The following is a 144,179-nucleotide window of genomic DNA, read 5'->3' on the forward strand; positions in this document are numbered from 1 at the left end:
TTGCAGTTTAAGGTCAGACAATTTCTTTCTCACATCAGCCACAGTTCTGTCTTGCTGCCCCACCTCGTTCACTGCAGCTCCCATGCTACCTGTTGTGGTTTTGGAATGTCTGATGAATGGCTGTTGAATGTGTAAAACCAACTTCACCTCGGTGGGATAAAGTGCGTGAGGCTCCCAAATCAGCAGGTACCAGGAGTGAAGGGGAATGTTTGACCACAGGTGTCGAGGGTCCATCCACATCTGTGTCCATGTCCTCTGTTCGCGTGTTGACCGCCTTAATCCTGCAAACCCAGAACGAGTTGAACACATCGGTTGGGCAGATTGTGACTGAACTCAGAAGAATACGTAGGGTTTTGATTCATTTACATAATGTAATTGTTGAACGTTTGAGTTGTGGGTAGACCCTGGCCACATTGAGTAGTTGCATACGGGCATCGCAGATCTTAACATTCAATGAATGGAAATTCTTCCTGTTAACGTCCACATGTACATCTACAGACGGTGAGTGTAAGGCAATATGCGTGCAGTCAACTGCACCGATGACCCATGGGAAATTAAATGAGCGGACAAACTCGATTTTGACGCGCGCCTGTTCGTCGGCTGTAAATGGGAAACTAATGTATCTCGTGGACAATATGTGTAGAATCGCCTCGATCACTTGTGGCAGGATGCGGCTGAATGATGGCTGTGATATACCCGACCTGTCACTAATTTCCCTCTGGAATGTCCCAGTAGCGAGGAATCCCAGAGTGGACAGAGTGGACAGTACTTGGACAGATACGGGTATGGTATGCTTACAGGTGTCTTCCTTTCCAGACTAGGGGCTTAATCCGCGCACAAAACTAACAGAACATTTATTGGGAGTCTATAGCGATTTATAAACCATGGATCATAATGCGCAACAAAAAGTAATTCCGGTCTCTGAAAACTCTCTTCCTTCTAAAAGCACGGTTTTCAATGTCTTCCAATAAAACAAGAACAACCATGGTTATGTTTTCTAATTTGACACACTATTTATAGAACACCGCATCCTGTTTTTAATTCAACACACCTTGTGTCTGGCAATTAATTCCTCACACTGATAATTCCGAACAAATTGTTCATAAAGCTAATACAAAGTTCACCACAGGCTTGGATGCATATGCGTCCCAAACTGCAATAACCCGTACATAACCAGCAGGAAAATCACTTCAAGTCCAGACTTTGCATAGAGATAAGATAATTTCCATGTCAAAGTAAAGTTTTATAAATGACTACTTATACAGTGGTTTTCTGCATAAATCCGTTTTATAAATGAGGCCCCTGAAGTGCTGGTACTGCCTGATCTGTGGCAGTGGCCTGAAGTATGGAGTCAGGTGTTGTTACCAGCCATAGCTTTCCACCAGCACCATACCATCCTCCAATCCAAACAGCTGTGAGATGTTGACCCTTGTCACAGTGCTGTCCTTCACAACACCAGCAATCTCAGACAAAGTGTTGACTCTGGTCTTTCTGAAGCGCTGCTTGATGAGGCCGAAGCACCAGATAAACTTGGTGTGGCCTGTGATTAGGAATTTGATTGTATTTGTATTCATTTAACCTTTATTTAACTAGGAAAGTCAGTTAAGAACAAATTATTATTTACAATGACGGCCTACCAAAAGGCAACAGGCCTCCTGCGGGGACGGGGGACTAAAAATAATCAAATAAAAATTTAGGACAAAACACACATCATGACAAGAGAGACAACACTACATGAAGAGAAACCTAAGACAACAACATAGCATGGCAGCAACACATGACAACACAGCATGGTAGCAACACCACATGACAACAACATGGTAGCAACACAACACGGCAACAGCACAAATATGGTACAAACATTATAGGGCACAGACAACAGCACAAAAGGCAAAAAAAAGTAGAGACAACAAAGAAGTGAAGTTCAAGACTGTAGTGGAGCTTGTGTATGGTCTGCCAGTCACAATATCAGAACACAAAAGTGTTCTTGTTTTGGCCACTGCAGTTATCACAATTCAGGTCCCCACATGTTCCCCCAACTCCGTAGTTGGTGAAGAAATGGTGCATGTAGTTGATGACCTTGCTGCATAGTGTCAGAACGATAGTGCATCTGCAAACAACAAGAACATTAAGATAAATAACGCTGTTTATATAATAGCCCCAGATATGAGGTTTACATCTAATTGTTGCTAAAGATGAATGAGTGAGTATGATACTGTTTACACAATTGTTCAATGTGATTTTGGACTGTTTAATGAAGGAAAACTCAAAAAAGGAATTGGATTTGAACTAAATCAGAGGTCTGTCCCTGAGCCCAGCTAGGGTCAGGCATCCTGGGACAGCGCTTTTCTGCCATTCCGAATAAAACCCCCACTCGGGTTTTCGATCAGCAGACCGAGTTTACTTCAATTACGAGATGGCTAAAGGTTGCAGACCTGGTTTTTCTCCATTAGGAAGACAAAGGTTGTAGACCATTACTGAATCTTTTAACCAAACCACGTGGTTAAACTCTTAGACTATCGATTCCGACAGAATAAGAACAAGTCTTTGATATTAATTACTAGTCTGCAGCTAGGAATTCGGCATCATTGAACGCGAAGAACGACAACCGCCGAAACATCCATTCTATAACGAATGTCACTCTGAACTAACCACTATAACCACGACAGAGAGAGAGAGAGGGAGAGAGACGGGCAATTCTACAAAATAAATTAACTTTTCACCATCAATCAAGACGACGCACTGAGCGTAAACATATTGATTGCAATTGTTCCCGAATGAGTGAGAGTTCATTTCAGTTGTTATAATTATCACTTTGTAGTGATTTCTTAGTCGACCCCCACTTCCCCTTTTGTCTAACAAGCCACCATGCCGGTTCAGCCCACTAGGGCACATTCTCATTTCATTACATGTAACCACATTTACCTTGTTTGTTTGTTTGTTTATGCATTTCTGTAAATTACTTAGTTAGTAATAAATAAATGATTTAAGACAATTGATGTATGGACGACTCATAGTGAAGACTGGGTTCGTGCAGATACCCAACAATTTAAGACGTTTGGAATGAGACTAAGGTGAGGTAAAGTAAATAATTCATTAATTCGAAGACTAATTGATCAGATAAAATATCTGAAAAGTTATTTTAGGAAATGATAACTTTGAAATCTGAATATTTTTCCTTGGTGCCCCGACATCCTAGTAATTACGGTTACATGATTAATCAGTCTAATCGTGTAATAACTAATTACAGGGAATCTTTGATAAAAACTACTTTCCATGTCTCTTGTTGTACCATCTAGTGGTGGTTCTGTCTCTTGTTGTCCCTTCTAGTGGTGGTTCTGTCTCTTGTTGTCCCATCTAGTGGTGGTTCTGTCTCTTGTTGTCCCATCTAGTGGTGGTTCTGTCTCTTGTTGTCCCATCTAGTGGTGGTTCTGTCTCTTGTTGTCCCATCTAGTGGTGGTTCTGTCTCTTGTTGTCCCATCTAGTGGTGGTTCTGTCTCTTGTTGTCCCATCTAGTGGTGGTGGGGGACGTGGCCTTAGCAGTGGCCGAAGGTGTCACGTGGCTACGATCGAGAATATGACCGAGGCTACGATCGCTATGACAACAGGGACTACTACCAGTCATAGAGGTGTGGTATACACCTGTTCTGGATTATTGGACCTGAATAAAAAGGGAATGACAATGGAAAATACTATTTTACCTCGATAGGGAAGTGAATTTCCTGTTCAACTTGCAACAGTATGATTTTGTCCAAGTAAATGAAAATAAAAGCACCATTGAGGACCACTTTGGAAATAAGTATTTTCAGTAATGCTTTCAATTAAATACGGATTAAATTCATAATACTTAATTTATCCCACAAGTGGCAATAATGTAGGCAGCAGTGCAGATATAAAAACATTTCATCCTGCACATGCCTGCCAGACATGAAAACCACAAATACATGCTAATCATCAGCAGCATGACCGCCAGACATGAAAACCACAAATACATGCTAATCATCAGCAGCATGACCGCCAGACATGAAAACCACAAATACATGCTAATCATCAGCAGCATGACCGCCAGACATGAAAACCACAAATACATGCTAATCATCAGCAGCATGACCGCCAGACATGAAAACCACAAATACATGCTAATCATCAGCAGCATGACCACCAGACATGAAAACCACAAATACATGCTAATCATCAGCAGCATGCCTGCCAGACATGAAAACCACAAATACATGCTAATCATCAGCAGCATGACCACCAGACATGAAAACCACAAATACATGCTAATCATCAGCAGCATGACCGCCAGACATGAAAACCACAAATACATGCTAATCATCAGCAGCATGACCGCCAGACATGAAAACCACAAATACATGCTAATCATCAGCAGCATGACCGCCAGACATGAAAACCACAAATACATGCTAATCATCATCAGCATGACCGCCAGACATGAAAACCACAAATACATGCTAATCATCAGCAGCATGACCGCCAGACATGAAAACCACAAATACATGCTAATCATCAGCAGCATGACCACCAGACATGAAAACCACAAATACATGCTAATCATCAGCAGCATGCCTGCCAGACATGAAAACCACAAATACATGCTAATCATCAGCAGCATGACCGCCAGACATGAAAACCACAAATACATGCTAATCATCAGCAGCATGACCGCCAGACATGAAAACCACAAATACATGCTAATCATCAGCAGCATGACCACCAGACATGAAAACCACAAATACATGCTAATCAGCAGCATGACCGCCAGACATGAAAACCACAAATACATGCTAATCAGCAGCATGACCGCCAGACATGAAAACCACAAATACATGCTAATCATCAGCAGCATGACCGCCAGACATGAAAACCACAAATACATGCTAATCATCAGCAGCATGACCACCAGACATGAAAACCACAAATACATGCTAATCATCAGCAGCATGACCGCCAGACATGAAAACCACAAATACATGCTAATCATCAGCAGCATGACCGCCAGACATGAAAACCACAGATACATGCTAATCATCAGCAGCATGACCGCCAGACATGAAAACCACAAATACATGCTAATCATCAGCAGCATGACCGCCAGACATGAAAACCACAAATACATGCTAATCATCAGCAGCATGACCACCAGACATGAAAACCACAAATACATGCTAATCATCAGCAGCATGACCGCCAGACATGAAAACCACAAATACATGCTAATCATCAGCAGCATGCCTGCCAGACATGAAAACCACAAATACATGCTAATCATCAGCAGCATGACCGCCAGACATGAAAACCACAAATACATGCTAATCATCAGCAGCATGACCACCAGACATGAAAACCACAAATACATGCTAATCATCAGCAGCATGCCTGCCAGACATGAAAACCACAAATACATGCTAATCATCAGCAGCATGACCGCCAGACATGAAAACCACAAATACATGCTAATCATCAGCAGCATGACCGCCAGACATGAAAACCACAAATACATGCTAATCATCAGCAGCATGACCGCCAGACATGAAAACCACAAATACATGCTAATCGTCAGCAGCATGACCGCCAGACATGAAAACCACAAATACATGCTAATCATCAGCAGCATGCCTGCCAGACATGAAAACCACAAATACATGCTAATCATCAGCAGCATGACCGCCAGACATGAAAACCACAAATACATGCTAATCGTCAGCAGCATGACCGCCAGACATGAAAACCACAAATACATGCTAATCATCAGCAGCATGCCTGCCAGACATGAAAACCACAAATACATGCTAATCATCAGCAGCATGCCTGCCAGACATGAAAACCACAAATACATGCTAATCATCAGCAGCATGACCACCAGACATGAAAACCACAAATACATGCTAATCGTCAGCAGCATGACCGCCAGACATGAAAACCACAAATACATGCTAATCATCAGCAGCATGACCGCCAGACATGAAAACCACAAATACATGCTAATCATCAGCAGCATGCCTGCCAGACATGAAAACCACAAATACATGCTAATCATCAGCAGCATGACCACCAGACATGAAAACCACAAATACATGCTAATCAGCAGCAGCATGACCGCCAGACATGAAAACCACAAATACATGCTAATCATCAGCAGCATGACCACCAGACATGAAAACCACAAATACATGCTAATCGTCAGCAGCATGACCGCCAGACATGAAAACCACAAATACATGCTAATCATCAGCAGCATGACCGCCAGACATGAAAACCACAAATACATGCTAATCATCAGCAGCATGACCGCCAGACATGAAAACCACAAATACATGCTAATCGTCAGCAGCATGACCGCCAGACATGAAAACCACAAATACATGCTAATCATCAGCAGCATGACCGCCAGACATGAAAACCACAAATACATGCTAATCATCAGCAGCATGACCGCCAGACATGAAAACCACAAATACATGCTAATCATCAGCAGCATGCCTGCCAGACATGAAAACCACAAATACATGCTAATCAGCAGCAGCATGACCGCCAGACATGAAAACCACAAATACATGCTAATCATCAGCAGCATGACCGCCAGACATGAAAACCACAAATACATGCTAATCATCAGCAGCATGCCTGCCAGACATGAAAACCACAAATACATGCTAATCATCAGCAGCATGACCGCCAGACATGAAAACCACAAATACATGCTAATCATCAGCAGCATGACCACCAGACATGAAAACCACAAATACATGCTAATCAGCAGCAGCATGACCGCCAGACATGAAAACCACAAATACATGCTAATCATCAGCAGCATGACCGCCAGACATGAAAACCACAAATACATGCTAATCATCAGCAGCATGCCTGCCAGACATGAAAACCACAAATACATGCTAATCAGCAGCAGCATGAAAATACATGGTGTCTGGATATTTAAAGAGTGACACTTGTTTTATTATTACATTTATTTGACAATATAAAAGGACATCTCAAAAGGAATGTAATTGTTACGGCTTCTATGAATGGTGAGTGGAGTTGAGAGAGCAGGTAAGCAGGTAATTCCGTATGTGGATATTTTATTCCAACGACAGCGGAGACGCGGACATGCGAAACACAAGGGACAGCGGAGACACGGACATGCGAAACACAAGGGACAGCGGAGACACGGACATGCGAAACACAAGGGACAGCGGAGACACGGACATGCGAAACACAAGGGACAGCGGAGACACGGACATGCGAAACACAAGGGACAGCGGAGACACGGACATGCGAAACACAAGGGACAGCGGAGACACGGACATGCGAAACACAAGGGCGCATGAAACAACCCGTCCAAATACAAAGGACTAAAACTGTCCAGAAAAATATAGATCACACTAATACACCAACACCAAATAACAGAGAACAAGCCCACACAAATACCCAGTGGGCCTAGTGCCCTTAAATAGCCTACAAACAAACCCTAATACAAAACAGGTGTACCCAATTACCCAATAAACAGAAACAAACGGAAAGGGAATCGATGGCAGCTAATAGGCCGGCGACGACGACCGCCGAGCGCCGCCCGAACAGGAAGAGGCACCATGTGACAGTAATGGATTATTGCCCCAATGTTTGAGAATCCATGGTCAACTGTTGATAATACTGTATGTTCTATTTTTACCAGAACTCATGATAAGACCCAGATGCAGACAGCTAGAGTAACAGACGTTTATTGACCCAAACAGGGGGCAGGCAGAAGACAGGTCATAGGCAGGCAGAGGTCCGTAATCCAGGGCAGAGTCAATAAGGTACAGAACAGCAGGCAGGCTCGGGGTCAGGACAGGCAGAGGTTGGTAAATGGGTCAGAGTCAGGCAGGTGCAGAACGGCAGGTACAGAACGGCAGGCAGGCTCGGGGTCAGGCAGGCAGAATGGTCAGAACCGGGGAAACAGAACTTGAGAAAGCAGGGAGATGGGAAAACACGCTGGTAAGACAAGACCAACAGAGAACAAAGGTATAAATGCACCGGGGATAATGAGAAAGATGGGCGACACCTAGAGGAGGGTGGAGACAAGCACAAAGACAGGGGAAACAGATCAGGTTGTGACAATTTTAGTAATAAATGTTGTTTTCACAGATGGTTATTGAACATCAGAATATTGCCCTAAGAATGGAACCGTATCAAGGATGTGAGTTTGGCTGATTTCAGAAGATGGAAGTGTCTCATCATCTTTATGCGTTGTTAGTTAGTGCACAATGAGATCCCTTGTAGTAAATTAGGTCCTATAAATGGTTTGCTTTTCGAATGAACTTTGATCTCTCTTCTCTCCCATGTTTCATTTGGTCATTCTGTACCTATTTGAGCTCTCTTCTCTCCCATGTTTCATATATATTCTCTCCCATGTTTCATATATATTCTCTCCCATGTTTCATATATATTCTCTCCCATGTTTCATATATATTTTCTCCCATGTTTCATATATATTCTCTCCCATGTTTCATATATATTCTCTCCCATGTTTCATATATATTTTCTCCCATGTTTCATATATATTCTCTCCCATGTTTCATATATATTCTCTCCCATGTTTCATATATATTCTCTCCCATGTTTCATATATATTCTCTCCCATGTTTCATATATATTCTCTCCCATGTTTCATATATATTCTCTCCCATGTTTCATATATATTCTCTCCCATGTTTCATATATATTTTCTCCCATGTTTCATATATATTTTCTCCCATGTTTCATATATATTCTCTCCCATGTTTCATATATATTCTCTCCCATGTTTCATATATATTCTCTCCCATGTTTCATATATATTCTCTCCCATGTTTCATATATATTTTCTCCCATGTTTCATCCTTGGTAAAAGCCAGGAATGTTTTGGTACAGAGATTGTAGTTCAGCAGCTCCAATGTACAGTATATGTTTTAGTCTGCCAGTTACTCTGCAATAAACAAACTGCTTCTTTAAACTTATTTGTCCTGTCATCAATACTTGTTATAAAATTAAGATGAGAATATTCCTGTTTTTAAATGTCCTGTTATATTCCTTGATATGAGTACTTTGGTAATAAGTTCAGTTATTTAGGTGCTTAGCATTGTGTGCAATGGTACAAGAGATATATACCAGTAATTACTTTACATTATATTTTCAATCATTCTGCAATTCTGTAACATATATATTTTGTACTGGAGAGTCACTACTATGTATTCGTTATATCTACTCATTGGGCAACATGAACATTCTCCTGTGTATTGCTTCCCCATACAGTCCATGACAGCATGTGCAGTAGCATGCACAACAAGCTTGTTACTCTCAGGGAGTTGCTGGGTTCCAAACCAGCCAACCTGCAATATCTTGAGTATAGGTGTTACAATGTTTCCACACATTGCGATAAAGATTAGCACAGTAATCATTAAATGCAATGATTCCATCATCATTTTCACCATTATGCTTTCTCTGAAATGATTGTAGAAATGGAAGAACAATCCAAATGAATGAAAACATTATCAGCATAATGACAGAGGGAGTGCTAATCAATATATCCCAATTTAAAAATACATCGTAGAGTACAACTGATAATTTAAAAACGATAAAAAAATAAATAAAAAATAAACTTAAGGCCTGAAACTGAAAGACTACAAAATCTTAAATTGTCCATACCATGGCAGGTGTTCATTCAATTGAACTATAGGCCTACACAGAGCAGTGTTTGGGCCTAGCCAGTCTACATAATCCACCTGGACCTCTCAACTACTACCATAAATATGTCAGTACTTTACCATGCGTGTGGGCGTGTTCCTCTGTAAAGGAGAGTCGCCCGTGACTGGCCTGCGAGACGTCAGTAAGGGCTAGGGGCAAGCAGCTCCATCCCTTCTCCTGTGCCTTCATCAATAGAGCCGGTCTAACCAGGTCTAACCAGGGGTTATTCATTTATGTATTGAATGGTCCAGATTATCCAACATCCGGCCAGGTGTGAACATTAATGCCAGCCATCTCCAGACAACGTCCATCAGAGGAATACTTTTTGGAGGACACGTTTAGCAGTCAAACCCATATGTTTGTGATTGAAGTAATTGACCTTTTATTTCCCTCTGCTCCTCTCATGGGAGTCAGTGTCATAATGTGACGCATGTTATTAATCCAGGACTGATTGTTTTAGTAGCCTACCGTACCTGCCACGTTTCACTATAGCCCAGGCGTAGCAGTGGAGGGGTTTACAGCCCCTCCAGGCGCTACTGATCCAACCCCATAGTTAACCTTCCACATGGTCCTGATGCCACCTTTATACCTGCCTGCTGGCCATGATGTGGAAGCGCTGATGCTCCGGTCTAACAAACATCTCCAAACAATTGTTTTTATATTTCAGTCAGATTTTATTTAGAGGCGGCGCTTGTTGGCTCTAGAGTGGCGTCGTAACGACACTTTTCAATCCCAGTAAAAAGAGTTTGTCCAGAGCACATTTCGAGCTGGGGGTCGACTGCATCTGGGGGGGTGATTGCTTTTTTCTGCCAGATTTTTCTATTTTATTTTGTATTTTCTTATTTAAAAAAATACTTTACAGTTGAATTTAATTTCCTTGTGATTTGATTCCATATCAAAGATTTGCCTTAAGATCATGAACAAACTATATGTGGGGAATTTGAGTCCTTTGGTCACTGTCGAGGATTTGAAGGAGCTCTTTGGCGAGAAGAAGCTTCCTGGGGCCGAGCAGGTTCTGCTCAAATCCGGCTATGCTTTTGTGGACTTCCCCGACCAAAACTGGGCCATAAAAGCTATTGAGACACTCTCTGGTAAGTGTCTATCTGCAGGGGCGGATGCAGGAATGTCTCCGCGACTGGGCTGAAACGCTCAAAACAATTAGTGGGAAAATAAAGGATCAATTATTATTATTACCTAACCCGTTTTTGGCTCGGGACTGTATTGGATACGCGCTGTTACATCAGTGCCAGAGTTGACTCACACTCACTCCGTCATGGTCAAACAAATATATCGCAAATTACAGATCATATACACTCACCAATGTCATCCCTGTATGCGTAACTAAAACAGGACTCATTGTAACGTAATTATCGCATAATAGTTATATTTTGTAAATTACAGAGGGGTGCTACTTTGTAATCAACCATTGGAATGTACGGGATGCTCTGATGTTCGGGAAGGCATCATTATTTTTCAGTATATTTTTCTTGATTTTATTGAAAAGAACCGACCAAAGTAACCGTAGAGAATGTGTCAAAGCCATGTTCCTATGATGCCTGGGTATGTTTTTACGAGGTGTCTTAAAGGTAGGTGATGGGGGTCCGGAGATAAGAGCGAATAAACAGGTAGCTGGGGGGACGAGGTGAGAGGCTTATTCTGAGCTGCGCCAGGCCACTAAAACAACGCTGCTAGAAGAGGGAAACATGTCGGAGTTTAGTAGTTCTACACAGAAACACAACCGATTTATGGACGTAAAGAACACATAGGAGAGCAAGGCATTCCTCTCTCTCTCAGGCTCACCTCTAATCTTACATTCTTTACAAAGAAAAGCAGATCCTTATTGCCTACATTATCAGTCTTGTCAATGGCAACATGCTACAGTAGCCATATGCAATATTACATTGTTAACAATGCCATATTCGTCTCATCCTTACAGGTAAAGTTGAATTACATGGGAAGGTGCTTGAGGTAGACTACTCTGTTCCCAAAAAGCTACGGTAATTATTTCTTTCTTAATGTTTCTTTATATCTGATCACCTGGTCTTATCTGTCTGTTGTCCCTGTCTGTTTTATTTTTTATTTGTATTGAAACTTTATTTAACAAGTCAGTTCAGAACAAATTCTTATTTACAATGACGCCTACACAGGCCAAACCCTAACCAGGACGACTCTGGGACAACTGTCCTCAAACCTGTAGCATAGCTGTAGCATAGCTGTGCAACGGTGTGACATGTTGTTTTTTTTGCTTTGTGTTGTTTGTAATGCAAATATGATCTAAGTATTTGTATCAGTCCAGAAGTTGTTTTAAATATAACATTTTCGATGTAAATGCAATGGAATAAAACTTTATACATTTATTATATATAAAATGGGTGAAGTGTAGCACTTCCTGTTTCAATGGCCTCAGTGAATTATGTAATCCATGTTCAGAGCCTACTCCTGGTTTTAGGTGGCCCATACAAATACTAGATGATAAACACATATGCATACATTTGTCAACACTTTGTAGTTCATTTTGTGTGCTGTTTTTTTGTAGTTGGTTTTGATTTATTGGCTCAGGAACACTGATTGATTCATTGGTTCAGAAACACGGGATTGATTCATTGGCTCAGAATCACTGATTGATTAATCACGTTTGAAGCAACAATTCCCTTCCTCATGCACCACCTCAGGGATTTCCAAAAGACGGCATTGTTTGACATTAAGGTAAATATTCAAACCCCTTGTTTGGGAAGTGACCTCTGCTTTATGTGTTTCCTCCCCCTCCTCCCCCTCTCACCGATGCTGGTAGCCTCTCCTGCATGCAGAATACCCCTCTGACATGGCCAGGGTCAAGGCAGGGCCGTGCACGGACCTTTTTGGGAGCAGGTTAAAAATAAAAAAAAGTAAAGAATAATTAAAGAGCAGCAGTAAAATAACAATAGCGAGGCTGTATACAGGGGGTACCGGTACAGAGCCAATGTGGAGGCTATATACAGGGGGTACTGGTACAGAGTCAATGTGGAGGCTATATACAGGGAGTACCAGTACAGAGTCAATGTGGAGGCTATTTACAGGGGGTACCAGTACAGAGTCAATGTGGAGGCTATATACAGGGGGTACCGGTACAGAGCCAATGTGGAGGCTATATACAGGGGGTACCGGTACAGAGTCAATGTGGAGGCTATATACAGGGGGTACCGGTACAGAGTCAATGTGGAGGCTAAATACAGGGTATTACGGTACAGAGTCAATGTGGAGGCTATATACAAGGGGTACCGGTACAGAGTCAGTGTGGAGGCTATATACAGGGGGTACCGGTACAGATTCAATGTGGAGGCTATATACAGGGGGTACCGGTACAGAGTCAATGTGGAGGCTATATACAGGGTGTTACGGTACAGAGTCAATGTGGAGGCTATATACAGGGGGTACCGGTACAGAGCCAATGTGGAGGCTATATACAGGGTGTTACGGTTCAGAGTCAATGTGGAGGCAATATACAGGGTGTTACGGTACAGAGTCAATGTGGAGGGTATATACAGGGGGTACCGGTACAGAGTCAATGTGGAGGCTATATACAGGGGGGTACCGGTACAGAGCCAATGTGGAGGCTATATACAGGGGGTACCGGTACAGAGTCAATGTGGAGGCTATATACAGGGGGTACCGGTACAGAGTCAATGTGGAGGCTATATACAGGGGGTACCGGTACAGAGTCAATGTGGAGACTATATACAGGAGGTACCGGTACAGAGTCAATGTGCGGGGGCACCGGTTAGTCGAGGTAATTGAGGTAATATGTACATGTAGGTAGAGTTAAGGTGATTATGCATAGATTATAAACAGAGAGTAGCAGCAGAGGGGTCTGGGTAGCCCTTTGATTAGCTGTTCATGTCAGAGTCTTATGGCTTGGGGGTAGAAGCTGTTTAGAAGCCATTTTGACCTAGACTTGGTGCTCCGGTACCGCTTGCCGTGCGGTAGCAGAGAGAACAGTCTATGACTAGGGTGGCTGGAGTCTTTGCCAATTTTTAGGGCCTTCCTCTGACACCGCTTGGTATAGAGGTCCTGGATGACAGGAAGCTTGGCCCCGGTGATGTACTGGGCCGTACGCACTACCCTCTGTAGAGCCTTGCGGTCGGAGGCCGAGCAGTTGTCGTACCAGACAGTGATGCTCTTGATAGTACAGCTGTATAACTTTTTGAGGATCTGAGGTCAAAAGTTTGGACACACCTACTCATTCAAGGGATTTTCTTTATTTGTACTATTTTCTACATTATAGAATAATAGTGAAGATGTCAACTATGAAATGACACATATGGAATCATGTAGTAACTAAAAAAGTAGTAACTCTGCAGTCCAACTCATCCCAAACCATCTCAATTGGGTTGAGGTCGGGTGATTGTGGAGGACAGGTGATCTGATGCAGCACTCCATCACTCTCCTTCTTTGTCAAATATGTTCCTTATATATAAGTATATTTTGATTTGTTTAACACTTTTTTGGTTTACTACATGATTCCATTATGTGTTATTTCATGGTTATTCTACAATGTAGAAAATAGTAAAAATAAAGAAAAACCCTTGAATGAGTAGGTGTGTCCAAACTTTTGACTGGGACTGTGTGTGTGTGTGTGTGTATATACATATATATATCTATCTTGTGTAGCCCTTTCAAAAACCTTCCTTTTGCACCAGTGCTTAGAGGACTGTCTCTATATGATTTGCAGGCCTGTGTCATGGACGCATCAATGCTGCCTATGTTCTCTTCTATGCCACTCGCTGGAATAAGCACATGGTATGGAACGCCAGACTGTCTGCACATGTATTCACATCTCACTACTTTCATTCAGACTTGATCAAAACGTTAGAGAAAAGTGAGCGTCTGATTTTCAACTTTGATTTGGTAAAATAGGAAAACATTTGTATATTTCTGTATGTATTTTCAGGACTGTTATGACAGTAATTATGGTGGATTTGTAGTGAAACTTCTGGGATTATCAAGTTTATTTCACCACACCACATGCCATTTCAATCCCTGCTTGTTGTCAAGAAAGGATTGTTAGTTTATTTCACCACACCACATGCCATTTCAATCCCTGCTTGTTGTCAAGAAAGGATTGTTAGTTTATTTCACCACACCACATGCCATTTCAATCCCTGCTTGTTGTCAAGAAAGGATTGTTAGTTTATTTCACCACACCACATGCCATGCGCTTTCGTGACTCCTGTGGCGGTCACCAGGTGTATGGTGTTTCTTCTGATACAAAATGTTTTTTTTTGTGGATGGTTATAATTTGTACGTATAAAATGTATAGTAGTAATATTTAAAATGGCTAAATCGGATAATTCTGTACACATTTATTTAAATTTGCATCGGGCCGCTTCTGGGGGGATGCTGGAAAGATGCCGGCAACGTCGGCTGAATTCCGGTAGACGGAAACGACCCGATGTACAGTACTTGGGCCGACTCTGGGCAGTCATTCATTTTGATTCCGGGCCGAGTCCGACACCCGATTCCGGGCCGATTCAATCAGTTCCGCCCCCCCGGAAGAGAGCAGCTTCTGGGCTGATTCCTCATTGCTAGTTGGGTAAGCATCACAAGTTAATTAGCCTACTTACATTTCTGATCAGTCCAAAGTCTGCGGTGTGTGTGTGCTGGAGGCGAGCGACGCTCGGGAGAGAGGGGGGAGTGTGGCAGGGGTACCAGACAGGGGGAGATAGGCAGGACAGACGATGAACAGATCGACAGGTGGAATCAAAGCAGCAGTGCAGCAGGCAATGGGAGTAGGTGTCACACCTGCTTGGGAGAAGCTTTTTTTCAGGAGGCAGATTCCTTGTGGAAAATCCCAGCTAGCTAGCTAATGTAGCTAGCAAGTCTCTGTCCACTGTTTTTTTCCCACTTGCAAAGGGAGGTTGTTAGCTAGCTGTGTCTCTTCAGTTTCGGCGAATAGTCCTTTACGAACGTCCAAACAAAGTTGTATTGTGGCTGTTGTATTTTGGAGATTGCGAGGAGGATATCTTCTGATGTGATCAAAGCAACAATATTGTTTCTTATTGAGGTAATTTACAGTTGAAGTGTCCTGGGTGCATATCAGTTCAAAATGATACTCTGTTCTGATTAGATTTCTGGTTAAAATGAAAATTGTATTGATATTTTCATTACATTTTCCATTTCCCCAATTGTAAATAAAGGTACACCCACCTGACAGTAAAATAAGACATACATTTATTTAACCGTTAAGACGGACATGAATACCCGTGAGACTCTACTAATGGGTCACTACTGGAAGAACTTCCCAGCGGATGAATGTACTTATCAAAACAAACTAAACCACGTATGCTTTCAACAAAATGCTTTTACCTCGATTGAAACCATGTGCGTAAAGAATCAGACAAGCTCAGTGAATATAGTTGATTTCATTAAAACACGTAGGATGTGTCAATATATGGAAAAATACATGTTTAAAAATGTCAACCAATCGATTGGTCAAAAGAACAGAAAACTCTTGGTCGACCAAGATTTGTTTTAGTCTTGGACAGCCCTGTTATATTTACCACCTGGATCCGGTTTCAGTAATGGTGAAATCAGACCTTCTTGCTGAGTATCTGATTGTCAACCATTTATGTAGGAGTGCTTAAAACATGCTAATAATGGTCCTCTGAGTACATCGAAAAGGTCTGATATTCCTCCACTGGTATGCCATCCAGCCCTGGAGTTTGGTAAACCTCTACTGGTATGCCATCCAGCCCTGGAGTTTGGTAAACCTCTACTGGTATACCATCCAGCCCTGGAGTTTGGTAAACCTCTACTGGTATACCATCCAGCCCTGGAGTTTGGTAAACCTCTACTGGTATGCCATCCAGCCCTGGAGTTTGGTAAACCTCCCCTGGTATACCATCCAGCCCTGGAGTTTGGTAAACCTCCACTGGTATACCATCCAGCCCTGGAGTTTGGTAAACCTCCACTGGTATGCCATCCAGCCCTGGAATTTGGTAAACCTCAACTGGTATGCCATCCAGCCCTGGAGTTTGGTAAACCTCAACTGGTATGCCATCCAGCCCTGGAGTTTTCCCAGACTTAAAGGCTTTAATTGCATCAAGAAGTTCCTTCTCTGTAATTCACCTTCACATGAGTCTTTCTGTATGGCTGTTAATGTTACATTATTAATATAAACTAATTCTGGCAGTTACCTTCAGTTAGTGGAAATTGAGGAGACTGAAATGAAAACATTTGCTTAAAGTACTTTGCTTCCTCTTTCTAAATATTGTTTGGTGAATCATGGGTGACTCCGTCATTTGTAACAAGTTTCTGTAAATTATATTTGGTAGCATTTAAAAAAAAACATTTTAAAGGTTTTGCTGTGGGATCCTCTCACAGAGCCTTGACTCTGACACTGATTCCTAGCTGACAACAGGGAGCCACAGATGTGAGTCGGTCTTGTGGAATTGGCTTTTTCACTACGGGAATGATGGGGCGTCAGAGAGAGACTTGTTATTTCACATGATTCCATCCTCTCTCCCGTGAGCTACATGGTTGTTGCCCCATTGGTTCCATCTCACGTAGACCAAGTCAGTTAGTAGTTATGTGTGTCGTGTTTTTCTGGGCAAAGTTATTTAACCGGCAGAAATGAATTCATAATAAGTGTGAGATTGTTTCCCAGCACCTTTAGCGCTCTGTTGTCACACCAAATCCTCATTGTGTTGCTGTTTTGGTAGTTACTGTTGTGTTGCTGTTTTTGGTAGTTACTGTTGTGTTGCTGTTTTTGGTAGTTACTGTTGTGTTGCTGTGTTGGTAGTTACTGTTGTGTTGCTGTTTTTGGTAGTTACTGTTGTGTTGCTGTTTTTGGTAGTTACTGTTGTGTTGCTGTTTTTGGTAGTTACTGTTGTGTTGCTGTTTTTGGTAGTTACTGTTGTGTTGCTGTATTTGGTAGTTACTGTTGTGTTGCTGTATTTGGTAGTTACTGTTGTGTTGCTGTATTTGGTAGTTACTGTTGTGTTGCTGTATTTGGTAGTTACTGTTGTGTTGCTGTTTTTGGTAGTTACTGTTGTGTTGCTGTTTTTGGTAGTTACTGTTGTGTTGCTGTTTTTGGTAGTTACTGTTGTGTTGCTGTTTTGGTAGTTACTGTTGTGTTGCTGTTTTTGGTAGTTACTGTTGTGTTGCTGTTTTTGGTAGTTACTGTTGTGTTGCTGTTTTTGGTAGTTACTGTTGTGTTGCTGTTTTTGGTAGTTACTGTTGTGTTGCTGTTTTTGGTAGTTACTGTTGTGTTGCTGTTTTTGGTAGTTACTGTTGTGTTGCTGTTTTTGGTAGTTACTGTTGTGTTGCTGTTTTTGGTAGTTACTGTTGTGTTGCTGTTTTGGTAGTTACTGTTGTGTTGCTGTGTTGGTAGTTACTGTTGTGTTGCTGTTTTTGGTAGTTACTGTTGTGTTGCTGTTTTTGGTAGTTACTGTTGTGTTGCTGTTTTTGGTAGTTACTGTTGTGTTACTGTTTTGGTAGTTACTGTTGTGTTGCTGTTTTTGGTAGTTACTGTTGTGTTGCTGTTTTTGGTAGTTACTGTCAGTCTGAGCAGCAGTCCTGTGTCCATCCTCCATCCAGGTAGAATTCACTGAGTACATCACTCTCCAGCCATCCATCCAGGTAGAATACAATGAGTGCATCACCATCCATCCCTCCATCCATCCATCCATCCCTCCATCCATCCATCCATCCCTCCATCCATCCATCCATCCCTCCATCCCTCCATCCATCCATGTAGTATACACTGAAACATCACTCTCCAGCCATCCCTCAATCCAGGTAGAATACACTGAGTGCATCACTCTCCAGCCATCCATCCATCCAGGTAGAATTCACTGAGTACATCACTCTCCAGCCATCCATCCAGGAAGAATACAATGAGTACATCACTCTCCATCCATCCATCCATCCCTCCATCCCTCCATCCATCCATGTAGTATACACTGAAACATCACTCTCCAGCCATCCATCCATCCAGGTAGAATTCACTGAGTGCATCACTCTCCAGACATCCAGGTAGAATTCATTGAGTACATCACTCTCCAGCCATCCATCCATCCAGGTAGAATTCACTGAGTACATCACTCTCCAGCCATCCATCCAGGTAGAATTCACTGAGTGCATCACTCTCCAGCCATCCATCCATCCAGGTAGAATTCACTGAGTACATCACTCTCCAGCCATACACCCATCCAGGTAGAATTCACTGAGTGCATCACTCTCCAGCCATCCATCCATCCAGGTAGAATTCATTGAGTGCATCACTCTCCAGCCATCCATCCATCCAGGTAGAATTCACTGAGTGCATCACTCTCCAGCCATCCAGGTAGAATTCACTGAGTACATCACTCTCCAGCCATCCACCCATCCAGGTAGAATTCACTGAGTGCATCACTCTCCAGCCATCCAGGTAGAATTCACTGAGTACATCACTGTCCATCCACCCAGGTAGAATTCACTGAGTACATCACTCTCCATCCACCCAGGTAGAATTCACTGAGTACATCACTCTCCATCCACCCAGGTAGAATTCACTGAGTACATCACTCTCCATCCACCCAGGTAGAATTCACTGAGTACATCACTCTCCATCCATCCAGGTAGAATTCACTGAGTACATCACTCTCCATCCATCCAGGTAGAATTCACTGAGTACATCACTCTCCATCCATCCAGGTAGAATTCACTGAGTACATCACTCTCCATCCACCCAGGTAGAATTCACTGAGTACATCACTCTCCATCCATCCAGGTAGAATCCACTGAGTACATCACTCTCCATCCATCCAGGTAGAATTCACTGAGTACATCACTCTCCAGTGCATTCGGAAAGTGTTTAGACCCCTTGACCTTTTCCACACTTTGTTGTGTGGATGCAATAAGAACCAATAAGAACCAATGCAATAAGAACCAATAAGAACCAATAAGAATAGAGACAACCTTGTCCTCTTTCAATTACAAATCTAATGACATGGCTAGGAGATATACTGTAGTAAAGTATCTAGGGGGATTTTTATTTAGCTGAGCCTGCTAGCTAAATTTGATATAGCTAGCTAATGCTGCTAACGTGCAACTGACTTGGTATCCCCTTTCCCTAACAACTGAATGCATTCAACCGAAATATGTTTTCTGCATTTAACCAAATCTTTCTGAATCATCAGCACCCAGGGAGGTGGGGGTTAACTGCTTTGCTCAAGGGCAGAACGGAACATTAGTCCACCTTGCCAGCTCGGGGATTCAAACAAGTAACCGTTTGGTTAATACCTCACCGCTTTAACAGGCTACCTACCTCCTCTAATGCTAGCTAGCTAGCAGTTGTTATGAAAGTATCTTAAATAACGATTAAGGTAGACATGTAATCTTGCTGAACACTTCACTAATTTACATTTCCAGGAATAAAGGTTAATTCACCCATTGTTCGCTGGTCAGTGGCATCACTACCAAACAGTAGTGCACATTTGAATTAAAGGAAAAATACAAATTTCTTACATTTTTCCCAGACCACAGAAATGGTCCCTTGGTGTAGGGACAGAGGTTGTGGTTCAGCTGTTAACACCTTCTCTCCTGATTGACCCTGTGGTTCAGCTGTTAACACTTTCTCTCCTGATTGACCCTGTGGTTCAGCTGTTAACACCTTCTCTCCTGATTGACCCTGTGGTTCAGCTGTTAACCCTTCTCTCCTGATTGACCCTGTGGTTCAGCTGTTAACACCTTCTCTCCTGATTGACCCTGTGGTTCAGCTGTTAACACCTTCTCTCCTGATTGACCCTGTGGTTCAGCTGTTAACCCCTTCTCTCCTGATTGACCCTGTGGTTCAGCTGTTAACCCTTCTCTCCTGATTGACCCTGTGGTTCAGCTGTTAACACCTTCTCTCCTGATTGACACTGTGGTTCAGCTGTTAACCCTTCTCTCCTGATTGACCCTGTGGTTCAGCTGTTAACCCTTCTCTCCTGATTGACCCTGTGGTTCAGCTGTTAACACCTTCTCTCCTGATTGACCCTGTGGTTGAGCTGTTAACCCTTCTCTCCTGATTGACCCTGTGGTTCAGCTGTTAACACCTTCTCTCCTGATTGACCCTGTGGTTGAGCTGTTAACCCTTCTCTCCTGATTGACCCTGTGGTTCAGCTATTAACTCATTTTTATCCTTCCCCTCCACCTCTGTAATCTCTGCAGGAGTCGCAAGATCCAGATCAGGAACATTCCCCCTCATCTACAGTGGGAGGTGAGTCAGTCAGTCAGTCAGTCTGTGCCTGGTGTTATAGTCTTTGGGGGTTTGCTCGATTTCATTTTGGATTTCAAGTTTGAGGTTAGTTCTGTTTAGGTGTGGCTTGCCCTGATTGTAATCATCCTCATTGGCCAGGATGTGTAGGACCTGTCGCCTCGTTAGTTAGTATTTTGTTTCAGCTGTGCTGGCCCAGAGCGGCTGGCCATGAGAGTTTCAGCTGTGCTGGCCCAGAGCGGCTGGCCATGAGAGTTTCAGCTGTGCTGGCCCAGAGCGGCTGGCCATGAGAGATTCAGCTGTGCTGGCACAGAGCGGCTGTGAAAGATGTTAGTTTTGTGGGATCCCTGTTTAGCGTGTCCTCTGTGTGTGATTAAAACAAAGTGTGGTGAGGGCTTGGACAGTGTCCCTGTGTGGTGGTGTGGTAAGGGCTAGGACAGTGTCCCTGTGTGGTGGTGTGGTGAGGGCTAGGACAGTGTCCCTGTGTGGTGGTGTGGTGAGGGCTAGGACAGTGTCCCTGTGTGGTGTTGTGGTGAGGGCTAGGACAGTGTCCCTGTGTGGTGGTGTGGTGAGGGCTAGAACAGTGTCCCTGTGTGGTGGTGTGGTGAGGGCTAGGACAGTGTCCCTGTGTGGTGGTGTGGTGAGGGCAAGGACAGTGTCCCTGTGTGGTGTTGTGGTTAGGGCTAGGACAGTGTCCCTGTGTGGTGGTGTGGTGAGGGCTAGGACAGTGTCCCTGTGTGGTGGTGTGGTGAGGGCTAGGACAGTGTCCCTGTGTGGTGTTGTGGTTAGGGCTAGGACAGTGTCCCTGTGTGGTGGTGTGGTGAGGGCTAGGACAGTGTCCCTGTGTGGTGTTGTGGTTAGGGCTAGGACAGTGTCCCTGTGTGGTGGTGTGGTGAGGGCTAGGACAGTGTCCCTGTGTGGTGGTGTGGTGAGGGCTAGGACAGTGTCCCTGTGTGGTGTTGTGGTGAGGGCTAGGACAGTGTCCCTGTGTGGTGGTGTGGTGAGGGCTAGGACAGTGTCCCTGTGTGATGGTGTGGTGAGGGCTAGGACAGTGTCCCTGTGTGGTGTTGTGGTTAGGGCTAGGACAGTGTCCCTGTGTGGTGGTGTGGTGAGGGCTAGGACAGTGTCCCTGTGTGGTGTTGTGGTTAGGGCTTGGACAGTGTCCCTGTGTGGTGGTGTGGTGAGGGCTAGGACAGTGTCCCTGTGTGGTGGTGTGGTGAGGACTAGGACAGTGTCCCTGTGTGGTGGTAATGGTGAGGGCTAGGACAATGTCCCTGTGTGGTGAGGACTAGGACAGTGTCCCTGTGTGGTGTTGTGGTTAGGGCTAGGACAGTGTCCCTGTGTCGTGAGGGCCAGGACAGTGTCCCTGTGTGGTGGTGAGGGCTTGGACAGTGTCCCTGTTTGGTGAGGCTAGGATAGTGTCTCTGTGTGGTGAGGGCTAGGACAGTGTCCCTGTGTGGTGGTGTGGTGAGGGCTAGGACAGTGTCCCTGTGTGGTGGTGTGGAGAGGGCTTGGACAGTGTCCCTGTGTGGTGTTGTGGTGAGGGCTTGGACAGTGTCCCTGTGTGGTGTTGTGGTGAAGGCTTGGACAGTGTCCCTGTGTGGTGGTGTGGTGAAGGCTTGGACAGTGTCCCTGTGTGGTGGTGTGGTGAAGGCGAGGGACAGTGTCCCTGTGTGGTGGTGTGGTGAGGGCTAGGACAGTGTCTCTGTGTGCTGGTGTGGTGAAGGCGAGGGACAGTGTCCCTGTGTGGTGGTGTGGTGAGGGCTAGGACAGTGTCTCTGTGTGGTGGTGTGGTGAAGGCGAGGGACAGTGTCCCTGTGTGGTGGTGTGGTGAGGGCTAGGACAGTGTCTCTGTGTGGTGGTGTGGTGAAGGCGAGGGACAGTGTCCCTGTGTGGTGGTGTGGTGAGGGCTAGGACAGTGTCCCTGTGTGGTGGTGTGGTGAGGGCTAGAACAGTGTCCCTGCGTGGTGTGGGCTTGGACAGTGTCCCTGTGTGGTGGTGTGGTGAGGGCTAGGACAGTGTCCCTGTGTGGTGGTGTGGTGAGGGCTAGGACAGTGTCCCTGTGTGGTGTTGTGGTGAGGGCTTGGACAGTGTCCCTGTGTGGTGGTGTGGTGAGGGCTAGGACAGTGTCTCTGTGTGGTGGTGTGGTGAAGGCGAGGGACAGTGTCCCTGTGTGGTGGTGTGGTGAGGGCTAGGACAGTGTCCCTGTGTGGTGGTGTGGTGAGGGCTAGAACAGTGTCCCTGCGTGGTGTGGGCTTGGACAGTGTCCCTGTGTGGTGGTGTGGTGAGGGCTTGGACAGTGTCCCTGTGTGGTGAGGCTAGGATACTGTCTCTGTGTGGTGTTTTAGTGAAGGCTTGGACAGTGTCCCTGTGTGGTGAGGGCTAGGACAGTGTCCCTGTGTGGTGAGGGCTAGGACAGTGTCCCTGTGTGGTGTTGTGGTGAAGGCTTGGACAGTGTCCCTGTGTGGTGGTGTGGTGAGGGCTAGGACAGTGTCCCTGTGTGGTGTTGTGGTTAGGGCTAGGACAGTGTCCCTGTGTGGTGGTGTGGTGAGGGCTAGGACAGTGTCCCTGTGTGGTGGTGTGGTGAGGGCTAGGACAGTGTCCCTGTGTGGTGTTGTGGTTAGGGCTAGGACAGTGTCCCTGTGTGGTGAGGCTAGGATACTGTCTCTGTGTGGTGTTTTAGTGAAGGCTTGGACAGTGTCCCTGTGTTGGTGAGGGCTAGGACAGTGTCCCTGTGTGGTGAGGGCTAGGACAGTGTCCCTGTGTGGTGTTGTGGTGAAGGCTTGGACAGTGTCCCTGTGTGGTGGTGTGGTGAGGGCTAGGACAGTGTCCCTGTGTGGTGTTGTGGTTAGGGCTAGGACAGTGTCCCTGTGTGGTGGTGTGGTGAGGGCTAGGACAGTGTCCCTGTGTGGTGGTGAGGGCTAGGACAGTGTCCCTGTGTGGTGTTGTGGTTAGGGCTAGGACAGTGTCCCTGTGTGGTGGTGTGGTGAGGGCTAGGACAGTGTCCCTGTGTGGTGTTGTGGTTAGGGCTAGGACAGTGTCCCTGTGTGGTGGTGTGGTGAGGGCTAGGACAGTGTCCCTGTGTGGTGGTGTGGTGAGGGCTAGGACAGTGTCCCTGTGTGGTGTTGTGGTGAGGGCTAGGACAGTGTCCCTGTGTGGTGGTGTGGTGAGGGCTAGGACAGTGTCCCTGTGTGATGGTGTGGTGAGGGCTAGGACAGTGTCCCTGTGTGGTGTTGTGGTTAGGGCTAGGACAGTGTCTCTGTGTGGTGGTGTGGTGAGGGCTAGGACAGTGTCCCTGTGTGGTGTTGTGGTTAGGGCTAGGACAGTGTCCCTGTGTCGTGAGGGCCAGGACAGTGTCCCTGTGTGGTGGTGTGGTGAGGGCTTGGACAGTGTCCCTGTTTGGTGAGGCTAGGATAGTGTCTCTGTGTGGTGAGGGCTAGGACAGTGTCCCTGTGTGGTGGTGTGGTGAGGGCTAGGACAGTGTCCCTGTGTGGTGGTGTGGAGAGGGCTTGGACAGTGTCCCTGTGTGGTGTTGTGGTGAGGGCTTGGACAGTGTCCCTGTGTGGTGTTGTGGTGAAGGCTTGGACAGTGTCCCTGTGTGGTGGTGTGGTGAAGGCTTGGACAGTGTCCCTGTGTGGTGGTGTGGTGAGGGCTAGGACAGTGTCCCTGTGTGGTGTTGTGGTGAAGGCGAGGACAGTGTCCCTGTGTGGTGGTGTGGTGAGGGCTAGGACAGTGTCCCTGTGTCATTGTGTGGTTAGGGCTAGGACAGTGTCCCTGTGTGGTGTTGTGGTTAGGGCTAGGACAGTGTCCCTGTGTGGTGGTGTGGTGAGGGCTAGGACAGTGTCCCTGTGTGGTGTTGTGGTTAGGGCTAGGACAGTGTCCCTGTGTGGTGGTGTGGTGAGGGCTAGGACAGTGTCCCTGTGTGGTGGTGTGGTGAGGACTAGGACAGTGTCCCTGTGTGGTGGTAATGGTGAGGGCTAGGACAGTGTCCCTGTGTGGTGAGGACTAGGACAGTGTCCCTGTGTGGTGGTATGGTGAGGGCTAGGACAGTGTCCCTGTGTGGTGTTGTGGTTAGGGCTTGGACAGTGTCCCTGTGTGGTGTTGTGGTGAGGGCTTGGACAGTGTCCCTGTGTGGTGTTGTGGTGAAGGCTTGGACAGTGTCCCTGTGTGGTGGTGTGGTGAAGGCTTGGACAGTGTCCCTGTGTGGTGGTGTGGTGAAGGCGAGGGACAGTGTCCCTGTGTGGTGGTGTGGTGAGGGCTAGGACAGTGTCTCTGTGTGGTGGTGTGGTGAAGGCGAGGGCCAGTGTCCCTGTGTGGTGGTGTGGTGAGGGCTAGGACAGTGTCCCTGTGTGGTGGTGTGGTGAGGGCTAGGACAGTGTCCCTGCGTGGTGTGGGCTTGGACAGTGTCCCTGTGTGGTGGTGTGGTGAAGGCGAGGGCCAGTGTCCCTGTGTGGTGGTGTGGTGAGGGCTAGGACAGTGTCCCTGTGTGGTGGTGTGGTGAGGGCTAGGACAGTGTCCCTGCGTGGTGTGGGCTTGGACAGTGTCCCTGTGTGGTGGTGTGGTGAGGGCTAGGACAATGTCCCTGTGTGGTGGTGTGGTGAGGGCTTGGACAGTGTCCCTGTGTGGTGAGGCTAGGATACTGTCTCTGTGTGGTGTTTTAGTGAAGGCTTGGACAGTGTCCCTGTGTGGTGAGGGCTAGGACAGTGTCCCTGTGTGGTGAGGGCTAGGACAGTGTCCCTGTGTGGTGTTGTGGTGAAGGCTTGGACAGTGTCCCTGTGTGGTGGTATGGTGAAGGCTAGGACAGTGTCTCTGTGTGGTGGTGTGGTGAAGGCTAGGACAGTGTCCCTGTGTGGTGGTGTGGTGAAGGCTAGGACAGTGTCTCTGTGTGGTGGTGTGGTGAGGGCTAGGACAGTGTCCCTGTGTTGGTGTGGTGAGGGCTAGGACAGTGTCTCTGTGTGTTGGTGTGGTGAGGGCTAGGACAGTGTCCCTGTGTGGTGTTGTGGTGAAGGCTTGGACAGTGTCCCTGTGTGGTGGTATGGTGAAGGCTAGGACAGTGTCTCTGTGTGGTGGTGTGGTGAAGGCTAGGACAGTGTCCCTGTGTGGTGGTGTGGTGAAGGCTAGGACAGTGTCTCTGTGTGGTGGTGTGGTGAGGGCTAGGACAGTGTCCCTGTGTTGGTGTGGTGAGGGCTAGGACAGTGTCCCTGTGTGTTGGTGTGGTGAGGGCTAGGACAGTGTCCCTGTGTGGTGTTTTAGTGAAGGCTTGGACAGTGTCCCTGCGTGGTGAGGCTAGGATAGTGTCTCTGTGTGTTGAGGGCTAGGACAGTGTCCCTGTGTGGTGGCGTGGTGAGGGCTAGGACAGTATCCCTGTGTGGTGGTGTGGTGAGGGCTAGGACAGTGTCCCTGTGTGGTGTTGTGGTTAGGGCTAGGACAGTGTCCCTGTGTCGTGAGGGCCAGGACAGTGTCCCTGTGTGGTGAGGCTAGGATAGTGTCTCTGTGTGGTGAGGGCTAGGACAGTGTCCCTGTGTGATGGCGTGGTGAGGGCTAGGACAGTATCCCTGTGTGGTGGTGTGGTGAGGGCTAGGACAGTGTCCCTGTGTGGTGTTGTGGTTAGGGCTAGGACAGTGTCCCTGTGTCGTGAGGGCCAGGACAGTGTTGGCGAGGCAGGTAGCCTAGTGGTTAGAGTTTTGGGGAGGCAGGTAGCCTAGTGGTTAGAGTGTAGGGACGGCAGGTAGCCTAGTGGTTGGAGTGTAGGGGGTGGCAGGTAGCCTAGTGGTTACAGTGTAAGGGGCGGCAGGTAGCCTAGTGGTTAGAGCGTTGGGGCGGCAGGTAGCCTAGCGGTTAGAGTGTAGGGGCGGCAGGTAGCCTAGCGGTTAGAGTGTAGGGGCGGCAGGTAGCCAAAATCAAATCAAATTTATTTATATAGCCCTTCGTACATCAGCTGATATCTCAAAGTGCTGTACAGAAACCCAGCCTAAAACCCCGAATAGCAAGCGATGCAGGTGTAGAAGCACGGTGGCTAGGAAATACTCCCTAGAAAGGCCAAAACCTAGGAAGAAACCTAGAGAGGAACCAGGCTATGTGGGGTGGCCAGTCCTCTTCTGGCTGTGCCGGGTGGAGATTATAACAGAACATGGCCAAGATGTTCAAATGTTCATAAATGACCAGCATGGTCAAATAATAATAAGGCAGAACAGTTGAAACTGGAGCAGCAGCACGGTCAGGTGGACTGGGGACAGCAAGGAGTCATCATGTCAGGTAGTCCTGGGGCATGGTCCTAGGGCTAAGGTCCTCCGAGAGAGAGAAAGAAAGAGAGAATTAGAGAGAGCATATGTGGGGTGGCCAGTCCTCTTCTGCCTGTGCCGGGTGGAGATTATAACAGACTATGGCCAAGATGTTCAAATGTTCATTAATGACCAGCATGGTCGAATAATAATAAGGCAGAACAGTTGAAACTGGAGCAGCAGCACGGTCAGGTGGACTGGGGACAGCAAGGAGTCATCATGTCAGGTAGTCCTGGGGCATGGTCCTAGGGCTCAGGTCCTCCGAGAGAGAGAAAGAAAGAGAGAAGGAGAGAATTAGAGAACGCACACTTAGATTCACACAGGACACCGATTAGGACAGGAGAAGTACTCCAGATATAACAAACTGACCCTAGCCCCCCGACACATAAACTACTGCAGCATAAATACTGGAGGCTGAGACAGGAGGGGTCAGGAGACACTGTGGCCCCATCCGAGGACACCCCCGGACAGGGCCAAACAGGAAGGATATGATGAATGCCAGCCTAGCCATTGGTTAGAGTGTAGAGGTGGCAGGTAGCCTAGTGGTTAGAGCGTTGGGCTAGTAACCGAAAGGTTGCTAGATTGAATCCCTGAGCTAACAAGGTAAAAAAATCTGTCGTTCTGCCCCTGAACAAGGCAGTTAACTCACTATTCCAAGGCCGTCATTGTAAATAACAATTTGTTCTTAACTGACTTGCCTAGTTAAATAAAGGTTAAATTAAAAATAAAAATCTCTGCAACTCCCCAACGGGCTCGGTGGAGGCGAAGGTCATGCGTCATCCGAAGCATGACCTCTTAACCCAGAAGCCAGCTACACCAATGTGTCGGAGGAAACACCGTTGAACTGACGACTGAAGTCAGCCTGCAGTTGTCCGACCCGCCACAAGGAGTTGCTAGAGTGTGATGAGCCAAGTCAAGCCCCGCCCCCGGAAAAACCCTCCCCTAACCCTGGTGACGCTGGGCCAATTGTGTGCCGACTTATTGGACTCCCGGCCACGGCCAGTTGTGACACAGCCTGTACTCGAACCCGGGTCTGTAGTGACACCTCAAGCACAGCGATGCACTTGGGAGGCTTTAACCTCTTTTTTGGGGGGGGGGTGGGGCAGTAACCTACTTTCATATATTTTTCCTTTCATGCTTTGATTCTAAAGTATGTCATCTTGAGAAGATTTGAAAATAGGACGCTGCCCCTTTAAGATCAAGTACAGTAGGCTAGCCAAGATGAATGCTAGCTTTCTTTCTGTAGCTTTCTTTTAGCAGACTAAGTATCAACAGTAATTAGCATATTGATAGTATGTTCACTATAGAAGGTTTACTTTTGTAAATCACTTTTCCTAAAATAAATAAGCTCAGCGAGTAGATTGATGGCCGCTTCAGTACTCATGTACTGCTCAAGAAGTTGACTGGCGGGTGGTGGTGCTTCACTGAATGGCCAATCATATTGCTCAAATACAAATGGCATGCCATTTAAGTGTGGTCTTCAATGGTTTTTAATGGTAGACTGCGACAGAGCAGGTAAATGTTGAGCTGGAAATCGGGCCAGTAACTCACGAGATCCACTTTCTCTACACTGTTTTTACTGACCCCAGCGGGCCATCATTAATGTCGGACCTCAAAAGAAAATAGGTGAATCTTCCAGAAAACAATAGGTAAGTGGATTTGGACTCGTTACCACATTATATGGGATGTGCAAATTTATGCTCTTTCCCTCCGTGTATAAATTTGACTGCTCCCGAGTGGTGCAGTGGTGAGGCATCACTATAGACCCGGGTTCGATCACAGGCTGTTTCACAGCCGGCCGCGGCCGGGAGACCCATTTGACGGCATACAATTGGCCCAGTGTCGTCTGGGTTAGGGGATGGTCTGGCTGGCCTGGATGTCCTTGTCCCATCGTGATCTAACGACTCTTTGTGGCGGGCCGCATGCACGCTGACTTCGGTCACCAGCTGTACGGTGTTTCCTCCGACACATTGGTGCGGCTGGCGTCCGGATTACGCGAGCAGTGTGTCAAGAAGCAGTGAGGCTTAGCAGAGTCATGTTTCGGAGGACGCATGGCTCACGACCTTCTCCTCTCCATGGTGTCGTCTGCATAGAGGTAGATCAGGGAATCACCAGCAGCAAGAGCGACATCGTTGATATATACTGAGAAAATAATTGAACCCTGTGACACCCCCATAGATACTGCCAGAGGTCCGGACAACAGGCCCTCCGATTTGACACACTGAACTCTGTCTGAGAAGTAGTTGGTGAACCAGGCGAGGCAGTCATTTGAGAAACCAAGGCTGTTGAGTCTGCTGATAAGAATGTGGTGATTGACAGTCGAAAGCCTTGGCCAGGTCGATGAAGACTGCTGCACAGTACTGTCTTTTATCGATGCCATTTGAGATTTCGTTTAGTACCTTGAGAGTGGCTGAGGTGCACCTATGACCAGCTCGTAAACTGGATTGCACAGCGGAGAAGGTATGGTGGGATTCGAAATGGTCAGTGATCTGACAGCAGGGAGGTCTCTTATTCTCCATGGACTTTACAGTGTCCCAAAACTTTTCAGAGTTAGAGCTACAGGATGCACATTTCTGAATGAAAAAGTTAGCCTTTACTTTCCTGACTGACTGCGTGTATTGGTTCCTGACTTCCCTGAAAAGTTGCATATCGCGGGGACTATTCGATGCTAGTGCAGTCCACCACAGGATGTTTTTGTGCTGGTCAAGGGCAGTCTGGTCTGGAGTGAACCAAGGGCTATATCTGTTCTTAGTTCTACATTTTTTGAAAGGGGCATGCTTATTTAAGATAGTGAGGAAATTACTTTCAAAGAATGACCAGGCATCCTTTACTGGCGGGATAAGGTCAATATCCTTCTAGGATACCCGGACCATGTAACGACGTTCGTCTGTAGAAGGAGAAGCGGACCAAAAAGCAGCGTGGTGGTTACTCATGTTCTTTAATGGAAAACTGAACGATACATGAAATAACTCAAATCTACAAAACAACAAACGGAACGTGAAAACCTATACAGCCTATCCTGTGACAACAAACACAGAGACAGGAACAATCACCCACAAACACACAGTGAAACCCAGGCTACCTAAGTATGATTCTCAATCAGAAACAACTAATGACACCTGCCTCTGATTGAGAACCATACTAGGCCGAAACATAGAAATCCCCAAATCATAGAAAAACAAACATAGACTGCCCACCCAACTCACGCCCTGACCATACAAACTACATACAAAACAAAGGAAATAGAGGTCAGAACGTGACAGACCAGGTCGATTATAAAGGCCTGCTCGCAGAAGTGTTTTGACAGTGATGAGGGTTGGTCATTTGACCGCAGACCCATAGTGGATGCAGGTAATGAGGCAGTGATCGCTGAGATCCTGATTGAAAACTGCAGAGGTGTAGTTGGAGGGAAAGTTGGTCAGGATAATATCTATGAGGGTGCCCATGTTTACAGATTTAGGGTTGTACCTGGTGGGTTCCTTGATAATTTGTGTGAGATTGAAGGCATCTAGCTGTCTCTGACATCATGACATCAGCCTAACAGTAACACTAACCCAGCAGTCAAGGGCTCTAACACACTAACCCAGACGAGCAGACAGCCACCCAGGGCTAACAGTAACTCAGCCCTAACCCAGGGCTAACAGTAACTCAGCCCTAACCCAGGGCTAACAGTAACTCAGCCCTAACCCAGGGCTGACAGTAACTCAGCCGTATCCCAGGACTGACAGTAACTCAGCCGTATCCCAGGACTGACAGTAACTCAGGCGTATCCCAGGACTGACAGTAACTCAGCCGTAACCCAGGGCTGACAGTAACTCAGCCGTATCCCAGGGCTAACAGTAACTCAGCCCTAACCCAGGGCTAACAGTAACTCAGCCGTATCCCAGGACTGACAGTAACTCAGCCGTATCCCAGGACTGACAGTAACTCAGCCGTATCCCAGGACTGACAGTAACTCAGCCGTATCCCAGGGCTGACAGTAACTCAGCCGTATCCCAGGGCTGACAGTAACTCAACCGTATCCCAGGGCTGACAGTAACTCAGCCGTATCCCAGGGCTGACAGTAACTCAGCCGTAACCCAGGGCTGACAGTAACTCAGCCGTAACCCAGGGCTGACAGTAACTCAGCCGTAACCCAGGACTGACAGTAACTGTGTGTGTGTAATTGATTGTGTTCCGTCTTTCCCTCAGGTTTTGGACGGCCTTCTAGCTCAGTATGGTACTGTAGACAACGTGGAACAAGGTGAGACATTACAATACATTATCTTTTATATCATTACAATCTCTTCAACTGTTTTTTTTCCTTAAATATTATCAATATGCTTTTTTAAATACACAAAAGTAAGTCGACACCCCTTCACATTAGTGGATTTGGTTATTTCAGCCACACCCTTTGCTGACAGGTGTATAAAATCGAGCACACAGCCATGCAATCTCCATAGACAAACATTGGCAGTTGAATGGCCAGTACAGAAGAGCTCAATGACATTCAAAGTGGCACTGTCATAGGAGTCAGTTCGTCAAATGTATGCCCTGCTAGATCTGTCCCAGTCAAATGAAAGTGCTGTTATTGTGAAGTTGGAACGTTTAGGAGCAACAACGGCTCAGACGCAAAGTGGTAGGCCACACAAGCTCACAGAACGGGACTGCAGAGTGCTGAAGTAACGTCAGCACAAGAACTGTTCGCTTCATGAAATCAGTTTCTATGGCCAAGCAGCTGCACACAAGCCTAAGATCACCATGCACAATGTCAAGTGTCGGCTGGAGGGGTGTAAAGCTCACCGCCATTGGACTCTAGAGCAGTGGAAATGCGTTCACTGGAGTGATGAATCACGCTTCACCATCTGGCAGTCCGACGGATGAATCTGGGTTTGGCAGATGCCAGGAGAATGCTACCTGCCCGAATGCATAGTGCCAACTTTAAAGTTTGGTGGATGAGGAATAATGGTCTAGGGCTGTTCTTCATGGTTGGGACTTTGCCCCTTAGTTCCCCTTACATTGTAAACGCTACAGCATACAATGACATTCTAGACTATTCTGTGCTTCCAACTTTGTGGCAAAACTTTGGGGAAGTCCTGTTTCAGCAATGCACCTGTGCAGAAAGCGAAGTCCCTACAGAAATGGTTTGTCGAGATCTACCTCTATCACTACCTCATACTCCACCACTACCTCTGCCACTAAATCTACCTCTGCCACTAAATCTACCTCTGCCAATACCTCTACCACTACCACTAAATCTACCACTACCACTAAATATACCTCTACCACTACCTCTACCTATACCAGTACCACTAAATCTACCTCTACCACTAAATCTACTTCTACCACTAAATCTACTTCTAACTCTACCACTAAATCTACTTCTACCACTAAATCTACTTCTACCTCTACCACTAAATCTACTTCTACCACTAAATCTACTTCTATCTCTACCACTAAATCTACCTATACCACTAAATCTACTTCTACCACTACCTCTACCTATACCACTAAATCTACCTCTACCACTAAATCTACCTCTACCACTAAATATACCTCTAACTCTACCTATACCAGTACCACTAAATCTACCTCTACCACTAAATCTACCTCTACCACTAAATCTACCTCTGCCACTAAATCTACCTCTGCCACTAAATCTACCTCTGCCAATACCTCTACCACTACCACTAAATCTACCACTACCACTAAATATACCTCTACCACTAAATCTACTTCTACCTCTACCACTAAATCTACTTCTACCACTAAATCTACTTCTACCTCTACCACTAAATCTACTTCTACCACTAAATCTACTTCTATCTCTACCACTAAATCTACCTCTACCACTAAATCTACTTCTACCACTACCTCTACCTATACCAGTACCACTAAATCTACCTCTACCACTAAATCTACTTGTACCACTAAATCTACCTCTACCACTAAATCTACCACTAAATCTACTTCTACCACTAAATCTACCTCTACCACTAAATCTACTTCTACCACTAAATCTACCTCTACCACTACCTCTACCACTAAATCTACCTCTACCACTATCACTAAATCTACCTCTGCCACTAAATCTACCTCTGCCACTAAATCTACCTCTGCCACTAAATCTACCTCTGCCAATACCTCTACCACTACCACTAAATCTACCACTACCACTAAATATACCTCTACCTCTACCAGTACCACTAAATCTACCTCTACCACTAAATCTACCTCTACCACTAAATCTACTTCTACCTCTACCACTAAATCTACTTCTACCACTAAATATACTTCTACCTCTACCACTAAATCTACTTCTACCACTAAATCTACTTCTATCTCTACCACTAAATCTACCTCTACCACTAAATCTACTTCTACCACTACCTCTACCTATACCAGTACCACTAAATCTACCTCTACCACTAAATCTACTTGTACCGCTAAATCTACCTCTACCACTAAATCTACTTCTACCACTAAATCTACTTCTACCACTAAATCTACCTCTACCACTAAATCTACTTCTACCACTAAATCTACTTCTACCTCTACCACTAAATCTACTTCTACCTCTACCACTAAATTTACCTCTACCACTAAATTTACCTCTACCACTAAATCTACCTCTACCACTAAATCTACTTCTACCTCTACCACTAAATTTACCTCTACCACTAAATTTACCTCTACCACTAAATCTACCTCTACCACTAAATCTACCTCTACCTCTACCACTAAATCTACCTCTACCACTAAATCTACCTCTACCACTACCTCTACCACTAAATCTACCTCTACCACTACCACTAAATCTACCACTACCACTAAATCTACCTCTACCACTAAATCTACCCCTACCTCTACCACTACCACTAAATCTACCTCTACCACTACCTCTGCCTGTACCACTAAATCTATGTCTACCTCTACCACTAAATCTACCCCTACCACTAAATCTACCTCTAAATCTACCTCTACCACTAAATCTACCACTAAATCTACCTCTACCACGACCAATACCACTAAATCTACCTCTACCAGTACCACTAAATCTACCTCTACCACTACCACTAAATCTACCTCTACCACTACCACTAAATCTACCTCTACCACTACCACTAAATCTACCTATACCAGGACCACTAAATCTACCTATACCAGGACCACTAAATCTACCTCTACCTCTAAATCTACCACAACCACTAAATCTACCTCTACCACTAAATCAAATTAAATTGTATTTGTCACATACTTAGCAGATGTTAATGCGAGTATAGTGAAATGCTTATGCTTCTAGTTCCGACCATGCAGTAATATCAAACAAGTAATCTAACAATTTCACAACAACTACCTTATACACATAAGGTTAAAGGAATGAATAAGAATATGTGCATATAAATATATGGATGAGCGATGGCCGAACGGCATAGGCAAGATGCAGTAGATGGTATAGAGTACAGTATTCATATGAGATGAGTAATGTAGGGTATGTAAACATTATATTAAGTGGCATTGTTTAAAGTGGCTAGTGATACATTTATTACATCAAATTTGTCATTATTTAAGTGGCTGGAGATGAGTCAGTATGTTGGCAGCAGCTACTCAATGTTAGTGATGGCTGTTCAACAGTCTGATGACCTTGAGATAGAAGCTGTTTTTCAGTCTCTCGGTCCCAGCTTTGATGCAACTGTACTGACCTCGCCTTCTGGATGATAGCGGGGTGAACAGGCAGTGGCTCGGGTGGTTGTTGTCCTTGATGATCTTTACCTTCCTGTGACATCGAGTGGTGTAGGTGTCCTGGAGGGCAGGTAGTTTGCCACCGGTGATGCGTTGTGCAGACCTCACTACCCTCTGGAGAGACTTACGGTTGTGGACAGAGCAGTTGCCGTACCAGGCGGTGATACAGCCCGACAGGATGCTCTCGATTGTGCATCTGTAAAAGTTTGAGTGTTTTTGGTGACAAGACAAATTTCTTCAGTCTCCTGAGGTTGAAGAGGCGCTGTTGCGCCTTCTTCACCACGCTGTCTGTGTGGGTGGACCATTTCAGTTTGTCAGTGATGTGTATGCTGAGGAACTTAAAACTTTCCACCTTCTCCACTACTGTCCCGTCGATGTGGATAGGGGGCTGCTCCCTCTGCTGTTTCCTGAAGTCCACGATAATCTCCTTTGTTTTGTTGACATTGAGTGTGAGGTTATTTTCGTGACACCACACTCCGAGGGCCCTCACTTCCTCCCTGTAGGCCTTCTCGTCATTGTTGGTAATCAAGCCTACCACTGTAGTGTTGTCCGCAAACTTGATGACTGAGTCGGAGGCGTGCATGGCCACGCAGTCATGGGTGAACAGGGAGTACAGGAGAGGGCTGTGAATGCACCCTTGTGGGGCCCCAGTGTTGAGAATCAAAGCGAGCAAAGAAGTTGTTTAGTTTGTCTGGGAGCAAGCCATAGTGGTCAGGGCTGGCTTTCCTTTTGTAGTCTGTGATTGACTGTAGACCCTGCCACATACCTCTCTTGTCTGAGCCATTGAATTGCGACTCTATGTAACAGTATAGACTTTACGTCCGTCCCCTCTCCCCGACCTGGGCGCGAACCAGGGACGCAGGGAATTCTACCTCTACCACTAAATCTACCTCCACCACTGTTAGCAGATGTTATTGCGGGTGTAGCGAAATGCTTGTGTTTATAGCAGCAACACTACAGTAATATCTAACAATTCACAACCATACACAAATCTAAAAGTAAAAGAATGGAATTAAAAAATATATAAATATTAGGACGAGCAATGTTGGAGTGGCATTGACTATAATACAGTACCAGTCAAAAGTTTGGACACACCTACTCATTCAAGGGTTTTTCTTTATTTTTACTATTTTTTTCATAGTATAATAATAGTGAACACATATAAAATCATGTAGTAACCAAAACTGCTTTTCCAACAGTCTTGAAACAGTTCCCACATATGCTGAGCACTTGTTGGCTGCTTTTCCTTCACTTCACTCCAACCCATCCCAGACCTTCTTAATTGGGTTGAGGTCAGGGGATTGCGGAGGCCAGGTCGTCTGATTTTATTTTTATTTCACCTTTATTTAACCAGGTAGTCCAGTTGAGAACAAGTTCTCATTTACAACTGCGACCTGGCCAAGATAAAGCAAAGCAGTGCGACACAAACAACAACACAGAGTAACACATGAAATTCACAAATGTACAATCAATAACACAATAGAAAAAATGTATATACAGTGTGTGCAAATGAGGTAAGATTAGGGAGGTAGGGCTATGTGCAATGGTGATTAGGTAGTTGGATGGGCTATTTACAGATGGGCTATGAACAGGTGCAATGATCTGTGAGCTACTCTGACAGCTGATGTTTAAAGTTAGTGAGGGAGATATGAGACTCCAGTTTCAGTGATTTTTTTCAATTCGTTGCCGTCATTGGCAGCAGAGAACTGGAAGGAAAGACGGCCAAAGGAGGAATAGGCTTTGGGGGTGACCAGTTAAATCTACCTGCTGGAGCGCGTGCTACGGGTGGGTGTTGCTATGGTGACCAGTGAGCTGAGATAAGGCGGGGCTTTACCTAGCAGAGACTTATAGATGACCTGGAGCCAGTGGGTTTGGCAATGAATATGAAGTGAGGGCCAGCCAACGAGAGCATACAGGTCGCAGTGGTGGGTAGTATATGGGGCTTTGGTGACAAAACGGATGGCACTGTGATAGACTGCATCCAATTTGCTGAGTCTTGCAGGCTATTTTGTAAATTACATCGCCGAAGTCAAGGATCGGTAGGGTAGTCAGTTTTATGAGGGTATGTTTGGCAGCATGAGTGAAGGAGGCTTTGTATGCGAAATAGGAAGCCGATTCTAGATTTAATTTTGGATTGGAGATTTTTATTTTTTATTTTTTTTATTTCACCTTTATTTAACCAGGTAGACTAGTTGAGAACAAGTTCTCATTTGCAACTGCGACCTGGCCAAGATAAGGCATAGCAGTGTGAACAGACAACACAGAGTTACACATGGAGTAAACAATTAACAAGTCAATAACACAGTAGAAAAAAGGGGAGTCTATATATACATTGTGTGCAAAAGGCATGAGAAGGTAGGCAAATAATTACAATTATGCAGATTAACACTGGAGTGATAAATGATCAGATGGTTATGTACAGGTAGAGATATTGGTGTGCAAAAGAGCAGAAAAATAAATAAATAAAAACAGTATGGGGATGAGGTAGGTGAAAATGGGTGGGCTATTTACCAATGGACTATGTACAGCTGCAGCGATCGGTTAGCTGCTCAGATAGCAGATGTTTGAAGTTGGTGAGGGAGATAAAAGTCTCCAACTTCAGCGATTTTTGCAATTCGTTCCAGTCACAGGCAGCAGAGAACTGGAACGAAAGGCGGCCAAATGAGGTGTTGGCTTTAGGGATGATCAGTGAGATACACCTGCTGGAGCGCGTGCTACGGATGGGTGTTGCCATCGTAACCAGTGAACTGAGATAAGGCGGAGCTTTACCTAGCATGGACTTGTAGATGACCTGGAGCCAGTGGGTCTGGCGACGAATATGTAGCGAGGGCCAGCCGACTAGAGCATACAAGTCGCAGTGGTGGGTGGTATAAGGTGCTTTAGTGACAAAACGGATGGCACTGTGATAAACTGCATCCAGTTTGCTGAGTAGAGTGTTGGAAGCAATTTTGTAGATGACATCGCCGAAGTCGAGGATCGGTAGGATAGTCAGTTTTACTAGGGTAAGTTTGGCGGCGTGAGTGAAGGAGGCTTTGTTGCGGAATAGAAAGCCGACTCTTGATTTGATTTTCGATTAGAGATGTTTGATATGGGTCTGGAAGGAGAGTTTAGAGTCTAGCCAGACACCTAGGTACTTATAGATGTCCACATATTCAAGGTCGGAACCATCCAGGGTGGTGATGCTGGTCAGGCGTGCGGGTGCAGGCAGCGAACGGTTGAAAAGCATGCATTTGGTTTTACTAGCGTTTAAGAGCAGTTGGAGGCCACGGAAGGAGTGCTGTATGGCATTGAAGCTCGTTTGGAGGTTAGATAGCACAGTGTCCAAGGACGGGCCGGAAGTATATAGAATGGTGTCGTCTGCATAGAGGTGGATTAGGGAATCGCCCGCAGCATGAGAAACATCATTGATATATACAGAGAAAAGAGTCGGCCCGAGAATTGAACCCTGTGGCACCCCCATAGAGACTGCCAGAGGACCGGACAGCATGCCCTCCGATTTGACACACTGAACTCTGTCTGCAAAGTAATTGGTGAACCAGGCAAGGCAGTCATCCGAAAAACCGAGGCTACTGAGTCTGCCGATAAGAATACGGTGTTTGACAGAGTCGAAAGCCTTGGCAAGGTCTATGAAGACGGCTGCACAGTACTGTCTTTTATCGATGGCGGTTATGATATCGTTTAGTACCTTGAGCGTGGCTGAGGTACACCCGTGACCGGCTCGGAAACCAGATTGCACAGCGGAGAAGGTACGGTGGGATTCGAGATGGTCAGTGACCTGTTTGTTGACTTGGCTTTCGAAGACCTTAGATAGGCAGGGCAGGATGGATATAGGTCTGTAACAGTTTGGGTCCAGGGTGTCGCCCCCTTTGAAGAGGGGGATGACTGCGGCAGCTTTCCAATCCTTGGGGATCTCAGACGATATGAAAGAGAGGCTGAACAGGCTGGTAATAGGGGTTGTGACAATGGCGGCGGATAGTTTCAGGAATAGAGGGTTGGAGTTGGAGCTACAGGATGCAAACTTCTGCCTGAAGAAGTTGGCTTTAGCTTTCCTGACTGACTGTGTCATGTAGTGTCATGTTGTGTCTTGTTTCTGTCCTTTCCCTTCACCCTGTCTCCCTCTGCTGGTCGTTATTAGGTTACCTTTTCTCCCCCTCTTTCCCCCAGCTGTTCCTTGTCTCCTCCTAACTACCTCGTCACCCCTTTTCCCACCTGTTCCCTTTTTCCCTCTGATTAGTCCTCTATATCTCTCTCTGTTTTTGTTTCTGTCTTTGTCGGATTCTTGTTTGTGTTATTCATGCCTGAACCAGACTATCGTCATGTTTGCTGCAACCTTGTCCTGTCCTGTCAGAATCTGCCGGTCCATCTGAGCCTACGTTTGTTTTGTTATTAAAGAAGCTCTGTTTACGTTAATTCGCTTTTGGGTCCTCATTCACGCACCGTAACAGAAGAATCCGACCAAGAATGGACCCAGCGACTTCGGATCCTCTCCACTCAGCCGTCGAGATCCAGGGAGCGATGCTAGGCAGACACGAGCAGGAATTGTCTGCTGCTCGACATGCCGTTGAGACCCTGGCCACCCAAGTCTCCAACCTCACAGAACAGGTTCACCATCTCCGCCTCGATCCACCGGCCACTTCCAGGGCTTTCGAATCTCCGGAGCCCAGAATCAATAACCTGCCGTGTTACTCTGGGGAGCCCACTGAATGCCGCTCGTTCCTCACCCAGTGTGATATTGTGTTTTCTCTCCAGCCCAACACTTACTCCAGGAGCACTGCTCGTGTCGCCTACGTCATATCTCTCCTTACTGGACGGGCTCGTGAGTGGGGCACGGCAATCTGGGAGGCAAGGGCTGAGTGTACTAACCAGTATCAGGACTTTAAGGAGGAGATGATACGGGTTTTTGATCGATCTGTTTTTGGGGAGGAGGCTTCCAGGGTCCTGTCTTCCCTATGTCAAGGTAATCGATCCATAACAGACTACTCTATTGAGTTTCGCACTCTTGCTGCCTCCAGTGGCTGGAACGAGCCGGCTTTGCTCGCTCGTTTTCTGGAGGGTCTCCGCGCAGAGGTAAAGGATGAGATTCTCTCCCGGGAGGTTCCTTCCAGCGTGGATTCCTTGATTGAACTCGCTATTCGCATTGAGCGACGGGTTGATCTTCGTCACCGAGCTCGTGGAAAGGAGCTTGCGTTCTCCGTTGCCCCCCTCTCCGCATCACTACCATCTTCCTCTGCCGGCTCGGGTGCTGAGCCTATGCAGCTGGGAGGTATCCGCATCTCGACTAAGGAGAGGGAACGGAGAATCACCAACCGCCTCTGTCTCTATTGCGGTTCTGCTGGTCATTTTGTCACTTCATGTCCAGTAAAAGCCAGAGCTCATCAGTAAGCGGAGGGCTACTGGTGAGCGCTACTACTCCTGTCTCTCCTTCAAGATCCTGCACTACCTTGTCGGTCCATCTACGCTGGACCGGTTCGTCAGCTTCCTGCAGTGCCTTAATAGACTCTGGGGCGGAGGGCTGTTTTATGGACGAGACCTGGGCTCGGGAACATGACATTCCTCTCAGACAGTTAAGGGAGCCCACGGCCTTGTTCGCCTTGGATGGTAGTCCTCTCCCCAGGATTCAGCGTGAGACGCTACCTTTAACCCTCACTGTCTCTGGTAATCATAGCGAAACCATTTCTTTTTTAATTTTTCGTTCACCTTTTACACCTGTTGTTTTGGGCCATCCCTGGCTAGTTTGTCATAATCCTTCTATTAATTGGTCTAGTAATTCTATCCTCTCCTGGAACGTCTCTTGTCATGTGAAATGTTTAATGTCTGCTATCCCTCCTGTTTCCTCTGTCTCTTCTTCACAGGAGGAGCCTGGTGATTTGACAGGGGTGCCGGAGGAATATCACGATCTGCGCACGGTGTTCAGTCGGTCCAGGGCCACCTCTCTTCCTCCACACCGGTCGTATGATTGTAGTATTGATCTCCTTCCGGGAACCACTCCCCCCCGGGGTAGACTATACTCTCTGTCGGCTCCCGAACGTAAAGCTCTCGAAGATTATTTGTCTGTAGCTCTTGCCGCCGGTACCATAGTCCCCTCCTCCTCTCCCGCCGGAGCGGGGTTTTTTTTTGTTAAGAAGAAGGACGGGTCCCTGCGCCCCTGCATAGATTATCGAGGGCTGAATGACATAACAGTGAAGAATCGTTATCCGCTTCCTCTTATGTCTTCAGCCTTCGAGATCCTGCAGGGAGCCAGGTTTTTCACTAAGTTGGACCTTCGTAACGCTTACCATCTCGTGCGCATCAGGGAGGGGGACGAGTGGAAGACGGCGTTTAACACTCCGTTAGGGCACTTTGAATACCGGGTTCTTCCTTTCGGCCTCGCTAACGCTCCAGCTGTCTTTCAGGCATTAGTCAATGATGTCCTGAGAGACATGCTGAACATCTTTGTTTTCGTTTACCTTGACGATATCCTGATTTTTTCACCGTCACTCCAGATTCAGGTTCAGCACGTTCGACGTGTCCTCCAGCGCCTTTTAGAGAATTGTCTTTTTGTGAAGGCTGAGAAGTGCACTTTTCATGCCTCCTCCGTCACATTTCTCGGTTCTGTTATTTCCGCTGAAGGCATTAAGATGGATCCCGCTAAGGTCCAGGCTGTCATTGATTGGCCCGTCCCTAAGTCACGCGTCGAGCTGCAGCGCTTTCTCGGCTTCGCGAACTTCTATCGTCGTTTCATCCGTAATTTCGGTCAGGTGGCAGCTCCTCTCACAGCCCTTACTTCTGTCAAGACGTGCTTTAAGTGGTCCGTTTCCGCCCAGGGAGCTTTTGATCTCCTCAAGAATCGTTTTACATCCGCTCCTATCCTTGTTACACCTGACGTCTCTAGACAGTTCGTGGTCGAGGTTGACGCGTCAGAGGTGGGCGTGGGAGCCATTCTTTCTCAGCGCTCCCTCTCTGACGACAAGGTCCACCCTTGCGCGTATTTTTCTCATCGCCTGTCGCCGTCGGAACGTAACTATGATGTGGGAAACCGCGAACTGCTCGCCATCCGCTTAGCCCTAGGCGAATGGCGACAGTGGTTGGAGGGGGCGACCGTTCCTTTTGTCGTTTGGACTGACCATAGGAACCTTGAGTACATCCGTTCCGCCAAACGACTTAATGCGCGTCAGGCGCGCTGGGCGCTGTTTTTCGCTCGTTTCGAGTTCGTGATTTCTTATCGTCCGGGCTCTAAGAACACCAAGCCTGATTCTTTATCTCGTCTCTTCAGTTCTTCAGTAGCCTCCACTGACCCCGAGGGGATTCTCCCTGAGGGGCGTGTTGTCGGGTTGACTGTCTGGGGAATTGAGAGGCAGGTAAAGCAAGCACTCACTCAAACTCCGTCGCCGCGCGCTTGTCCCAGGAACCTTCTTTTCGTTCCCGTTCCTACTCGTCTGGCCGTTCTTCAGTGGGCTCACTCTACCAAGTTAGCCGGCCACCCTGGCGTTCGGGGTACGCTTGCTTCCATTCGCCAGCGTTTTTGGTGGCCCACCCGGGAGCATGACACGCGTCGCTTCGTGGCTGCTTGTTCAGTCTGCGCGCAGACTAAGTCCGGTAACTCCCCTCCTGCCGGCCGTCTCAGGCCGCTTCCCATTCCCTCTCGACCGTGGTCTCACATCGCCTTAGATTTTGTCACCGGACTGCCTTCGTCAGCGGGGAAGACTGTTATTCTTACGGTTGTCGACAGGTTCTCTAAGGCGGCTCATTTTATTCCCCTTGCTAAGCTTCCTTCTGCTAAAGAGACGGCACAAATCATCATCGAGAATGTTTTCAGAATTCATGGCCTTCCGTCAGACGTCGTTTCAGACAGAGGTCCGCAATTCACGTCTCAATTTTGGAGGGAGTTTTGCCGTTTGATTGGGGCTTCCGTCAGTCTCTCTTCCGGCTTTCACCCCCAGTCTAACGGTCAAGCAGAACGGGCCAATCAGACTATTGGTCGCATCTTACGCAGTCTTTCTTTTCGCAACCCTGCGTCTTGGTCAGAACAGCTCCCCTGGGCAGAATACGCCCACAACTCGCTTCCTTCGTCTGCGACCGGGCTATCTCCTTTTCAGAGTAGCCTCGGGTACCAGCCTCCGCTGTTCTCATCTCAGTTCGCCGAGTCCAGCGTCCCCTCCGCTCAAGCTTTTGTCCAACGTTGCGAGCGCACCTGGAAGAGGGTCAGGTCTGCACTTTGCCGTTATAGGGCGCAGACTGTGAGGGCTGCTAATAAGCGTAGAACTAAGAGTCCTAGATATTGTCGCGGTCAGAGAGTTTGGCTCTCCACTCAGAACCTTCCCCTTAAGACCGCTTCTCGCAAGTTGACCCCGCGGTTCATTGGTCCGTTCCGTATTTCTCAAATCATTAATCCTGTCGCAGTTCGACTTCTTCTTCCGCGATATCTTCGTCGCGTCCACCCGGTCTTCCATGTCTCCTGTATCAAGCCCGTTCTTCGCGCCCCCGCTCGTCTTCCCCCCCCCCCCCCCCATCCTTGTCGAGGGCGCACCCATCTACAGGGTCCGTAGGATTTTGGACATGTCCTCGGGGCCGTGGTCATCAGTACCTAGTAGATTGGGAGGGGTACGGTCCTGAGGAGAGGAGTTGGGTTCCCTCTCGGGACGTGCTGGACCGTGCGCTGATCGAGGATTTCCTCCGTTGCCGCCAGGTTTCCTCCTCGAGTGCGCCAGGAGGCGCTCGGTGAGTGGGGGGGTACTGTCATGTAGTGTCATGTTGTGTCTTGTTTCTGTCCTTTCCCTTCACCCTGTCTCCCTCTGCTGGTCGTTATTAGGTTACCTTTTCTCCCCCTCTTTCCCCCAGCTGTTCCTTGTCTCCTCCTAACTACCTCGTCACCCCTTTTCCCACCTGTTCCCTTTTTCCCTCTGATTAGTCCTCTATATCTCTCTCTGTTTTTGTTTCTGTCTTTGTCGGATTCTTGTTTGTGTTATTCATGCCTGAACCAGACTATCGTCATGTTTGCTGCAACCTTGTCCTGTCCTGTCGGAATCTGCCGGTCCATCTGAGCCTACGTTTGTTTTGTTATTAAAGAAGCTCTGTTTACGTTAATTCGCTTTTGGGTCCTCATTCACGCACCGTAACAGACTGTGTGTATTGGTTCCTGACTTCCCTGAACAGTTGCATATCGCGGGGGCTATTCGATGTTAGTGCAGTCCGCCACAGGATGTTTTTGTGCTGGTCGAGGGCAGTCAGGTCTGGAGTGAACCAGGGGCTATATCTGTTCTTAGTTCTGCATTTTTTGAACGGAGCATGCTTATCTAAAATGGTGAGGAAGTTACTTTTAAAGAAAGACCAGGCATCCTCAACTGACGGGATGAGGTCAATGTCCTTCCAGGATACCCGGGCCAGGTCGATTAGAAAGGCCTGCTCACAGAAGTGTTTTAGGGAGCGTTTGACAGTGATGAGGGGTGGTCGTTTGACTGCGGCTCCGTAGCGGATACAGGCAATGAGGCAGTGATCGCTGAGATCCTGGTTGAAGACAGCGGAGGTGTATTTGGAGGGCCAGTTGGTCAGGATGACGTCTATGAGGGTGCCCTTGTTTACAGAGTTAGGGTTGTACCTGGTGGGTTCCTTGATGATTTGAGTGAGATTGAGGGCATCTAGCTTAGATTGTAGGACTGCCGGGGTGTTAAGCATATCCCGGTTTAGGTCACCTAACAGAACAAACTCTGAAGCTAGATGGGGGGCGATCAATTCACAAATGGTGTCCAGGGCACAGCTGGGAGCTGAGGGGGTCGGTAGCAGGCGGCAACAGTGAGAGACTTATTTCTGGAGAGAGTAATTTTCAAAATTAGTAGTTCGAACTGTTTGGGTATGGACCTGGAAAGTATGACATTACTTTGCAGGCTATCTCTGCAGTAGACTGCAACTCCTCCCCCTTTGGCAGTTCTATCTTGACGGAAGATGTTATAGTTGGGTATGGAAATCTCAGAATTTTTGGTGGCCTTCCTGAGCCAGGATTCAGACACGGCAAGGACATCAGGGTTAGCAGAGTGTGCTAGAGCAGTGAGTAAGACAAACTTAGGGAGGAGGCTTCTGATGTTGACATGCATGAAACCAAGGCTTTTTCGATCACAGAAGTCAACAAATGAGGGTGCCTGGGGACATGCAGGGCCTGGGTTTACCTCCACATCACCCGCGGAACAGAGAAGGAGTAGTATGAGGGTGCGGCTGAAGGCTATCAAAACTGGTCGCCTAGGGCGTTGGGGACAGAGAATAAGAGGAGCAGGTTTCTGGGCATGGTAGAATATATTCAGGGCATAATGCGCAAACAGGGGTATGGTGGGGTGCGGGTACAGCGGAGGTAAGCCCAGGCACTGGGTGATGATGAGAGAGGTTGTATCTCTGGACATGCTGGTTGTAATGGGTGAGGTCACCGCATGTGTGGGGGGTGGGACAAAGGAGGTATCAGGGGTATAAAGAGTGGAACTAGGGGCTCCATTGTAAAGTAAAACAATGATAACTAACCTGCACAACAGTATACAAGGCATATTGACATTTGAGAGAGACATACAGCGAGGCATACAGTAATCACAGGTGTTGAATTGGGAGAGCTAGCTAAAACAGTAGGAGAGACAACAACAGCTAATCAGCTAGCACAACAACAGCAGGTAGAATGGCGATTGACTAGGCAGAGAGGGTCGGATTAACTACACACAGAGCCTGAGTGCGGCTGGGGCCGACAGATAAAACATAAACAAGCAGAATGGATTACCGTGATTAATGGACAGTCCAGCATGCATCAGCTATGTAGCCAAGTGATCAGTGTCCAGGGGGCAGCGGTGGATGGGGCAGGGAAGCTGGACTGGCGAGTGTTATCCAGGTTAGAAAACTAACAATGACTAAATAGCTTGTAGCCAGTTAGCTGGTTAGCTTCTGGAGGTTCTTGAGTGTGTTCTAAAAATGTAAAAATAATAGCGGTTCCGTATCACATTGGGTGAGGCAGGTTACCGGAAGGTATAAACAAATTAAAAATCGAAAAGGGATAGAAAGTAAATATGGGTTCAGTGAGTGTTTGGGACGCGGCGATTCAGACGGTTAGCAGGCCTGTGCTAACAAGCTAACAGTTAGTGGACGGTGCTAAACACGGTAGCAGTTAGCGGACCGGGCTAAACAAGCTAGCAGTTAGCAGGCCGAATTTGCAAGCAAGGAGATAGCAAGGGCTAGAGAGTTAGCCTTTGGGGACGTCGCGATGGGGGGAGTCTGTTTATTCCTCTTCATGCGGTGACATCGATGGACCGGTCGCGGGTCCGGATATTGTAGCCCAGGAGCTCAAAATGTTCCGTTTGCGGTGGGAATCCGGGGATGAAAAATAAAAATAAAATAAATAAATAAGTCCGTTATGCTCTGGTTAGAGTCGCGTTGTTCGAACTGGCGAGAGCTTTCCGAGCTAAAGGTTAGCTGATGACCGGTTAGCTGAAGACCGCTAGCAATGTTTTGCTGAAGCTGGTAGTTAGTTGGCTAGCTTCAGTTGAGGGGTTCCAGATCCGAAGTAAATATATATACTTTAGGAAAAATAGCTACGTTGGGTGAGGCGGGTTGCAGGAGAGTATTTAGAAGAAGTTGAGGTTCAGCAAAATGTTTTAAAGATATGCGAAGAAAAAAACGAAAACAAACGATATATACAAGGGACACGACACGACAACACGTCCTACTGCTACGCCATCTTGGATTCCAAGGATGCTTCTTGTGAGTCTGGAAGGAGGGTTTACATTCTAACCAGACACCTAGGTATTTGTAGTTGTCCACATATTCTAGGTCAGAACCGTCCAGAGTAGTGATGCTGGACGGGCAGGCAGGTGTGGGCAGCGATCGGTTGAAGAGCATGCATTTAGTTTTACTTGCATTTAAGAGCAGTTGAAAGCCACGGAAGGAGAGTTGTGTGGCATTGAAGCTCGTCTGGAGGTTTGTTCACACTATCCAAAGAAGGGCCAGAAGTATACAGAATGGTGTTGTCTGCGTAGAGGTGTATCGGAGGAAATTCTCAATTATCTCAGATTTATCGGTGGTGACAGTGTTTCCTAGCCTCAGTGCAGTGGGCATCTGGGAGGAGGTGTTCTTATTCTCCATGGACTTTAGTGTCCCAGAACTTTTTGGAGTTTGTGCTACAGGATGCAAATTTCTGTTTGAAAAAGCTAGCCTTTGCTTTCCTAACTGCCTGTGTATATTGGTTCCTAACTACCCTGAAAGGTTTCATTTCGCGGGGGATATTTGATACTAATGCAGAACGCCACAGGATGTTTTTGTGCTGATCAAGGGCAGTCAAGTCTGGAGTGAACCAAGGGCTATATCTGTTCCTGGTTCAACATTTTTTTGAATGGGGCATGCTTATTTAAGATGGTGAGGAAAGCACATTTAAAGAATAACCAGGCATCCTCTACTGACGGAATGTGGTCAATATCCTTCCAGGATACCCGGGCCAGGTCGATTAGAAAGGCCTGTTTACTGAAGTGTTTTAGGGAGCGTTTGACTGTGATGAGGGGTAGTCGTTTGACTGCAGACCCATTACGGACGCAGGCAATGTGGCAGTGATCGCTGAGATCCTAGTTGAAGACAGCAGAGGTGTATTTGGAGGGCAGGTTAGTTAGGATGATATCTATGAGGGTGCCCATGTTTACGGATTTGGGGTTGTACCTGGTGGGTTCATTGATAATATGTGTGAGATTGAAGACATCAAGCTTAGATTGTAGGATGTCCGGGGAGTTAAGCATGTCCCGGTTTAGGTCACCTAACAGCACGAGCTCTGAAGATAGATGGGGGTAAATCAATTCACATATGGTGTCCAGGGCACAGCTGGGTGCAGAAGGTGGTCTATAGCAAGCGGCAATGGTGAGAGACTTGTTTCTGGAAAGGTGGATTTTTAAAAGTAGAAGCTCAAATTGTTTGGGTACAGACCTGAACTACAATAAATGCGGCCTCAGGGTATGTTGTTTCCACTATCTCCACCACTATCTCTACCACTACCTCCATCACTACCTCCACCTCCACCACTACGTCCACCACTACCTCCACCACTACCTCTACCTCTACATCCACCACTACCTCCACCACTAACTCTACCTCCACCACTACCTCCATCACTACCTCCGCAACCACCACTACCTCTACCACTACCACCACCTCCACCACTACCTCCAGCACCACCACCACTACCTCCACCACTATCTCCATCACTACCTCCACCACCACCACTACCTCCACCTCCACCACTACTTCCAGCACCACCACCACTATCTCCAGCACCACCACAACTCACTTTACCACTACCACTACCTCCACCACCACTACCTCCACCTTCACCACTACCTCCACCATCACTACCACTACCTCCACCATCACTACCACTACCTCTACCTCCACGACTACCTCCACCACCAGCACCACTACCTCCCCCACCAACTCTACCACTACCTCCACCACCACCACCACTACCTCCACCACTACCTCCACCTTCACCACTACCTTTACCTCGACCACCAGCACAACTACCTCCACCACTACCTCCACCACCAGCACCACTAACTCCACCACTACCGCTACCTCCACCACTGCCTCCACCACCTCCACCACTACCTCCACCACTACCTCCACCACCACCACTTCCTCCACCACTACCTCCACCACCACCACTACCTCCACCACTACCACTACCTCCACCACTACTCCCACCACTACCTCCACCACCAGCACCACTAACTCCACCACTACCGCTACCTCCACCACTACCTCCACCTCCACCACCACCTCCACCACTACCTCCACCACCACCACCTCCACCACTACCTCCACCACCACCTCTACCACCACCTCTACCAGGTAGTCGTAGATAGTCTAGCATAGCATTTAAGTGCGTTGGGCCAGTAACCGAAAGGTTGCTGGTTCGAATCCCTGAGCCGACTATGTGAAAAATCTGTTATTGTGCCCTTGACCAAGGCACGTAACCCTAATTGATCCTGTTAGTCTGCAAAATTACTAAAATGTTAAATTTACTACTACCTGCACTGACACAAATGACGGATGATTGGTTGAAAGAAATTGATAATACGATTGTGGGAGGTGTACTGTTAGATTTCAGTGCAGCCTTTGATATTATTTACCATAACCTGTTGTTGAAAAAAACATGTGTTTTATCACTTTTGAACCTCTGCCATATCGTGGATTCAGAGTTATCTATCTAATAGAACGGAGTTTTCATTAATGGAATCTTCTCTAATGTCAAACATGCCACAGGGCAGCTCTCTAGGTCCTATACTTTTTATGTTTTTAGCATACATGTGTGTCAATGTATGCTGATTCAACAAATATACACATCAGCAACCACAGCTAATGAAGTCACTGAAACCCTTAACAAAGAATTGCAGTCTGTTTTGGATGGGTAGCCAGTAATAAACTGGTCCTGAACATCTCTAAAACTGAGAGCATTGTCTTTGGAACAAATCATTCCTTAAGTTCTAGACCTCAGCTGAATCTGGTAATGAATGGTGTGGCTGTTGGACAAGTTGAGGAGACTCAATTACATGATGTTACCTTAGAATGTAAACTGTCATGGTCAAAACATATAGATTCAATGGTTGTAAAGATGGGGAGAGGTCTGTCCGTAATAAAGAGATGCTCTGCTTTTTTGCAGAGTCAACTTACACACACCCCAGCAGACATGCCACCAGTGTCCCCAATCACTGCCCTGGGGCATTGGGATATTTTCTTTAGACCAGAGGAAAGGGTGCCTCCTACTGGCCCTCCAACACCACTTCCAGCAGCATCTGGTCTCCCATCCAGGGACTGACCAGGACCAACCCTGGTTGCCATTTGGGATGCATGAATTCTCAATTGCTCTCTTCCCAACAGGGCTTAATAATGGACTGGAGGAGACAGGACTTAATAATGGACTGGAGGAGACAGAGCTTAATAATGGACTGGAGGAGGCAGGGCTTAATAATGGACTGGAGGAGGCAGGGCTTAATAATGGACTGGAGAAGGCAGGGCTTAATAATGGACTGGAGGAGGCAGGGCTTAATAATGGACTGGAGGAGGCAGGACTTAAAGGGGATGGACTGGAGGAGGCAGGGCTTAATAATGGACTGGAGGAGGCAGGATTTAAAGGGGATGGACTGGAGGAGGCAGGGCTTAATAATGGACTGGAGGAGGCAGGACTTAAAGGCGATGGACTGGAGGAGGCAGGGCTTAATAATGGACTGGAGGAGGCAGGGCTTAATAATGGACTGGAGGAGGCAGGGCTTAATAATGGACTGGAGGAGGCAGGGCTTAATAATGGACTGGAGGAGACAGGGCTTAATAATGGACTGGAGGAGACAGGGCTTAATAATGGACTGGAGGAGACAGGGCTTAATAATGGACTGGAGGAGACAGGGCTTAATAATGGACTGGAGGAGACAGGGCTTAATAATGGACTGGAGGAGGCAGGGCTTAATAATGGACTGGAGGAGGCAGGGCTTAATAATGGACTGGAGGAGGCAGGGCTTAATAATGGACTGGAGGAGTCAGAGCTTAATAATGGACTGGAGGAGACGGGGCTTAATAATGGACTGGAGGAGGCAGGGCTTAATAATGGACTGGAGGAGACAAGGCTTAAAGGCGATGGACCGGAGGAGTCAGGGCTTAATAGTGGACTGGAGGAGGCAGGGCTTAATAATGGACTGGAGGAGGCAGGGCTTTAAAGGGGATGGACTGGAGGAGGCAGGGCTTTAAAGGGGATGGACTGGAGGAGGCAGGGCTTTAAAGGGGATGGACTGGAGGAAGCAGGGCTTTAAAGGGGATGGACTGGAGGAGGCTGCATCACTTACAGTAGTGGCCCTCTATATCCCCCTACAGTAGTGGCCCTCTATATCTCCCCTACAGTAGTGGCCCTCTATATCCCCCTACAGTAGTGGTCCTCTATATCCCCCGACAGTAGTGGTCCTCTTATCCCCCGACAGTAGTGGTCCTCTATATCCCCCCTACAGTAGTGGTCCTCTATATCTCCCCTACAGTAGTGGTCCTCTATATCTCCTCTACAGTAGTGGTCCTCTATATTGCCCTACAGTAGTGGTCCTCTATATCTCCCCTACAGTAGTGCTCCTACAGTAGTGGACCTCTATATCCCCCTACAGTAGTGCTCCTACAGTAGTGGTCCTCTATATCTCCCTACAGTAGTGGTCCTACAGTAGTGGTCCTCTATATCCCCCTACAGTAGTGGTCCTCTATATCCCCCTACAGTAGTGGTCCTACAGTAGTGGACCTCTATATCTCCCCTACAGTAGTGGTCCTCTATATCCCCCTACAGTAGTGGTCCTACAGTAGTGGACCTCTATATCTCCTACAGTAGTGGTCCTACAGTAGTGCTCCTACAGTAGTGCTCCTACAGTAGTGGTCCTCTATATCCCCCTACAGTAGTGGTCCTCTATATCCCCCTACAGTAGTGGTCCTACAGTAGTGGACCTCTATATCCCCCTACAGTAGTGGTCCTACAGTAGTGGTCCTCTATATCCCCCTACAGTAGTGGTCCTACAGTAGTGGACCTCTATATCCCCCTACAGTAGTGGTCCTACAGTAGTGGTCCTCTATATCCCCCGACAGTAGTGGTCCTCTTAACCCCCGACAGTAGTGATCCTCTATATCTCCTCTACAGTAGTGGTCCTCTATATTGCCCTACAGTAGTGGTCCTCTATTTCGCCCTACAGTAGTGGCCCTCTATATCCCCCTACAGTAGTGCGCCTCTATATCCCCCAACAGTAGTGGTCCTCTATATCCCCCGACAGTAGTGGGCCTCTATATCCCCCGACAGTAGTGGTCCTCTTATCCCCCGACAGTAGTGGTCCTCTATATCTCCCCTACAGTAGTGGTCCTCTATATCCCCCGACAGTAGTGGTCCTCTATATCCCCCAACAGTAGTGGGCCTCTATATCCCCCGACAGTAGTGGTCCTCTTATCCCCCGACAGTAGTGGTCCTCTACATCTCCCCTACAGTAGTGGTCCTCTATATCTCCCCTACAGTAGTGGTCCTCTATATCTCCTCTACAGTAGTGGTCCTCTATATCCCCCCTACAGTAGTGGTCCTCTATATCTCCCCTACAGTAGTGTTCCTCTATATCTCCCCTACAGTAGTGATCCTCTATATCTCCCCTACAGTAGTGGTCCTCTATATCTCCTCTACAGTAGTGGTCCTCTATATTGACCTACAGTAGTGGTCCTCTATATCTCCACTTCAGTAGTGCTCCTACAGTAGTGGTCCTCTATATCTCCCTACAGTAGTGGTCCTACAGTAGTGCTCCTCTATATTCCCCTACAGTAGTGGTCCGTATATCTCCTCTACAGTAGTGGTCCTCTATATCTCCTCTACAGTAGTGGTCCTCTATATCTCCCCTACAGTAGTGGTCCTCTATATCTCCCCTACAGTAGTGGTCCTCTATATCTCCCCTACAGTAGTGGTCCTCTATATCCCCCTACAGTAGTGGTCCTCTATATCCCCCTACAGTAGTGGTCCTACAGTAGTGGTCCTACAGTAGTGGTCCTACAGTAGTGGTCCTCTATATCTCCCCTACAGTAGTGGTCCTACAGTAGTGGTCCTACAGTAGTGGTCCTCTATCTCCCCTACAGTAGTGGTCCTACAGTAGTGGTCCTACAGTAGTGGTCCTCTATATCTCCCTATTGTAGTGGTCCTATAGTAGTGGTCCTCTATATCTCCCCTACAGTAGTGGTCCTCTATATCTCCCCTACAGTAATGGTCCTCTACATCTCCCCTACAGTAGTGGTCCTCTATATCTCCTCTACAGTAGTGGTCCTCTATATCTCCTCTACAGTAGTGGTCCTCTATATCTCCTCTACAGTAGTGGACCTCTATATCTCCTCTACAGTAGTGGTCCTCTATATCTCCTCTACAGTAGTGGACCTCTATATCTCCCCTACAGTAATGGTCTTCTACATCTCTCCTACAGTAATGGTCCTCTATATCTCCCCTACAGTAGTGGTCCTCTATATCTCCCCTACAGTAGTGGTCCTCTATATCTCCTCTACAGTAGTGGACCTCTATATCTCCTCTACAGTAGTGGTCCTCTATATCTCCTCTACAGTAGTGGACCTCTATATCTCCCCTACAGTAATGGTCTTCTACATCTCTCCTACAGTAATGGTCCTCTATATCTCCCCTACAGTAGTGGTCCTCTATATCTCCCCTACAGTAGTGGTCCTCTATATCTCCTCTACAGTAGTGGACCTCTATATCTCCTCTACAGTAGTGGTCCTCTATATCTCCTCTACAGTAGTGGACCTCTATATCTCCCCTACAGTAATGGTCTTCTACATCTCTCCTACAGTAATGGTCCTCTATATCTCCTCTACAGTAGTGGACCTCTATATCTCCCCTACAGTAATGGTCTTCTACATCTCTCCTACAGTAATGGTCCTCTATATCTCCCCTACAGTAGTGGTCCTCTATATCTCCCCTACAGTAGTGGTCCTCTATATCTCCTCTACAGTAGTGGACCTCTATATCTCCTCTACAGTAGTGGTCCTCTATATCTCCTCTACAGTAGTGGACCTCTATATCCCCCTACAGTAGTGGTCCTACAGTAGTGGTCCTCTATATCCCCCTACAGTAGTGGTCCTACAGTAGTGGACCTCTATATCCCCCTACAGTAGTGGTCCTACAGTAGTGGTCCTCTATATCCCCCGACAGTAGTGGTCCTCTTAACCCCCGACAGTAGTGATCCTCTATATCTCCTCTACAGTAGTGGTCCTCTATATTGCCCTACAGTAGTGGTCCTCTATTTCGCCCTACAGTAGTGGCCCTCTATATCCCCCTACAGTAGTGCGCCTCTATATCCCCCAACAGTAGTGGTCCTCTATATCCCCCGACAGTAGTGGGCCTCTATATCCCCCGACAGTAGTGGTCCTCTTATCCCCCGACAGTAGTGGTCCTCTATATCTCCCCTACAGTAGTGGTCCTCTATATCCCCCGACAGTAGTGGTCCTCTATATCCCCCAACAGTAGTGGGCCTCTATATCCCCCGACAGTAGTGGTCCTCTTATCCCCCGACAGTAGTGGTCCTCTACATCTCCCCTACAGTAGTGGTCCTCTATATCTCCCCTACAGTAGTGGTCCTCTATATCTCCTCTACAGTAGTGGTCCTCTATATCCCCCCTACAGTAGTGGTCCTCTATATCTCCCCTACAGTAGTGTTCCTCTATATCTCCCCTACAGTAGTGATCCTCTATATCTCCCCTACAGTAGTGGTCCTCTATATCTCCTCTACAGTAGTGGTCCTCTATATTGACCTACAGTAGTGGTCCTCTATATCTCCACTTCAGTAGTGCTCCTACAGTAGTGGTCCTCTATATCTCCCTACAGTAGTGGTCCTACAGTAGTGCTCCTCTATATTCCCCTACAGTAGTGGTCCGTATATCTCCTCTACAGTAGTGGTCCTCTATATCTCCTCTACAGTAGTGGTCCTCTATATCTCCCCTACAGTAGTGGTCCTCTATATCTCCCCTACAGTAGTGGTCCTCTATATCTCCCCTACAGTAGTGGTCCTCTATATCCCCCTACAGTAGTGGTCCTCTATATCCCCCTACAGTAGTGGTCCTACAGTAGTGGTCCTACAGTAGTGGTCCTACAGTAGTGGTCCTCTATATCTCCCCTACAGTAGTGGTCCTACAGTAGTGGTCCTACAGTAGTGGTCCTCTATCTCCCCTACAGTAGTGGTCCTACAGTAGTGGTCCTACAGTAGTGGTCCTCTATATCTCCCTATTGTAGTGGTCCTATAGTAGTGGTCCTCTATATCTCCCCTACAGTAGTGGTCCTCTATATCTCCCCTACAGTAATGGTCCTCTACATCTCCCCTACAGTAGTGGTCCTCTATATCTCCTCTACAGTAGTGGTCCTCTATATCTCCTCTACAGTAGTGGTCCTCTATATCTCCTCTACAGTAGTGGACCTCTATATCTCCTCTACAGTAGTGGTCCTCTATATCTCCTCTACAGTAGTGGACCTCTATATCTCCCCTACAGTAATGGTCTTCTACATCTCTCCTACAGTAATGGTCCTCTATATCTCCCCTACAGTAGTGGTCCTCTATATCTCCCCTACAGTAGTGGTCCTCTATATCTCCTCTACAGTAGTGGACCTCTATATCTCCTCTACAGTAGTGGTCCTCTATATCTCCTCTACAGTAGTGGACCTCTATATCTCCCCTACAGTAATGGTCTTCTACATCTCTCCTACAGTAATGGTCCTCTATATCTCCCCTACAGTAGTGGTCCTCTATATCTCCCCTACAGTAGTGGTCCTCTATATCTCCTCTACAGTAGTGGACCTCTATATCTCCTCTACAGTAGTGGTCCTCTATATCTCCTCTACAGTAGTGGACCTCTATATCTCCCCTACAGTAATGGTCTTCTACATCTCTCCTACAGTAATGGTCCTCTATATCTCCCCTACAGTAGTGGTCCTCTATATCTCCCCTACAGTAGTGGTCCTCTATATCTCCCCTACAGTAGTGGTCCTCTATATCTCCTCTACAGTAGTGGTCCTCTATATTGCCCTACAGTAGTGGTCCTCTATATCTCCACTTCAGTAGTGCTCCTACAGTAGTGGTCCTCTATATTTCCCTACAGTAGTGGTCCTACAGTAGTGCTCCTCTAAATTCCCCTACAGTAGTGGTCCGTATATCTCCTCTACAGTAGTGGTCCTCTATATCTCCCTACAGTAGTGGTCCTACAGTAGTGCTCCTCTATATTCCCCTACAGTAGTGGTCCGTATATCTCCTCTACAGTAGTGGTCCTCTATATCTCCCCTACAGTAGTGGTCCTCTATATCTCCTCTACAGTAGTGGTCCTCTATATTGCCCTACAGTAGTGGTCCTCTATATCTCCACTTCAGTAGTGCTCCTACAGTAGTGGTCCTCTATATCTCCCTACAGTAGTGGTCCTACAGTAGTGCTCCTCTATATTCCCCTACAGTAGTGGTCCGTATATCTCCTCTACAGTAGTGGTCCTCTATATCTCCCCTACAGTAGTGTTCCTCTATATCTCCTCTACAGTAGTGGTCCTCTATATCTCCTCTACAGTAGTGGTCCTCTATATCTCCTCTACAGTAGTGGTCCTCTATATCTCCTCTACAGTAGTGGACCTCTATATCTCCTCTACAGTAGTGGTCCTCTATATCTCCCCTACAGTAATGGTCCTCTACATCTCCCCTACAGTAGTGGTCCTCTATATCTCCTCTACAGTAGTGGTCCTCTATATGTCCCCTACAGTAGTGGTCCTCTATATCTCCCCTACAGTAGTGGTCCTCTATATCTCCTCTACAGTAATGGTCCTCTATATCTCCCCTACAGTAGTGGTCCTCTATATCTCCTCTACAGTAGTGGTCCTCTATATCTCCTCTACAGTAGTGGTCCTCTATATCTCCTCTACAGTAGTGGTCCTCTATATCTCCTCTACAGTAGTGGACCTCTATATCTCCCCTACAGTAGTGGTCCTCTATATCTCCCCTACAGTAGTGGTCCTCTACATCTCTCCTACAGTAATGGTCCTCTATATCTCCCCTACAGTAGTGGTCCTCTATATCTCCCCTACAGTAGTGGTCCTACAGAAATGGTCCTCTATATCTCCCCTACAGTAGTGGTCCTCTATATCTCCTCTACAGTAGTGGTCCTCTATATCTCCTCTACAGTGGTGGTCCTACAGTAGTGGTCCTCTATATCTCCTCTACAGTAGTGGTCCTACAGTAGTGGTCCTCTATATCTCCCCTACAGTAGTGGTCCTCTACATCTCTCCTACAGTAATGGTCCTCTATATCTCCCCTACAGTAGTGGTCCTCTATATCTCCCCTACAGTAGTGGTCCTCTATATCTCCTCTACAGTAGTGGTCCTCTATATCTCCCCTACAGTAGTTGTCCTCTATATCTCCTCTACAGTAGTGGACCTCTATATCTCCTCTACAGTAGTGGGCCTCTATATTCCCCTACAGTAGTGGTCCTACAGTAGTGGTCCTACAGTAGTGGTCCTCTATACCTCCTCTACAGTAGTGATCCTCTATATCCCCCTACAGTAGTGGTCCTCTATATCACCCCTACAGTAGTTGTCCTCTATATCTCCTCTACAGTAGTGGACCTCTATATCTCCTCTACAGTAGTGGGCCTCTATATTCCCCTACAGTAGTGGTCCTACAGTAGTGGTCCTACAGTAGTGGTCCTACAGTAGTGGTCCTACAGTAGTGGTCCTCTATATCTCCTCTACAGTAGTGGTCCTCTATATCTCCTCTACAGTGGTGGTCCTACAGTAGTGGTCCTCTATATCTCCTCTACAGTAGTGGTCCTACAGTAGTGGTCCTCTATATCTCCTCTACAGTAGTGGTCCTCTATATCTCCTCTACAGTGGTGGTCCTACAGTAGTGGTCCTCTATATCTCCTCTACAGTAGTGGTCCTACAGTAGTGGTCCTCTATATCTCCTCTACAGTAGTGGTCCTCTATATCTCCCCTACAGTAGTTGTCCTCTATATCTCCTCTACAGTAGTGATCCTCTATATCCCCCTACAGTAGTGGTCCTCTATATCTCCCTACAGTAGTGGTCCTCTATATCACCCCTACAGTAGTGGTCCTACAGTAGTGGTCCTCTATATCTCCTCTACAGTAGTGGTCCTCTATATCTCCCCTACAGTAGTTGTCCTCTATATCTCCTCTACAGTAGTGATCCTCTATATCCCCCTACAGTAGTGGTCCTCTATATCCCCCTACAGTTGTTGTCCTCTATATCTCCTCTACAGTAGTGATCCTCTATATCCCCCTACAGTAGTGGTCCTCTATATCTCCCTACAGTAGTTGTCCTCTATATCTCCTCTACAGTAGTGATCCTCTATATCCCCCTACAGTAGTGGTCCTCTATATCACCCCTACAGTAGTGGTCCTACAGTAGTGGTCCTACAGTAGTGGTCCTCTATATCACCCCTACAGTAGTGGTCCTACAGTAGTGGTCCTACAGTAGTGGTCCTCTATATCCCCCTACAGTAGTGGTCCTCTATATGCCCCTACAGTAGTGGACCTCTATATCCCCCTACAGTAGTGGTTCTCTATATCTCCCCTACAGTACAGCAGAGAAATGACAGAACCCCTCTCTCTCTCTCTTGGTCTCCATCCACAGTTACCATGGACACAGAAACCGCGGTGGTGTTTCTAACCCTAACCCTTTCTCTCTCTCTCTCATTCTCCATCCACAGTTACCATGGACACAGAAACAGCGTTGGTGTTTCTAACCCTAACCCTTTCTCTCATTCTCCATCCACAGTTACCATGGACACAGAAACAGCGGTGGTGTTTCTAACCCTAACCCTTTCTCTCATTCTCCATCCACAGTTACCACGAACACAGAAACAGCGGTGGTGTTTCTAACCCTAACCCTTTCTCTCATTCTCCATCCACAGTTACCATGGACACAGAAACAGCGGTGGTGTTTCTAACCCTAACCCTTTCTCTCATTCTCCATCCACAGTTACCATGGACACAGAAACAGCGGTGGTGTTTCTAACCCTAACCCTTTCTCTCTCTCTCATTCTCCATCCACAGTTACCACGGACACAGAAACAGCTGTGGTGAATGCCACATACTCAACCAAGGAGGAGGCCAAAGTGTGAGTAGAGTCATCTGTTGGTGGTATTACTGTGTTTAAATTATGTCCCACCTGTCACTATCAGTATGGCAGAAACGTTAGAATATTTTTTCAACGAGGGGATAATTAATCTAAGACTAGTCAGATATGCTCAGACAGTGTTTTGGCACTGAAGAAGAGTATCAGAGCCACCCTAACCCTTTTTATATTTTTTTAACCTTTATTTTCCTCGGCAAGTCAGAGCCCTTGCCCTCTCCTCCCCTCTCCCCTCACAGAGCCATAGAGAAGTTGACTCTCCTCTCCCCTCACAGAGCCATAGAGAAGTTGACGGGTCAGCAGTTTGAGGGCTAACCCTCTCCCCTCTCAGAGCCATAGAGAAGTTGACTCTCTTCTCCCCTCACAGAGCCATAGAGAAGTTGACTCTCCTCTCCCCTCACAGAGCCATAGAGAAGTTGACTCTCCTCTCCCCTCACAGAGCCATAGAGAAGTTGACTCTCCTCTCCCCTCACAGAGCCATAGAGAAGTTGACGGGTCAGCAGTTTGAGGGCTAACCCTCTCCCCTCTCAGAGCCATAGAGAAGTTGATTCTCCTCTCCCCTCACAGAGCCATAGAGAAGTTGACGGGTCAGCAGTTTGAGGGCTAACCCTCTCCCCTCTCAGAGCCATAGAGAAGTTGACTCTCCTCTCCCCTCACAGAGCCATAGAGAAGTTGATTCTCCTCTCCCCTCACAGAGCCATAGAGAAGTTGATTCTCCTCTCCCCTCACAGAGCCATAGAGAAGTTGACTCTCCTCTCCCCTCACAGAGCCATAGAGAAGTTGACTCTCCTCTCCCCTCACAGAGCCATAGAGAAGTTGACTCTCCTCTCCCCTCACAGAGCCATAGAGAAGTTGATTCTCCTCTCCCCTCACAGAGCCATAGAGAAGTTGACTCTCCTCTCCCCTCACAGAGCCATAGAGAAGTTGACTCTCCTCTCCCCTCACAGAGCCATAGAGAAGTTGACTCTCCTCTCCCCTCACAGAGCCATAGAGAAGTTGACTCTCCTCTCCCCTCACAGAGCCATAGAGAAGTTGATTCTCCTCTCCCCTCACAGAGCCATAGAGAAGTTGATTCTCCTCTCCCCTCACAGAGCCATAGAGAAGTTGACTCTCCTCTCCCCTCACAGAGCCATAGAGAAGTTGACTCTCCTCTCCCCTCACAGAGCCATAGAGAAGTTGATTCTCCTCTCCCCTCACAGAGCCATAGAGAAGTTGACTCTCCTCTCCCCTCACAGAGCCATAGAGAAGTTGATTCTCCTCTCCCCTCACAGAGCCATAGAGAAGTTGACTCTCCTCTCCCCTCACAGAGCCATAGAGAAGTTGATTCTCCTCTCCCCTCACAGAGCCATAGAGAAGTTGACTCTCCTCTCCCCTCACAGAGCCATAGAGAAGTTGATTCTCCTCTCCCCTCACAGAGCCATAGAGAAGTTGACTCTCCTCTCCCCTCACAGAGCCATAGAGAAGTTGACTCTCCTCTCCCCTCACAGAGCCATAGAGAAGTTGATTCTCCTCTCCCCTCACAGAGCCATAGAGAAGTTGACTCTCCTCTCCCCTCACAGAGCCATAGAGAAGTTGACTCTCCTCTCCCCTCACAGAGCCATAGAGAAGTTGACTCTCCTCTCCCCTCACAGAGCCATAGAGAAGTTGATTCTCCTCTCCCCTCACAGAGCCATAGAGAAGTTGACGGGTCAGCAGTTTGAGGGCTAACCCTCTCCCCTCTCAGAGCCATAGAGAAGTTGACTCTCCTCTCCCCTCACAGAGCCATAGAGAAGTTGACTCTCCTCTCCCCTCTCAGAGCCATAGAGAAGTTGACTCTCCTCTCCCCTCACAGAGCCATAGAGAAGTTGACTCTCCTCTCCCCTCACAGAGCCATAGAGAAGTTGACTCTCCTCTCCCCTCACAGAGCCATAGAGAAGTTGATTCTCCTCTCCCCTCACAGAGCCATAGAGAAGTTGACGGGTCAGCAGTTTGAGGGCTAACCCTCTCCCCTCTCAGAGCCATAGAGAAGTTGACTCTCTTCTCCCCTCACAGAGCCATAGAGAAGTTGACTCTCCTCTCCCCTCACAGAGCCATAGAGAAGTTGACTCTCCTCTCCCCTCACAGAGCCATAGAGAAGTTGACTCTCCTCTCCCCTCACAGAGCCATAGAGAAGTTGATTCTCCTCTCCCCTCACAGAGCCATAGAGAAGTTGACTCTCCTCTCCCCTCACAGAGCCATAGAGAAGTTGACTCTCCTCTCCCCTCACAGAGCCATAGAGAAGTTGATTCTCCTCTCCCCTCACAGAGCCATAGAGAAGTTGACGGGTCAGCAGTTTGAGGGCTAACCCTCTCCCCTCACAGAGCCATAGAGAAGTTGACTCTCCTCTCCCCTCTCAGAGCCATAGAGAAGTTGACTCTCCTCTCCCCTCACAGAGCCATAGAGAAGTTGACTCTCCTCTCCCCTCACAGAGCCATAGAGAAGTTGACTCTCCTCTCCCCTCACAGAGCCATAGAGAAGTTGACTCTCCTCTCCCCTCACAGAGCCATAGAGAAGTTGATTCTCCTCTCCCCTCACAGAGCCATAGAGAAGTTGATTCTCCTCTCCCCTCACAGAGCCATAGAGAAGTTGACTCTCTTCTCCCCTCACAGAGCCATAGAGAAGTTGACTCTCCTCTCCCCTCACAGAGCCATAGAGAAGTTGACTCTCCTCTCCCCTCACAGAGCCATGGAGAAGTTGACTCTCCTCTCCCCTCACAGAGCCATAGAGAAGTTGATTCTCCTCTCCCCTCACAGAGCCATAGAGAAGTTGACTCTCCTCTCCCCTCACAGAGCCATAGAGAAGTTGACTCTCCTCTCCCCTCACAGAGCCATAGAGAAGTTGATTCTCCTCTCCCCTCACAGAGCCATAGAGAAGTTGACGGGTCAGCAGTTTGAGGGCTAACCCTCTCCCCTCACAGAGCCATAGAGAAGTTGACTCTCCTCTCCCCTCTCAGAGCCATAGAGAAGTTGATTCTCCTCTCCCCTCACAGAGCCATAGAGAAGTTGACTCTCCTCTCCCCTCACAGAGCCATAGAGAAGTTGATTCTCCTCTCCCCTCACAGAGCCATAGAGAAGTTGACTCTCCTCTCCCCTCACAGAGCCATAGAGAAGTTGACTCTCCTCTCCCCTCACAGAGCCATAGAGAAGTTGATTCTCCTCTCCCCTCACAGAGCCATAGAGAAGTTGACTCTCCTCTCCCCTCACAGAGCCATAGAGAAGTTGACTCTCCTCTCCCCTCACAGAGCCATAGAGAAGTTGACTCTCCTCTCCCCTCACAGAGCCATAGAGAAGTTGACTCTCCTCTCCCCTCACAGAGCCATAGAGAAGTTGACTCTCCTCTCCCCTCACAGAGCCATAGAGAAGTTGACTCTCCTCTCCCCTCACAGAGCCATAGAGAAGTTGACTCTCCTCTCCCCTCACAGAGCCATAGAGAAGTTGACTCTCCTCTCCCCTCACAGAGCCATAGAGAAGTTGATTCTCCTCTCCCCTCACAGAGCCATAGAGAAGTTGACTCTCCTCTCCCCTCACAGAGCCATAGAGAAGTTGATTCTCCTCTCCCCTCACAGAGCCATAGAGAAGTTGACGGGTCAGCAGTTTGAGGGCTAACCCTCTCCCCTCTCAGAGCCATAGAGAAGTTGACTCTCCTCTCCCCTCACAGAGCCATAGAGAAGTTGACTCTCCTCTCCCCTCTCAGAGCCATAGAGAAGTTGACTCTCCTCTCCCCTCACAGAGCCATAGAGAAGTTGACTCTCCTCTCCCCTCACAGAGCCATAGAGAAGTTGACTCTCCTCTCCCCTCACAGAGCCATAGAGAAGTTGATTCTCCTCTCCCCTCACAGAGCCATAGAGAAGTTGACGGGTCAGCAGTTTGAGGGCTAACCCTCTCCCCTCTCAGAGCCATAGAGAAGTTGACTCTCTTCTCCCCTCACAGAGCCATAGAGAAGTTGACTCTCCTCTCCCCTCACAGAGCCATAGAGAAGTTGACTCTCCTCTCCCCTCACAGAGCCATAGAGAAGTTGACTCTCCTCTCCCCTCACAGAGCCATAGAGAAGTTGATTCTCCTCTCCCCTCACAGAGCCATAGAGAAGTTGACTCTCCTCTCCCCTCACAGAGCCATAGAGAAGTTGACTCTCCTCTCCCCTCACAGAGCCATAGAGAAGTTGATTCTCCTCTCCCCTCACAGAGCCATAGAGAAGTTGACGGGTCAGCAGTTTGAGGGCTAACCCTCTCCCCTCTCAGAGCCATAGAGAAGTTGACTCTCCTCTCCCCTCACAGAGCCATAGAGAAGTTGATTCTCCTCTCCCCTCACAGAGCCATAGAGAAGTTGACTCTCCTCTCCCCTCACAGAGCCATAGAGAAGTTGATTCTCCTCTCCCCTCACAGAGCCATAGAGAAGTTGATTCTCCTCTCCCCTCACAGAGCCATAGAGAAGTTGACTCTCCTCTCCCCTCACAGAGCCATAGAGAAGTTGATTCTCCTCTCCCCTCTCAGAGCCATAGAGAAGTTGACTCTCCTCTCCCCTCTCAGAGCCATAGAGAAGTTGACGGGTCAGCAGTTTGAGGGCTTCTCCTTCAGGGTGTCGTACATCCTGGATATGGATGCAGCTCCGCCCCTACCTGCCCCGCGGATGCGTCGGGGACGTCGGTCGTCCAGGGACCAGGACGGGCCCCAGCCAGGGCCCTCGGGGGGCTTCGGGGGGCCCCGACACAAACAGCATGACTTCCCCCTCCGCATGCTGGTCCCCACACAGTTCGTAGGAGCCATCATCGGCAAGGAGGGCCAAACCATCAAGAACGTCACTAAACAGACACAGTCCAAGTACGTTGTTGGATCAGAATGGGTCGATCTGCAATAGACACAGTCCTTTGTTGGTCAAATATCCAATATGAAGTATGGGGTTAATTACATTTCAGTTAAATCAGTTGCTGAATTAACATGGCATTGACCCCATTCTTGAATATGATTATGTATGCAGTCTCACCCTTTCAGTGACCTGTCTGTCTGTCTGTCTCTATCAGGGTGGAAAGCCTTTCAGTGACCTGTCTGTCTGTCTCTATCAGGGTGGAAAGCCTTTCAGTGACCTGTCTGTCTGTCTCTATCAGGGTGGAAAGCCTTTCAGTGACCTGTCTGTCTGTCTCTATCAGGGTGGAAAGCCTTTCAGTGACCTGTCTGTCTCCCTCCGGGTGGACAGCCTTTCAGTGACCTCCTGTCTCTCTCCATCAGGGTGGACAGCATTTCAGTGACCTGTCTGTCTCTCTCCATCAGGGTGAACAGCCTTTCAGTGACCTGTCTGTCTCTCTCCATCAGGGTGGACATCCATCGTAAGGAGAATGTGGGAGCAGCAGGGAAGCCCATCACCATCCACGCCACCCCAGAGGGCTGCTCCTCTGCCTGCCGCATGATCCTGGACATCATGCAGAAAGAGGCCAGCGAGACCAAGGAGTGAGTCTACTATAGCATCCCTACTATACCTTTACTACACCCCAACACCCTCACTACAACACCCCAACACTCCACCATTTGGTAGGCCTACATCAGAGCGCGACATCAGAGCTCAACGTATGTTGAACACTGAACGAGAGACCTCGGTTCGTTGTTTTTGTAAAGTTGTGACAGGTTGATTTGTTTGTTTTCTTTGATTTGTGTTGCTGTTTATATTCAGAACCACATTCCTGTAAAGCATAGAGACGATGTCATGTTAAATACTGTTGAAGTAATATGGCTACAGGTTCATCTGCCTCACCTGAAGCCCATTCTGGTGGGAAGCTGCTATAGACAGTCAGTATCTGGATAATGTTAAATACTGTTGACGTAATCTGGCTACAGGTTCATCTGCCTCACCTAAAGCCCATTCTGGTGGGAAGCTGCTATAGACCACCAAGTTGCTAACAGTCAGCATCTGGATAACATGTGTGAAATGGTTGATAATATATGTGATATCAACAGAGGTATATTTCCTGGGGGATTTAAATATTGACTGGCTTTCATCAAGCTGTCCACTCAGGAAAAAGCTTCTAACTGTAACCAGTGCCTCCAACCTGGATCAGGATATCAGTCAACCTACCAGGGTAGTTACAAACAGCACAGGAATTAAATCATCAACATTCATTGATCACACCTTCACTAATGCTGCATAAATCTGCTTTAAAGCAGTATCCAGATGCATAGGTTGTAGTGATCACAATATAGTAGCCATATCTAGGAAAACCAAAGTTCCAAAGGCTGGGCCTAAAGTGTACAAAAGGTCATACAAGAAGTTTTGTAGTGATTCATATGTTTGTTGGTCCGTGGTGTAGGAGCAAACAGACGCACGATGCACTTGACACATTATTCCATGAAGAAAATGACTGTAAAAACTGAAATCCTGTTCAATTGATGTGGCATTGAAAAATATTATGGTTGAGAGGAATACGGCATTTACATGTTATATTATAGTAATTTAGCAGACGCTCTTATCCAGAGCAACTTATAGTAGTGAGTGCATGCATTTCCATACTGGTCCCCCTTTGGAATCGAACCGACAACCCTGGCGTTGCAAGTGCTAGCCACTTTAATAATAAAAAACTGGATGTAATAAATGTATCACTAGTCACTTTAAACTATGTAACTTTATATAATGTTTAGATACCCTACATTACTCATCTCATATGTACAGTGGGGAGAACTAGTATTTGATACACTGCCGATGTTGCAGGTATTCCTACTTACAAAGCATGTAGAGGCCTGTAATTTTTATCATAGGTACACTTCAACTGTGAGAGACGGAATCTAAAACAAAAATCCAGAAAAGCACATTGTATGATTTTTAAGTAATTAATTTGCATTTTATTGCATGACATAAGTATTTGATCACCTACCAACTAGTAAGAATTCTGTCTCTCACAGACCTGTTAGTTGTTCTTTAAGAAGCCCTCCGCCCTCCACTCATTACCTGTATTAACTGCACCTGTTTGAACTCGTTACCTCTATAAAAGACACCTGTCCACACACTCAAACAGACTCCAACCTCTCCACAATGGCCAAGACCAGAGAGCTGTGTAAGGACATCAGGGATAAAATTGTAGACCTGCACAAGGCTGGGATGGGCTACAGGACAATAGGTAAGCAGCTTGGTGAGAAGGCAACAACTGTTGGCGCAATTATTAGAAAATGGAAGAAGTTCAAGATGACGGTCAATCATCCTCGGTCTGGGGCTCCATGCAAGATCTCACCTCGTGGGGCATCAATGATCATGAGGAAGGTGAGGGATCAGCCCAGAACTACACGGCAGGACCTGGTCAATGACCTGAAGAGAGCTGGGACCACAGTCTCAAAGAAAACCATTAGTAACACACTACGCCGTCATGGATTAAAATCCTGCAGCGCAAGCAAGGTCCCCCTGCTCTAGCCAGCGCATGTCCAGGCCCGTCTGAAGTTTGACAATGACCATCTGGATGATCCAGATCCATCTGCTAACCATGTGCATGTGACAATTACATTTGATTTGGTTTGATTTCCTATGCTCTACCAACTCAGCCACATGGGTATGGCAAACGTACTGCAAATTGAGAAATCATGTGACTAAACTGAATAAAAAGAAGAAACTATATTATGAAACAAAGATAAATTATATAAAGAATGATAGTAAAAAGCTTTGTAGCACCTTAAATTATATTTAAAAAACTCAGCACCATCATTAATTGAATCAGATGGCTCATCACAAAACTTACTGATATTGCCAACTTCTTTAATACTTTTTTTAATTGCCAAGATTAGCAAACTTAGGCATGACATGCCAGCAACAAACACTAACACTACACATCCAAGTATATCTGACCACATTATGAAAGACAAACATTGTAATTTTGAATTCCGTAAAGTTAGTGTGGAAGAGGTGAAAAGTATTGTTGTCTATCAACAATGACAAGCCACCGGGGTCTGAAGACTTAGAAAATGACTGAGGATAATAGAGTACGGTATTGCACATCTTCAATTGAAGCCTAATGGAGTGTGTGCCCTCAGGCCTGGAGGAAGCTAAAGTCTTTCTGCTACCTAAGAATAGTAAAGCCCCCTTTACTGGCTCAAACAGCCGACCAATCAGCCTGATACCAACCCTTAGTAAACTTCTGGAAAAAATGTTTGACCAGATTCAATGGTATTTCACAGTAAACAAATTTACAACAGACTTTCAGCACACATGTAGGGAGGGACATTCAACAAGCACAGCACTTACACAAATGACTGATGATTGGCTGAGAGAAATTGGTATAAAAATGATTGTGGGGGCTGTTTTGCTAGACTTTAGTGTGGCTTTTGACATTATCATAGTCTGCTGCTGGAAAAACATGACATAATACAGAACATTAAATAGACAAGAACAGCTCCAGGACAGAACTTGATAAATAAAAAGGCACACGTAGTAATTGAGTCTCCTCAACTTGTTCAACAGCCACACCATTCATTACCAGGTTCAGCTGAGGTCTCGAACTTAGGGAAGGATTTTTACCAAATGCTCTTACTTTAAGAGATGTTCAGGACCAGTTTATTACTAGCCACCCATTCCAAAACAGACTGCAACTCTTTGTTATTTCACACATATGATTTAGATACTGACCGTTTGCAACACCCCAAAAGGAAAAGGCTTTAGATGTGCCAAGTGAACCTGCAACCACAACACTTCAATAACACTTAAGATCTTCTCTAAGCATTATACGGCTCTGAATATATACAGCAACACCTCCCCCATAAACATTACAGGGATATGACTGAATATATACAACACCTCCCCCATAAACATTACAGGGATATGACTGAATATATACAGCAACCCCTCCCCTATAAACATTACAGGGATATGACTGAATATATACAGCAACACCTCCCCTATAAACATTACAGGGATATGACTGAATATATACAGCAACACCTCCCCTATAAACATTACAGGGATATGACTGAATATATACAGCAACACCTCCTCCATAAGCATTACAGGGATATGACTGAATATATACAGCAACACCTCCCCTATAAACATTACAGGGATATGACTGAATATATACAGCAACACCTCCCCTATAAACATTACAGGGATATGACTGAATATATACAGCAACACCTCCCCCATAAACATTACAGGGATATGACTGAATATATACAGCAACACCTCCCCTATAAACATTACAGGGATATGACTGAATATATACAGCAACACCTCCCCTATAAACATTACAGGGATATGACTGAATATATACAGCAACACCTCCCCTATAAACATTACAGGGATATGACTGAATATATACAGCAACACCTCCCCCATAAGCATTACAGGGATATGACTGAATATATACAGCAACACCTCCCCTATAAACATTACAGGGATATGACTGAATATATACAGCAACACCTCCCCCATAAGCATTACAGGGATATGACTGAATATATACAGTAACACCTCCCCTATAAACATTACAGGGATATGACTGAATATATACAGCAACACCTCCCCTATAAACATTACAGGGATATGACTGAATATATACAACAACACCTCCCCCATAAGCATTACAGGGATATGACTGAATATATACAGTAACACCTCCCCTATAAACATTACAGGGATATGACTGAATATATACAACAACACCCCCCCCCTATAAACATTACAGGGATATGGCTCTGAATATACAGCAACACCTCCCCTATAAGCATGTCTGTCTCTTCTATAGATTTTATATCCTTGTATTGCTACTGCAGTATCATCAAATTAATTATCTTAGTGAGTCTCAGAAATGGCTAATATATGAATGTTATCTGATGTTAGCAAGTTATTGATTTCATGAACCTTATTTCTAAAGCTACATATATGTCTTTGCACCCCCTGCTATATTGTGGATATAGAGTTACCTTTGTAACAGAACACAGAGGCTGTTCTTTCATGGAAGCCTCTCCAAAAATGATCCAGGCAGAATCAGGAAATCCCCAGGGCCCTTGCTTTTTTCAGTCTTTACTTACTTCCAACATGCCAAAGCCATTCTGTCTATGCATGTGGATGACTCAACACTATACACGTCAGCCACTACAGCGACTGAAATGACTGCAACACTCAACAAAGAGCTGCAGTTAGTTTCAGAGTGGGTGGCAAATAATAAGTTAGTCCTAAATATTTCTAAAACTAAAAGCATTGTATTTGGAACAAATCATTCACTAAACTCTAAACCTCAACTAAATCTGGTAATGAATAATGTGGAAATTGAGCAAGTTGAGGTGACTAAACTGCTTGGAGTAACCCTGGATTGTAAACTGTCACGGTCAAAACATATTGATACAACAGTAGCTAAGATGGGGAGAAGTCTGTCACCCTCACTACTACACCTACACTACACCCCTACACCATTACTACACCCCTACTACACACTACACCCTCACTACTACACACTACACCATTACTACACCCCTACTACACCATTACCACACCCTCACCACTACATCTACACTACACCCCACACCATTACTACACCTCTACTACACACTACACCATTACTACACCCTCACTACTACACCCCTACTACACCATTACTACCACCCAACACCCTCACTACTACACCATTACTACCCCAACACCCTCACTACTACACCCTACTACCCCAACACCCTCACTACTACAAACCTACTACACCTTTACTACCACCCAACACCGTCACTACTACACCATTAATACTACACCCCTGCTACACCATTACTACCCCCAACGCCCTCACTACTACACCCTCACTACTACAAACCCATACTACACCATTACTACCCCCAAAACCCTCACTACTACAAACCTACTACACCATTACTACCACCCAACACCCTCACTACTACACCATTACTACCCCAACACCCTCACTACTACACCCTACTACCCCAACACCCTCACTACTACAAACCTACTACACCATTACTACCCCCAACACCCTCACTACTACAAACCTACTACACCATTACTACCCCCCAACACCGTCACTACTACACCATTACTACCCAAACACCATCACTACTACAAACCCCCTCACCTCTCTCCCTCCTCTCCACCCCTCTCCTCTACCCCCACCTCCTCCCCTCTACTCCCACCTCCTCCCCTTCTTCTTTCACCTCTATCCTCTCCTCCACCCCCTCCTCTAACACCTCCTCCTCCTCCCTATCCCCCCTCTCTGTCTCCTCTCCTTCCTCCCTCAGCCCTCATGAAGCTTTCACATTCTAATCAGTGTTTCACTTCCCAGCCAGTTCATTCTGACACACACAAGCGTGTGTGCACGCACACACATGCCAACTCATCCCACCCCAACATTACATTCCTCATGCCACATCAATGGTCTGGAGCCGTGGCCTTTTATTCAATGCAGCTGTTATTGATTCACTAACCCTAACCCTCTCTTCCTACAGGGAGGAGGAGATTCCTCTGAAGATCCTGGCCCACAACAGTCTGGTGGGACGACTGATCGGTAAGGAGGGAAGAAACCTGAAGAAGATAGAAGAAGAGACAGGGACCAAGATTACTATCTCCTCGTAAGAGCCAGCTACCTCTCTCTCTGTGTTTGGTTTCACTGTGCTGTTCTTCCCACAGTGTTGCATGTAAAGTAATGCTCAATTCACTTCAGCCGTTTATACATCCTAAATCAACTTACACACACACGCACGCACGCACATACACACACACCAGTCACTATAGCAAGTCACAACTACCGAGTGTACAGACTCAGTCACCAACTACCTCAATCAAATGAATTTATAAAGCCCTTCTTACATCAGCTGATGTCACAAAGTGCTGTACAGAAACCCAGCCTAAAACCCCAAACAGCAAGCAATGCAGGTGTAGAAGCATGGTGGCTAGGAAAAACTCAGTAGAAAGGCCAGAACCTAGGAAGAAACCTAGAGAGGAACCAGGCTATGAGCGGTGGCCAGTTCTCTTCTGGCTGTGCCGGGTGGAGATAATAACAGAACATGGCCAAGATGTTAAAATGTTCATAGATGACCAGCAGGGTCAAATAATAATAATCACAGTAGTTGTCGAGGGGGCAACAGGTCAGCACCTCAGGAGTAAATGTCAGTTGGCTTTTTATAGCCGATCATTCAGAGTATCTCTACCGCTCCTGCTGTCTTTAGAGAGTTGAAAACAGCAGGTCTGGGACAGGTAGCACGTCCAGTGAACAGGTCAGGGTTCCATAGCCGCAGGCAGAACAGTTGAAACTGGAGCAGCAGCACGACGAAAGAAAGAAAGAAAGAGAATTAGAGAGAGCATACTTAAATTAACACAGGACACTGGATAAGACAGGAGAAATACTCCAGATATAACAGACTGACCAGCATAAATACTGGAGGCTGAGACAGGAGGGGTCCTGAGACACTGTGGCCCCATCCAACGATACCCCCGGACAGGGCCAACCAGGCAGGATATAACCCCACCCACTTTGTCAAGGCACAGCCCCCACACCACTAGAGGGATATCTTCAATCACCAACTTACTATCCTGAGACAAGGCCGAGTATAGCCCACGAAGTTCTCCCCCACGGCACGAACCCGAGGGGGGCGCCAACCCGGACAGGACGATCATGTCAGTGACTCAACCCACTCAAGTGACGCACCCCTCCTAGGGACGGCAAGGAAGAGCACCTGTAAGCCAGTTACTCAGCCCCTGTAATAGGGTCAGTGGCAGAGAATCCCAGTGGAAAGAGGGGAACCGGCCAGGCAGAGACAGCAAGGGCGGTTCGTTGCTCCAGAGCCTTTCCGTTCACCTTCACACTCCTGGGCCAGACTACACTCAGTCATAGGACCTACTGAAGAGAGGAGTCTTCAATAAAGACTTAAAGGTCTTTACATGGGTAGGCAGACCATTCCATAAAAATGGAGCTCTAGAGGAGAAAGCCCTGCCACCAGTTTGCTTAGAAATTCTAGTGACAGTAAGGAGGCCTGCATCTTGTGACCGTAGCGTACGTGTAGGTATGTACGGCAGGACCAAATCAGAGAGATAGGTAGGAGAAAGCCCATGTAATGCTTTGTAGGTTAACAGTAAAACATTTAAATCAGCCCTAGCCTTAACAGGAAGCCAGAGGCTAGCACTGGAGTAATATGATCACATTTTTTGGTTCTAGTCAGGATTCTAGCAGCCGTGTTTAGCACTAACTGAAGTTTATTTAGTGCTTTATCTGGGTAGCCGGAAAGTAGAGCATTGCAGTAGTCTAACCTAGAAGTGACAAAAGCATCGATTCATTTTTCTACATCATTTTTGGACAAAAAGTTTCTGATTTTTGCAATGTTACGTAGATGGAAAAAAGCTGTCCTTAAAACAGTCTTGATATGTTCTTCAAAAGAGAGATCAGGTTCCAGAGTAATGCCGAGGTACTTCAGTTTTATTTGAGACGACTGTACAACCATCCAGATTAATAGTCAGATCCAACAGAAGATCTCTTTGTTTCTTGGGACCTAAAACTAGCATATCTGTTTTGTCCGAGTTTAAAAGTAAAACATTTGAAGCCATCCACTTCCTTATGAAACACAGGCTTCCAGGGGGGGCAATTTTGGGGCTTCACCATGTTTCATCGAAATGTACAGCTGTGTGTTGTCCGCATAGCAGTGAAAGCAGATCGATGGTATCAAAAGCAGCACTAAGGTCTAGGAGCACGAGGACAGATGCAGAGCCTTGGTCTGATGCCATTAATAGGTCAGTTACCACCTTCACGAGTGCAGTCTCAGTGCTATGATGGGGTCTAAAACCAGACTGAAGCGTTTCGTATACATTGGTTGTCTTCAGGAATGCAGTAAGTTGCTGCGCAACAGCTTTTCAAAATGTTGAGAGGAATTGGATATTCGATATAGGCCGATAGTTTTTTATATTTTCTGGGTCAAGGTTTGGCTTTTTCAAGAGAGGCTTTATTACTGCCACTTTTAGTGAGTTTGGTACACATCCGGTGGATAGAGAGCCGTTTATTATATTCAACATAGAAGGGACAAGCACAGAAAGCAGCTCTTTCCGTAGTTTAGTTGGAATAGGTTCCAGCAGGCAGCTTGAAGGTTTAGAAGCCATGATTATTTTTGTCAATGTGTCAAGAGATCTAGTATTACAAACTTGAGTGTCTCCCTTGATCCTAGATCCTGGCAGTGATGTGCAGACTCGGGACAACTGAGCTTTGGAGGAATACATAGACTGTCTTTTCGTCAAAGAAGTTCATGAATTTATCACTGCTGTGAAAGCCATCCTCTCTTGAGGAATGCTGCTTTTCAGTTAGCTTTGCAACAGTGTCAATTTTTTTGGGGGGGATTGTTCTTATTCTCCTCAGTTAAGTTGGAAATATAGGATGATCGAGCAGCAGTAAGGGCTCTTCGACACTGCACGGTACTGTCTTTCCAAGCTAGTCAGAAGACTTCCAGTTTGGTGGAGCAGCAGTGAGGGCTCTTCGATAATGCACAGTACTGTCTTTCCAAGCTAGTCAGAAGACTTCCAGTTTGGTGTGGCGCCATTTCCGCTCCAATTTTCAGGAATCTTGCTCAGAGCTCGGGTATTTTCTGTATACCAGGGGGACAGTTTCTTATGACAAATGCATCTTGGGTATTACGCAACGTTAAATTGAGTTCCTCAGTTAGTTGGTTGACTGATTTTTGTACTCTGACGTCCTTGAGGAGGTGGAGGGAGTCTGGAAGGGCATCTAGGACTCTTTGGGTTGTCCGAGAATGTATAGCATGGATATTGATGATCCTTGGTTGGGGTCTGAGCAGATTTGTTTTTCGATTGCAAACATAATAAAATGTTGGTCTGATAGTCCAGGATTATGAGGAAAAACATTACAACATTTATTCCGTGGGACAAAACTAGGTCCAGAGTATGACTGTGGCAGTGAGTAGGTCCGGAGACATGTTGGACAAAGCCCACTGAGTCGATGATGGCTCCGAAAGCCTTTTGGAGAGGGTCTGTGGACTTTTCCATGTGAATATTAAATTCACCAAAAATGTGAATATTATCTGCCATGACTACAAGGTCCGATAGGAATTCAGGGACCTCAGTGAGGAACTCTGTATATGGCCCAGGAGGCCTGTAAACAGTAGCTATAAAAAGTGATTGAGTTGAGCTGCATAGATTTCATGACTAGAAGCTCAAAAGACAAAAACGCAGTCGTTTTTTTTTGTAAATTGAAATGTTCTATTGTGAATGTTAGCAACACCTCTGCCTTTGCGGGATGCACGGGGAGTTTGGTCACTAGTGTAACCAGGAGGTGAGGCCTCATTTAACACAGTAAATTCATAGGGCTTAAGGTCTTTATTCTAGTGAGATTCCTAAGGCGAACACCGCCATGTTTTGTTTTGCCCAATCTAGATAGATGCACAGACACTCAATGGGGATAGCTGAGCTGACTACACTGACTGTGCTAGTGGCAGACTCAACTAAGCTGGCAGGCTGGCTAACAGTTTGCTGCTTGGCCTGCACCCTATTTCATTGTGGAGCTAGGGGAGTTAGAGCCCTGTCTATGTTGGTAGATAAGATGAGAGCACCCCTCCAGCTAGGATGGAGTCCGTCACTCCTTAGCAGGCCAGGCTTGGTCCTGTTAGTCGGTGAGTCCCAGAAAGAGGGCCAATTTATCTACAAATTCTATATTTTGGGATGGGCAGAAAACAGTTTCAATCAGCGATTGAGTTGTGAGACTTCTGTAGAGCTCATCACTCCCCCTAACTGGGAGGGGGCCAGAGACAATTACTCGATGCCGAAACATCTTTCTAGCTGATTTACACGCAGATGCTATTTTGTGCTTGGTGACCTCTGACTGTTTCATCCTAACATCGTTGGTGCCGACGTGGATAGCAATATCTCTATACTCTCTACACTCGCCAGTTTTAGCGTTAGCCAGCACCATCTTCAGATTAACCTTAACGTTGGTAGCCCTGCCCCCTGGTAAACAGTGTATGATCGCTGGATGATTTGTTTTAAGTGTAATACTTAATGGTAATGGTTTCGCCAATGACTAGAGTTTTCAATTTGTCAGAGCTAATGGTGGGAAGCGTCGGCATCTCAGACCCCGTAGCGGTAGGAAGAGAGACCAGAGAAGGCTCGGTCTCTGACCTGTTGCTTAATGAGGAGAACCGGTTGAAAGTTTATTTTGGCTGAATGAGCGACACCGGTTGAGCATTCCTACAGCAATTAAAAAAATATATAAAACGGTAATTAAAAAGTAAAAACCGATAAGTTGGCAGGTAGCAAAGTAAGGTTAGCAACACGCCGCACAGCAGCATGTAAACAAGTCTACAAGTTGTGACCGGAAATGACGTCCCAACTGAGTCTGTTCACTACCTAGTGTACAGACTCAGTCACAGACTGCCTAGTGTACAGACTCAGTCACAGACTGCCTAGTGTACAGACTCAGTCACAGACTGCCTAGTGTACAGACTCAGTCACAGACTGCCTAGTGTACAGACTCAGTCACAGACTGCCTAGTGTACAGACTCAGTCACAGACTGCCTAGTGTACAGACTCAGTCACAGACTACCTAGTGTACAGACTCAGTCACAGACTGCCTAGTGTACAGACTCAGTCACAGACTGCCTAGTGTACAGACTCAGTCACAGACTGCCTAGTGTACAGACTCAGTCACAGACTGCCTAGTGTACAGACTCAGTCACAGACTACCTAGTGTACAGACTCAGTCACAGACTGCCTAGTGTACAGACTCAGTCACAGACTGCCTAGTGTACAGACTCAGTCACAGACTGCCTAGTGTACAGACTCAGTCACAGACTACCTAGTGTACAGACTCAGTCACAGACTGCCTAGTGTACAGACTCAGTCACAGACTGCCTAGTGTACAGACTCAGTCACAGACTGCCTAGTGTACAGACTCAGTCACAGACTACCTAGTGTACAGACTCAGTCACAGACTGCCTAGTGTACAGACTCAGTCACAGACTGCCTAGTGTACAGACTCAGTCACAGACTGCCTAGTGTACAGACTCAGTCAGACTGCCTAGTGTACAGACTCAGTCACAGACTACCTAGTGTACAGACTCAGTCACAGACTGCCTAGTGTACAGACTCAGTCACAGACTGCCTAGTGTACAGACTCAGTCACAGACTACCTAGTGTACAGACTCAGTCACAGACTACCTAGTGTACAGACTCAGTCACAGACTGCCTAGTGTACAGACTCAGTCACAGACTACCTAGTGTACAGACTCAGTCACAGACTGCCTAGTGTACAGACTCAGTCACAGACTACCTAGTGTACAGACTCAGTCACAGACTGCCTAGTGTACAGACTCAGTCACAGACTGCCTAGTGTACAGACTCAGTCACAGACTGCCTAGTGTACAGACTCAGTCACAGACTGCCTAGTGTACAGACTCAGTCACAGACTGCCTAGTGTACAGACTCAGTCACAGACTGCCTAGTGTACAGACTCAGTCACAGACTGCCTAGTGTACAGACTCAGTCACAGACTGCCTAGTGTACAGACTCAGTCACAGACTGCCTAGTGTACAGACTCAGTCACAGACTGCCTAGTGTACAGACTCAGTCACAGACTGCCTAGTGTACAGACTCAGTCACAGACTACCTAGTGTACAGACTCAGTCACAGACTGCCTAGTGTACAGACTCAGTCACAGACTGCATGGCAGTGGTGGAAAAATGTTCATACTCAAGTAAAAGTGAAAGTCACCCAGTAAAATATTACTTGAATAAAAGTCTAAAAGTATTTGGTTTTAAAATGTACTTAAGTATAAAAAGTTAAAGTACAGTATATATATATTAAACAAACCAGATGGCCCCATTTTTATTGACGGATAGCCAGGTGAATGTGGCGACAAACAAAAAACATTCAGTCAGTGGCAGTCCTATGGGTGAAAACAGCTTGTTGATGAGAAGGACAAGAATTGTGTTAACAGGCGGGCCACAAACAGGCAAATAATGGAGCTGTACAACAATGTGCAGAATGGCATCTCGGAACATACAACTTGTCGGTCCTTGTCACGGATGGGCTATTGCAGCAGACGACCACACCGGGTTCCACTCCTATTAGCAAGAACAAGTAGCTCCTATGGGCACGCGAGTGGAAAAACATTGCCTGGTCTGACAAATCCCAGTTCCTGTTCCTGCCTAAATGATTACCGCACCATAGCACTCACGTCAGTAGCCATGAAGTGCTTTAAAAGGCTGGTCATGGCTCACATCAACACCATCATCCAAGAAACTCTAGACCCACTCCAATTCGCATACCGCCCAGATCCACAGGTGACACAATCTCAATCGCACTCCAAACTGCCCTTTCCCACCTGGACAAAAGGAACACCTATGTGAGAATGCTGTTCATTGACTACAGCTCAGCATTCAACACCATAGTGCCCACAAAGCTCATCACTAAGCTAAGGACCCAGGACTAAACACCTCCCTCTACAACTGGATCCTGGACTTCCTGATGGGCCGCCCCCAGGTGGTAAGGGTAGGCAAAAACACATCCGCAACGCTAATCCTCACACGGGGGCTCCTCAGGGGTGCGCGTTTAGTCCCCTCCTGTACTCCCTGTTCACGCACGACTGCTTGGTCAGGCACGACTCCAACACCATCATTAAGTTTTGGTCAGACACAGCAGTAGTAGGCCTGATCACCGACAACGATGAGACAGCCTATAGGGAGGAGGTCAGAGACCTGGCAGTGTGGTACCAGGACAAAAACCTCTCCCTCAACGTGATCAAGACAAAGGAGCTGATCATGGATTACAGGAAAAGGAGGACCGAGCACGCCCCCATTCTCATCGAGGGGGCTGCAGTGGAGCAGGTTGAGAGCGTCAAGTTCCACATCCACATCACCAACAAACTAACATGGTCCAAACACACCAAGACAGTCGTGAAGAGGGCACGACAACACCTTTTCCCCCTCAGGAGACTGAATAGATTTGGAATGGGTCCCCAGATCCTCAAAAAGTTCTACAGCTGCACCATCAAGAGCATCCTGACCAGTTGCATCACCGCCTTGTATAGCAACTGCTCGGCATTCAACCGTAAGGTGCTACAGGGGGTAGTGCATACGGCCCAGTACATCACTGGGGCCAAGCTTCCTGCCATCCAGGATCTATATGCTATGCCCTGCGCTACAAAGGTTAACAGCTTCTACCACCAAGCCATTAAACTGCTGATCAAAATGGCCACCAGGACTATTTACAGTGACACCCCTCCCCCCCGCCCTTTGTTTTTACACTGCTGCTACTCACTTTTTATTATCTATGCATAGTCACTTTACCCCTACCTATGTGGAAAAATGTAATTGACTAACCTGTACCCCCACACATTGAATCGGTACTCCCTGTTTATAGCCTCGTTGTTTTATTTTTTACTTTAGTTGACTCTGTATCATTGTGTTGGGGGGGTAATGAATGGTTCTGTATCATTGTGTTGGGGGGGGGGGGTAATGAATGGTTCTGTATCATTGTGTTGGGGGGGGGGGTAATGAATGGCTCTGTATCATTGGGTTGGGGGGGGGGGGTAATGAATGGCTCTGTATCATTGTGTTGGGGGGGGGGGTAATGAATGGCTCTGTATCATTGTGTTGGGGGGGTAATGATTGGCTCTGTATCATTGTGTTGGGGGGGGGTAATGAATGGCTCTGTATCATTGTGTTGGGGGGGGGGGGTAATGAATGGCTCTGTATCATTGTGTTGGGGGGGTAATGATTGGCTCTGTATCATTGTGTTGGGGGGGGGTAATGAATGGCTCTGTATCATTGTGTTGGGGGGGGGTAATGAATGGCTCTGTATCATTGTGTTGGGGGGGGGGGTAATGAATGGCTGTGTATCATTGTGTTGGGGGGAGGTAATGAATGGCTCTGTATCATTGTTTTGGGGGGGGTAATGAATGGCTCTGTGTCATTGTTTTGGGGGGGGGGGGGTAATTAATGGCTCTGTATCATTATGTTGGGGGGGTGGGTAATGAATGGCTCTGTATCATTGTGTTGGGGGGGGGGGTAATGAATGGCACTGAATCATTGTGTTGGGGGGGGGTAATGAATGGCTCTGTATCATTGTGTTGGAGGGGGGTAATGAATGGGAGGGTGTGTGACAGAGAGGGTGTGTGACAGAGAGGGTGTGAGCGCGACTGAGTGTTCTGAGAAGGGTTTCTACTCTCCATCCTTTCCTCCTGTAGTGACATCACAATCCAGATGTGTCTGGACCATCTGTCACCCAGAGAGGACCATCTATAAGGGAATCCAGATGTGTCCTGGACCATCTGTAACCCAGAGAGGACCATCTATAATGGAATCCAGATGTGTCCTGGACCATCTAACCCAGAGAGGACCATCTATAATGGAATCCAGATGTGTCCTGGACCATCTAACCCAGAGAGGACCATCTATAATGGAATCCAGATGTGTCCTGGACCATCTAACCCAGAGAGGACCATCTATAAGGGAATCCAGATGTGTCCAGGACCATCTGTAACCCAGAGAAGACCATCTATAAGGGACTCCAGATGTGTCTGGACCATCTAACCCAGAGAGGACCATCTATAATGGAATCCAGATGTGTCTGGACCATCTAACCCAGAGAGGACCATCTATAATGGAATCCAGATGTGTCCAGGACCATCTAACCCAGAGAGGATCATCTACAAGGGAATCCAGATGTGTCTTGACCATCTAACCCAGAGAGGACCATCTATAAGGGAATCCAGATGTGTCTGGACCATCTAACCCAGAGAGGACCATCTATAAGAGAATCCAGATGTTTCTGGACCATCTGTAACCTAGAGAGGACCATCTATAAGGGAATCCAGATGTGTCTGGACCATCTGTAACCCAGAGAGGACCATCTATAAGGGAATCCAGATGTGTCTGGACCATCTAACCCAGAGAGGACCATCTATAAGGGAATCCAGTTGTGTCTGGGCCGGCCATCTGTAACCCAGAGAGGACCATCTATAAGGGAATCCAGATGTGTCTGGACCATCTAACCCAGAGAGGACCATCTATAAGATAATCCAGATGTGTCCAGGACCATCTGTAACCCAGGGAAGCGTTAGGGTTACTTGCTGACTTGATGTATGTGTTCCAGGTTACAGGACATAACCATCTGTAACCCAGAGAGGACCATCACAGTGAAGGGCAGCATGGAGGCGTGCTGTAAGGCTGAGGGGGAGGTCATGAGGAAACTGAGGGACGCCTACGAGAACGACATCGCTGCTGTTAACGTAAGGCTTCATGTAAACACTGGCTGTCTGTCAGTCTTGCTGTCTGTCTGGCTGTGTCAGTTGGTTAGCTTGGCCTCTGACTCATTCTTATAGCAGCACAAACTCTAACACTTCACTTCCCACCCCACCCACCCGATACCACAGCCCTGTCTCACCCAGCCCCACACACATGATCTGATACCTCAGCCCTGTTTCACCCAGCTCCACACACATGATCTGATACCTCAGCCCTGTCTCACCCAGCCCCACACACATGATCTGATACCACAGCCCTGTCTCACCCAGCTCCACACACATTATCTGATACCACAGCCCTGTCTCACCCAGCTCCACACACATGATCTGATACCTCAGCCCTGTCTCACCCAGCTCCACACACATGATCTGATACCTCAGCCCTGTCTCACCCAGCCCCAATACACATGATCTGATACCTCAGCCCTGTCTCACCCAGCTCCACACACATGATCTGATACCTCAGCCCTGTCTCACCCAGCTCCACACACATGATCTGATACCTCAGCCCTGTCTCACCCAGCTCCACACACATGATCTGATACCTCAGCCCTGTCTCACCCAGCTCCACACACATGATCTGATACCTCAGCCCTGTCTCACCCAGCTCCACACACATGATCTGATACCACAGCCCTGTCTCACCCAGCTCCACACACATGATCTGATACCACAGCCCTGTCTCACCCAGCTCCACACACATGATCTGATACCACAGCCCTGTCTCACCCAGCCCCAATACACATGATCTGATACCACAGCCCTGTCTCACCCAGCCCCAATACACATGATCTGATACCTCAGCCCTGTCTCACCCAGCTCCACACACATGATCTGATACCTCAGCCCTGTCTCACCCAGCCCCAATACACATGATCTGATACCACAGCCCTGTCTCACCCAGCTCCACACACATGATCTGATACCTCAGCCCTGTCTCACCCAGCTCCACACACATGATCTGATACCACAGCCCTGTCTCACCCAGCTCCACACACATGATCTGATACCTCAGCCCTGTCTCACCCAGCTCCAACACACACAGAGACATAACTGGTGACTTGATTATGTTATGCAACATTGAGAATAATTCATTCTGAAAACAGTATTTCATAAATATAGCTGTGAGCAGCTCAGTTGGGTAACAAAGCAGGCACACTATCATGTAGTCTCTCTCTCTCTCTCTCTGCTGATTGCGCAAGTGGTAGTAGGACTTCCAGTTTCACATTTTCCACAATACAATATACATTTTTCACTACGTTAAGACTGTTTTTCAGCAACAATATGTGATATATATATAGATAACACATCATTTCACATTGGTCATCTGCATAATTAAAATCTAACATAAATTTGCATAAGACAAAGTCCAATTGATCAACAGTTATTGTTCTAGTATCCCATTGTGCCACTGGTGCCAATGACCTCTACAGTGCCACTAGCTGGTGTGGTGCAGCCATCTAACTTGTTTTTCAAGTCGGTTAGGACATCTACATGACACAAGTAATTTTTCCAACAAATTTTTACAGACAGATTATAATTCACTGTATCACAATTCCAGTAGGTCAGAAGTTTACATACACTAAGTTGACTGTGCCTTTAAACAGCTTGGAAAACTCCAGAAAATGCTGTCATGGCTTTAGAAGCTTCTGATAGGCTAAATTACATCATTTGAGTCAATTGGAGGTGTACCTGTGGATGTATTTCAAGGTCTACCTTCAAACTCAGTGCCTCTTTGCTTGACATCATGGGAAAATCAAAAGAAATCAGCCAAGACATCAGAAAAAAAATTGTAGACCTCCACAAGTCTGGTTCATCCTTGGGAGCAATTTCCAAACGCCTGAAGGTACCACGTTCATCTGTACAAACAATAGTACGCAAGTATAAACACCATGGGACCACACAGCCGTCATACCGCTTAGGAAGGAGACGCGTTAAATCTCCTAGAGATGAACGTACTTTGGTCTGAAAAGTGCAAATCAATCCCAGAACAACAGCAAAGGACCTTGTGAAGATGCTGGAGGAAACGGGTACAAAGCCACGTCTCCAAAACTGCCATAAAAAAACAGACTATGGTTTGCAATGTCCACACTATATTTCTGATCAATTTGAATGGACATTTTTTTTTGCCTTTTCTTTCATAAACAAGGAAATTCCTATGAGACCCCAAACTTTTGTAAGTATGTACTGTAGGTAGAGTTAAAGTGACTATGCATAGATAATAAGAAAGTAGCAGCAGTGTAAGATGGGGGGGGGGGCAATGAAAATAGTCTGGGTAGCCATTTGATTATCTGTTCAAGAGTCTTATGGTTTGGGGGTAGAAGCTGTTAAGAACCCTTTTGGACCTAGACTTGCCGTGCCGTAGCAGAGAGAACAGTCTATGACTAGGGTGGCTGGAGTCTAACAATTTTTAGGGCCTTCCTCTGACACCGCTTGGTATAGAGGTCCTGGATGGCAGGAAGCTTGGCCCCATACCAGGCAGTGATGCAACCAGTCAGGATGCTCTCCATGGTGCAGCTGTAGAACTTAAGGATCTGAGGACCCATGCCAAATCTTTTCAGTCTCCTGAGGGGGAATAAGCTTTGTTGTGCCCTCTTCACAACTGTCTTAGTATGTTTGGACCATGATAGTTTGTTGGGGATGTGGACACCAAGGAACTTGAAGCTCTCAACCTGCTCCACTACAGCCCCTTCGATGAGAATGGGGGAGCGCTCGGTCCTCCTTTTCCTATAGTCCACAATTATCTCCTTTGTCTTGATCACAGTGAGGGAGAGGTTGTTGTACTGGCACCACACGTCCAGGTCTCTGACCTCCTCCCTATAGGCTGTCTCGTCGTTGTCGGTGATCAGGCCTACCACTGGCAAACTTAATGATGGTGTAGGATTTGTGCCTGGCCGTGCAGTCATGAGTGAACAGGGAGTACAGGAGGGGCTGAGCACACACCCCTGAGGGGCCCCCGTGTTGAGGATCAGTGTGGCTGATGTGTTGTTACCTACCCTTACCACCTGGGGGTGGCCTGTCAGGAAGTCCAGGATCCAATTGCAGAAGGAGGTGTTTAGTCCCAGGGTCCTTAGCTTATTGATGAGCTTTGAGGGCACTATGGTGTTGAACGCTGAGCTGTAGTCAATGAATAGCATTCTCACATAGGTGTTCCTTTTGTCCAGGTGGGAAAGGGCAGTGTGGAGTGCAATGGAGATTGTGTCATCTGTGGATATGTTTGTTGGGTTGGTGTGCAAATTGGAGTGGGTTTAGGGTTTCTGGGATGATGGTGTTGATGTGAGCCATGACCAGCCTTAGGGACTACTTACCAAAGTTGGTGTTATTTGGACTTAAGGTTCATGAGAATATATTTTTTTAAAGATTTCCTAAAATTTAAAAGATCGAGGAAAACCTATCCTGATGGACCTCATGGGTCCTTGAGGCAAATTCAGTTCAGCATGAGGAAAAACACCTACATACAAAGTTTAAAGTCTATAGGTCAAACAGGGCGAAGGAGATGAGGGTTTAAGTGAGACTGCTTACAGCAGCGCCACCTATAGTCTGATCGGTGCCATTATTTTTGACCAAGTTACTTGTGGCCTCTGGTCACTTTTTTTTTCAAATTTGGCACACAAAAACAAATCTATGCTTGTTAAATTCTAAAGAATAATAGTAGTTTCACAGTGACCTCTAATGATACATTTCCTGGCACAAGATGCATTTTGTAATTAAGATGTCATAAAATATAATCTTCAGTCATATTTATGCCAGATCTATGACATTTACATAAAGATGTTTTAATGATAAAACATTACTGCTCAGTGTGTTTGCTAAATGATATCAAGCTTTCTAAAGCATGAAGTAGACTGGTCAGGTGAACCAGAAAGGTGTAGTGTTGCTGTCAGACGGACATCTGGCCACACACCAGGGTTACTACACAATATGGCTTTATGAAGATGGTCTCAAGTTTCCAGCATTTCAGGTACAGTGAAATGCTTAACTCTCTGGGAGATTAAATAAAAAATTGATCTGTCACACACACACACACACACACACACACACACACACACACACACACACACACACACACACACACACACACACACACACACACACACACACACACACACACACACACACTCCTGTGTGCCTCTGTTCATCTCTTCTAGCAACAAACCAACCTTATCCCGGGGCTGAACCTGAATGCTCTGGGAATCTTCTCCACTGGTTTGTCTGTTTTACCGCCAGCAACAGGCCCACGAGGAGCACACCCCGGACCCTTCCTAGTGAGTACACTACACACTACAGCCCCTTCCTAGTGAGTACACTACACACTACAGCCCCTTCCTAGTGAGAACACTATTACACTACAGCCCCTTCCTAGTGAGAACACTACACACTACAGCCCCTTCCTAGTGAGAACACTACACACTACAGCCCCTTCCTAGTGAGTACACTACACACTACAGCCCCTTCCTAGTGAGAACACTATTACACTACAGCCCCTTCCTAGTGAGAACACACTACAGCCCCTTCCTAGTGAGAACACTACACACTACAGCCCCTTCCTAGTGAGAACACTACACACTACAGCCCCTTCCTAGTGAGTACACTACTACACTACAGCCCCTTCCTAGTGAGAACACTGTACATTACAGCCCCTTCCTAGTGAGAACACTACACACTACAGCCCCTTCCTAGTGAGAACACTACACACTACAGCCCCTTCCTAGTGAGAACACTACACACTACAGCCCCTTCCTAGTGAGTACACTACTACACTACAGCCCCTTCCTAGTGAGAACACTATTACACTACAGCCCCTTCCTAGTGAGAACACTATTACACTACAGCCCCTTCCTAGTGAGAACACACTACTGCCCCTTCCTAGTGAGAACACTACACACTACAGCCCCTTCCTAGTGAGAACACTACTACACTACAGCCCCTTCCTAGTGAGAACACTACACACTACAGCCCCTTCCTAGTGAGAACACTACTACACTACTGCCCCTTCCTAGTGAGAACACTATTACACTACAGCCCCTTCCTAGTGAGAACACACTACAGCCCCTTCCTAGTGGGAACACTACTACACTACTGCCCCTTCCTAGTGAGAACACTACTACACTACAGCCCCTTCCTAGTGAGAACACTACACACTACAGCCCCTTCCTAGTGAGTACACTACTACACTACAGCCCCTTCCTAGTGAGAACACTGTACATTACAGCCCCTTCCTAGTGAGAACACTACACACTACAGCCCCTTCCTAGTGAGAACACTACACACTACAGCCCCTTCCTAGTGGGAACACTACTACACTACTGCCCCTTCCTAGTGAGTACACTACTACACTACAGCCCCTTCCTAGTGAGAACACTGTACATTACAGCCCCTTCCTAGTGGGAACACTACTACAATACTGCCCCTTCCTAGTGAGTACACTACTACACTACAGCCCCTTCCTAGTGAGTACACTGTACACTACAGCCCCTTCCTAGTGAGAACACTACACACTACAGCCCCTTCCTAGTGAGAACACTATTACACTACAGCCCCTTCCTAGTGAGAACACTACACACTACAGCCCCTCCTAGTGAGAACACTACTACACTACAGCCCCTTCCTAGTGAGTACACACTACAGCCCCTTCCTAGTGAGAACACTATTACACTACAGCCCCTTCCTAGTGAGTACACTGTACACTATTGCCCCTTTCTAGTGAGAACACTACTACACTACAGCCCCTTCCTAGTGAGAACACTACACATTACAGCCCCTTCCTAGTGAGAACACTACACACTACAGCCCCTTCCTAGTGAGAACACACTACAGCCCCTTCCTAGTGAGAACACTACTACACTACAGCCCCTTCCTAGTGAGAACACTACACATTACAGCCCCTTCCTAGTGAGTACACTGTACACTACAGCCCCTTCCTAGTGAGAACACTACACACTACAGCCCCGTCCTAGTGAGTACACACTACTGCCCCTTCCTAGTACACTACACTAATCTACAGGCCCTTCCTCGTGAATACAATCCATGGCATGAAATTCTGTATACAATGTGGAGGAGCAGAAATCATTTTATTTTTGCAGAGAAATGAATCAATCTTGAAGCAGGTAAATTGGTGTGAGTGAGATCTGTGCATGTACGTGATTTAATAAATGACTCACAGTGCTTATATACAAGGAGGGGAAGAGATGTGTCCTCTGTACAGCCCATGTCACCCCAGTCTGTCTCCACAGTGTCCCTCTTCACATCTTGGTGGTTTGTATGGGGTTCTACCAGCCAGTGCCATACAGTGCCAGCACTCAGTAAGTCCTCATTTCACACACATTTTAGGTCCTCACTTTATTTCTGAACAGTGACATGCAACTCCAAGATAATTAGCCTTTGTTTCAACAAGGTTATTATTGTTTTGTGATTGAATATTCGTTTTTATTTGTTTTTTTTATTTATAGTCATTTTTTAATTTTTTATAGTCATTCTATTTGAAGTTCAGTTTCAGTTAGTTTTCAGACTGGATTGACTAGTTTTATTAAAAACCTTTCTATTTAGTTATCAGTTTTAGTGTTTAGTTTTAGAAAGTAGCCTATGGGAGGCTAGGAACCATTTACTGTATGTGTTGTAGGCTTATAGTTAGTTTTTTGGGGGGATGTCACTTCCTGCCATTGGGTAGACATAACATATTTGTATCGGTGTCATGATGATGTCTGTGAGACGGGAATGAGGGACCAGCTGGGTAGACATAACATCTTTGTATCGGTGTCATGATAGTGTCTGTGAGAAGGGAATGAGGGACCAGCCAGTGAAGTTGGAAGTCCCGCCCAGTTAACTAAATCAAAATGACTCGTATCCAATGGCTCTGCCCATGCTAAACACAGACTTCTGGCCACTAGAGGACTCCATACAACTCCAAACGATAAATAAATCCTAATGTGACTTCGATTTAAAGGATAAGCACCTAGACTGGTACAATAAATATGGCAGGAAGTAAACTCTTGCCCATGTTTACACCAATCCAATGCTTTAACTTTAGTAGCAGATGTAAGAAGAATCAAGTACCTTTAATCTTATGTCCTCGGTTGCAACACTGACAACCGAGTTCCAAACTGCCTCTGGAAGCAATGTTAGCACAAGAACTTCCAAGTCCGAGCAGACACACACTTAGATCGCTTAGCATTGCGCATGGTGTCGGCTGGAAAGCCCGCCACCATTGGACTCTGGAGCAGTGGAAATGCGTTCTTTGGAGTGATGAATCACGCTTCACCATCTGGTAGTCCGACAGACATCTGGGTTTGGCGGATACCAGGAGAACGCTACTTGCCCGAATGCATAGTGTCAACTGTAAAGTTTGGTGGAGGAGGAATAATGGTCTATGGCTGTTTTTCATGGTTCGGTGAAGGGAAATCTTAATGCTACAGCATACAATGACATTCTAGACGATTCTGTGCTTCCAACTGTGTGGCAACAGTTTTGGGAAGGCCCTTTCCTGTTTCAGCATGACAATTCCCTCGTGCACAAAGCGAGGTCCATACAGAAATGGTTTGTTAAGATCTTGACTGGCCTGCACAGAGCCCCTATCTCAACCCCATAGAACACCTTTGGGATGAATTGGAACGCCGACTAAGAGCCTTAATCGCCCAACATCAGTGCCCGACCTCACTAATGCTCTTGTGGCTGAATGGAAGCAAGTCCCTGCAGCAATGTTCCAACATCTAGTGGAAAGCCTTCCCTGAAGAGTGGAGGCTGTTATAGCAGCAAAGGGGGGGTCCAACTCCACATTAATGCCCACGATTTTGGAATGGGATGTTCAACGAGCAGGTGTCCACAAACATACTTTTGGTCATGTAGTGTAAGTAATATGAAAACTTGCATCACTGAGGGTTAATAAAAACAGCTGCAAGGTATTTCCACAGCTCACACAGGCACTTAATGCCCTGCCAGGTTGACCATCAGGCTAGACAGTGGTCTCAGACACAATCTTTGATGCGAGGAAGCTATATTTCTGAAGCACTGTGGTTGAGATGCTTCTCAAGCATTTCGCTACACTCGCATTAACATCTGCTAACCATGTGTATGTGACAAATAAAATTTGATTTGATTTGATTTGATGCTTGCTGAATTCATTGTGCTATCATCTTCCTGGGGACCTGCTGCTCCACTGCTGTACTTTCTGATTTGCTGAATTGCTGATTTGCTGAAGTACAAAAGACTGCTTCCCTTAGTGGCTCCATCTCTGTTGAGCGAAGTGCCAGAGACACTTGGATCCATCAGGCATACTGGTGTAGGGGTTGGATCGAAGTTGACTGCCAGAGGATTCAGTATGCATGCGAAGCCCTCATTCAGTGACTTCAGGAGGACCTGTGCCAACGGTTTTGCAACAGTAGTTGACTGCAAGTCTGCCTTGAGAAGGCACGGCATCGCGTCAGACAGCTGCTGGCTTTCAGTTGGAAGTTGGTTGGTGTGTTCTAACTTGGCCCATTCACTGGTCAGCATGCTGTTCTAGCTTGGCCCGTTCACTGGTCAACAAGCTGTTCTAGCTTGGCCCGTTCACTGGTCAACAAGCTGTTCTAGCTTGGCCCGTTCACTGGTCAGCAAGCTGTTCTAGCTTGGCCCGTTCACTGGTCAACAAGCTGTTCTAGCTTGGCCCGTTCACTGGTCAACAAGCTGTTCTAGCTTGGCCCGTTCACTGGTCAGCAAGCTGTTCTAGCTTGGCCCGTTCCTGGATACCAGGAGAACGCTACTTGCCCGAATGCATAGTGTCAACTGTAAAGTTTGGTGGAGGAGGAATAATGGTCTATGGCTGTTTTTCATGGTTCGGTGAAGGGAAATCTTAATGCTACAGCATACAATGACATTCTAGACGATTCTGTGCTTCCAACTGTGTGGCAACAGTTTTGGGAAGGCCCTTTCCTGTTTCAGCATGACAATTCCCTCGTGCACAAAGCGAGGTCCATACAGAAATGGTTTGTTAAGATCTTGACTGGCCTGCACAGAGCCCCTACCTCAACCCCATAGAACACCTTTGGGATGAATTGGAACGCCGACTAAGAGCCTTAATCGCCCAACATCAGTGCCCGACCTCACTAATGCTCTTGTGGCTGAATGGAAGCAAGTCCCTGCAGCAATGTTCCAACATCTAGTGGAAAGCCTTCCCTGAAGAGTGGAGGCTGTTATAGCAGCAAAGGGGGGGTCCAACTCCACATTAATGCCCACGATTTTGGAATGGGATGTTCAACGAGCAGGTGTCCACAAACATACTTTTGGTCATGTAGTGTAAGTAATATGAAAACTTGCATCACTGAGGGTTAATAAAAACAGCTGCAAGGTATTTCCACAGCTCACACAGGCACTTAATGCCCTGCCAGGTTGACCATCAGGCTAGACAGTGGTCTCAGACACAATCTTTGATGCGAGGAAGCTATATTTCTGAAGCACTGTGGTTGAGATGCTTCTCAAGCATTTCGCTACACTCGCATTAACATCTGCTAACCATGTGTATGTGACAAATAAAATTTGATTTGATTTGATTTGATGCTTGCTGAATTCATTGTGCTATCATCTTCCTGGGGACCTGCTGCTCCACTGCTGTACTTTCTGATTTGCTGAATTGCTGATTTGCTGAAGTACAAAAGACTGCTTCCCTTAGTGGCTCCATCTCTGTTGAGCGAAGTGCCAGAGACACTTGGATCCATCAGGCATACTGGTGTAGGGGTTGGATCGAAGTTGACTGCCAGAGGATTCAGTATGCATGCGAAGCCCTCATTCAGTGACTTCAGGAGGACCTGTGCCAACGGTTTTGCAACAGTAGTTGACTGCAAGTCTGCCTTGAGAAGGCACGGCATCGCGTCAGACAGCTGCTGGCTTTCAGTTGGAAGTTGGTTGGTGTGTTCTAACTTGGCCCATTCACTGGTCAGCATGCTGTTCTAGCTTGGCCCGTTCACTGGTCAACAAGCTGTTCTAGCTTGGCCCGTTCACTGGTCAACAAGCTGTTCTAGCTTGGCCCGTTCACTGGTCAGCAAGCTGTTCTAGCTTGGCCCGTTCACTGGTCAACAAGCTGTTCTAGCTTGGCCCGTTCACTGGTCAACAAGCTGTTCTAGCTTGGTCCGTTCACTGGTCAACAAGCTGTTCTAGCTTGGCCCGTTCACTGGTCAGCAAGCTGTTCTAGCTTGGCCCGTTCCTGGATACCAGGAGAACGCTACTTGCCCGAATGCATAGTGTCAACTGTAAAGTTTGGTGGAGGAGGAATAATGGTCTATGGCTGTTTTTCATGGTTCGGTGAAGGGAAATCTTAATGCTACAGCATACAATGACATTCTAGACGATTCTGTGCTTCCAACTGTGTGGCAACAGTTTTGGGAAGGCCCTTTCCTGTTTCAGCATGACAATTCCCTCGTGCACAAAGCGAGGTCCATACAGAAATGGTTTGTTAAGATCTTGACTGGCCTGCACAGAGCCCCTACCTCAACCCCATAGAACACCTTTGGGATGAATTGGAACGCCGACTAAGAGCCTTAATCGCCCAACATCAGTGCCCGACCTCACTAATGCTCTTGTGGCTGAATGGAAGCAAGTCCCTGCAGCAATGTTCCAACATCTAGTGGAAAGCCTTCCCTGAAGAGTGGAGGCTGTTATAGCAGCAAAGGGGGGGTCCAACTCCACATTAATGCCCACGATTTTGGAATGGGATGTTCAACGAGCAGGTGTCCACAAACATACTTTTGGTCATGTAGTGTAAGTAATATGAAAACTTGCATCACTGAGGGTTAATAAAAACAGCTGCAAGGTATTTCCACAGCTCACACAGGCACTTAATGCCCTGCCAGGTTGACCATCAGGCTAGACAGTGGTCTCAGACACAATCTTTGATGCGAGGAAGCTATATTTCTGAAGCACTGTGGTTGAGATGCTTCTCAAGCATTTCGCTACACTCGCATTAACATCTGCTAACCATGTGTATGTGACAAATAAAATTTGATTTGATTTGATTTGATTTGATGCTTGCTGAATTCATTGTGCTATCATCTTCCTGGGGACCTGCTGCTCCACTGCTGTACTTTCTGATTTGCTGAATTGCTGATTTGCTGAAGTACAAAAGACTGCTTCCCTTAGTGGCTCCATCTCTGTTGAGCGAAGTGCCAGAGACACTTGGATCCATCAGGCATACTGGTGTAGGGGTTGGATCGAAGTTGACTGCCAGAGGATTCAGTATGCATGCGAAGCCCTCATTCAGTGACTTCAGGAGGACCTGTGCCAACGGTTTTGCAACAGTAGTTGACTGCAAGTCTGCCTTGAGAAGGCACGGCATCGCGTCAGACAGCTGCTGGCTTTCAGTTGGAAGTTGGTTGGTGTGTTCTAACTTGGCCCATTCACTGGTCAGCATGCTGTTCTAGCTTGGCCCGTTCACTGGTCAACAAGCTGTTCTAGCTTGGCCCGTTCACTGGTCAACAAGCTGTTCTAGCTTGGCCCGTTCACTGGTCAGCAAGCTGTTCTAGCTTGGCCCGTTCACTGGTCAACAAGCTGTTCTAGCTTGGCCCGTTCACTGGTCAACAAGCTGTTCTAGCTTGGTCCGTTCACTGGTCAACAAGCTGTTCTAGCTTGGCCCGTTCACTGGTCAGCAAGCTGTTCTAGCTTGGCCCGTTCACTGGTCAGCAAGCTGTTCTAGCTTGGCCCGTTCACTGGTCAACAAGCTGTTCTAGCTTGGCCCGTTCACTGGTCAACAAGCTGTTCTAGCTTGGCCCGTTCACTGGTCAGCAAGCTGTTCTAGCTTGGCCCGTTCACTGATCAGCAAGCTGTTCTAGCTTGGCCCGTTCACTGGTCAGCAAGCTGTTCTAGCTTGGCCCGTTCACTGGTCAACAAGCTGTTCTAGCTTGGCCCGTTCACTGGTCAGCAAGCTGTTCTAGCTTGGCCCGTTCACTGGTCAGCAAGCTGTTCTAGCTTGGCCCGTTCACTGGTCAACAAGCTGTTCTAGCTTGGCCCGTTCACTGGTCAGCAAGCTGTTCTAGCTTGGCCCGTTCACTGGTCAGCAAGCTGTTCTAGCTTGGCCCGTTCACTGGTCAACAAGCTGTTCTAGCTTGGCCCGTTCACTGGTCAGCAAGCTGTTCTAGCTTGGCCCGTTCACTGGTCAGCAAGCTGTTCTAGCTTGGCCCGTTCACTGGTCAACAAGCTGTTCTAGCTTGGCCCGTTCACTGGTCAGCAAGCTGTTCTAGCTTGGCCCGTTCACTGATCAGCAAGCTGTTCTAGCTTGGCCCGTTCACTGGTCAGCAAGCTGTTCTAGCTTGGCCCGTTCACTGGTCAGCAAGCTGTTCTAGCTTGGCCCGTTCACTGGTCAACAAGCTGTTCTAGCTTGGCCCGTTCACTGGTTGCTTGGCCCGTTCACTGGTCAACAAGCTGTTCTAGCTTGGCCCGTTCACTGGTCAACAAGCTGTTCAGTGTCACGCTCTGTGTTCTCCCTCAGATGTCTTCTCTGTTAGCTACTGATAGCTAGTGATGCACAGCTACTGTAGGTGTATTTGAAACATTGGCATCTACTGTCAGCATTTACCCGCCAGATTCAGAAGCTTGAAGATAAAACAGCGCCGTACTGGATGGCCGCCGTTTTGCAGGCTCCGACCCAACTTTGCTATTTTGTCAGCCACCTCTTCATTCCATTCTATTGGCTAATGTACATTCACTAGATAATAAGATGGACCTCTGATCGTCCCTCCATTCTACTGGCCAATGTACAGTCACTAGATAATAAGTTGGAGGACCTCTGATCGTCCCTCCATTCTACTGGCTAATGTACAGTCACTAGATAATAAGATGGACCTCTGATCGTCCCTCCATTCTACTGGCTAATGTACAGTCACTAGATAATAAGATGGAGGACCTCTGATCGTCCCTCCATTCTACTGGCTAATGTACAGTCACTAGATAACAAGATGGACCTCTGATCGTCCCTCCATTCTACTGGCTAATGTACAGTCACTAGATAATAAGATGGACCTCTGATCGTCCCTCCATTCTACTGGCTAATGTACAGTCACTAGATAATAAGATGGACCTCTGATCGTCCCTCCATTCTACTGGCTAATGTACAGTCACTAGATAATAAGATGGAGGACCTCTGATCGTCCCTCCATTCTACTGGCTAATGTACAGTCACTAGATAATAAGATGGACCTCTGATCATCCCTCCATTCTACTGGCTAATGTACAGTCACTAGATAATAAGATGGACCTCTGATCATCCCTCCATTCTACTGGCTAATGTACAGTCACTAGATAATAAGATGGAGGACCTCTGATCGTCCCTCCATTCTACTGGCTAATGTACAGTCACTAGATAATAAGATGGAGGACCTCTGATCGTCCCTCCATTCTACTGGCTAATGTACAGTCACTAGATAATAAGATGGACCTCTGATCGTCCCTCCATTCTACTGGCTAATGTACAGTCACTAGATAATAAGATGGAGGACCTCTGATCGTCCCTCCATTCTACTGACTAATATACAGTCACTAGATAGTAAGATGGAGGACCTCCGATCGCAGATTTGCTACCAATGGGACTATTGAAACTGCAATAATATCTGCTTTTCTGAAACAAGATACCGACATGGCTATCGAACTCAATGGCTTCTCCATTCACTGGGTGGTCAGGACAGTAGAGTCAGGGAAATCAAGGGGGGGAGGGGTTTGCCTCTACATCAACTGGTGTGCTAACTCCAGAGCGGTGGAAGTGTCGACCAATTGTTCACCCATCTTGGATTACATGATGGTCAAATGCCGACCCTTCTACCTCCCGAGGGAGTTTTCAGCTGTTATTGTGACTGTTGTAGACATTCCACTTCAGGACAAGAAAAATAACAAGCTGATACTTAAACTGTACAAAGCTATAAACAAGCAAGAAAACCTTCATCCAGAGTCTGCTTTTGTGTTTGCCGGCAATTTTTATTCCGTGTCACTAATACACATGGGGAGATAAAGTTCTAGACCACTGTTATTCTACCAACACACAAGCATACAAGGCCCTCCCTTTTCCATCATTCGGCAAATCAGATCATGACTCCGTACTCCTGCTTCCTGTTTACAAGCAGAAACTCCCAACAGGAAGTACCCATGACTCGCTCCGTTGAGAATTGGTCACCAGAATCAGAGATTATGCTACAGGACTGCTTTGTAGCGCTGATTGTGATATGTTGTTTCGAGACTCCGTCAATAACATCGACGCACTAACCACCTCCGTCACTGGCTTCATTACAAAATGTATCAGCGACGTTGTCCCCACGGTGAGGGTTTGCCGCATCACCAATCAGAAGCCCTGGATTAACAGAGGTTGGTGCTAAACTAAAGGCTACTGCACACAGAGCTATTGAAGACAACCCCGAGGCTACGACCGAAGACAGGAATAAGTAAAAGTCCAGCTATGTTCTCCGCAGAGTCAATGATGCCTCTCTACCAGACGAACTCAATGCATTTTATGCACGCTTTGGCAACATCGTGCCGGGTATGAGGGCCGTCACCGACCCAGAAGATTGGCTTATGGCACACATGAACTCCACCATCCCAGACACCCTAGACCCACTACAATTTGCATACCACCCCAATAGATCCATAGATGGTGCAATTGCTCTCCCCCCTGCCCTCACCCACCTAGATAAGAATGCTGTTCATTGATTACAGCTCAGCGTTCAACACCATTGTCCACTCCAAGCTTGTCACCAAGCTTAGGACCCTGGGTCTGAACACCACCCTCTGAAACTGGATCCTGGACTTCCTGACAGACGGCCCCCAGATGGTTAGGGTAGGTAACACCACATCCGCCACGCTGATCCTCAACACAGGGGCCCCTCAGGGGTACGTGCTCAGTCCCCCCCCCCCCCCCCCCCCGTACCCCCTGGTCACCGACAACGATGAGACAGCCTATAGGAAGGAGGTCAGAGACCTGTGCCAGGACAACAACCTCTCCCTCAACGTGATCAAGACAAATGAGATCATTGTGGACTGCAGGAAAAGGAGGACCGAGCACGACCCCATTGTCATCGACGGGGCTGTAGTGGAGCAGGTTGAGAGCTTCAAGTTCCTTGGTGTCCACATAGCCTCCCCATTGACTCTGTACCGGTGCCCCCTGTATATAGCCTCCACATTGACTCTGTACCGGTACCCCCTGTATATAGCCTCCACATTGACTCTGTACCGGTACCCCCTGTATATAGCCTCCACATTGACTCTGTACCAGTACCCCTGTATATAGCCTCCACATTGACTCTGTACCGATACCCCCTGTATATAGCCTCCACATTGACTCTGTACCGGTACCCCCTGTATATAGCCTCCACACTGACTCGGTAACAACCCCCTGTATATAGCCTCCACATTGACTCTGTACCGGTACCCCCTGTATATAGCCTCCACATTGACTCTGTACCGGTACCCCCTGTATATAGCCTCCACATTGACTCAGTACTGGTACCCCCTGTATATAGCCTCCACATTGACTTTGTACCGTACCCCCTGTATATAGCCTCCACATTGACTCAGTACTGGTACCCCCTGTATATAGCCTCCACATTGACTCTGTACCGGTACCCCCTGTATATAGCCTCCACATTGACTCTGTACCGGTACCCCCTGTATATAGCCTCCACATTGACTCAGTACTGGTACCCCCTGTATATAGCCTCCACATTGACTCTGTACCGGTACCCCCTGTATATAGCCTCCACATTGACTCTGTACCGGTACCCCCTGTATATAGCCTCCACATTGACTCAGTACTGGTACCCCCTGTATATAGCCTCCACATTGACTCTGTACCGGTACCCCCTGTATATAGCCTCCACATTGACTCTGTACTGGTACCTCCTGTATATAGCCTCCACATTGACTCTGTACCGGTACCCCCTGTATATAGCCTCCACATTGACTCAGTACTGGTACCCCCTGTATATAGCCTCCACATTGACTCTGTACCGGTACCCCCTGTATATAGCCTCCACATTGACTCAGTACTGGTACCCCCTGTATATAGCCTCCACATTGACTCTGTACCGGTACCCCCTGTATATAGCCTCCACATTGACTCTGTACTGGTACCTCCTGTATATAGCCTCCACATTGACTCTGTACCGGTACCCCCTGTATATAGCCTCCACATTGACTCTGTACCAGTACCCCCTGTATATAGCCTCCACATTGACTCTGTACCAGTACTCCCTGTATATAGCCTCCACATTGACTCTGTACCGTAACACCCTGTATATAGCCTCCACATTGACTCTGTACCGTAATACCCTGTATATAGCCTCCACATTGACTCTGTACCAGTACCCCCTGTATATAGTCTCCACATTGACTCTGTACTGGTACCCCCTGTATATAGCCTCCACATTGACTCTGTACCGGTACCCCCTGTATATAGCCTCCACATTGACTCTGTACCGTAATACCCTGTATATAGCCTCCACATTGACTCTGTACCAGTACCCCCTGTATATAGCCTCCACATTGACTCTGTACCGGTACCCCCTGTATATAGCCTCCACATTGACTCTGTACCGGTACCCCCTGTATATAGCCTCCACATTGACTCTGTACTGGTACCCCCTGTATATAGCCTCCACATTGACTCTGTACTGGTACCCCCTGTATATAGCCTCCACATTGACTCTGTACTGGTACCCCCTGTATATAGCCTCCACATTGACTCTGTACCGGTACCCCCTGTATATAGCCTCCACATTGACTCTGTACCGGTACCCCCTGTATATAGCCTCCACATTGACTCTGTACCGGTACCCCCTGTATATAGCCTCCACATTGACTCTGTACTGGTACCCCCTGTATATAGCCTCCACATTGACTCTGTACTGGTACCCCCTGTATATAGCCTCCACATTGACTCTGTACCGGTACCCCCTGTATATAGCCTCCACATTGACTCTGTACCGGTACCCCCTGTATATAGCCTCCACATTGACTCTGTACCGTAATACCCTGTATATAGCCTCCACATTGACTCTGTACCAGTACCCCCTGTATATAGCCTCCACATTGACTCTGTACCGGTACCCCCTGTATATAGCCTCCACATTGACTCTGTACCGGTACCCCCTGTATATAGCCTCCACATTCACTCTGTACCGGTACCCCCTGTATATAGCCTCCACATTGACTCTGTACCAGTACTCCCTGTATATAGCCTCCACATTGACTCTGTACCAGTACCCCCTGTATATTGCCTCCACATTGACTCTGTACCAGTACCCCCTGTATATAGCCTCCACATTGACTCTGTACTGGTACCCCCTGTATATAGCCTCCACATTGACTCTGTACTGGTACCCCCTGTATATAGCCTCCACATTGACTCTGTACTGGTACCCCCTGTATATAGCCTCCACATTGACTCTGTACCGGTACCCCCTGTATATAGCCTCCACATTGACTCTGTACCGGTACCCCCTGTATATAGCCTCCACATTGACTCTGTACCAGTACCCCCTGTATATAGTCTCCACATTGACTCTGTACTGGTACCCCCTGTATATAGCCTCCACATTGACTCTGTACTGGTACCCCCTGTATATAGCCTCCACATTGACTCTGTACTGGTACCTCCTGTATATAGCCTCCACATTGACTCTGTACCGGTACCCCCTGTATATAGCCTCCACATTGACTCTGTACCGGTACCCCCTGTATATAGCCTCCACATTGACTCTGTACCGGTACCCCCTGTATATAGCCTCCACATTGACTCTGTACCAGTACTCCCTGTATATAGCCTCCACATTGACTCTGTACCAGTACTCCCTGTATATAGCCTCCACATTGACTCTGTACCGTAACACCCTGTATATAGCCTCCACATTGACTCTGTACCGTAACACCCTGTATATAGCCTCCACATTGACTCTGTACCGGTACCTCCTGTATATAGCCTCCACATTGACTCTGTACCGGTACCCCCTGTATATAGCCTCCACATTGACTCTGTACCGGTACCCCCTGTATATAGCCTCCACATTGACTCTGTACCGGTACCCCCTGTATATAGCCTCCACATTGACTCTGTACCAGTACTCCCTGTATATAGCCTCCACATTGACTCTGTACCGTAACACCCTGTATATAGCCTCCACATTGACTCTGTACCGTAATACCCTGTATATAGCCTCCACATTGACTCTGTACCGGTACCCCCTGTATATAGCCTCCACATTGACTCTGTACTGGTACCCCCTGTATATAGCCTCCACATTGACTCTGTACCGTAACACCCTGTATATAGCCTCCACATTGACTCTGTACCAGTACTCCCTGTATATAGCCTCCACATTGACTCTGTACCAGTACTCCCTGTATATAGCCTCCACATTGACTCTGTACCAGTACTCCCTGTATATAGCCTCCACATTGACTCTGTACCAGTACTCCCTGTATATAGCCTCCACATTGACTCTGTACCAGTACTCCCTGTATATAGCCTCCACATTGACTCTGTACCAGTACTCCCTGTATATAGCCTCCACATTGACTCTGTACCAGTACTCCCTGTATATAGCCTCCACATTGACTCTGTAACAGTACTCCCTGTATATAGCCTCCACATTGACTCTGTACCAGTACTCCCTGTATATAGTCTCCACATCGCTTACTTTTTGGAGGTTTTCTTAAAACTGCATTGTTGGTTAAGGGCTTGTAAGAAAGTTGTATTCAGCGCTTGTGACAAATACAATTTGATTTGACATTATAAATATGGTACTGGAACTGACCCTGTATATAGGATGCTTACTTACTTTGTTCTTCATATTTCTTGTGTGTTTTTTCTAGTAGTACATTGTTATTGATTATTACATTGTTGGGTTTCGAGTTTGAAAGAAAGGCTTGTGTATGTGACATTGAAACTTGAAAACCCCATTAGGAAAAAAAGCTTAACCCCATTTGGATTTTTTCCCACAGTTTAGAAGTTCAAAAACTAAACATAATGTATGATTTTTATTTTTTTTTAGTTAATTTTCAGTTTAATCTAATAACCTTGGTTTTAATTTTGTATAATTATAGAAGCAAGAGCAGAGGTGAACTTTAAATGTGAAAATGATAGAGAGACACGTTCTGTGTGTTGTCTCTCAGCAGTCTCCAGAGCAGGAGGTGGTGTATCTCTTAATCCCAACCCAGGCGGTAGGTGCTCTGATCGGGAAGAAGGGGCAGCACATCAAACAGCTAGCACGCTTCGCTGGGGCCTCCATCAAGGTAGGAGGACATCTCCTTTTTTAATAACATAGAAATATTTATTTTCTTCTTACAGCAAATCATAAACTATTTACATTAGAAAATGTTACTGCGACTAAGGAAAGGGTTAGGGGTTAGGGTTTGGGGTCTATTTACATTAGAAAATGTTACTGCGACTAAGGAAAGGGTTAGGGGTTAGGGTTTGGGGTCTATTTACATTAGAAAATGTTACTGCGACTAAGGAAAGTAAAGGGCCTTGAAAGCATCCCTGGATCATCCAACTCTTGAATCTCACTGTTCTGTGGTCAGGGTTGGTTGAGTCACTGTTCTGTGGTAAGGGTTGGTTGAGTCACTGTTCTGTGGTCAGTGTTGGTTGAGTCACAGGGACTTTCTGGACTCCTGCTGAGGATCTTAAGACTCCTGTATCTCTACAAACGGTCTCTGTTGACAGCTGACTAACAGACCAGGCATCCTAAAGATCCTCTCTAACCATAACAGACCAGGCATCCTAAAGATCCTCTCTAACCGTAACAGACCAGGCATCCTAAAGATCCTCTCTAACCGTAACGGACCAGGCATCCTAAAGATCCTCTCTAACCGTAACAGACCAGGCATCCTAAAGATCCTCTCTAACCGTAACAGACCAAGCATCCTAAAGATCCTCTCTAACCATAACAGACCAGGCATCCTAAAGATCCTCTCTAACCGTAACAGACCAAGCATCATAAAGATCCCCTCTAACCGTAACAGACCAGGCATCCTAAAGATCCTCTCTAACCGTAACGGACAAGGCATCCTAAAGATCCTCTCTAACCGTAACAGACCAGGCATCCTAAAGATCCTCTCTAACCGTACGGACAAGGCATCCTAAAGATCCTCTCTAACCGTAACAGACCAGGCATCCTAACGATCCTCGCTAACCGTAACAGACCAAGCATCCTAAAGATCCTCTCTAACCGTAACAGACCAGGCATCCTAAAGATCCTCTCTAACTGTAACAGACCAAGCATCCTAAAGATCCTCTCTAACCGTAACAGACCAGGGATCCTAAAGATCCTCTCTAACTGTAATGGGACCAGGCATCCTAAAGAGGAAGGCATGTTCTCTCAACAGCTTTGGCTCAGGTCTGGCTGTGAATATTGCAATGTGGTCAACTTGGGCCATAACACTGCATGACTCAGAGTTTCTTCGAGGCATGATTGAGGTGGTGACCCTCTAACCTCTCCCTGTCCCCAAGATCGCCCCAGCAGAGAACCCTGGCGTCACTGAGAGGATGGTCATGATCACCGGACCTCCAGCAGCTCAGTTTAAGGTAAACACACATCTATGTCAACATCTTCAGCCATCAGCATTCAGCAGTACTGGCCTGTAGCCATGTCAGACTCAGTTCCATTCCAGGTCAGCAGCCTGGTAGACCCTTAACATCTGCTCACCTGTACCAGCCTGTAGTTTCCATATGTCTTCTCCTGTGTTGTGTCTTCCAGGCACAGGGCAGGATATTTGGGAAGCTGAAAGAGGAGAACTTCTTCACAGCGAAGGACGAAGTGAAGCTAGAGACACATATCAAAGTTCCCTCGAATGCAGCCGGACGCGTCATCGGCAAAGGAGGCAAAACCGTGAGTAACAACTGTACATGCAGTCGGAGTCACAGCGCCATGCCGGGTGCTCTTTGAAATGCGCTCAGTGTCTTTCCAGTCATGATCTCTGTGTCCTCTCTAGGTCAATGAGCTGCAGAACCTGACCAGTGCGGAGGTCATCGTGCCACGAGACCAAACGCCAGACGAGAACGATGAGGTCTTCGTAAAGATCAGCGGGCATTTCTTCGCCAGTCAGGTGATATCATGTATTTTCTGCTCTAGTCATATATAATATATCATAATATGCCATTTAGCAGACACCTTTTTTCCAATGCAACTTACAGGTGTCTGTGCATACATTTTCCTATGGCTGCCATGCTCTACCAACTAAGCCACACAGGACCAGTGTAATGTTCAAGTCAAAACACTTTGACATGATTCCATCCTAAAATACAGTATGTTTCTTCCAGTCTGCTCAGAGGAAGATCCGTGAGATCATCCAGCAGGTGAAACAGCAGGAACAGAAACACCAGCAGCAGGGAGCTCCCAGCATGCACCACTCTAAGTGACCAGCAGGTAGAGCGGTGCGGCTCCCTCCCCCTCTCTCTCTCCAGCGGGCTCAAGCCAATGAATGTAGCCCTCCCACCTGGACGGACGACCAGACCAGCCAATGGGACAAGGCAAAGCAGAACAGCAGAACCGGGAACAAAACCAAAGAACTTAATTGATCGGGGGGGGAAAGTGATGAGAGTCAAATGCTTAGGGCATTATGTGCACTGCCAGCCCAGAGCGGAGAGAGAGGACGGGGAGAGGAAACGGAAATGTCAAAATACAAAACATATATAAAAAGCAAGATGAAGTAGGCTAACTAACATACAGTAGGCTAACTAACATACAGTAGGCTAACTAACATACAGTAGGCTAACTAACATACAGTAGGCTAACTAACATACAGTAGGCTAACTAACATACAGTAGGCTAACTAACATACAGTAGGCTAACTAACATACAGTAGGCTAACTAACATACAGTAGGCCTAACATACAGTAGGCTAACTAACATACAGTAGGCTAACTAACATACAGTAGGCCTAACAGACAGACAACATCAAAACAGACATGATGGCATTATGAAGGTAGTTCTGTAGTTTAGTAGAAGGATGAGTATGATGGTGTGATTCAGGGAGAAGGACTGTCTGAGACGCTTGTGGTTCACATTAATAATAAAAGTCAGTATCCTTAACAGTACTAAGACAGAGTAGAACACATGGTGCCTTCCAAGTGGCACCCTATTCCCTACATAGTGCACCACTGTTGACCAGAGCCCCGTAGACATACAATGGTATATACTAAACTATGGCCTGGTATTCGGTTACACAGCAGATGGAATGACAGCGCATGTTGTGGCTTAATATCTAACAAAACTGGATATTTCCTAGATTGAAATGGGCTTTCAGTAGAACGGGGAACTTTAGACCGGGGCCCTATAGGCCCGTATATGGAATAAGGAGAAAAGTGTCATTTTCAGCAGTGTGAACAGACAGCAGTGTGAACAGCAGTGTGAACAGCAGTGTCAACAGCAGTGTCAACAGCAGTGTCAACAGCAGTGTCAACAGCAGTGTGAACAGCAGTGTCAACAGCAGTGTCAACAGCAGTGTCAACAGCAGTGTGACCAGCAGTGTGAACCGCCAGGGGCTAAGGGCATCCCCTCCGCCAGGGGCTAAGGACATCCCCTCCGCCAGGGGCTAAGGACATCCCTTCCGCCAGGGACTAAGGACATCCCCTCCACCAGGGGCTAAGGACATCCCCTCCACCAGGGGCTAAGGGCATCCCCTCCCCTCCCCTCCGCCAGGGGCTAAGGACATCCCTTCCGCCAGGGGCTAAGGACATCCCTTCCGCCAGGGGCTAAGGACATCCCCTCCGCCAGGGGCTAAGGACATCCCCTCCACCAGGGGCTAAGGGCATCCCCTCCCCTCCCCTCCGCCAGGGGCTAAGGACATCCCCTCCGCCAGGGGCTAAGGGCATCCCCTCCGCCAGGGGCTAAGGGCATCCCCTCCGCCAGGGGCTAAGGACATCCCTTCCTCCAGGGGCTAAGGGCATCCCTTCCTCCAGGGGCTAAGGACATCCCTTCCTCCAGGGGCTAAGGACATCCCTTCCTCCAGGGGCTAAGGACATCCCTTCCTCCAGGGGCTAAGGACATCCCCTCCGCCAGGGGCTAAGGACATCCCCTCCGCCAGGGACTAAGGACATCCCTTCCTCCAGGGGCTAAGGACATCCCCTCCGCCAGGGACTAAGGACATCCCTTCCTCCAGGGGCTAAGGGCATCCCCTCCCCTCCGCCAGGGGCTAAGGACATCCCCTCCGCCAGGGGCTAAGGACATCCCTTCCTCCAGGGGCTAAGGACATCCCCTCCGCCAGGGGCTAAGGACATCCCTTCCTCCAGGGGCTAAGGACATCCCCTCCGCCAGGGGCTAAGGACATCCCTTCCTCCAGGGGCTAAGGACATCCCCTCCGCCAGGGGCTAAGGACATCCCCTCCGCCAGGGGCTAAGGACATCCCCGCCGCCCATTTCTTACTGTTCATATCTGATTTGACTTTCTGCTTTTCCTTCCTGCATCTCTGCTTCCTTCATTTTCACATCTCTCTCTCATCTGGCTTTGTGTTTGTTTTTTACATTATAATTATTTTTTGCAGCCTTTTATTCCATATACAGGGCCCATAGGGCCACGGTCTAAAGTAGTGCACTATATATAGGGAATAGGGTGCCATAGGGTCGCGGTCTAAAGTAGTGCACTATATATAGGGAATAGGGTGCCCATAGGGCCACGCTCTAAAGTAGTGCACCATATATAGGGAATAGTTGCTGGGACTGCTTGTCTCTTTCCTGTGATCCTGCCGACCAAGGATGGGTCTGAGGAGCTATTTGGCGTCTCAGCTAGCCTAGCTGCTAGCCTAGCTGCATATCAAGTTAGCGGGGTGTTATTGAATGCAGTTCGCGACACGGTTAGCCATTGTGGCTGGGACCGCTGATTGACCCGGGTTTGTGGCTGTCTCGATCCCTGCTGTTTGTTGCTTTCAATCTTCCCTGTGACCTGCCCTGTCTTGAACTGAGAGGAATAACAGCATAACCTACGTTGCTAGCTACCATGACAAAGACCAAAGCCGATGGGAGTACCGTTGAGGACAGTGCCAGTGGTGTCTCTCTATCACACGTGAAGGATCTTTTAAAATGAAAAAATACCTACAAGCAGTCGTTACAACAAGAAAATAGCTTCAAATGTTTTGCCCAAATACTTGTGGATTCTACTAATAAAAGAATGGACGACCTGACCAGAGAGGTCCAAGACCTGAAGAACCGTTTGCAGTTCTCCCAGGGTCAGCTCGACGAGTTGAAACAGGAGAACGGCAAGATGACAGCAATCTGAAAGTCATTGAGAGAGGACATCAGTTCTGTATGTGAATCCATGATAATCAGAGTTTTACATCATCGTTATCTCGAGGGATAATCAAGGCAGAACATGGTTGTGGACGGAATTGCAGAATCTCAACATGAGACCTGGACGGAGTCTGAGGGCAAAGTGAGGGAAATTATTTGAGAAATTGAAGATGGACCACAGGAAAATTGCAGGTGACAGGCCCAGACCGATAGTGGTCAAGTTCCTGAGGTTCAAGGACAAGGTAGCTGTTTTGGAAAGAGTCAAGAACTTGAGAGGAACGTATATTTTCCTCAGCGAGGACTATCCTGAAACTGTGCGCCAGAAGAGGAAAGAACTGATCCCAGCCATGAAACTGCCAGAGTGCGTGAGGACATTGCGTACATCCACTATGACAGATTAATTGTCCACCCTCCCTCCCAGAAGCCTGGAAGGGATGAGAGAGCCGAGCCTATGGGCTCGTAGCCTCAACCCCGCAGCACACACACACCAACTGATTAATGGACTGCTGAATGTATATGTCTTTCTCTTGCTTTGTTCGCTCTTTTCAGTATTATGTCTATCTCTGATAAGCTACCCAGGAAAGGGCTGAAAATAGCTCATATTAATATATGCAGCTTTAGAAATAAAGTCAATAACTTGATAACATTCATATATTAGCCATTTGAGACTCACTTAAATAATTAATTTGATGATACAGCAGTAGCAATACAAGGATATAACATTTACAGAAGAGACAGGCATGTTTATGGGGGAGGGGTTGCTGTATATATTCAGTCATATCCCTGTAATGCTTATGGGGGAGGTGTTGTATATATTCAGTCATATCCCTGTAATGTTTATAGGGGAGGTGTTGCTGTATATATTCAGTCATATCCCTGTAATGCTTATGGGGGAGGTGTTGCTGTATATATTCAGTCATATCCCTGTAATGTTTATAGGGGAGGTGTTGCTGTATATATTCAGTCATATCCCTGTAATGCTTAAGGGGGAGGTGTTGCTGTATATATTCAGTCATATCCCTGTAATGCTTAAGGGGGAGGTGTTGCTGTATATATTCAGTCATATCCCTGTAATGCTTATGGGGGAGGTGTTGCTGTATATATTCAGTCATATCACTGTAATGCTTATGGGGGAGGTGTTGCTGTATATATTCAGTCATATCCCTGTAATGCTTATGGGGGAGGTGTTGCTGTATATATTCAGTCATATCCCTGTAATGCTTATGGGGGAGGTGTTGCTGTATATATTCAGTCATATCCCTGTAATGCTTATGGGGGAGGTGTTGCTGTATATATTTATCCATATCCGTGTAATTCTTATCGGTGGGGGGGGGGGTGGGGGGGGGGAGCCTTTTCTTTGGGGTGTTGCTATAGGCCACCAAGTGCTAACAGTCAGTATCTAAATAATGTGTGAAATGCTTGATAGTGGATGTGATGTAAACAGAGAGGTCTACTTTCTTGGGGACCTGAATATTGACTGGTTTTCATCAAGCTGTCTGCTCAAGAGGAAGCTTCTCACTGTAACCAGTGGTTCAGGTTATTAATCAACCTACCAGGGTGTTTACAAACAATACAGGAACAATATCATCCACATGTATCGATCAAATATTTACTAATTCTGTAGAACTTTATTCTAAACCTATATCCATACCCATTGGATGCAGTGATTACAACATAGTGGCTATATGCAGGAAAGCCAAAGTTCCAACCGCTTGGTCTAAAATAGTGTATAAGAGATCATACAAAAGATTTTGCTTATGAGGATGATATTAAAAATATTTGTTGGTCTGATGTGATTAATAAGCAGCATCCAGACACTGTACTTGATGAATTTATGAAATTGCCTCTTCCAATTATTGATAAACATGAACCTGTTTACGGCTCCATGGATTGATGAGGAGTTGAAAAACTATATGGTTGAAAGAGATGGGGCAAAAGGAGTGGCTAATAAGTCTGGCTGCACATCTGACTGGCTGACTTACTGCAAATTGAGAAATGATGGGACTAAACTCAACACAAAGAAGAAGAAACTGTATTATGAAGCCAAGATCAATGTTATAAAGAATTATGGAGAAAAAAAACTTGGAGTATTTTAAATGAAATAATGGACAGAAAGACAAATTCAACTCCATTTTTCATCAAATCAGATGACTTATTCATCACAAAACAATTTGTTGCCAATTATTTTAATGATTATTTCATTTGCAAAATGGGCAAACTTAGGCAGGAAATGCCCACGACAAACAGTGAGCAATTATATTCATGCATAAAAAAATTAAATATTGAAAAACCTCCTGGCATTGACAACTTAGATGGAAAGCTACTAAGGATGGTGGCTGACTCTATAGCCACTCCTACTAAGGATGGTGCCTGACTCTATAGCCACTCCTACTGAGGATGGTGCCTGACTCTATAGCCACTCCTACTAAGGATGGTGCCTGACTCTATAGCCACTCCTATCTGTCATATCTTTAATCTGAGCCTAGAGGAAAGACTTTGTCCTCAGGCCTGAAGGGATGCCAAAGTAATTCCGCTACCTAAGAGTGGTAAAGCAGCCTTTACTGGTTCTAACAGCAGACCTATAAGCTTGCTGCCAACTCTTAGAAAACTGTTGGGAAAAATTGTGTTTGACCAAATACAATGCTATTTCTCTGTAAATTTTATTTTTTTACCCCCCAATTTCATGGTATCCAATTGGTAGTAGTTACAGTCTTGTCTCATCACTGCAACTCCCGTACAGCCTTGGGAGAGGTGAAGGTCAAGAGCCATGCTTCCTCCGAAACACAACCCAACCAAGCCTCACTGCTTCTTGACACAATGCATAACCAACCCAGAAGCCAGCCGCACCAATGTGTCAGAGGAAACACCTGGTCAGCGTGCACTGCGCCCGGCCCAACACAGGAGTGCGCGATGAGACCAGGATATCCCTGCCGACCAAGCCCTCCCTAACCCGGACGACGCTGGGCCAATTGTGCGCCGCCCCATGGTCTCTTACCCAGAATCTCTAGTGGCACAGCTAGCACTGCGATGCAGTGCCTTAGACCACTGCGCCACCCGGGAGGCCCCTCTGTAAACAAATTAACAGACTTTTTGCATGCTTATAGACAATGACCTGCCACTTACATTAAACAAAGCATGTGTGTCCATGTATGCTGATGATTCAACCATATACGCATCAGCAACCACAGCTAATGAAGTCACTGAAACCCTTAACAGGGTTGTTAAGTCTGTTTTGGAATGCGTGGACAATAATAAATTGGTCCTGAATATCTATTAAACTGAGAGCATTGTATTTGGTACAAATCATTCCCTAAGTTCTAGAATTCAACTGAATCTGGTAATGAATGGTGTGGCTGTTGAACAAGTTGAGGAGACTAAATTACTTGGTGTTACCTTAGATTGTAAACTGTCATGGTCAAAACATATAGATTCAATGGTTGTAAAGATGGGGAGAGGTCTGTCCATAATAAAGAGATGCTGTGATTTTTTGACACCACACTCCACAAAGCAATTCCTGCAGGCTCTAGTTTTGTCTAATCTTGATTATTGTCCAGTCGTGTGCTCCAGTGCTGCAAGGAAAGACCTAGTTAAGCTGCAGCTGGTCCAGAACAGAGCGGCACGTCTTGCTCTTCATTGTAATCAGAGGGATGATGTAAATACTATGCATGCCAGTCTCTCTTGGATAAGAGTTGAGGAGAGACTGACTGCATCACTTATTTTTTACAATAAACAGTGTTGAAAATACCAAAATTGTTTGCATAATCAACTTACATACAGCTCTGACACACACACTTATCCCAGCAGACATGCCACCAGGGGTCTTTTCACAGTCTCCAAATCCAGAACAAATTCAAGAAAGTGTTCAGTATTATATAGAGCCCTTATTGCATGGAACTTGCAAACCTGGTTTCAAAAAACAGATAAAGCAACACCTCACGGCACAACGCCTCTCCCCTATTGGACCCAGATAGTTTGTGTGTATGTATTGATATGAGGGCAGATAAAGCAACACCTCACGGCACAACAACTCTCCCCCATTTGATCTAGACAGTTTGTGTGTATGCATTGATATGTAGGCTACGGGTCTGATGGTCTGAATACAGACATCTGGGGCTGATGGTCTGAATACAGACATCTGGGGCTGATGGTCTGAATATAGACATCTGGGGCTGATGGTCTGAATACAGACATCTGGGGCTGATGGTCTGAATACAGACATCTGGGGCTGATGGTCTGAATATAGACATCTGGGGCTGATGGTCTGAATACAGACATCTGGGAGGACAGGAGGACAGTCTGTAGACTTCTGGACAGACAGGACTGTCTCCAGGAGGACAGTCTGTAGACGTCTGGACAGACAGGACTGTCTCCAGGAGGACAGTCTGTAGACCTCTGGACAGACAGTACTGTCTCCAGGAGGACAGTCTGTAGACCTCTGGACAGACAGGGCAGTCTGTAGACCTCTGGACAAACAGGACTGTCTCCAGGAGGACAGTCTGTAGACCTCTGGACAGACAGGACTGTCTCCAGGAGGATAGTCTGTAGACCTCTGGACAGACAGGACAGTCTGTAGACCTCTGGACAGACAGGACTGTCTCCAGGAGGACAGTCTGTAGACCTCTAGACAGACAGGACAGTCTGTAGACCTCTGGACAAACAGGACTGTCTCCAGGAGGACAGTCTGTAGACCTCTGGACAGACAGGACTGTCTCCAGGAGGACAGTCTGTAGACCTCTGGACAGACAGGACTGTCTCCAGGAGGACAGTCTGTAGACCTCTGGACAGACAGGACTGTCTCCAGGAGGACAGTCTGTAGACCACTGGACAGACAGGACAGTCTGTAGACCTCTGGACAGACAGGACTGTCTCCAGGAGGACAGTCTGTAGACCTCTAGACAGACAGTACTGTCTCTTCACGCCTAATGTCTCCATAGTGTAAGTGCTGTTTTAGCAGCTCGATGGAGAACGAATGAATAGCTGATATCATCTCACCTGAAAGGTAGGCCTTAAAGGAAACAAGTCAGAAAAACGTTTTGTAATATGAAAATAACAGAGGCATTCAAATACCTTGAATGGCACCCTGTTCTCTATAGAGTCCACTACATGGCCCTGGTCTAAAGTAGTGCACTATATAGGGAATAGGGCTCTGGTCTAAAGTAGTGCACTATTTAGGGAATAGGGTGCCATAGAGTCCTGGTCTAAAGTAGTGCAATACATAGGGAATAGTGTGCCATCGGGCCCTGTCCTAAAGTAGTGCACTATATAGGGAATAGGGTTCCATAGGGCTCTGGTCTAAAGTAGTACACTATATAGGGAATAGGGTTGTATAGGGCTCTGGTCTAAAGTAGTGCACTATATAGGGAATAGGGATCCATAGGGCTCTGGTCTAAAGTAGTGCACTATATAGAGAATAAGATGCCATTTGGGACGTAGACACCATCTTAGGTTATTGGCGTGGCTCAGCTGAGAATTCTAGAGTCGGCTGTAAACAGTGCCACGTTAAGTTGTTTCTGCTTTATTGCGAGTGAGAAAATGATACGAAGAAAGCATGGAATAAGAACTATGGTCATAGACTAGAGTCTGTACAGCAGTTCATTTAATATACTAGTCCATAGGCTAGAGTCTGTACTGCAGTTCAGTCCTAGTTGAGGAGGATCCATTCTTAGACAGTGTTTCACAACGGGAGATTCTGTAATACAGCTCACTCACAACCTAACCACAACCCTTACCTCACCCTTTTTAAATTTCAACATCAATGAGATAAAATCAGAGTTGGGATGTCCCAAGGATCCCGGATTGCACCGACCGTTGCTAACCAGCCTGGATCAGAGCAATAAAGAACGTTTTTCAAAAAGTTATTATTCTGGGGTTTCTGTGTTCTAAGAGTTTCTTATTCTGGGTTCTCTTTGTTCTAAGAGTTTCTTATTCTGGGGTTTCTGTGTTCTAAGAGTTTCTTATTCTGGGGTTTCTGTGTTCTAAGAGTTTCTTATTCTGGGGTTTCTGTGTTCTAAGAGTTTCTTATTCTGGGTTCTCTTTGTTCTAAGAGTTTCTTATTCTGGGTTCTCTGTGTTCTAATAGTTTCTTATTCTGGGGTTTCTGTGTTCTAAGAGTTTCTTATTCTGGGTTCTCTTTGTTCTAAGAGTTTCTTATTCTGCGGTTTCTGCGTTCTAAGAGTTTCTTATTCTGGCTTCTCTTTGTTCTAAGAGTTTCTTATTCTGGGGTTTCTGTGTTCTACGAGTTTCTTATTCTGGGTTCTCTTTGTTCTAAGAGTTTCTTATTCTGGGTTCTCTTTGTTCTAAGAGTTTCTTATTCTGGGTTCTCTGTGTTCTAAGAGTTTCTTATTCTGCGGTTTCTGCATTCTAAGAGTTTCTTATTCTGGGTTCTCTTTGTTCTAAGAGTTTCTTATTCTGGGGTTTCTGTGTTCTAAGATTTTCTTATTCTGGGGTTTCTGTGTTCTAAGAGTTTCTTATTCTGGGGTTTCTGTGTTCTAAGATTTTCTTATTCTGGGGTTTCTGTGTTCTAAGAGTTTCTTATTTTTGGGCCATTTAAAAACATTTAGTGACTGTGAAGCCTCATCAATATTAACAGAAAAAAACACACATTGGGTTGTTTACTTGTTCTTTTCATTGACAAAATGTCCTCATCATGTCCAGACAGAAAACATGTAAATACATTCAATTTTGAAAGTGACAATAGATAGAAAACATGTGGACCGTTAGAAAAGGAACATTAACATAACAACGCTCTTAGAATATACACCTGGTCCATAAGGACCCATATAGAATAGTAGATCTAGCTGCTCTCTCATAATTGAATAGAGACAGTAGATCTAGCTGGACTGTCATAATATAATAGAGACAGTAGATCTAGCTGGTCTGTCATAATACAATAGAGACAGTAGATCTAGCTGGTCTGTCAAAATATAATAGAGACAGTATATCTAGATGCTATGTAACAATATAATAGAGACATAGAGACAGTAGATCTTGCTGGACTGTCATAATATAATAGAGACAGTAGATATAGCTGGTCTAACGTAATAGAGACAGTAGATATAGCTGATCTGTCATAATATAATAGAGACAGTAGGTCTAGCTGGTCTGTCATAATATATTAGAGACAGTAGATCTAGCTGGACTGTCATAATATATTAGAGACAGTAGATCTAGCTGGTCTGTCATAATACAATAGAGACAGTAGATCTAGCTGGTCTGTCATAATACAATAGAGACAGTAGATCTAGCTGGTCTGTCACAATATAATAGAGACAGTAGATCTAGCTGGTCTGTCACAATATAATAGAGACAGTAGATCTAGCTGGTCTGTCATAATATAATAGAGACAGACAGTAGATGTAGCTGGTCGGTCATATTATAATAGACACAGTAGATCTAGCTGGTCTGTCATAATATAATAGAAACAGTAGATCTAGCTGGTCTGTCATAATATAATAGAGACAGTAGAACTAGCTGGTCTGTCATAATATAATAGAGACAGTAGATCTAGCTGGTCTGTCATAATATAATAGAGAAAGTAGATTAAGCTGGTCTTCAATAATATAATAGACACAGTAGATCTACCTGGTCTGTCATATTATAATAGAGACAGTAGATCTAGCTGGTCTGTCATAATATCATAAAGACAGTAGATCTAGCTGGTCTAACATAGAGACAGTAGATATAGCTGGTCGGTCATATTATAATAGACACAGTAGATCTACCTGGTCTGTCATAATATAATAGAGACAGTAGAACTAGCTGGTCTGTGATAATATAATAGAGACAGTAGATCTAGCTGGTCTGTCATAATATAATAGAGAAAGTAGATTAAGCTGGTATTCAATAATATAATAGACACAGTAGATCTACCTGGTCTGTCATATGATAATAGAGACAATAGATGTAGCTGGTCTGTCATAATATAATAAAGACAGTAGATCTAGCTGCTCTGTCATAATATAATAAAGACAGTAGATCTAGCTGCTCTGTCATAATATAATAGAGACAGTAGATCTAGCTGCTCTGTCATAATACAATAGAGACAGTAGATCTAGCTGGTCTGTCATAATACAATAGAGACAGTAGATCTAGCTGGTCTGTCATAATACAATAGAGACAGTAGATCTAGCTGGACTGTCATATTATAATAGAGACAGTAGATTTAGCTGGTCTGTCATAATATAATAGAGACAGTAGATCTAGCTGCTCTCTCATAATATAATAAAGACAGTGGATCTAGCTGGTCTAACATAATAGAGACAGTCGATATAGCTGGTCTGTCATAATATAATAGAGACAGTAGGTCTAGCTGGTCTGTCATAATATATTAGAGACAGTAGATCTAGCTGGACTGTCATAACATAATAGAGACAGTAGATGTAGATATAGCTGGACTGTCATAATATAATAGAGACAGTAGATATAGCTGGTCTAACATAATAGAGACAGTAGATATAGCTGATCTGTCATAATATAAGAGACAGTAGGTCTAGCTGGTCTGTCATAATATATTAGAGACAGTAGATCTAGCTGGACTGTCATAATATAATAGAGACAGTAGATCTAGCTGGTCTTTCATAATACAATAGAGACAGTAGATCTAGCTGGTCTGTCATAATACAATAGAGACAGTAGATCTAGCTGGTCTGTCACAATATAATAGAGACAGTAGATCTAGCTGGTCTGTCACAATATAATAGAGACAGTAGATCTAGCTGGTCTGTCATAATATAATAGAGACAGAGACAGTAGATGTAGCTGGTCGGTCATATTATAATAGACACAGTAGATCTAGCTGGTCATAATATAATAGAAACAGTAGATCTAGCTGGTCTGTCATAATACAATAGAGACAGTAGATCTAGCTGGTCTGTCATAATATAATATAGAAAGTAGATTAAGCTGGTCTTCAATAATATAATAGAGACAGTAGATCTACCTGGTCTGTCATATTATAATAGAGACAGTAGATCTAGCTGGTCTGTCATAATATAATAAAGACAGTAGATCTAGCTGGTCTGTCATAATATATTAAAGACAATAGATTTAGCTTCTCTGTCATAATATAATAAAGACAGTAGATCTAGCTGCTCTGTCATAATATATCAGAGACAGTAGATCTAGCTGGACTGTCATAATATATTAGAGACATAGAAACAGTAGATCTAGCTGGTCTGTCATAATATAATGAAGACAGTAGATCTAGCTGGTCTTTCATAATACAATAGAGACAGTAGATCTAGCTGGTCTGTCATAATACAATAGAGACAGTAGATCGAGCTGGTCTGTCATAATATAATAGAGACATAGAGACAGTAAGTCTAGCTGGTCTGTCATATTATATTAGAGATAGTAGATCTAGCTGATCTGTCATAATATAATAGAAACAGTAGATCTAGCTGGTCTGTCATAATATATTAGAGACAGTAGATCTAGCTGGACTGTCATAATATATCAGAGACAGTAGATCTAGCTGGACTGTCATAATATATTAGAGACATAGAAACAGTAGATATAACTGGTCTGTCATAATATAATAGAGACATAGAGACAGTAAGTCTAGCTAGTCTGTCATATTATATTAGAGACAGTAGATCTAGCTGGTCTGTCATAATATAATCGAAACAGTAGATCTAGCTGGTCTGTCATAATACAATAGAGACAGTAGATCTAGCTGGTCTGTCATATTATATTAAAGACAATAGATTTAGCTGCTCTGTCATAATATATCAGAGACAGTAGATCTAGCTGGACTGTCATAATATATTAGAGACATAGAAACAGTAGATCTAGCTGGTCTGTCATAATATAATAGAGACATAGAGACAGTAAGTCTAGCTAGTCTGTCATATTATATTAGAGACAGTAGATCTAGCTGGTCTGTCATAATATAATAGAAACAGTAGATCTAGCTGGTCTGTCATAATATAATAGAAACAGTAGATCTAGCTGGTCTGTCATATTATAATAGAGGCAGTAGATCTAGCTGCTCTGTAATAATATAATAGAGACATAGAGACAGTAGATCTTGCTGGACTGTCATAATATAATAGAGACAGTAGATCTAGCTGGTCTAACATAATAGAGACAGTAGATATAGCTGGTCTGTCATAATATAATAGACAGAGTAGATCTAGCTGGTCTGTCATAATATAATAGAAACAGTAGATCTAGCTGGTCTGTCATAATATACGAGACAGTAGATCTAGCTGGTCTGTCATATTATAATAGAGACAGTAGATCTAGCTGGTCTGTCATAATACAATAGAGACAGTAGATCTAGCTGGTCTGTCATAATACAATAGAGAAGGTAGATCTAGCTGGTCTGTCACAAAATAATAAAGACAGTAGATCTAGCTGGTCTGTCATAATATATTAAAGACAATAGATTTAGCTTCTCTGTCATAATATAATAAAGACAGTAGATCTAGCTGCTCTGTCATAATATATCAGAGACAGTAGATCTAGCTGGACTGTCATAATATATTAGAGACATAGAAACAGTAGATCTAGCTGGTCTGTCATAATATAATGAAGACAGTAGATCTAGCTGGTCTTTCATAATACAATAGAGACAGTAGATCTAGCTGGTCTGTCATAATACAATAGAGACAGTAGATCTAGCTGGTCTGTCATAATATAATAGAGACATAGAGACAGTAAGTCTAGCTGGTCTGTCATATTATATTAGAGATAGTAGATCTAGCTGATCTGTCATAATATAATAGAAACAGTAGATCTAGCTGGTCTGTCATAATATATTAGAGACAGTAGATCTAGCTGGACTGTCATAATATATCAGAGACAGTAGATCTAGCTGGACTGTCATAATATATTAGAGACATAGAAACAGTAGATATAACTGGTCTGTCATAATATAATAGAGACATAGAGACAGTAAGTCTAGCTAGTCTGTCATATTATATTAGAGACAGTAGATCTAGCTGGTCTGTCATAATATAATCGAAACAGTAGATCTAGCTGGTCTGTCATAATACAATAGAGACAGTAGATCTAGCTGGTCTGTCATATTATATTAAAGACAATAGATTTAGCTGCTCTGTCATAATATATCAGAGACAGTAGATATAGCTGGTCTGTCATAATATAATAGAGACATAGAGACAGTAGATGTAGCTGGTCTGTCATAATATATTAGAGACAGTAGATCTAGCTAGACTGTCATAATATAATAGAGACAGTATATCTAGCTGGTCTGTCATAATATAATAGAAACAGTAGAGCTAGCTGCTCTGTCATAATATATCAGAGACAGTCGATCTAGCTGGACTGTCATAATATATCAGAGACAGTAGATCTAGCTGGACTGTCATAATATATTAGAGACATAGAAACAGTAGATCTAGCTGGTCTGTCATAATATAATAGAGACATAGAGACAATAAGTCTAGCTAGTCTGTCATATTATATTAGAGACAGTAGATCTAGCTGGTCTGTAATAATATAATAGAGACATAGAGACGGTAGATCTTGCTGGACTGTCATAATATAATAGAGACAGTAGATCTAGCTGGTCTAACATAATAGAGACAGTAGATATAGCTGGTCTGTCATAATATAATAGACACAGTAGATCTAGCTGGTCTGTTATAATATAATAGAAACAGTAGATCTAGCTGGTCTGGCAGAATATACGAGACAGTAGATCTAGCTGGTCTGTCATATTATAATAGAGACAGTAGATCTAGCTGGTCTGTCATAATACAATAGAGACAGTAGATCTAGCTGGTCTGTCATAATACAATAGAGAAGGTAGATCTAGCTGGTCTGTCACAAAATAATAGAGACAGTAGATCTAGTTGGTCTGTCATAATATAATAGAGACAGTAGACAAAGCTGGTGTATCATAATATAAAAGAGACATAACGATAGTAGATATAGCTGGTCTGTAATATTATAATAGAGACAGTGGATCTAGCTGGTCTGTCATAATATATCAGGGACAGTAGATCTAGCTGGACTGTCATAATATATTAGAGACATAGAAACAGTAGATCTAGCTGGTCTGTCATAATATAATAAAGACAGTAGATCTAGCTGGTCTGTCATAATATAATAGAGACAGTAGATCTAGCTGGTCTGTCATAATATAATAGAAACAGTAGATCTTACTGGTCTGTCATATTATAATAGAGGCAGTAGATCTAGCTGCTCTGTCATAATTGAATAGAGACAGTAGATCTAGCTGGTGTATCATAATATAATAGAGACATAGCGATAGTAGATATAGCTGGTCTGTAATAGTATAATAGAGACAGTAGTTCTAGCTGGTCTGCCATAATATAATAGAGACATAGAAACAGTAGATCTAGCTGGTCTGTCGTATTATAATAGAGACAGTAGATCTAGCTGCTCTGTCATAATATATTAGAGACAGTAGATCTAGCTGCTCTGTCATAATTGAATAGAGAGAGTAGATCTAGCTGGTCTGTCAAAATATAATAGAGACAGTAGATCTAGTTGGTCTGTCATAATATAATAGAGACAGTAGACAAAGCTGGTGTATCATAATATAAAAGAGACATAACGATAGTAGATATAGCTGGTCTGTAATATTATAATAGAGACAGTGGATCTAGCTGGTCTGTCATAATATATCAGGGACAGTAGATCTAGCTGGACTGTCATAATATATTAGAGACATAGAAACAGTAGATCTAGCTGGTCTGTCATAATATAATAAAGACAGTAGATCTAGCTGGTCTGTCATAATATAATAGAGACAGTAGATCTAGCTGGTCTGTCATAATATAATAGAAACAGTAGATCTTACTGGTCTGTCATATTATAATAGAGGCAGTAGATCTAGCTGCTCTGTCATAATTGAATAGAGACAGTAGATCTAGCTGGTGTATCATAATATAATAGAGACATAGCGATAGTAGATATAGCTGGTCTGTAATAGTATAATAGAGACAGTAGTTCTAGCTGGTCTGCCATAATATAATAGAGACATAGAAACAGTAGATCTAGCTGGTCTGTCGTATTATAATAGAGACAGTAGATCTAGCTGCTCTGTCATAATATATTAGAGACAGTAGATCTAGCTGCTCTGTCATAATTGAATAGAGAGAGTAGATCTAGCTGGTCTGTCAAAATATAATAGAGACAGTATATCTAGATGCTCTGTAATAATAGAGACAGAGACAGTAGATCTTGCTGGACTGTCATAATATAATAGAGATAGTAGATCTAGCTGGTCTAACATAATAGAGACAGTAGATATAGCTGGTCTGTCATAATATATCAGGGACAGTAGATCTAGCTGGACTGTCATAATATATTAGAGACATAGAAACAGTAGATCTAGCTGGTCTGTCATAATATAATAGAAACAGTAGATCTTACTGGTCTGTCATATTATAATAGAGGGAGTAGATCTAGCTGCTCTGTCATAATTGAATAGAGACAGTAGATCTGGCTGGTGTATCATAATATAATAGAGACATAGAAACAGTAGATCTAGCTGCTCTGTCATAATATATTAGAGACAGTAGATCTAGCTGCTCTGTCATAATTGAATAGAGAGAGTAGATCTAGCTGGTCTGTCAAAATATAATAGAGACAGTATATCTAGATGCTCTGTAATAATATAATACAGACAGAGACAGTAGATCTTGCTGGACTGTCATAATATAATAGAGACAGTAGATCTAGCTGGTCTAACATAATAGAGACAGTAGATATAGCTGGTCTGTCATAATATAATAGAGACAGTAGGTCTAGCTGGTCTGTCATAATATATTAAAGACAGTAGATCTAGCTGGACTGTCATAATATAATAGAGACAGTAGATCTAGCTGGTCTGTCATAATACAATAGAGACAGTAGATCTAGCTGGTCTGTCATAATATAATAGAGACAGTAGATCTAGCTGGTCTGTCATAATACAATAGAGACAGTAGATCTAGCTGGTCTGTCATATTATAATAGAGACAGTAGATCTAGCTGGTCTGTCACAATATAATAGAGACAGTAGATCTAGCTCGTCTGTCATAATATAATTAGAGACATAGAGACAGTAGATGTAGCTGGTCGGTCATATTATAATAGACACAGTAGATCTAGCTGGTTTGTCATAATATAATAGAAACAGAAGATCTAGCTGGTCTGTCATAATATACGAGACAGTAGATCTAGCTGGTCTGTCATAATATAATAGAAACAGTAGATCTAGCTGGTCTGTCATAATATAGGAGACAGTAGATCTAGCAGGTCTGTCATATTATAATAGAGACAGTAGATCTAGCTGCTCTGTCATAATATATCAGAGACAGTAGATCTAGCTGGACTGTCATAATATATTAGAGACATAGAAACAGTAGATCTAGCTGGTCTGTCATAATATAATGAAGACAGTAGATCTAGCTGGTCTTTCATAATACAATAGAGACAGTAGATCTAGCTGGTCTGTCATAATACAATAGAGACAGTAGATCTAGCTGGTCTGTCATAATATAATAGAGACATAGAGACAGTAAGTCTAGCTGGTCTGTCATATTATATTAGAGATAGTAGATCTAGCTGATCTGTCATAATATAATAGAAACAGTAGATCTAGCTGGTCTGTCATAATATATTAGAGACAGTAGATCTAGCTGGACTGTCATAATATATCAGAGACAGTAGATCTAGCTGGACTGTCATAATATATTAGAGACATAGAAACAGTAGATCTAGCTGGTCTGTCATAATATAATGAAGACAGTAGATCTAGCTGGTCTTTCATAATACAATAGAGACAGTAGATCTAGCTGGTCTGTCATAATACAATAGAGACAGTAGATCTAGCTGGTCTGTCATAATATAATAGAGACATAGAGACAGTAAGTCTAGCTAGTCTGTCATATTATATTAGAGACAGTAGATCTAGCTGGTCTGTCATAATATAATCGAAACAGTAGATCTAGCTGGTCTGTCATAATACAATAGAGACAGTAGATCTAGCTGGTCTGTCATATTATATTAAAGACAATAGATTTAGCTGCTCTGTCATAATATATCAGAGACAGTAGATCTAGCTGGACTGTCATAATATATTAGAGACATAGAAACAGTAGATCTAGCTGGTCTGTCATAATATAATAGAGACATAGAGACAGTAAGTCTAGCTAGTCTGTCATATTATATTAGAGACAGTAGATCTAGCTGGTCTGTCATAATATAATAGAAACAGTAGATCTAGCTGGTCTGTCATAATATAATAGAAACAGTAGATCTAGCTGGTCTGTCATATTATAATAGAGGCAGTAGATCTAGCTGCTCTGTAATAATATAATAGAGACATAGAGACAGTAGATCTTGCTGGACTGTCATAATATAATAGAGACAGTAGATCTAGCTGGTCTAACATAATAGAGACAGTAGATATAGCTGGTCTGTCATAATATAATAGACACAGTAGATCTAGCTGGTCTGTCATAATATAATAGAAACAGTAGATCTAGCTGGTCTGTCATAATATACGAGACAGTAGATCTAGCTGGTCTGTCATATTATAATAGAGACAGTAGATCTAGCTGGTCTGTCATAATACAATAGAGACAGAAGATCTAGCTGGTCTGTCATAATACAATAGAGAAGGTAGATCTAGCTGGTCTGTCACAAAATAATAGAGACAGTAGATCTAGCTGGTCTGTAATAATATAATAGAGACAGTAGACAAAGCTGGTGTATCATAAAATAAAAGAGACATAACGATAGTAGATATAGCTGGTCTGTCATAATATATTAGAGACAGTAGATCTAGCTGCTCTGTCATAATTGAATAGAGAGAGTAGATCTAGCTGGTCTGTCAAAATATAATAGAGACAGTAGATCTAGTTGGTCTGTCATAATATAATAGAGACAGTAGACAAAGCTGGTGTATCATAATATAAAAGAGACATAACGATAGTAGATATAGCTGGTCTGTAATATTATAATAGAGACAGTGGATCTAGCTGGTCTGTCATAATATATCAGGGACAGTAGATCTAGCTGGACTGTCATAATATATTAGAGACATAGAAACAGTAGATCTAGCTGGTCTGTCATAATATAATAAAGACAGTAGATCTAGCTGGTCTGTCATAATATAATAGAGACAGTAGATCTAGCTGGTCTGTCATAATATAATAGAAACAGTAGATCTTACTGGTCTGTCATATTATAATAGAGGCAGTAGATCTAGCTGCTCTGTCATAATTGAATAGAGACAGTAGATCTAGCTGGTGTATCATAATATAATAGAGACATAGCGATAGTAGATATAGCTGGTCTGTAATAGTATAATAGAGACAGTAGTTCTAGCTGGTCTGCCATAATATAATAGAGACATAGAAACAGTAGATCTAGCTGGTCTGTCGTATTATAATAGAGACAGTAGATCTAGCTGCTCTGTCATAATATATTAGAGACAGTAGATCTAGCTGCTCTGTCATAATTGAATAGAGAGAGTAGATCTAGCTGGTCTGTCAAAATATAATAGAGACAGTATATCTAGATGCTCTGTAATAATAGAGACAGAGACAGTAGATCTTGCTGGACTGTCATAATATAATAGAGATAGTAGATCTAGCTGGTCTAACATAATAGAGACAGTAGATCTAGCTGCTCTGTCATAATTGAATAGAGACAGTAGATCTGGCTGGTGTATCATAATATAATAGAGACATAGAAACAGTAGATCTAGCTGCTCTGTCATAATATATTAGAGACAGTAGATCTAGCTGCTCTGTCATAATTGAATAGAGAGAGTAGATCTAGCTGGTCTGTCAAAATATAATAGAGACAGTATATCTAGATGCTCTGTAATAATATAATACAGACAGAGACAGTAGATCTTGCTGGACTGTCATAATATAATAGAGACAGTAGATCTAGCTGGTCTAACATAATAGAGACAGTAGATATAGCTGGTCTGTCATAATATAATAGAGACAGTAGGTCTAGCTGGTCTGTCATAATATATTAAAGACAGTAGATCTAGCTGGACTGTCATAATATAATAGAGACAGTAGATCTAGCTGGTCTGTCATAATACAATAGAGACAGTAGATCTAGCTGGTCTGTCATAATATAATAGAGACAGTAGATCTAGCTGGTCTGTCATAATACAATAGAGACAGTAGATCTAGCTGGTCTGTCATATTATAATAGAGACAGTAGATCTAGCTGGTCTGTCACAATATAATAGAGACAGTAGATCTAGCTCGTCTGTCATAATATAATTAGAGACATAGAGACAGTAGATGTAGCTGGTCGGTCATATTATAATAGACACAGTAGATCTAGCTGGTTTGTCATAATATAATAGAAACAGAAGATCTAGCTGGTCTGTCATAATATACGAGACAGTAGATCTAGCTGGTCTGTCATAATATAATAGAAACAGTAGATCTAGCTGGTCTGTCATAATATAGGAGACAGTAGATCTAGCAGGTCTGTCATATTATAATAGAGACAGTAGATCTAGCTGCTCTGTCATAATATATCAGAGACAGTAGATCTAGCTGGACTGTCATAATATATTAGAGACATAGAAACAGTAGATCTAGCTGGTCTGTCATAATATAATGAAGACAGTAGATCTAGCTGGTCTTTCATAATACAATAGAGACAGTAGATCTAGCTGGTCTGTCATAATACAATAGAGACAGTAGATCTAGCTGGTCTGTCATAATATAATAGAGACATAGAGACAGTAAGTCTAGCTGGTCTGTCATATTATATTAGAGATAGTAGATCTAGCTGATCTGTCATAATATAATAGAAACAGTAGATCTAGCTGGTCTGTCATAATATATTAGAGACAGTAGATCTAGCTGGACTGTCATAATATATTAGAGACATAGAAACAGTAGATCTAGCTGGTCTGTCATAATATAATGAAGACAGTAGATCTAGCTGGTCTTTCATAATACAATAGAGACAGTAGATCTAGCTGGTCTGTCATAATACAATAGAGACAGTAGATCTAGCTGGTCTGTCATAATATAATAGAGACATAGAGACAGTAAGTCTAGCAGGTCTGTCATATTATAATAGAGACAGTAGATCTAGCTGCTCTGTCATAATATATCAGAGACAGTAGATCTAGCTGGACTGTCATAATATATTAGAGACATAGAAACAGTAGATCTAGCTGGTCTGTCATAATATAATGAAGACAGTAGATCTAGCTGGTCTTTCATAATACAATAGAGACAGTAGATCTAGCTGGTCTGTCATAATACAATAGAGACAGTAGATCTAGCTGGTCTGTCATAATATAATAGAGACATAGAGACAGTAAGTCTAGCTGGTCTGTCATATTATATTAGAGATAGTAGATCTAGCTGATCTGTCATAATATAATAGAAACAGTAGATCTAGCTGGTCTGTCATAATATATTAGAGACAGTAGATCTAGCTGGACTGTCATAATATATCAGAGACAGTAGATCTAGCTGGACTGTCATAATATATTAGAGACATAGAAACAGTAGATCTAGCTGGTCTGTCATAATATAATGAAGACAGTAGATCTAGCTGGTCTTTCATAATACAATAGAGACAGTAGATCTAGCTGGTCTGTCATAATACAATAGAGACAGTAGATCTAGCTGGTCTGTCATAATATAATAGAGACATAGAGACAGTAAGTCTAGCTAGTCTGTCATATTATATTAGAGACAGTAGATCTAGCTGGTCTGTCATAATATAATCGAAACAGTAGATCTAGCTGGTCTGTCATAATACAATAGAGACAGTAGATCTAGCTGGTCTGTCATATTATATTAAAGACAATAGATTTAGCTGCTCTGTCATAATATATCAGAGACAGTAGATCTAGCTGGACTGTCATAATATATTAGAGACATAGAAACAGTAGATCTAGCTGGTCTGTCATAATATAATAGAGACATAGAGACAGTAAGTCTAGCTAGTCTGTCATATTATATTAGAGACAGTAGATCTAGCTGGTCTGTCATAATATAATAGAAACAGTAGATCTAGCTGGTCTGTCATAATATAATAGAAACAGTAGATCTAGCTGGTCTGTCATATTATAATAGAGGCAGTAGATCTAGCTGCTCTGTAATAATATAATAGAGACATAGAGACAGTAGATCTTGCTGGACTGTCATAATATAATAGAGACAGTAGATCTAGCTGGTCTAACATAATAGAGACAGTAGATATAGCTGGTCTGTCATAATATAATAGACACAGTAGATCTAGCTGGTCTGTCATAATATAATAGAAACAGTAGATCTAGCTGGTCTGTCATAATATACGAGACAGTAGATCTAGCTGGTCTGTCATATTATAATAGAGACAGTAGATCTAGCTGGTCTGTCATAATACAATAGAGACAGAAGATCTAGCTGGTCTGTCATAATACAATAGAGAAGGTAGATCTAGCTGGTCTGTCACAAAATAATAGAGACAGTAGATCTAGCTGGTCTGTAATAATATAATAGAGACAGTAGACAAAGCTGGTGTATCATAAAATAAAAGAGACATAACGATAGTAGATATAGCTGGTCTGTAATATTATAATAGAGACAGTAGATCTAGCTGGTCTGTCATAATATATCAGGGACAGTAGATCTAGCTGGACTGTCATAATATATTAGAGACATAGAAACAGTAGATCTAGCTGGTCTGTCATAATATAATAAAGACAGTAGATCTAGCTGGTCTGTCATAATATAATAGAGACAGTAGATCTAGCTGGTCTGTCATAATATAATAGAAACAGTAGATCTTACTGGTCTGTCATATTATAATAGAGGCAGTAGATCTAGCTGCTCTGTCATAATTGAATAGAGACAGTAGATCTAGCTGGTGTATCATAATATAATAGAGACATAGCGATAGTAGATATAGCTGGTCTGTAATAGTATAATAGAGACAGTAGTTTTAGTTGGTCTGCCATAATATAATAGAGACATAGAAACAGTAGATCTAGCTGGTCGGTCGTATTATAATAGAGACAGTAGATCTAGCTGCTCTGTCATAATTGAATAGAGAGAGTAGATCTAGCTGGTCTGTCAAAATATAATAGAGAAAGTATATCTAGATGCTCTGTAATAATATAATAGAGACAGAGACAGTAGATCTTGCTGGACTGTCATAATATAATAGAGACAGTAGATCTAGCTGGACTGTCATAATATATTAGAGACATAGAAACAGTAGATCTAGCTGGTCTGTCATAATATAATAAAGACAGTAGATCTAGCTGGTCTGTCATAATATGATAGAAACAGTAGATCTTACTGGTCTGTCATATTATAATAGAGGCAGTAGATCTAGCTGGTCTGTCATAATATATTAGAGACAGTAGATCTAGATGGACTGTCATAATATAATAGAGACAGTAGATCTAGCTGGTCTAACATAATAGAGACAGTAGATCTAGCTGGTCTGTCATAATATAATAGAGACAGTAGGTCTAGCTGGTCTGTCATAATATATTAGAGACAGTAGATCTAGCTGGACTGTCATAATATAATAGAGACAGTAGATCTAGCTGGTCTATCATAATACAATAGAGACAGTAGATCTAGCTGGTCTGTCATAATACAATAGAGACAGTAGATCTAGCTGGTCTGTCATAATACAATAGAGACAGTAGATCTAGCTGGACTGTCATATTATAATAGAGACAGTAGATGTAGCTGGTCTGTCATAATATATCAGAGACAGTAGATCTAGCTGGACTGTCATAATATATTAGAGACATAGAAACAGTAGATATATCTGGTCTGTCATAATATAATAAAGACAGTAGATCTAGCTGGTCTGTCATAATATAATAGAGACATAGAGACAGTAAGTCTAGCTGGTCTGTCATATTATATTAGAGACAGTAGATCTAGCTGGTCTGTCATAATATAATAGAAACAGTAGATCTAGCTGGTCTGTCATAATATAATAGAAACAGTAGATCTAGCTGGTCTGTCATATTATAATAGAAACAGTAGATCTAGCTGGTCTGACATAACATAATAGAGACAGTAGATATAGCTAGTCTAACATAATAGAGACAGTAGATATAGCTGATCTGTCATAATATAATAGAGACAGCAGGTCTAGCTGGTCTGTCATAATATAATAGAGACAGTAGATCTAGCTGGACTGTCATAATATAATAGAGACAGTAGATCTAGCTGGTCTTTCATAATACATAAGAGACAGTAGATCTAGCTGGTCTGTCATAATACAATAGAGACAGTAGATCTAGCTGGTCTGTCACAATATAATAGACACAGTAGATCTAGCTGGTTTGTCACAATATAATAGAGACAGTAGATCTAGCTGGTCTGTCATAATATAATAGAGACAGAGACAGTAGATGTAGCTGGTCGGTCATATTATAATAGACACAGTAGATCTAGCTGGTCTGTCATAATATAATAGAGACATTAGATCTACCTGGTCTGTCATATTATAATAGAGACAGTAGAGCTAGCTGGTCTGTCATAATATAATAAAGACAGTAGATCTAGCTGGTCTGTCATAATATATTAAAGACAATAGATTTAGCTGCTCTGTCATAATATAATAAAGACGGTAGATCTAGCTGCTCTGTCATAATATATCAGAGACAGTAGATCTAGCTGGACTGTCATAATATATTAGAGACATAGAAACAGTAGATCTAGCTGGTCTGTCATAATATAATAGAAACAGAAGATCTAGCTGGTCTGTCATAATATACGAGACAGTAGATCTAGCTGGTCTGTCATAATATAATAGAAACAGTAGATCTAGCTGGTCTGTCATAATATAGGAGACAGTAGATCTAGCAGGTCTGTCATATTATAATAGAGACAGTAGATCTAGCTGCTCTGTCATAATATATCAGAGACAGTAGATCTAGCTGGACTGTCATAATATATTAGAGACATAGAAACAGTAGATCTAGCTGGTCTGTCATAATATAATGAAGACAGTAGATCTAGCTGGTCTTTCATAATACAATAGAGACAGTAGATCTAGCTGGTCTGTCATAATACAATAGAGACAGTAGATCTAGCTGGTCTGTCATAATATAATAGAGACATAGAGACAGTAAGTCTAGCTGGTCTGCCATATTATATTAGAGATAGTAGATCTAGCTGATCTGTCATAATATAATAGAAACAGTAGATCTAGCTGGTCTGTCATAATATATTAGAGACAGTAGATCTAGCTGGACTGTCATAATATATCAGAGACAGTAGATCTAGCTGGACTGTCATAATATATTAGAGACATAGAAACAGTAGATATAACTGGTCTGTCATAATATAATAGAGACATAGAGACAGTAAGTCTAGCTGGTCTGTCATATTATATTAGAGACAGTAGATCTAGCTGGTCTGTCATAATATAATCGAAACAGTAGATCTAGCTGGTCTGTCATAATACAACAGAGACAGTAGATCTAGCTGGTCTGTCATATTATATTAAAGACAATAGATTTAGCTGCTCTGTCATAATATATCAGATACAGTAGATCTAGCTGGACTGTCATAATATATTAGAGACATAGAAACAGTAGATCTAGCTGGTCTGTCATAATATAATAGAGACATAGAGACAGTAAGTCTAGCTAGTCTGTCATATTATATTAGAGACAGTAGATCTAGCTGGTCTGTCATAATATAATAGAAACAGTAGATCTAGCTGGTCTGTCATAATATAATAGAAACAGTAGATCTAGCTGGTCTGTCATATTATAATAGAGGCAGTAGATCTAGCTGCTCTGTAATAATATAATAGAGACATAGAGACAGTAGATCTTGCTGGACTGTCATAATATAATAGAGACAGTAGATCTAGCTGGTCTAACATAATAGAGACAGTAGATATAGCTGGTCTGTCATAATATAATAGACACAGTAGATCTAGCTGGTCTGTCATAATATAATAGAAACAGTAGATCTAGCTGGTCTGTCATAATATACGAGACAGTAGATCTAGCTGGTCTGTCATATTATAATAGAGACAGTAGATCTAGCTGGTCTGTCATAATACAATAGAGACAGAAGATCTAGCTGGTCTGTCATAATACAATAGAGAAGGTAGATCTAGCTGGTCTGTCACAAAATAATAGAGACAGTAGATCTAGCTGGTCTGTAATAATATAATAGAGACAGTAGACAAAGCTGGTGTATCATAAAATAAAAGAGACATAACGATAGTAGATATAGCTGGTCTGTAATATTATAATAGAGACAGTAGATCTAGCTGGTCTGTCATAATATATCAGGGACAGTAGATCTAGCTGGACTGTCATAATATATTAGAGACATAGAAACAGTAGATCTAGCTGGTCTGTCATAATATAATAAAGACAGTAGATCTAGCTGGTCTGTCATAATATAATAGAGACAGTAGATCTAGCTGGTCTGTCATAATATAATAGAAACAGTAGATCTTACTGGTCTGTCATATTATAATAGAGGCAGTAGATCTAGCTGCTCTGTCATAATTGAATAGAGACAGTAGATCTAGCTGGTGTATCATAATATAATAGAGACATAGCGATAGTAGATATAGCTGGTCTGTAATAGTATAATAGAGACAGTAGTTTTAGTTGGTCTGCCATAATATAATAGAGACATAGAAACAGTAGATCTAGCTGGTCGGTCGTATTATAATAGAGACAGTAGATCTAGCTGCTCTGTCATAATTGAATAGAGAGAGTAGATCTAGCTGGTCTGTCAAAATATAATAGAGAAAGTATATCTAGATGCTCTGTAATAATATAATAGAGACAGAGACAGTAGATCTTGCTGGACTGTCATAATATAATAGAAACAGTAGATCTAGCTGGTCTGTCATAATATAATAGAAACAGTAGATCTAGCTGGTCTGTCATAATATAATAGAAACAGTAGATCTAGCTGGTCTGTCATAATATAATAGAAACAGTAGATCTAGCTGGTCTGTCATATTATAATAGAAACAGTAGATCTAGCTGGTCTGACATAACATAATAGAGACAGTAGATATAGCTAGTCTAACATAATAGAGACAGTAGATATAGCTGATCTGTCATAATATAATAGAGACAGCAGGTCTAGCTGGTCTGTCATAATATAATAGAGACAGTAGATCTAGCTGGACTGTCATAATATAATAGAGACAGTAGATCTAGCTGGTCTTTCATAATACATAAGAGACAGTAGATCTAGCTGGTCTGTCATAATACAATAGAGACAGTAGATCTAGCTGGTCTGTCACAATATAATAGACACAGTAGATCTAGCTGGTTTGTCACAATATAATAGAGACAGTAGATCTAGCTGGTCTGTCATAATATAATAGAGACAGAGACAGTAGATGTAGCTGGTCGGTCATATTATAATAGACACAGTAGATCTAGCTGGTCTGTCATAATATAATAGAGACATTAGATCTACCTGGTCTGTCATATTATAATAGAGACAGTAGAGCTAGCTGGTCTGTCATAATATAATAAAGACAGTAGATCTAGCTGGTCTGTCATAATATATTAAAGACAATAGATTTAGCTGCTCTGTCATAATATAATAAAGACGGTAGATCTAGCTGCTCTGTCATAATATATCAGAGACAGTAGATCTAGCTGGACTGTCATAATATATTAGAGACATAGAAACAGTAGATCTAGCTGGTCTGTCATAATATAATAGAAACAGAAGATCTAGCTGGTCTGTCATAATATACGAGACAGTAGATCTAGCTGGTCTGTCATAATATAATAGAAACAGTAGATCTAGCTGGTCTGTCATAATATAGGAGACAGTAGATCTAGCAGGTCTGTCATATTATAATAGAGACAGTAGATCTAGCTGCTCTGTCATAATATATCAGAGACAGTAGATCTAGCTGGACTGTCATAATATATTAGAGACATAGAAACAGTAGATCTAGCTGGTCTGTCATAATATAATGAAGACAGTAGATCTAGCTGGTCTTTCATAATACAATAGAGACAGTAGATCTAGCTGGTCTGTCATAATACAATAGAGACAGTAGATCTAGCTGGTCTGTCATAATATAATAGAGACATAGAGACAGTAAGTCTAGCTGGTCTGCCATATTATATTAGAGATAGTAGATCTAGCTGATCTGTCATAATATAATAGAAACAGTAGATCTAGCTGGTCTGTCATAATATATTAGAGACAGTAGATCTAGCTGGACTGTCATAATATATCAGAGACAGTAGATCTAGCTGGACTGTCATAATATATTAGAGACATAGAAACAGTAGATATAACTGGTCTGTCATAATATAATAGAGACATAGAGACAGTAAGTCTAGCTGGTCTGTCATATTATATTAGAGACAGTAGATCTAGCTGGTCTGTCATAATATAATCGAAACAGTAGATCTAGCTGGTCTGTCATAATACAACAGAGACAGTAGATCTAGCTGGTCTGTCATATTATATTAAAGACAATAGATTTAGCTGCTCTGTCATAATATATCAGATACAGTAGATCTAGCTGGACTGTCATAATATATTAGAGACATAGAAACAGTAGATCTAGCTGGTCTGTCATAATATAATAGAGACATAGAGACAGTAAGTCTAGCTAGTCTGTCATATTATATTAGAGACAGTAGATCTAGCTGGTCTGTCATAATATAATAGAAACAGTAGATCTAGCTGGTCTGTCATAATATAATAGAAACAGTAGATCTAGCTGGTCTGTCATATTATAATAGAGGCAGTAGATCTAGCTGCTCTGTAATAATATAATAGAGACATAGAGACAGTAGATCTTGCTGGACTGTCATAATATAATAGAGACAGTAGATCTAGCTGGTCTAACATAATAGAGACAGTAGATATAGCTGGTCTGTCATAATATAATAGACACAGTAGATCTAGCTGGTCTGTCATAATATAATAGAAACAGTAGATCTAGCTGGTCTGTCATAATATACGAGACAGTAGATCTAGCTGGTCTGTCATATTATAATAGAGACAGTAGATCTAGCTGGTCTGTCATAATACAATAGAGACAGAAGATCTAGCTGGTCTGTCATAATACAATAGAGAAGGTAGATCTAGCTGGTCTGTCACAAAATAATAGAGACAGTAGATCTAGCTGGTCTGTAATAATATAATAGAGACAGTAGACAAAGCTGGTGTATCATAAAATAAAAGAGACATAACGATAGTAGATATAGCTGGTCTGTAATATTATAATAGAGACAGTAGATCTAGCTGGTCTGTCATAATATATCAGGGACAGTAGATCTAGCTGGACTGTCATAATATATTAGAGACATAGAAACAGTAGATCTAGCTGGTCTGTCATAATATAATAAAGACAGTAGATCTAGCTGGTCTGTCATAATATAATAGAGACAGTAGATCTAGCTGGTCTGTCATAATATAATAGAAACAGTAGATCTTACTGGTCTGTCATATTATAATAGAGGCAGTAGATCTAGCTGCTCTGTCATAATTGAATAGAGACAGTAGATCTAGCTGGTGTATCATAATATAATAGAGACATAGCGATAGTAGATATAGCTGGTCTGTAATAGTATAATAGAGACAGTAGTTTTAGTTGGTCTGCCATAATATAATAGAGACATAGAAACAGTAGATCTAGCTGGTCGGTCGTATTATAATAGAGACAGTAGATCTAGCTGCTCTGTCATAATTGAATAGAGAGAGTAGATCTAGCTGGTCTGTCAAAATATAATAGAGAAAGTATATCTAGATGCTCTGTAATAATATAATAGAGACAGAGACAGTAGATCTTGCTGGACTGTCATAATATAATAGAGACAGTAGATCTAGCTGGACTGTCATAATATATTAGAGACATAGAAACAGTAGATCTAGCTGGTCTGTCATAATATAATAAAGACAGTAGATCTAGCTGGTCTGTCATAATATGATAGAAACAGTAGATCTTACTGGTCTGTCATATTATAATAGAGGCAGTAGATCTAGCTGGTCTGTCATAATATATTAGAGACAGTAGATCTAGATGGACTGTCATAATATAATAGAGACAGTAGATCTAGCTGGTCTAACATAATAGAGACAGTAGATCTAGCTGGTCTGTCATAATATAATAGAGACAGTAGGTCTAGCTGGTCTGTCATAATATATTAGAGACAGTAGATCTAGCTGGACTGTCATAATATAATAGAGACAGTAGATCTAGCTGGTCTATCATAATACAATAGAGACAGTAGATCTAGCTGGTCTGTCATAATACAATAGAGACAGTAGATCTAGCTGGTCTGTCATAATACAATAGAGACAGTAGATCTAGCTGGACTGTCATATTATAATAGAGACAGTAGATGTAGCTGGTCTGTCATAATATATCAGAGACAGTAGATCTAGCTGGACTGTCATAATATATTAGAGACATAGAAACAGTAGATATATCTGGTCTGTCATAATATAATAAAGACAGTAGATCTAGCTGGTCTGTCATAATATAATAGAGACATAGAGACAGTAAGTCTAGCTGGTCTGTCATATTATATTAGAGACAGTAGATCTAGCTGGTCTGTCATAATATAATAGAAACAGTAGATCTAGCTGGTCTGTCATAATATAATAGAAACAGTAGATCTAGCTGGTCTGTCATATTATAATAGAAACAGTAGATCTAGCTGGTCTGACATAACATAATAGAGACAGTAGATATAGCTAGTCTAACATAATAGAGACAGTAGATATAGCTGATCTGTCATAATATAATAGAGACAGCAGGTCTAGCTGGTCTGTCATAATATAATAGAGACAGTAGATCTAGCTGGACTGTCATAATATAATAGAGACAGTAGATCTAGCTGGTCTTTCATAATACATAAGAGACAGTAGATCTAGCTGGTCTGTCATAATACAATAGAGACAGTAGATCTAGCTGGTCTGTCACAATATAATAGACACAGTAGATCTAGCTGGTTTGTCACAATATAATAGAGACAGTAGATCTAGCTGGTCTGTCATAATATAATAGAGACAGAGACAGTAGATGTAGCTGGTCGGTCATATTATAATAGACACAGTAGAGCTAGCTGGTCTGTCATAATATAATAAAGACAGTAGATCTAGCTGGTCTGTCATAATATATTAAAGACAATAGATTTAGCTGCTCTGTCATAATATAATAAAGACGGTAGATCTAGCTGCTCTGTCATAATATATCAGAGACAGTAGATCTAGCTGGACTGTCATAATATATTAGAGACATAGAAACAGTAGATCTAGCTGGTCTGTCATAATATAATGAAGACAGTAGATCTAGCTGCTCTGTCATAATATAATAGAGACATAGAGACAGTAAGTCTAGCTGGTCTGTCATATTATATTAGAGATAGTAGATCTAGCTGGTCTGTCATAATATAATAGAAACAGTAGATATAGCTGGTCTGTCATAATATAATAGAGACATAGAGACAGTAGATGTAGCTGGTCTGTCATAATATATTAGAGACAGTAGATCTAGCTGGACTGTCATAATATAATAGAGACAGTATATCTAGCTGGTCTGTCATAATATAATAGAAACAGTAGAGCTAGCTGCTCTGTCATAATATATCAGAGACAGTCGATCTAGCTGGACTGTCATAATATATCAGAGACAGTAGATCTAGCTGGACTGTCATAATATATTAGAGACATAGAAACAGTAGATCTAGCTGGTCTGTCATAATATAATAGAGACATAGAGACAATAAGTCTAGCTAGTCTGTCATATTATATTAGAGACAGTAGATCTAGCTGGTCTGTAATAATATAATAGAGACATAGAGACAGTAGATCTTGCTGGACTGTCATAATATAATAGAGACAGTAGATCTAGCTGGTCTAACATAATAGAGACAGTAGATATAGCTGGTCTGTCATAATATAATAGACACAGTAGATCTAGCTGGTCTGTCATAATATAATAGAAACAGTAGATCTAGCTGGTCTGGCAGAATATACGAGACAGTAGATCTAGCTGGTCTGTCATATTATAATAGAGACAGTAGATCTAGCTGGTCTGTCATAATACAATAGAGACAGTATATCTAGCTGGTCTGTCATAATACAATAGAGAAGGTAGATCTAGCTGGTCTGTCACAAAATAATAGAGACAGTAGATCTAGTTGGTCTGTCATAATATAATAGAGACAGTAGACAAAGCTGGTGTATCATAATATAAAAGAGACATAACGATAGTAGATATAGCTGGTCTGTAATATTATAATAGAGACAGTGGATCTAGCTGGTCTGTCATAATATATCAGGGACAGTAGATCTAGCTGGACTGTCATAATATATTAGAGACATAGAAACAGTAGATCTAGCTGGTCTGTCATAATATAATAAAGACAGTAGATCTAGCTGGTCTGTCATAATATAATAGAGACAGTAGATCTAGCTGGTCTGTCATAATATAATAGAAACAGTAGATCTTACTGGTCTGTCATATTATAATAGAGGCAGTAGATCTAGCTGCTCTGTCATAATTGAATAGAGACAGTAGATCTAGCTGGTGTATCATAATATAATAGAGACATAGCGATAGTAGATATAGCTGGTCTGTAATAGTATAATAGAGACAGTAGTTCTAGCTGGTCTGCCATAATATAATAGAGACATAGAAACAGTAGATCTAGCTTGTCTGTCGTATTATAATAGAGACAGTAGATCTAGCTGCTCTGTCATAATATATTAGAGACAGTAGATCTAGCTGCTCTGTCATAATTGAATAGAGAGAGTAGATCTAGCTGGTCTGTCAAAATATAATAGAGACAGTATATCTAGATGCTCTGTAATAATAGAGACAGAGACAGTAGATCTTGCTGGACTGTCATAATATAATAGAGATAGTAGATCTAGCTGGTCTAACATAATAGAGAGAGTAGATATAGCTGGTCTGTCATAATATATCAGGGACAGTAGATCTAGCTGGACTGTCATAATATATTAGAGACATAGAAACAGTAGATCTAGCTGGTCTGTCATAATATAATAAAGACAGTAGATCTAGCTGGTCTGTCATAATATAACAGAGACATAGAGTCAGTAAGTCTAGCTGGTCTGTCATATTATATTAGAGACAGTAGATCTAGCTGGTCTGTCATAATATAATAGAAACAGTAGATCTTACTGGTCTGTCATATTATAATAGAGGGAGTAGATCTAGCTGCTCTGTCATAATTGAATAGAGACAGTAGATCTGGCTGGTGTATCATAATATAATAGAGACATAGAAACAGTAGATCTAGCTGCTCTGTCATAATATATTAGAGACAGTAGATCTAGCTGCTCTGTCATAATTGAATAGAGAGAGTAGATCTAGCTGGTCTGTCAAAATATAATAGAGACAGTATATCTAGATGCTCTGTAATAATATAATACAGACAGAGACAGTAGATCTTGCTGGACTGTCATAATATAATAGAGACAGTAGATCTAGCTGGTCTAACATAATAAAGACAGTAGATATAGCTGGTCTGTCATAATATAATAGAGACAGTAGGTCTAGCTGGTCTGTCATAATATATTAAAGACAGTAGATCTAGCTGGACTGTCATAATATAATAGAGACAGTAGATCTAGCTGGTCTGTCATAATACAATAGAGACAGTAGATCTAGCTGGTCTGTCATAATATAATAGAGACAGTAGATCTAGCTGGTCTGTCATAATACAATAGAGACAGTAGATCTAGCTGGTCTGTCATATTATAATAGAGACAGTAGATCTAGCTGGTCTGTCACAATATAATAGAGACAGTAGATCTAGCTCGTCTGTCATAATATAATTAGAGACATAGAGACAGTAGATGTAGCTGGTCGGTCATATTATAATAGACACAGTAGATCTAGCTGGTTTGTCATAATATAATAGAAACAGAAGATCTAGCTGGTCTGTCATAATATACGAGACAGTAGATCTAGCTGGTCTGTCATAATATAATAGAAACAGTAGATCTAGCTGGTCTGTCATAATATAGGAGACAGTAGATCTAGCAGGTCTGTCATATTATAATGGAGACAGTAGATCTAGCTGGTCCCGTCATAATACAATAGAGACAGTAGATCTAGCTGGTGTATCATAATATAATAGAGACATAGCGATAGTAGATATAGCTGATCTGTAATAGTATAATAGAGACATTAGATCTAGCTGGTCTGCCATAATATAATAGAGACATAGAAACAGTAGATCTAGCTGCTCTGTCATAATATATTAGAGACAGTAGATCTTGCTGGACTAACATAATAGAGACAGTAGATATAGCTGGTCTGTCATAATATAATAGAGACAGTAGGTCTAGCTGGTGTATCATAATATAATAGAGACATAGCGATAGTAGATATAGCTGGTCTGTAATCTAGCTGGTCTGCCATAATATAATAGAGACAGTAGATCTAGCTGGGCTGTCATAATATAATAGAGGCAGTAGATCTAGCTGCTCTGTCATAATATAATAGAGACAGTAGATCTAGCTGGTCTGTCATAATACAATAGAAACAGTAGATCTAGCTGCTCTGTCATAATATAATAGAGACAGTAGATCTAGCTGGTCTGTCATAATATAATAGAGACAGTAGATCTAGCTGGGCTGTCATAATATAATAGAGACAGTAGATCTATCTGGTCTGTCATAATATAATAGAGACAGTAGGTCTAGCTGGTCTGTCATAATATATTAGAGACAGTAGATCTAGCTGGACTGTCATAATATAATAGAGACAGTAGATCTAGCTGGTCTAACATAATAGAGACAGTAGATCTAGCTGGTCTGTCATACTATAATAGAGACAGTAGGTCTGTCATAATATAACAGAGACATAGAGTCAGTAAGTCTAGCTGGTCTGTCATATTATATTAGAGACAGTAGATCTAGCTGGTCTGTCATAATATAATAGAAACAGTAGATCTAGCTGGTCTGTCATAATATAATAGAAACAGTAGATCTAGCTGGTCTGTCATATTATAATAGAAACAGTAGATCTAGCTGGTCTGACATAACATAATAGAGACAGTAGATATAGCTGGTCTAACATAATAGAGACAGTAGATATAGCTGATCTGTCATAATATAATAGAGACAGCAGGTCTAGCTGGTCTGTCATAATATAATAGAGACAGTAGATCTAGCTGGACTGTCATAATATAATAGAGACTGTAGATCTAGCTGGTCTTTCATAATACATAAGAGACAGTAGATCTAGCTGGTCTGTCATAATATAATAGAGACAGTAGGTCTAGCTGGTCTGTCATAATATATTAGAGACAGTAGATCTAGCTGGACTGTAATAATATAATAGAGACAGTAGATCCAGCTGGTCTAACATAATAGAGATAGTAGATCTAGCTGGTCTGTCATACTATAATAGCGACAGTAGGTCTAGCTGGTCTGTCATAATATATTAGAGACAGTAGATCTAGCTGGACTGTCATAATATAATAGAGACAGTAGATCTAGCTGGTCTATCATAATACAATAGAGACAGTAGATCTAGCTGGTCTGTCATAATACAATAGAGACAGTAGATCTAGCTGGTCTGTCATAATACAATAGAGACAGTAGATCTAGCTGGACTGTCATATTATAATAGAGACAGTAGATGTAGCTGGTCTGTCATAATATAATAGAGACAGTAGATCTAGCTGCTCTCTCATAATATAATAAAGACAGTGGATCTAGCTGGTCTGTCATAATATATTAGAGACAATAGATTTAGCTGCTCTGTCATAATATATCAGAGACATAGAAACAGTAGATCTATCTGGTCTGTCATAATATAATAAAGACAGTAGATCTAGCTGGTCTGTCATAATATAATAAAGACATAGAGACAGTAAGTCTAGCTGGTCTGTCATATTATATTAGAGACAGTAGATCTAGCTGGTCTGTCATAATATAATAGAAACAGTAGATCTAGCTGGTCTGTCATAATATAATAGAAACAGTAGATCTAGCTGGTCTGTCATATTATAATAGAAACAGTAGATCTAGCTGGTCTGACATAACATAATAGAGACAGTAGATATAGCTGGTCTAACATAATAGAGACAGTAGATATAGCTGATCTGTCATAATATAATAGAGACAGCAGGTCTAGCTGGTCTGTCATAATATAATAGAGACAGTAGATCTAGCTGGACTGTCATAATATAATAGAGACAGTAGATCTAGCTGATCTGTCATAATATAATAGAGAAAGTAGATCTAGCTGGTCTTCAATAATATAATAGAGACAGTAGATCTACCTGGTCTGTCATATTATAATAGAGACAGTAGATCTAGCTGGTCTGTCACAATATAATAGACACAGTAGATCTAGCTGGTTTGTCACAATATAATAGAGACAGTAGATCTAGCTGGTCTGTCATAATATAATAGAGACAGAGACAGTAGATGTAGCTGGTCGGTCATATTATAATAGACGCAGTAGATCTAGCTGGTCTGTCATAATATAATAGAAACAGTAGATCTAGCTGGTCTGTCATAATATAATAGAGACAGTAGATCTAGCTGGTCTGTCATAATATAATAGAGAAAGTAGATCTAGCTGGTCTTCAATAATATAATAGAGACAGTAGATCTACCTGGTCTGTCATATTATAATAGAGACAGTAGATCTAGCTGGTCTGTCATAATATCATAAAGACAGTAGATCTAGCTGGTCTGTCATAATATATTAAAGACAATAGATTTAGCTGCTCTGTCATAATATAATAAAGACAGTAGATCTAGCTGCTCTGTCATAATATAATAAAGACAGTAGATCTAGCTGGACTGTCATAATATATTAGAGACATAGAAACAGTACATCTAGCTGGTCTGTCATAATATAATGAAGACAGTAGATCTAGCTGGTCTGTCATAATATAATAGAGACATAGAGACAGTAGATGTAGCTGGTCTGTCATAATATATTAGAGACAGTAGATCTAGCTGGACTGTCATAATATAATAGAGACAGTAGATCTAGCTGGTCTGTCATAATACAATAGAGACAGTAGATCTAGCTGGTCTGTCATATTATATTAAAGACAATAGTTTTAGCTGCTCTGTCATAATATATCAGAGACAGTAGATCTAGCTGGACTGTCATAATATATCAGAGACAGTAGATCTAGCTGGACTGTCATAATATATTAGAGACATAGAAACAGTACATCTAGCTGGTCTGTCATAATATAATAGAGACATAGAGACAGTAAGTCTAGCTAGTCTGTCATATTATATTAGAGACAGTAGATCTAGCTGGTCTGTCATAATATAATAGAAACAGTAGATCTAGCTGGTCTGTCATAATATAATAGAAACAGTAGATCTAGCTGCTCTGTCATAATATATCAGAGACAGTCGATCTAGCTGGACTGTCATAATATATCAGAAACAGTAGATCTAGCTGGACTGTCATAATATATTAGAGACATAGAAACAGTAGATCTAGCTGGTCTGTCATAATATAATAGAGACATAGAGACAGTAAGTCTAGCTAGTATGTCATATTATATTAGAGACAGTAGATCTAGCTGGTCTGTCAAAATATAATAGAGACAGTATATCTAGATGCTCTGTAATAATATAATAGAGACATAGAGACAGTAGATCTTGCTGGACTGTCATAATATAATAGAGACAGTAGATCTAGCTGGTCTAACATAATAGAGACAGTAGATATAGCTGGTCTGTCATAATATAATAGACACAGTAGATCTAGCTGGTCTGTCATAATATAATAGAAACAGTATATCTAGATGCTCTGTAATAATATAATAGAGACATAGAGACAGTAGATCTAGCTGGTCTGTCATAATACAATAGAAACAGTAGATCTAGCTGGTCTGTCATAATATAATAGAGACAGTAGATCTAGCTGGGCTGTCATAATATAATAGAGACAGTAGATCTAGCTGGTCTAACATAATAGAGACAGTAGATCTATCTGGTCTGTCATAATATAATAGAGACAGTAGGTCTAGCTGGTCTGTCATAATATATTAGAGACAGTAGATCTAGCTGGACTGTCATAATATAATAGAGACAGTAGATCCAGCTGGTCTAACATAATAGAGACAGTAGATCTAGCTGGTCTGTCATACTATAATAGCGACAGTAGGTCTAGCTGGTCTGTCATAATATATTAGAGACAGTAGATCTAGCTGGGCTGTCATAATATAATAGAGACAGTAGATCTAGCTGGTCTAACATAATAGAGACAGTAGATCTATCTGGTCTGTCATAATATAATAGAGACAGTAGGTCTAGCTGGTCTGTCATAATATATTAGAGACAGTAGATCTAGCTGGACTGTCATAATATAATAGAGACAGTAGATCTAGCTGGTCTAACATAATAGAGACAGTAGATCTATCTGGTCTGTCATAATATAATAGAGACAGTAGGTCTAGCTGGTCTGTCATAATATATTAGAGACAGTAGATCTAGCTGGACTGTCATAATATAATAGAGACAGTAGATCCAGCTGGTCTAACATAATAGAGACAGTAGATCTAGCTGGTCTGTCATACTATAATAGCGACAGTAGGTCTAGCTGGTCTGTCATAATATATTAGAGACAGTAGATCTAGCTGGTCTGTCATAATATAATAGAGACAGTAGATCTAGCTGGTCTAACATAATAGAGACAGTAGATCTATCTGGTCTGTCATAATATAATAGAGACAGTAGGTCTAGCTGGTCTGTCATAATATATTAGAGACAGTAGATCTAGCTGGACTGTCATAATATAATAGAGACAGTAGATATAGCTGGTCTAACATAATAGAGACAGTAGATCTAGCTGGTCTGTCATACTATAATAGAGACAGTAGGTCTAGCTGGTTTGTCATAATATATTAGAGACAGTAGATCTAGCTGGACTGTCATAATATAATAGAGACAGTAGATCTAGCTGGTCTATCATAATACAATAGAGACAGTAGATCTAGCTGGTCTGTCATAATACAATAGAGACAGTAGATCTAGCTGGTCTGTCATAATACAATAGAGACAGTAGATCTAGCTGGACTGTCATATTATAATAGAGACAGTAGATGTAGCTGGTCTGTCATAATATAATAGAGACAGTAGATCTAGCTGCTCTCTCATAATATAATAGACAGTGGATCTAGCTGGTCTGTCATAATATATTAGAGACAATAGATTTAGCTGCTCTGTCATAATATATCAGAGACAGTAGATCTAGCTGGACTGTCATAATATATTAGAGACATAGAAACAGTAGATCTATCTGGTCTGTCATAATATAATAAAGACAGTAGATCTAGCTGGTCTGTCATAATATAATAGAGACATAGAGACAGTAAGTCTAGCTGGTCTGTCATATTATATTAGAGACAGTAGATCTAGCTGGTCTGTCATAATATAATAGAAACAGTAGATCTAGCTGGTCTGTCATAATATAATAGAAACAGTAGATCTAGCTGGTCTGTCATATTATAATAGAAACAGTAGATCTAGCTGGTCTGACATAACATAATAGAGACAGTAGATATAGCTGGTCTAACATAATAGAGACAGTAGATATAGCTGATCTGTCATAATATAATAGAGACAGCAGGTCTAGCTGGTCTGTCATAATATAATAGAGACAGTAGATCTAGCTGGACTGTCATAATATAATAGAGACAGTAGATCTAGCTGGTCTTTCATAATACATAAGAGACAGTAGATCTAGCTGGTCTGTCATAATATAATAGAGACAGTAGGTCTAGCTGGTCTGTCATAATATATTAGAGACAGTAGATCTAGCTGGACTGTCATAATATAATAGAGACAGTAGATCCAGCTGGTCTAACATAATAGAGACAGTAGATCTAGCTGGTCTGTCATACTATAATAGCGACAGTAGGTCTAGCTGGTCTGTCATAATATATTAGAGACAGTAGATCTAGCTGGACTGTCATAATATAATCGAAACAGTAGATCTAGCTGGTCTATCATAATACAATAGAGACAGTAGATCTAGCTGGTCTGTCATAATACAATAGAGACAGTAGATCTAGCTGGTCTGTCATAATACAATAGAGACAGTAGATCTAGCTGGACTGTCATATTATAATAGAGACAGTAGATGTAGCTGGTCTGTCATAATATATCAGAGACAGTAGATCTAGCTGGACTGTCATAATATATTAGAGACATAGAAACAGTAGATATATCTGGTCTGTCATAATATAATAAAGACAGTAGATCTAGCTGGTCTGTCATAATATAATAGAGACATAGAGACAGTAAGTCTAGCTGGTCTGTCATATTATATTAGAGACAGTAGATCTAGCTGGTCTGTCATAATATAATAGAAACAGTAGATCTAGCTGGTCTGTCATAATATAATAGAAACAGTAGATCTAGCTGGTCTGTCATATTATAATAGAAACAGTAGATCTAGCTGGTCTGACATAACATAATAGAGACAGTAGATATAGCTAGTCTAACATAATAGAGACAGTAGATATAGCTGATCTGTCATAATATAATAGAGACAGCAGGTCTAGCTGGTCTGTCATAATATAATAGAGACAGTAGATCTAGCTGGACTGTCATAATATAATAGAGACAGTAGATCTAGCTGGTCTTTCATAATACATAAGAGACAGTAGATCTAGCTGGTCTGTCATAATACAATAGAGACAGTAGATCTAGCTGGTCTGTCACAATATAATAGACACAGTAGATCTAGCTGGTTTGTCACAATATAATAGAGACAGTAGATCTAGCTGGTCTGTCATAATATAATAGAGACAGAGACAGTAGATGTAGCTGGTCGGTCATATTATAATAGACACAGTAGATCTAGCTGGTCTGTCATAATATAATAGAGACATTAGATCTACCTGGTCTGTCATATTATAATAGAGACAGTAGAGCTAGCTGGTCTGTCATAATATAATAAAGACAGTAGATCTAGCTGGTCTGTCATAATATATTAAAGACAATAGATTTAGCTGCTCTGTCATAATATAATAAAGACGGTAGATCTAGCTGCTCTGTCATAATATATCAGAGACAGTAGATCTAGCTGGACTGTCATAATATATTAGAGACATAGAAACAGTAGATCTAGCTGGTCTGTCATAATATAATAGAAACAGAAGATCTAGCTGGTCTGTCATAATATACGAGACAGTAGATCTAGCTGGTCTGTCATAATACAATAGAAACAGTAGATCTAGCTGGTCTGTCATAATATAATAGAAACAGAAGATCTAGCTGGTCTGTCATAATATACGAGACAGTAGATCTAGCTGGTCTGTCATAATATAATAGAAACAGTAGATCTAGCTGGTCTGTCATAATATAGGAGACAGTAGATTTAGCAGGTCTGTCATATTATAATAGAGACAGTAGATCTAGCTGCTCTGTCATAATATATCAGAGACAGTAGATCTAGCTGGACTGTCATAATATATTAGAGACATAGAAACAGTAGATCTAGCTGGTCTGTCATAATATAATGAAGACAGTAGATCTAGCTGGTCTTTCATAATACAATAGAGACAGTAGATCTAGCTGGTCTGTCATAATACAATAGAAACAGTAGATCTAGCTGGTCTGTCATAATATAATAGAGACATAGAGACAGTAAGTCTAGCTGGTCTGTCATATTATATTAGAGATAGTAGATCTAGCTGATCTGTCATAATATAATAGAAACAGTAGATCTAGCTGGTCTGTCATAATATATTAGAGACAGTAGATCTAGCTGGACTGTCATAATATATCAGAGACAGTAGATCTAGCTGGACTGTCATAATATATTAGAGACATAGAAACAGTAGATATAACTGGTCTGTCATAATATAATAGAGACATAGAGACAGTAAGTCTAGCTGGTCTGTCATATTATATTAGAGACAGTAGATCTAGCTGGTCTGTCATAATATAATCGAAACAGTAGATCTAGCTGGTCTGTCATAATACAATAGAGACAGTAGATCTAGCTGGTCTGTCATATTATATTAAAGACAATAGATTTAGCTGCTCTGTCATAATATATCAGAGACAGTAGATCTAGCTGGACTGTCATAATATATTAGAGACATAGAAACAGTAGATCTAGCTGGTCTGTCATAATATAATAGAGACATAGAGACAGTAAGTCTAGCTAGTCTGTCATATTATATTAGAGACAGTAGATCTAGCTGGTCTGTCATAATATAATAGAAACAGTAGATCTAGCTGGTCTGTCATAATATAATAGAAACAGTAGATCTAGCTGGTCTGTCATAATATAATAGAAACAGTAGATCTAGCTGCTCTGTAATAATATAATAGAGACATAGAGACAGTAGATCTTGCTGGACTGTCATAATATAATAGAGACAGTAGATCTAGCTGGTCTAACATAATAGAGACAGTAGATATAGCTGGTCTGTCATAATATAATAGACACAGTAGATCTAGCTGGTCTGTCATAATATAATAGAAACAGTAGATCTAGCTGGTCTGTCATAATATACGAGACAGTAGATCTAGCTTGTCTGTCATATTATAATAGAGACAGTAGATCTAGCTGGTCTGTCATAATACAATAGAGACAGAAGATCTAGCTGGTCTGTCATAATACAATAGAGAAGGTAGATCTAGCTGGTCTGTCACAAAATAATAGAGACAGTAGATCTAGCTGGTCTGTAATAATATAATAGAGACAGTAGACAAAGCTGGTGTATCATAAAATAAAAGAGACATAACGATAGTAGATATAGCTGGTCTGTAATATTATAATAGAGACAGTAGATCTAGCTGGTCTGTCATAATATATCAGGGACAGTAGATCTAGCTGGACTGTCATAATATATTAGAGACATAGAAACAGTAGATCTAGCTGGTCTGTCATAATATAATAAAGACAGTAGATCTAGCTGGTCTGTCATAATATAATAGAGACAGTAGATCTAGCTGGTCTGTCATAATATAATAGAAACAGTAGATCTTACTGGTCTGTCATATTATAATAGAGGCAGTAGATCTAGCTGCTCTGTCATAATTGAATAGAGACAGTAGATCTAGCTGGTGTATCATAATATAATAGAGACATAGCGATAGTAGATATAGCTGGTCTGTAATAGTATAATAGAGACAGTAGTTTTAGTTGGTCTGCCATAATATAATAGAGACATAGAAACAGTAGATCTAGCTGGTCGGTCGTATTATAATAG

General features: G+C 44.0%; 1 protein-coding gene and 1 long non-coding RNA gene across 8 annotated transcripts; one reads left to right on the forward strand and one right to left on the reverse strand.

Annotated features, from left to right (window-relative positions):
• Window positions 1-10,167: 10,167 nt before the first annotated feature.
• Window positions 10,168-101,427, forward strand: igf2bp2a (insulin like growth factor 2 mRNA binding protein 2a). Of its 7 annotated transcripts, none has more exons than XM_036975364.2 (16): window positions 10,168-10,814; window positions 11,660-11,720; window positions 20,893-20,941; window positions 31,411-31,462; window positions 58,513-58,576; window positions 63,135-63,425; window positions 63,915-64,049; window positions 70,017-70,139; window positions 79,654-79,789; window positions 83,953-84,069; window positions 86,038-86,106; window positions 98,915-99,034; window positions 100,251-100,325; window positions 100,498-100,629; window positions 100,733-100,846; window positions 101,061-101,427. In XM_036975364.2, exons 1-16 carry the CDS (start codon window positions 10,640-10,642, stop codon window positions 101,157-101,159), a joined length of 1,812 nt encoding a protein of 603 aa, XP_036831259.2. In that variant the 5' UTR covers window positions 10,168-10,639; the 3' UTR covers window positions 101,160-101,427. The 7 variants fall into 7 exon arrangements, with proteins under 7 accessions (XP_036831259.2, XP_036831260.2, XP_090086633.1 ...); XM_036975365.2 differs by having other exon boundaries at window positions 10,209-10,814; window positions 98,918-99,034; XM_090230503.1 differs by lacking the exon at window positions 10,168-10,814 and adding an exon at window positions 10,947-11,309.
• Window positions 101,428-105,845: 4,418 nt separating this feature from the next.
• On the reverse strand, window positions 105,846-108,571 carry LOC149984733 (uncharacterized). The gene is made up of 2 exons (XR_016494890.1): window positions 108,037-108,571; window positions 105,846-107,956 (listed from the first exon to the last, which is right to left on the reverse strand). It is a non-coding gene; the product is annotated as an uncharacterized LOC149984733 (long non-coding RNA).
• Between the last annotated feature and the right edge of the window lie 35,608 nt (window positions 108,572-144,179).

The sequence above is a fragment of the Oncorhynchus mykiss genome, chromosome 3 (genome assembly GCF_057628025.1).
Source record: "Oncorhynchus mykiss isolate SJ-2025 chromosome 3, ASM5762802v1, whole genome shotgun sequence".
Taxonomy (NCBI): Eukaryota; Metazoa; Chordata; class Actinopteri; order Salmoniformes; family Salmonidae; genus Oncorhynchus; species Oncorhynchus mykiss.

Excerpts from the sequence above, each read along its gene's own strand:
- igf2bp2a (XM_036975364.2), top strand. The coding sequence starts at position 10,640 with ATGAACAAACTATATGTGGGGAATTTGAGTCCTTTGGTCACTGTCGAG. Across the intron at positions 63,426-63,914 it reads ACTAAACAGACACAGTCCAA|GGTGGACATCCATCGTAAGG; the intron begins GTACGTTGTTGG and ends TCTCTCCATCAG. Across the intron at positions 79,790-83,952 it reads ACGACATCGCTGCTGTTAAC|CAACAAACCAACCTTATCCC; the intron begins GTAAGGCTTCAT and ends CATCTCTTCTAG.